The 144,179-nt window shown below is 43.5% G+C and overlaps 2 protein-coding genes across 4 annotated transcripts; one reads left to right on the forward strand and one right to left on the reverse strand.

Moving 5' to 3' along the window:
- Positions 1 to 696: 696 nt before the first annotated feature.
- CCN4 (cellular communication network factor 4) lies at positions 697 to 35,882 on the forward strand. The gene is made up of 5 exons (XM_058029693.1): positions 697 to 926; positions 28,236 to 28,515; positions 32,249 to 32,506; positions 34,477 to 34,670; positions 35,505 to 35,882. The coding sequence occupies exons 1-5, from the start codon at positions 879 to 881 to the stop codon at positions 35,802 to 35,804; spliced, it is 1,080 nt and encodes a 359-aa protein (XP_057885676.1). The 5' UTR covers positions 697 to 878; the 3' UTR covers positions 35,805 to 35,882.
- A 9,141-nt stretch (positions 35,883 to 45,023) lies between these two features.
- Positions 45,024 to 85,355, reverse strand: NDRG1 (N-myc downstream regulated 1). 3 transcript variants are annotated; one of them, XM_058036142.1, is made up of 16 exons: positions 85,310 to 85,355; positions 71,891 to 71,969; positions 69,222 to 69,257; positions 61,760 to 61,865; positions 60,231 to 60,351; positions 57,534 to 57,596; positions 55,887 to 55,947; positions 55,343 to 55,429; positions 54,125 to 54,181; positions 53,087 to 53,190; positions 52,641 to 52,697; positions 51,786 to 51,837; positions 50,968 to 51,015; positions 49,401 to 49,436; positions 48,044 to 48,095; positions 45,024 to 46,879 (listed from the first exon to the last, which is right to left on the reverse strand). In XM_058036142.1, exons 2-16 carry the CDS (start codon positions 71,951 to 71,953, stop codon positions 46,614 to 46,616), a joined length of 1,209 nt encoding a protein of 402 aa, XP_057892125.1. In that variant the 5' UTR covers positions 71,954 to 71,969; positions 85,310 to 85,355; the 3' UTR covers positions 45,024 to 46,613. The 3 variants fall into 3 exon arrangements, with proteins under 3 accessions (XP_057892125.1, XP_057892144.1, XP_057892134.1); XM_058036161.1 differs by lacking the exon at positions 85,310 to 85,355 and adding an exon at positions 84,197 to 84,253; XM_058036151.1 differs by lacking the exon at positions 85,310 to 85,355 and adding an exon at positions 72,093 to 72,114.
- Between the last annotated feature and the right edge of the window lie 58,824 nt (positions 85,356 to 144,179).

Genomic DNA, 144,179 nt, shown 5'->3' on the forward strand with positions numbered 1-144,179 from the left:
ACCTGTTCCTAAGTAAAAGGGCAAAAATACATTGGACTTTTACTCAGGTAAAATCAGGGCATACGTTTGCAGGGATACAGGCGATCAGAGAGTTTGGGGTGAGGTTTGGGTTCAGGGTGGGGTTTGCACTCCCATGTCCCTGGACAACATTTGTCACGCCCACTGCTGGCACAGGACAGAAGTGTAATAGGGCTGATGCACCCTCCTAAACACTGAAATCGTGGAGGGGATGTGAGGCATGGCAGGGGATTGTGTGATCTGGGGTTGCTCTGTAAAGAGAGGAGTTCCAAAGGAGTTGTCAGACTGCTTCCCACACGGTGTGCAGGACAAATGTCCTTTTGCTCTTCAAATGAAGTCACTCTTTTAAAAAAAATCAAACACATCAAACATCTGTGAATAATTGTACACGTGTCATGTCATTGATTGTAACCAGTAAAGCCAGATCAAACGTTCCTCGCTGTACCAGCCACATTCCCAGAGTCCGAACGCCTTCAGCAGGGTGAGGGATGAGCTCTGAGCCCTTTGGAGCTGAGCTAAAATCGCAGCGGGCTGGATGGACCCGGCGCTGCCGCTGCCCCTTTAAGAGCCCTTTGGCTCACGGCGATGCTCTGAAATGCAGGAGGTGGGACAACACCGCGCACGAAAATGCAGAAGTGAAGGCAGGAAAAGTTTCTCCAGAGGAAAAATGCAGGGCTTGTCCTTCACCGTGACGTCAGGTCTGTCTTTAATAAAATCCCCAAAGAGCTAAGAGAAAAAGGCAGAGTGCCTAGGCTGAGTTGCCGGTTCAGGATTGCTCTGCGTTCCCCAAAGTGGTGTTTTTGTTCAAAACGGCTCTAAATCTGGGTTCAATCAAATGTATTTAATCCCGGCTTCCAGGGATGAGGTGGCTTTTGCCCTGGATTCTAGCAGCAAGCAGCATTTTGCAGGTGAGTTTGGAAACTGCCGGGGAGAGCTGTCTCTGCAAACACACCGGGGTTGGACGCAGGGTGGGCTGGGAGAGCCGAGGGTGCTGCAGAGATCTGGGGAGGTGTGAGAGCAGGGAGGGAAAGGTGAGCTGAGGGGAAAGGGAAAGGGAAAAGGGGAAAGGAAAGGAAAGGAAAGGAAAGGAAAGGAAAGGAAAGGAAAGGAAAGGATGCAGAAGTGTCTCAGAGTTGAGCTCTTCTCAGCATCCAGGTGGATCAGCACAGAAAACTGTCGGGTTTTTTCTGTGTATTGCCACTATTTATGCCATGGAGCAGAAGAAGGATGAGGAGATTCCCCTCAGCAGCGCGGCCGAGGCTGTCAGGACCGGTGTGGAGGGGACTGGGCAGGTTCCCCACGGGTGCCCAGGAGCGCCGGGACCGAGGCAGCCCCGGTGCCGGTACCGGGGCGGGGTGAAGCCGTGATGGGGCCGGGATGGGGATGGGGATCGGGACCGGGATCGGGTCCCGGAGGTGCCGCGGCCGCTCCCGCAGGTGGAGCCGCTCCCGCCGCTGCCCCGGGAGCAGGGTTTGATCCTCGATCCCTTCCCGATCTCTTGGAGCCGCTTTCCTCCCCCTCCCCTTTGGGAAAGCCGGTCCAGGGAAGCGCTCGTTTCCCAAAGGTGCCGGAGTTTTGCTGTGCCTTTCCCGGGTGGAATTCCCGGGCGGGAGCCGGGGCTGGGAGCGGCTGAGGCAGCCGAGGGTCCGGCGGGACCCGGTGAGCGATCCCGGTCCCCATCCCCAGCGCTGCACTCGGGGCTCGGGGAGCCTCAGGGACCCCGGGAATGAGTTCCACTCTATCCTCCCGTCCCCGGGATGTCAGAGACCCCTTTGGGCTCCCCAGCTCGGGGTGGGGTTCCCGGATTCAGACATGTGTCCGAGCATCCCTGTGCCCGGAGCGGGGTGACACCGCCTGCTCTGCATCCCCTCTGCTTCAGGGGCTGGTGGTTTGTGAGATGCAGCGAGACTCTAAACCAGGGGAGCAGCACACCTGGGTGACGGCAGATGGCACAGAGATAAGGCCTGCGTGGATGCTGATAACAGGGCGGCTTCTGTAAAATAAAACACACCGCAAAGCCGACGGCAAACAAACGGCACCTCCTGTGCTCCCGCGGGAAGCTGGTTCTTACCGCAGCTTATTTTTGTTCAGCAGGGAAAAAATCAAAGGAGGGAGGTGCCCCCTGCCCCCCAAACACTGTCACTAGAAGAGATCTGTGCAAACGTTGTAAATTGTGCAGGGGTTGTCCTGGGTTCCCTTGGTATCGAAGATTTTTGTGAAAAACCTGCTGTGGAATGAAAATCTCTGTGAATGTGTCAATACATGCAGGCACATGCTTTTGCTGAGGGGGTAGGCAAGTGAGTGCAATCCAGATGCTCCTGGCAGCATGTTTGGTCTAAAGAGTATCTAAAAAGAGTTCAAAACAGCCTAAAAAATAGCCTAAAAAGTCTCCTGGGTCTCAACAGTTCCAGCTCAGGCTCTCCATTGAGCAGAGCAGGTGAAGCTGCTCCTTGGGGCATTTGGGGACGCTGTCACCTCCTGAACACACCCTTGGGTTGGAACTTGGAAAGCTGTGCTCGGAAACCACTGAGTGGGGATAATTTCTCCCCAATAATGAAATGGCTTTCTCTGGAACCTGTCCATGCCTGAGCTGGGATGTGATGGGGGTTGGTAGGCTGAGCAAAGCAGGTTTCTGTTTGTCATATACAGGGGAGTGGGGAAAAGGATGAAAAAAGTAAACAGCATGAATCAGTGAGAGCGGGTGGGCAGAGCACCTGGGAGGGAGTATTGGCCTACGGAGTATTGACAGGACTTTGGGGAGCAGAGAATTCTTAAGGGTGCTGCATGAAGAAACAAGGAATATTGCAATTATTTTGGGATATTGTGAATATTTAGCTGGCCTGGCCACCCTGCTAATGAGATATTTTAGATAAGTCATGAGACTCATAACAGATGAGTCCTGGTAAAGCTCCAACACTGCCCCAACTCATCATCCGTAGCTTTTTGTCTTTGCTGGCATCATCACAACAGTAATAAAGATCTTTCTGACTCTGTAGAGACATCCATGGAGTGGCAGCACCAGGCAGGTCACTGTGCACATTGTGCAAAGCCCTGGGGTCTCCCTGGAGGCTTGTCACTCTTCACATATGGGAAGAACTGTGGGCAGAAAAAGATGTTCCACTGGGAAAGGATTGACCCTCTGGATTAGATATAATATTGTTCCAGGGAGAAAGGCAGAGGAGGTAATATAGGAAGGTCAGGCAGGTCTCAAAGGCATTTCAGAAGGCAGCTCTCAGGTTCTGCATCTCCTGGTACTGTTTGAAGCAGTTATTCAGTTCTTAAGGAATTTTATCAACAGGGGTTTTTATTAGGGCAAAACTACACAGGTGATGGGCTTGTGAAGAAAAAAATAACTGAACATTGCTGGAATTTTAGGCATCAGTTTTGAAAGATTTCTTGAAATATCTTGTTGTTTTAAGGGTTTTTTTTGTGGGTTTTTTTGGAGTTTTGGGGTTTTTTGTGTTTGTTTGTTTTTTTTTTTTTTTCTTTTTTTAAAATATAGATATAGGGACAGAGACCATGGGAGCCTAAGTCCCTTCAACCAGGCTGAGATTCCTCAGCGCCTGACTCATTTTTGCAGCAAGGACTTTAAAACTGGATGTGTTGGCTCCTTTCAGGGTTGCACATTGAGGAGTCAGAGCCAGCATCTTCAGTCTCCAGTCCTGATGAGTCAGAAGTGTGAGACCACTTCTTCAGAAAGGGCAAAATGTCCTAAACCAGGGAGGTGATTAAATAAACTATTCTGCACTTTGTAGAAAAGTAGCAAAGGAGCTTAGGTAAGAAGAACAGCATTGGAGGTTTCTAAAACACTTGAAGTGGAAGAATGGGTGTTGTGTGGATCTGATAATCTAAAATAAAAAATAATAGGGTGAATGCAAACCTGCAGACTTCTCAAATAGAGAAAGAAAGCAAAGAATCAAGTTGTTCTTCATCACATCTACTAGGAGGCAGGTATTGATTTATCTGATGTGATGGCAGTCATGGTCCACAAACACAATGCTTTTGGCTTTGATGGGTGGGAAGGAGGAGAGAGATGCTCAAAAAATGGTTTTATTTGGCACCATCTCATTTGTGGCCACCTATTTCACTACATAGGAACTGATAATGACCCAGGCTCAGGGCTGCCTCAGGCTGTGTGTTAAGAACCACAATGTGTTATTTTTCCTTCTTTTATGAGATTTATCTTACAGATATAGAGCCAAGAATTTAATCTTTAAGATATTTGGATTTGGCAACATGAAAAAAATTTAAAATTTATTTGGGCTCTTCCAGGAAAAACCATATTTCCACCAAACATAAACATAAACCAAAAAAGCAAAACAAAAACACAAATAAAAGACAAAGTGACACCTTTATTCTTCCCTGCAAAAGTCCCATGGCTCTCCAGGGAGGGTGAGCTGAGCTTTACCTGTTAAGTGCTTCTTGACAGAATGCTCCTGGTTTGCACCATGGCTAATGATGCACAGATAATCTCAGGCAGCAGAGGTTCAAATTTGCTGTGCCTTGTCCCTCTAACCTTCCCACTATTCCCTCTTGCTCAACAACATCTGGTTACCAGAGGTAGACTGGATACACTTCTCTGAAGGGCTCTTATCCTACACTTCCATAAATTGTGGTCAGCAATTAAATCTCTTTGGTTATAGCAGCTGAAGATTCAGCTCTGGAAATTTAACTTCTTGAGGCTTGGAGCTGGCAGACACACCTCCCATGGGCATGGCTGCATTGTGCACTGGGCCCTCCCAAAGCTGAGCTTTCTTTTGGCAGACCCCCTCACACATCCATTGCAGAGTGAAATCATTGCTAAGGCAACGTCCTGAAGGTAGCACTGAATGTTCTTCACGTGGGTCAGAGACCCACACCCAGGTCTGGTTTTGATGAAGATGCTTCCTAAGTACACACAGACACACACACACAGAATTTCTGCCAAGGGAAGTAGGGCCTGATGCATTTTATTTCAGAATTTCTCCTGGAAGTGTCTGAATTTGCATTGGTAGTGTGAAACAATATCTTTTCCAGCATTGACCACTACAGGGCTGTGGGCAGGGATTGGTTTCCTCACCCTCCTCACAGCTGTGCCTGTTTGTGTCTCCTGGGACAGGTCCTGTCCCCATTCCACACTGCAGCACTCCTGCCCTCAGGAGAGGCTTCTCCAGGAGGAGGCATTAGTTAAAAGTGAGAGGTATGGATTTTAGCAAAAAAGTGAGGTTTATTTGATGATTCTGTGTGTCTGTCCTTTCAAGGACTCGTGCATGTTTACTCTCTCCTGCCTTCCCCAAGTGCTATGGTCAAAAATTTCAGAAGTCCTCAATACCCATATGGGACATTTGTTCTTCAGAAGCTCTGGACTCCCATGTTAGCATGTGAAGAGTTGCTCTAGCATTTTGCCAGGCTCAGCTTGCTAAGAACTGCTCCTTTTGGATGTCCCTGTGTCCCAGAGGGGTCTGGAGCATTCCTGTCTGGACAGCCCTGGCTCTCATGCATGAGTGGAATTGAAGCTGTTCACAAACCCAAGAAATGTATGTGAACTTTGGCAGCTGTGGCTTGGCAAAGCTGGACACCCACAGCTTCAGCTGAAGATACATTTGAATATTGAACCTGACAGTGTCTCATGGTGTGGGCCAGGAAGCAGAGTGAGATTTTACTCAGTCTTTCAGATTTGTCAGTAGGAGGTTTGGGTAGCTATCCTGGATTAATTTATTCCTCCTGTTTTCCCCTTTGCTTTCATATTATATAGTTCAAGCATCCTCATTCTTATGGCACATATCTTAAAAACACAATTTTGCCTTTCTTTGAGTAGAAACATTGACTGGTAGTTGATAGACCCAAAGAAATGCTACCCATTTCTTTCCTTTCTGTTTCTGATGTCCACCGAGTTGGACTGGACTTCCAGCAGCCAATTTCATGTTTTGTGCCACCCAGGGTTTGCTGCTCCCTGAGGTCAGTTCACTTCAGCTCCCCATTGCTGCAGGACACCACAGATCTGATTTTCACAGATGTGTTGCAGGGTCAAGGGACTCTGAATGCTGCTTTAGGAGCTCTGTGCAGGTGTTCTCCAGTGCTGCTCTGAGTTTCCTAGCTGTGGGTGAGGGTCACAGGTTCTTCTACAGCCTGGTGGTCTCCCAGCTTTGGGATGTACCTCTGCTGGTGCCCTGTTCTTTCTTCATCCATACTGAAACCTTAAGTGTGTTTTGGCATCCTGGATGAAGCTTCTGGAGTCCTTTTAATCCCCTGTATTTTCTTGTAGATTACTGCTGGGTTTTGTAATCCTTGCATCTGGGCAAGGTGTGGGAAAGCAAAAGGAAAAAGGGCATTTTTACCTCTGTGGGTGCCAGGCACTGACTCTGTCCCACAAGAAAATATTCTTGTGGTTGGGGAAGGAAAGGAGAGCCTTCAGGCTGAAATAGCTGTGGAAGAAGATAGCACTTGAGCTGAACTTTGTGGCACAGCTCAAATAATGAATTTCTAATACTTGGGTTGGTAATGCATTCCAGGACTCTGTGGTCATCTCAGTTCCTCTTCTGTTTCTGAATAGCTCCCACGTTGTTCTTCTGTTTTATTAGTCTGGGTCTGTCATTCCACTTAACCTACAAAGCAAATGAGAGATGAGCAAGTTGGAAGGCCAAGTTCCATGAAATCCAGGATGGTGAGCCATGAGCCCAAAAGGAAACCTGAGAGGGATTTGCAGAAATAATTGTGGGCTCATCCACAGAGGGTTATGAGTCACCTGGACCCTGATGGTGCTGGACACCTGCACAGTTAAACCTTTGCAATTCCAGCACTGCAAAAGGACCTTATCCTATGAGCTTGCACTGCAAATTCACAGGATTTTCTTGGAAAAAATATCTCATGCTGTGTGGTAGGAAGGTGCAGCAAGATCTCTTGATCCAGCATGAAACAAACTGCTACTCATCTCAAAGTAAACTTGCCCTTTCCCTTCCAAACACATTGAAATAATCTCCAGTGAAAGGCTTGGAAGAGGATATGATGGATTGGTTTTATTATTACATCTCTAACATGCAACTGTGTGGCTTGACTCAGTTAGTATTTACATTAGATTCAGAAATATGTAAATATCATGTGCAGTCATAGAATTATAGAATGGTTTGGGTTGGACAGGATTTTTAAAGGTCAAGCTGTCCAACCCTGCTGCAATGAGCAGGGGCATCTTCAACTCAACCAGGCTGTTAGAGCCCTCCAGCCTGACCATCAGTGTTTTCAGGGATGGAGCAGCCACCACCTTTCTGGGCAACCAGTGCCAGTGTTCAACCACCCTTCCAAAAATCTTCCCTATGTCTAATCCAAGATCCAAGTTGTCCTTCCTTCAATTTAAAGACATTACCCCTTGCACCCTTGCAGTGTATAAGGAAAAGAACACAGTCAAGTCAGGAGCAGTAACCAGTTTTGTAATTCTGTACAATGTCTGACAGAAAATTAGCTGTATGCCACCAGGAGCAGTGCAGCCCACACAGGCTTCACAGCTCTGACCAAAATTGCTCTGAATGACCCACTGACTATCATTATTAAAAATAATGATAATATTTTCATAATAATGATTTTATTTTCATTAGAAGGTAGCAATAATGTGTAGCTGCATGAACTGCTGCACTGTCCCTTTTCTAGGATTTGTAAATGCAACCCACATTTGAATTTCTGAGTGGCTTAAAGGTTTTGATTCTTTCCATGCTCCACCAGTTTTCCACACTATGATCAGGGTTTTGTTTCTGTTGCTTTCTTACTGAAGCTTTATGAGTTACAAGTGATGGCAGGATGGGTAGGGGGTTGGTTTTTTTTCTCTTACTGAAGTTTCCTCTTCTCCACACACATATCCTTGTCCTGTGAAAAGAAGAATATAGAGTAAGAAATGGAGCATGGCTTTGCTGGAACACAGTTTGATGCCTTTTGGGAGCAACACTAATCATCCCAAGCAATGACTCTGGTGGATTTGTTTTATCCATGTAGAGACCAGTCTTCTTGCACTGGGTGAACAATGGCTCTGCAGAGAGACCGAGAACTTCCCCAGAAAGGGCCATGATTATCCCATAGCATCTCCTGGCTGTGCTCTACACCCCTGTGCCACCATCACTGCCGTGCCTGCTGTGTCCTTGGCATTCTCATAGCTGTGGGCACATGAGGCCACTCTGCAGCTGAGGTTTTGGACTTGCAAATCCTCCTTTCTGGTTTTGTCAAGTCCACCAGTAAATTCCTGGCTGTATGTGATGACCAAGCAGGCTACAGCTCACATTTATGGTCACCAACTTGTATCAGCTGTGACAAAGGGAACTCTGTATCTGGGCTGATAAGGAGGCAGAGACATTGAAATCCACACGAGGAGAATTAAATTCTCCTCTGAATGGCTGGCACATGTTCCTGGCTGCCCCCAGGCTACCAATTCCTGGGCTTGAGACTAACAGCTGGGTCACTTTAGCTGTTTAGCAAGGAAGGACCAAACCACAAAAACTGCAGCCAGTGCTAAGGATCTGCAAATGGATTACAAGACAAAACTCTTCAGTTACATTTTAATGCGGGGGAAAAGAAAGGCTGGAAAACAAGAATAAGGAAAATAGCCAGGTTTCATTAACTAGTTTGGCATTCAGCAGGTGATTTATTGATAAGTACTGCTGGCAATATTTCCTGCAAGATCTTGGACTTACGGGACTGGATCATACCCACAGCATCTGTGTGTGGGCTGATAAACACTGAAGTAAGAGAATGAGGGCACATTCATTTGGCTCCTTTCTGTGAGTTTTATTTCCACATTTGACCCTAGCAGTTAAATATAAAATGACATTCCTGCTATTTAACACTGCAGTTCATTTATGGAGACTGTTCACTATTAATTTTCACTGTTCTAGTGGTGTCCCAAGGGCACATTTTTAAAATGACATTTATTCTATGAGGCACAGCAGTCCTTGAGCCTGACGAAGGGGTCATAGGTAGTGGAATTTGGGAGGTTGCTTGAGTTATATTTGCAGATTTTTCATCAAAACCTGTGCTGTTGTTGCTCAGTGCACTGGGGTTCCCCACAGGGGTGGTGTGATCCTGCTTATGAGGGCTGGTGAACTCCTTGCCCACCAAAGCTGCCTGGGTGTGGGTGAGCTCCTGGGTTTGTGGTGGAACAATTCATTACATACCTAGTTTCAGGCTCAAATAAGATGTTTCTGCTTTTTGAAGATGATTTGTTTAATTTTGTGTGGTTTACATGTATGTATGTGTGTGTGTATACATAGTGTATATATATAGCACACATATGCATACTCCACTCTCTTTGTATTTTTTTGGTTTGTGTCAGTTTTTCCATACATATCATACAGAGAGTCTGCTTGCACTTGAGGAGATGTTTGTGCTGTATTATTCACTGTTTCTATACTATAGAAACTATATTAAAATGCTTGCCAGAGTATCATCTGGGAGTCTGGAGTATTTGATCAGAGGAGTAAATGGATACTGCAGCAGCAAAGTTGAGATTCCTTTAAAACCTCTGCATCCTCGATAACTGTAACATTTTATAGGGCAATTATTAAATAATTGAATTTGTTTCATTCCCATGTAACTATATGACTGTAAAGGGCTTGATCAGTGTTTCATTGTTCACCCTCTAACATACAAGGGAAATCTCCTTACAAAAACTGCCTCTGCAGTGGGAGCTGACAGGATATAAATGTATACAGGATACAAATATATGGCTTCACACCTCCCTGCCCCTCCCCATTGCCTCCTCCAGTGTGGTTTTTCTGGCACAAAAGGTGTCCGTGGAGCAGCCATAGCCCAGGGGATGCTCTGCTGGGAGCACCATTTGTGCACCAACACTGCCCTCGCGTGTCGGGGCTGGGGCAGACCAAAATGTTGGTAACCGCATCGTCAGCAATTCATCTTCATCCTCCCAGAGACAGCTCGCACAGCTGCTGTTCGCCCCCATGGCTGCAAGCAGCAGTGTTAACTCTTTAGGGGCTGAGGTGTTGCCACTTTCCAGGCTGGTGTGGTTTGGGATGGGGAAGTGACAGCAATACCCTGGCCTGAGCAAAGTTCTGTTTGGTTTGGCTTTGTTCTGTGTTGAGACATTCACAGTGTCAGCAAGTCTCTGGATCACAAACAGGAATTTTGTCACCTGCTTGGTTTAGTCTCAGCAGTATCAGAGCTGCCTGCAAGCAAGAGGGAATTGTGTGAAAGACCCATTTCATCACTCTGCACAGACCCATCCAGCTATAAACTGCTGATCACTGCTGATATGTGAGATTTGAAGGTGCTGGAGAGGTGAAAGAGTTCTGCCCTTTTGCAGGCATCAGGTGCATGTAAGGATTGAAAGCCAAACACTAAGAATCTGGCTTTGCTGAGCTGACAGCACCTGAGAGGCAGCTCAGGGGAATTATTTCTTTTTTGCATCCAGTCAGAACTCAGTAGTTTATCAGCTGTGGGTAGGAGGAGGGATGATGGTATGGTTGCAGTGTAGGAACAAGAAATCTAACTGCTATTTCTGGCTCTGCCACAGATATCCTGTCTGCCTGTGGGACAGTCACTTCACCTCTGGGGCCCCAGATGAAAACAGAGTCATATAATAATATCACCCTCATGAACCTTGCTTCTTTCCACCATGAGTGATCCCTCCTAGAAACAGAATGTGACACCCTCTTCTTGCTTGTGCATGTGATGTATGTGCATCCCAAGCTGGAGAGATGATACCTTTAAGTACATCAGAGTTCATATTTAATTCCTGCATCAGTTTTTTAGGTTGACTCTCTGGCATATTTTTTACCAAAGCTCTGAATTTCAGTTCTGTTTCCACTGACATTGGGATCCAAGAGATTAATTCTCCAGCTCATTTCATCCTTTTTATATATTTATGATTTCACTCCTTTTCTTTTTTCTTTTAGTGAATTTGTGCCTGGAACTGTTCCCTTTTCCTTACTTGTAGTTTCCACTGTATTTAATTCAAAAGCTATGGTTTTGCCCCCAAAGTCATGTAAAAGTCAAGGCCTCTTTCTATTTTCTTTCTTCCAAATTTGCAATCTGTCAGCTTTTGTTAGGGGTGGCAGGGAAGGTGCAGCTGCTTTTTGGAGCTTTCTGTTGTGTATTAAAAGAGGATCTGAGCTTCAGGCATATCTGGTTTAAGGCTGGAGTGCAAAGCCCAGGCAGGCTCAAGAGCTGGCTCTGATTTCTTCTAAGCCCCCTTACTCCCACTGCACAAATTTTCTCTTTTTGCTGTTTCTGGGCCAGATCTTCAGGAACAGCCTGTTCTCCCTGTCCAGGGACTCATCACCGCCACTGCCTTCTCTTTTGTGGCACATGGGACAGGATGCTGCCCATAGCCATCACTCTGCTGACTGCTCCTCCCGAGCAGCTCTCACTGAAAAGAAAGAAAAAAACCTTTAGGAAAATTGTTTGGATCAGCCCATGTCCCAGGCCTCACATGGGAGACTTATCCAGGTGATCTTCTCTCCAAATTCCCTTTGGCTCTGTCTCCCTGCTGGCTTCTCATCCTTTGTGCTGTGCTCAGCTGCTTCTCGGGCAGCCCAAACGTGGCTGAGAGAGCCCTGTGGTGTTCTCCTGTCAGCAGCAGGGACTCTTTGTCTCCCAGTGTGGGGCTGCCAAGGCAGGTGAGCCCCAGGTGGTGACCTCGGGGCCTGGGCACCCACAGCCCCAACTGTGGCATTCACATTCTCTGAAAAAATTCCTTCACCCAGGATTTTCCTCCTGGGAAGCTGAGGGGGGGGTCTCAGAGATAAGGAAAACAATAATTATCTCATTTGCTTCTCCTGTGTTGTGCTGGTCTGGAATGTGTTAGAAGATTGTTTACCCAAGGTGATTGCTTGATTGGATTCTGGTGTAAGTTGTTTTGACTCATTGGCCAATCAGTGCCACGCTGGGTCGGGACTCTGGAAAGAGTCACGAGTTTTCACTATTATCTTTTAGCATTCAGGAAACATCTTTTCTGTATTCTTTAGTATAGTATAGTATTCTTTAATATAATATAGTATAATAAAGTAATAAAGTAGCTTTCTGAGAACATGGAGTCAGATGCATCCTGCCTTTGTTGGGCCATTCCCTGCAAACTCAATACCCAATGGGCTCCCCTTGATGTGGGCTCCAGGGCAGGAGTAAACTCCTGATTCAGAGCTGTCACAATGCACTGGCCCTGGGACCTGACCACCTTTATAACCACCTTTATAACCACCTTTATAACCATCTTTATAACCATCTTTATCCAAGCCTTGCATGACAAACATTCTCAGCCAAGTGCTGCTGATTTTCAGAAAGGGAAAGAATTCTTTTCCCAGCCATGAGCTAGCAGCCAAGAGAAGGAACTTTCCCCTGCCAGGTCTGTTGAATTTTAAATGTGAGCTCTATGGAAATCCAGACCAAGAGGGACCAGATGTGGTGAAATTGCCCATGACAAAGTAAGGAAGCTTTACAAATCTGAGAGAACATCAAGGCGAAAATTTTGAATCTGAATTCAAGGTTTTCTTTAAAGAATGTTATCAAGTAGCCAAACTATTATAAAGTGATTTCCCTTAACCTGAGATGCAGAGACCATCTCGGAACATCTGTTATGGGAACTTCCTCATGAACCCCAGATCAGTGCTGAAGAAAAACTGCTTTGGAACAAAACCATTCTTTTCTTCCCTTCTCACGAACATTGAAAAAATCTTTCTCAGATATTTGAATAGCAGACATTCTGAATTATCTTAATGTTATGGACATACCTGCTGCCTCCTGACAGTTGCCCTGGATTTTCAGCCTCTGCCTCTGGAAACCCCTGGTTCTTCTGGGTATTTTTTAAATCTCATAATATTTTGTGATCATCTTATTTCCCTTTGCTGCTATTAAAGTGTAAAACAGTGTTTGGTTTTGGGGTTGTTTTTTTTTTGTTGTTGTTGTTTTTGGGGAGTTTTTTGTTTGGTTTTGGGTTTTTTTGGGTTAATCTATGTGGATTATTTGATGCTATTAAAAACTATGGCATGAAATGATACAGCACCATTTCCCCTGAGTTGAGTAATTACCTGAAATAAAACCCCCAAACAAAGAGGATATGGATCTAAATCCCTCTTAATTATTGAAAATAAGGTAAAAATGTGGCAGAGTGTCTGTGAAACCCAGGCATCCTCTCTCCACAGCCACTACCAAGCAGGCAGTATCTGTTTTCTCTTCTGACCTGGGGATTTAATGGTTGTGGGCTCTGTGAACATGGGGGCTGAGGCTCTGGTCCCTAAAGGTCAGCCTTAAACTCCCCCCAGCCACCCTGCAGTTTGTAACAGACTTGAAATCATTAGTTCTTGGCTTGCAAAATGAGTATATTTGGAAAAAATAAAATGTTGTTTCTTCTCAGTTTGCATCAATCTCTGTAACAGGCTGGCTTGCTTGTGTGCCTGTGGTTTGTTTTTTCTAATAAAAGAGACTGAGTAGGAAGGACACTCCAAGTGCCCTGTAGCAAAATTTGCAGGTTTTTTTCTCATCTTCTGGTAAAAATGCTAATGCACTTCCTACCATTTTTGTAGAGTTCTGATGAACTGTATCAGAAATGGGGGGTGGAGGAAGAAAAGTCCTTTTGTATTACAGTTAAAATGCTGAATTCCACTGTTTACTTGGAAAGCTGATGGGAGCTCTGGGTAGGGTCAGGAGCCTGATCCACACCAATATTCTAAAATCTCTTTATTTTTCTCTACTTTGTGTCTGAGTTTTATATTGAAACCAATGAGTGTTGGACACTCCTCTGGGGCTGGGAGCTTGGCTGAAGGAATTCAGAAATACAAAATTGAAATCATAACTTCTTAAGGGTATTCAACCATGGAGAGTAGGGGAGAGAGGAGAAAAGTGGCCTGGAGGCCAGGCAAGGTGTGGGGTGTATGCTGAGATGGAGAACCATGGAGGTCCGGTCCACACAGCTTTGGCTGCTTCTGGCTCAGCTCGACCCAAGGGCCTGTCAGTCATCCCCATGTCAGTAAATTCCCATCATCTGAGACTTCCTTGAGCCTTGAACAGGCTTTATGTCTTCATGGTGGGCTGGAGAGAGGATGCTACTGCTGATAACTGCTGTGCCAGCACACTGGATCTGCCCTCTCCCTCTCTGTCCTTTGCTGCTACAGAGTTTGCACGCTTGTGGTCTTTCTTTTTTTGTGTTAAATCTCCCCTGTTAATCTCCTTGGTAGGTTTGAGAAAGAAAAGGACAAGTTTAAAAATGCACTTCTGACTCCAGATTCCACTTCCTGTTGATACAGCTGTGTTTCCTACTGGATAGCTCTGTAAACACAGAGTTTAACTCTTCACATCTTGCAGTTGTGTTGCTTCAGCATCACCAGTTTCTCTCCTTAAAGGAAATTTCTAGCTTCTCTGTCCAGAGCATCCTTTTTTCCCTCCTTCTTCTTTTAGCACATCCTCACACGTTACACATCCTGCTGTAGCTTAACACTTCACTCAAAAGGAGCAGGATTTCCTCTTGCTGTTGGTGAAAACACTTCTGTCCTTCACAATCCCTGTTTTGTCATGTTGTTTTGGTGGAGGGGAAATAATTGAATCTTCTAAGTTTAATCTACAGGTATTGAAATAATTAAATTTCCTGGCAAGAGCACCAGCAGAAAACCAATGTACCAGAATTCCGTAAAGAGAATTTTTAGTGCATGAGATGAGAAAGTGTCTAATGGACCTCAGCTTGGGATAAATGACATTCCAGGGGTGAACAAAATCTTCACCTCTGTCTGTTTTCTTTTTGGGTCTGCACACTATTTAATTGATGGCATTTGTGATATCATACCCATTGGTGAGGACCTGGTTGCATCTGACTCTGCCATCCTGAGTGAAACCTCTCTGCTGCTGGAGCTACAGGCATATCCAGCCTGAGGAATGTCCTGCCTGCCAGATCATTGTTCCTCTAAAGTGAAGAAAATGCAGAAATCCTTTTTTTTCTAAAGTAGATTTCCTAGGTGCTCAACTGTGGTGTTCCACCATATTTCAACTCCTCCAGACACATCTGAAAGTCATATTCAGACAAAATCATATGCTAAAAGCTGAATAAGGATATTTCTGTGGGTGAGTGGGTAGAAATTTGTTCTTCCCAGGTGCAGCACCAGCAAAGTCCTGAGGTTACAGCCCTTTTAGCAGCTCTGGGTTTCCCACCTCTCCCTGTCCATGCTGATGTCTTCATAGGGAACTCATCCCTCACCTGCATTCATTCCCTTCTCCCTGGCAGCTGCATGTTCCTCCATGGTCTGGGCACCTCACAATCTTCAGAGTTTGTTCCTTGTAGCAACAGAATTGTTACCACTCCTGTTCTGCAGAGACAGAGAGGTTCAAACAGCAAAGTCATGCTCTACTCTTCCAAAGCAGAGTTTATGTTCTCCACTTTGGCGGCATTAAAATCAGGCATTTTATGTAGAATTGTCAAGATTCTTGTGAAGTCAATGCAATGATTCCCTCTGCATTTAACACAGGTTTGCACCAGGGTTTGGACCCAGCAGCTGTGAATGCAGCTCCTTGTCAGAGAAGCTGAGGAGAGTGGGTGGATTTTCACACATTTCAGCAGTGCCAAAGATCCCAGTGACCTACTGAGTGTCTCACAAGGGTGGTTACTGCTTACAACCAAACCTGGAATCTTCTACAGCACTGCACAGAGCTGTGACCGTGTTCACAGGGGTCTCAGGTTGAGGGAAGAGATGAGGATCTGACTCCATGTTTCAGAAGGCTTGATTTATTATTTTATGTTATATATTACATTAAAACTATACTAAAAGAATAGAAGAAAGGATTTAATCAGAAGGCTAGCTAAGAATAGAATAGGAAAGAATGATAACAAAAGCTTGTGTGTCGGACAGAGAGCTCAAGCCAGCTCACTGTGATTGGCCATTAATTAAAAACAACTAACATGGGCCAATCACAGATCCACCTGTTGCATTCCACAGCAGCAGATAATCATTGTTTACATTTTGTTCCTGAGGCCTCTCAGCTTCTCAGAAGGAAAAATCCTAAGGAAAGGATTTTCCATAAAAGATGTCTGCGACACAGAGCTGGTGACTTGCTCCAGCACATTTTTGGACCCAAAACACTCATACATTTGACTTCCAGGGGGATTTATTTGTGGACTAGATCAAATGAATTTGTCAGTGCAAATTATCTGACTTTTATTAGCATAAATATTCTTTTAAGGCATTGCTGTTTTAGTCATGCTGTTCTGCCTGTCATTTATCCTTTGCAGTGACTATGAGAAGTGAACAAGATGCATGCATGTGCAATTACCACGTGGCTTTGTGGTCTATATTAGAAAAGGAACTTCTCTTATATAGTCTTACTTGTAATTATGTCTTGCTGCATGGGCATCTCCAGGTCCCAGACAAAATTGATTTCCTCCATTTCTCCTCCTCTCTCCAGCTGAAAGATTTTGGGTTGTTCAGCCTGGAAAAGAGAAAGCTTCATGGTGGAGTCATTGTAGCCTTCCATTACTTATAAAAGCAGCTTATAAAAAGAGAGGCAGAGATTTTTACATGGGCAGATGTGACAGGACAAGGGGGATCAGGTTTAAATCAGAAGAGGAGACATTTACATTAAATATTAGGGAGAAATCCTTTACTGTGAGGGTGGTAAGGCACAGACACAGCTGCCCAGAGAAATTTTGGACACGTTGTCTCTGGAAGTGTTCAAGTCCAGGCTGGATGGGCTCTGAGCAATCTGCTCTACTGGATTCTTTCCTTCTCTGGGGGAAATCTGGTCAGATATCCTCTCGAATGTGTAAGAAATGTGTAGCTTCTACATTCACAGAGAAGAAAAATGTTTCTTTTATACCTTTAATGAGATAGATTGACACTGAAATGACTTCACGCCCCAAACCCTTTCCCTCCTGATGGGCTTGTCTTGAAAGCAGATTTTTTTTTCCTTTCTTAAAGAAAAATTAGAGGTTGGTTTGCTTGTGGTTGGGCTTGTAGCTTACATGAAGTTTATGACAGCACTAAGAAAATTAATAATATGTAAAAACAATTTGTGTTTTGACATGTCTTATTAGATGTTCTCTTGGAAATGCAGTGCTGATGTTGATTTCCAGCATGATCCCCAGACAGGTTAAAGTCTGTCATAAGAACTCATCTGTCCCAGATTGGTGCCAGCTTTAGGGGATAATTTTCACTCTAGATAGCATCCAGTCTGTGGGCTTCTGATGTCCTTTTGCACATCTCTAAATTCAGGTACTGTACAGCATTTCACACCTGACCACCACTGAGACTGAGCTGAGCAGCTGGGTGAGAATATCACTTGATCTGTTTTCCTAGATTTCAAAGACAGAGGATGCTTCTTTCCAACATTGTCTGTTTTGGTAGACCAAAAACTACCTGGGCAGGCTTGTCACTTGTAACAGATCACAAAAAACTGAGCACAGGGCTGTCCTGGATCTGGAACATCTGGTGATGAGTACTTTGGGTATCTGAAATTTACAGTCTCTTCCTTTCTGCTTGCAAAACCTGTATTCCAATCTACTTCAGTGTCTCAATTACCATCTGGAAAAATTAACAAATTACAGATTTTTTTAGTTTTCCTTTCCCTCCTCATGGCTTTAGGCCTAATGCTCTTTGATATCATCATTGGGAAGGGATGTTGTGTTCATGTTTTGGCACATAATGTCTCTGCTCCACATGTTGAGCTAGTAAATTTCTTCAGATAGGCTGGGCTTGTTCCAGGGATTTAGGCAGATAAGTTCAGCAAAGCTTGGGAAAAGCAGGCCTCCAGCTAATCACTGTGCTCCTGCTAAATGATCTCACCATAAAATTGGCAAGGTTGTTGGTGCTGATCTCAGTTTAGCTTCTAATATGAGCTTAGAGCAATTCATCATTTCTCTAGCTTATGGACCACCCCGTGTCTGGCTTGCTGCCTCCCTGCTGTGCCTGGGCTCAGACTCCCTTCCAACCATGATCTTCTGTGCATTTGATCTCATGAAGTGCTTGCAGCTACATTTATACTGAATTTACTGGTTTTATTTAAAAATCTGAAGTCTATTTTTGTATGTGTGTGTTGTTGTTGTTTGGTAGTTTTTTGCTTTTCAAGTCAGAAGAAAAATGCTCAGAAGGCTTGTGTCAGCATTCTGCTGCTTGCTTCTCTTTTTAGGTATCACTGCTGCAAAGGACTTCAGATTTCCTTTGGAGAACATTTTCTGCACATTCTAAAGCACAATTACAAAATACATAATTAAATCTGTTGGGGGGGATTTTAAGAGGCAGTTGTTTGACATTGGTACCCTGTGATATGGCTAAAAGGTTGATACCAGCTTTAGGAAGTAAACAGATTAGGAAGATAATGTCTCCCTAGGGAATTCTCTACTTCAGTTCCCCTAGGATGTGATTTAAAGCATCATCTGCTCTGTGCTGTGTGTTGTTTTACACTTTCCTTAAGATCCCTGAACTGAAGATTGTTTAGATGTGTGTCTGAGTGAATAATTTCACACTGTAGCATAGAGAAATGTCATGGGAATTCTGTCTGGGGTTTTGAAAGAGGCAGAAGGAATTTTACATGGTGTCCCACTCTTCTAAGAAAGGGAAGCACACAAGATTTGTAGGTGTTCATGTTGACAAACAATGACAAAAGTCCATGAAAACTGACAAAGTTTTATTGGTTTTCCACTTTGCATGGAAATTGGTGTAAGTCAGACCCTGTTCTCCTAGTGTAAGCACACAGCAGTGGGGTTTGGGTAAAGGAATAGGGTGATAGAGAAAAGAGAGAGATGGATTGGATTAAAGAAGGGGAGAGAGGGCAGGGAAGAGAGACATCACCAGTCCTGGTGATCCATCTGATAGGGTGTGCAGGTTCCTGAGGGTCACAAACACCAGGGCTTCATGGGGGCACTGTTTTATTGATAGATCTTCCCTGCCCTGGAAATAAGTTTCTAATTTTCTATGGAAATTATTTAGCATGCACAGACAGTCTGTTCTTTTTGACTTTTCTGGAAATGGGTTGGAGGATTTTGGGAATATTTAGTGGTCTTGAGCCTGTTCCTCATCCTCCTCTGGTGCTGTACTGAGTTGCGTTAATCTGCAGGAGCCAGAGCAAGGACATTTATCCCAGAAATGTACTGTCTCTACCTGCCCATGATCCCTTCTCCAGCCACGTCCTGTTCTTCCTCACAGTGTGTTATTACTAACACCTTTGGCTGGCTCCACAGCTGTTTGGCTGTTGGTGTTTGAGGCATCCACATCAGCCCCTCATCTTCTGTGATTCCATGACTTACATGACAGTGAGGGCAGAAAACCCAACCCTTGGAAGCAGCACAGGCCATGGTGCTGTTTCTGTGCTGCTGTCAGTGTGATCAGATGCCCCCAGAGGGTGATGGGGGGAAAAGCAGAAGGTTCCCCTTTTCCTCTTTGTGGAAAGGTTCAATTCCCCTTTTCCTCTTTGTGACAGCCTGAGCACTCCAGCTACCTCATGTTCATGGTTTGTGCCTCCCCCTGCCTCAACCATGTCAATGACTTTAACTCACAGAGAGGTTTTGTGGTTTGTCTTCTGTGTGAGTCTCTCTTTTCTCTGCACCCCCAGTGTGATGACAACAATCAGTCACTTCCCAGATGTCTCAGCACTGCCATGGTCCTGTTTTCAGGGATTTCCAGATGTCTGCTGCTTGTTCAGAGCATCAGTCAGACCTCTGGCTGTCTGGATGCATCTTCAAGTCATGTTTTCCCTTCTTTCATTTAAATGCTGTTCCATTTGATCTTTGGAATTTGATCTGTTTTTTACTCAGAGGAACTCATGGTGGGGGAGATCAGCTGAATTTTTCACAATACAGATGTGAAAGTATCACAGGCTGAGCTGAGCTGTGGTGGAGAGTCTTGTCCTTGCAAGCACAACACAGCAATCATATGGATGGGGTTTGTCATTTCTGGTTCTTGGAACTGCACCATTGCAATTCACTCTTTCCCCCTGCTTGGTGTAAGATAAAATCTGATGATACTCCTTTCCCACTCTGTGTTTCACAGCTTTCCTGATTTGGTTTTCTAGAAAGAGCCACAGGCTCTAGTTAAAGTCTCGAATATTGAATATTTGGATTCCATGATTCTGCTGCTTTCCTCACAGAAGCACGGCCAGAGCACACCCAGATCAGGCCACGATCCACTGTGCTGGGGATGCCTTGGCTTCAAATGTACAAATGCTGCTTTACTGATCCTTTTGCACACACGGAACCAGCTCACTTCAGATGCTACAAGAGCTTTGTGCCATGACTTTGCCTGACAAGGATAACACATGCCACTTCAAGCTGGATCATAATGTTCTGCATTCAGACTCAGGATTAGTTTCAGGTCCTCCTCAAGTATGCAGAAGTCTGGCATCTTCCATTGGCCCTAAGGATGGTGCTGACCTCTCTCTTCTCTCTGCATTCTCTGTCTAGCAGATCTCATAATATACCATATGCCACAGTTACCAAAATATGCCACACTTGGAACAAAATACCCTTTTGTGATGGGACTCTGTATCTGGAAATGCTGCTGCTTATTCAGACAAGTTTTAGGCTCCATCTCTTTGTTACTTAACCACAGGGATGTAGCAGTGCAAAGACTGCTCATCTTTCATTGAGAGCCTTGAGGTGGGTTTGATATAATGATGTAACACTGTATTAAATGGCAGCTATGTTTTTTTGGATGAAGCCAGGCACGCCATGTGTTCCAAAGGGGCCATTAAAGTAGCAGTAGCAGCAGCTTCTTTTTCCTTCCAGCTACAGAACCAGATTTATGGTATGTTTCCTGTCATCAAATAAAATAACAATCTGTCAAATAGCTTTTGTTTGGCTGGGCTTATGATAGAAGTTGGCATGGTCCTGAAAAATAGAATTCTTTCATCTGCATTATATGCACCATTTAACAAACAGATCAGTTTTTATTCCATTTATGAGCCAGAAGCAGACTTTGGATGGCACAATGCAGAACTGAACTGGGGAAGATGCCCTGTAGGTGGTTTGGGGGCATTTTCACATGTGGATTTGGCAAGGTGTGCCTGCACAGGCTGCCAGGAATGCTGGCTGTCCTTGCCCTCTGAGGGCGACACGTGAGGATGGAGAATCCAGAGCCTCCCTGGATGTCCTGGTGGTGCATTGCTCTGCTGGTAAAGAAGTTGTGTTCAGAACCTCCCCAAATATATTTTGTGGCTTCTGCCCATTGTTTCACCCTCTGCTACCACTGGGAAGAGTGGACTGAGAGCAGCCCAGCTCCCTCAGTGTCTGCTCCTTTTGGCCTCTGACCATCTTGGCTGCCATGCTCTAGACTGCAAATTCTCAGACAGACCATTTGAAGTGAGAGTTCAAGACTCTACTCCAGGAAATGAATTGTTCTATTGATATCTCACCAAAACCAGATTCTTTTCCATGTTGCATCTAAATTAACTTATTAACATAACAATTGCAAAATGACAGCACTTAATATGGATTTCAAGGAAGAAGAAACTTTTATAGTTGGAAAATAAAGTGACCAACTCAGAAATTCAGAGCTAGAGAGAAACAGTTGTGAAAACTTGATATGGAGGGAAAATTGCTATTTAAGAGAAATAGGGATTCTTGACTTAATTAGGGATTCATGACTTAATCAGTTAATTAACAACTCCAGGGAAGAGCAGATATTAGGTCAAGCAAATAGTTTCAGATTAGAGAATTTAAATAACACTGAAATTTAAAAATAAAAAGTTGTTTTAAGTCAAAATTCTCCGCATTGGAACAGAAACAGAAAATACAGGATACTTGAAACTGCAGATTTATTTTTTTGTTTTAAAAAATCCTGAAAACCAAGATAATATTGAAGAGCTTAATGAAATTTGGAATATTCTTGCTATGGGGAAAGACACCACAACCAAACAAACAAGTGGAGCTTTTAAATTTTTCTTTACTTTTTATGCACAGCATGGAAGAATGTCCCCAAGAGGGTAAGAAGATGAAAAGCATCTTCCTTTTGATTTCACAGCCATGAGTGAAAAGGAGATAAGCAAAAGCACAACAAGGCCACTTGTAAAGTAAAACCTCTGCCAAAGCACTCTGCTCCTGTCTGGCTGCTGGAACTGACACTGGTTTTCCTACCCAGCTTTTGGCTCCATACATATCTTGTGCTGTGCAGTTTTAGGATGGTTTCAGACTCTGTGATCTTGGATGGTGCACACACATTTTCCCTTTCCTAAAACTGAAGTCTGTCTGCTTGTACCTTCTGGAGACTTTTCTCATTTCTCCTCCAGATGTTCCCTGTTACTTTTCAAACTCCAGTTCAAGCTTCTTTCATGGGATGAGCTCATTGCAGCACAAGACATTAAAATGCTCTTAGAGCACATAAATTGTGTTCCACATCTCTATTTGTGGAGTCAGTGGTGGCAATGTCAATTTGTTAATGATGCCCAAACATTTTTAGGTCACCCTATTCTAAGTAAGTGCTTCTACAGGGGGCAACAGTTATGAAACATCAGGTTGCTTTCTAGCAGGGAAGGTTTTTTTCCCTCTGAATACTCCATAGAAATATATGAAGAAAAGGGGAGGTCACACTGAGTTTGCCAGTATAAGCAATCTTTTGGCAAAGAGATGAATGTATGTAATCTTTACTCTGTAATTGTCTAAACTGAGTTAGAAAAGGCTATTCCAAACATCTGCCTACATTCTTCCCACAGATACATTTCCCAAAATAAAGTTATGGGAAGCTGATTGCTCATCATTCATGGATCCACAGACTTATAATGGTTGGCTCACTGGGGATATTTTATTTTCTTAGGCTATTGGGTGTTTTCCTTAATGCAGAATGTTCTTTTCTGTTCAACCTACCATGCACAGCAAGAATAAATCCAGCTGGCACCTGACATCTTTAAAACTGTCTTATATTTTCTGGGTTCAGAGTCTGTTATTTCATAATATGTCCAGGAGATTTCAAGTCTGGGATCAATTTTAATGAGCTATCTAGACCCTCATGCATGGGGAAGCTGAGCCCTGCATAATCATATTTTACTCTGACCATTAAATTATGTGTCCTGCAGAATCAGATTTATATCTCTGTCCTGACGCTACTTGTGCCTAGCATTAGCTTGTGACAATTTATGAGCATTCATGGGGACTTAGGGATTTGTTGCAAGAGTTTAACAGCAAGGAAGTCCTGATGGTACTGTGATTACTGCTGATCTCCCTGTAAGAACTGACTCTCTGTTAACCCATCTGTTTTGGGTATAATAATAATGCAAATATTCAGAAATATTCAGCACAGAAGTTTCAGCTGAGCAAAATCAAGAACAAATGTCTACCCTGAGGGCCTGATTTAAGCCCACTGATGTAAGCCAGGTCCTGTTTTACATTGCCATCTCTCTGACAAGCATTATGAGTTTTTAACTTCTGTCAGTTCTGGAATGAAACTAAGCATCCTCTATGCTTGCCCAGAAATACAACTGAGGGATGGAAAGGTATGTGGCTTTATTTAATGGATTTTTTATATTTCATTTTGTCTTTTCATTTTTTACTTATTTATTGAGCTGCAGCTGCTGTGTTCCCCTGGGAATGTGCTACATCAGGTTAATGTAAGAAACTCTGGGAATGTGCATGAGTCTCCTGAGGTGTCTTTAAAATAATTTTGGATAATGGGAATACTTAGGGTGGTTCTTGGAACTGGAATTGACTCTACAGGCATTTCTGCTTGTGCTGTCTCAATAGTTCAGCCAGTAGGTGGAACCAGGGGAAAGCAGATGTGTGTTATGTACAAGGGCTCAGCCCTTTCCTAGGAGATGCATCCCAAAATGTCTGCATAAAACTGCATTTTTTACTTCAGTGTTCTTGTTTAGTACAGTCAAAGTCCAAACCTGGACTTACTTCTAAACAGTGACAGGATGACGTTGTCAGACCTTGTAGAACAGAGAATGTTTTAATAAAATTTCCTCACTAATCATTTTCACTTGTGAGTATGTCAGAGATAGAGAACAGGATAATCCAGATCACATCATATCCCTCCATCAACAACATCTGGCATTTGCTCAGAAGGGCAGTATCAGAAATGTAGGTTAAAACTATTTTAATGTGTTCTACTGTTAGAAATTAAATGTAGTGCACCCAACAATGTGTATCCTGCAAAAGACTGCTTGGGCAGTTCTGACTGAAATAAAAAGTTCTCCTTTGAGACTAAATTACCACCAAGGAGAAAACAGTGGAAGCTGATAAAGTACCAAGGTTTCTGCTGCTATGGAACCACTTCTCCAGCTCTCTTGGCAGCCAAAGGAATCCAATTTAGAAATCACCCTCCTGTCTGAACATTTCCCATCAACAAACTGGAAGGGAAGAATAGGGAAAGCTTCTCCCTGCCTTCACCCCGCTGAAAAGAAAAATACTTGAAAGAAAAAGGTTTTAAGAGTGAGATCTTCCAGCACTAAAACAGTAAAATCAATGCACATGAATTTATTTTGAAACATCTGTAAAAGCTGGAAGCAAGGGGGTATATTGTGATGCTTTGCTGCTTTAAAGCAAAGGTAGAGGTTTCTCATGTACTATGTAAAGTTCTGCGATAAGACTGCCTAGCTTGTAGTTTGGGCTACATACACTGGTTTCAGCACCATAATGTGGTTCTTCCAGTTTTCAAAATTAAAACATACTTACAATTGCAGGATTTTTCAAAAGATTGAAAATATGTGCTGCCAGTAGGAAGAATGTGCTGCTAAAATGCTGCTATCCATTTTATGTCTTAAAAATTGGTAGTAAAACTCCTGGCTAATAAAAATACTGAGTTTGTGGCTATGGCAGACAGTGGGTAGTTTTCTTATTTTCTCCTCTTTTCTTGAATGTGAAGACAGAAATTAGCTGGGAATTGTTGCTAGCCATCTGCTCTGCAGATGCAAAAAGAAAGTAATTTTGGATCTTGCCAAGCATAAATCAGGAGTGACTTTAATAGAGAATTATCAGGCATAGCAGGATGAGAAAGGCTTCATCTTGTTTTAATGAGTTGGGCTTGTGTCTCCAGAAGCAGAAAAATTAGAACTCATGAATAATTTTGGTGGAATATTTTCTCCTTGGCACCCAAGATAACAAATCTGCAGACTCCAAGATTAAAGAATAATTAAATGAAACAGGTTAATTACCAGTACTTCAGAAAATTAATTTCCTAACAGGCTAATTCTTTTATCTTTCTGATATTTTGAAATAAGCTTGTCAAATCCCCACTCGCGTGACTTTTACTGCTCATTTTCTCTTTGCTCTTATCACTTTCTTAAACTGAAATCTTATTTCAGATTTCTTAAAAAATCATTGTCCTTCTCTGCATTATACTGACCCTAAATACATGATTCCTGAAACCTTAAATAACATGGGTGGATTTTTGGGGAATTTTTTTGGTGTTTTTTCTAATGAAAAGACAGCCATTGGGAAAGGCTGTTACAGTGTGATTTCCTGTTGATAGCACTTGTGGAAAGCATTAGTCATGATGATTTAACCAATATACTCATTAAAATGGAAGGGTCTATTTTCTAAAATGTTCTGGGACATTGAAGTAGTCGGGCTGAATGACTTTTCCAAAGAGACTCAGGTACTCCTAAGTGATGACAGCTGACCATGGAAAAGGGAAACCCAATAATTTTATTAATCTACAGAATGGTTTTTCCCTCAATGAAGGCCTGAGGGAGAGGAGAGGAGAGGAGAGGAGAGGAGAGGAGAGGAGAGGAGAGGAGAGGAGAGGAGAGGAGAGGAGAGGAGAGGAGAGGAGAGGAGAGGAGAGGAGAGGAGAGGAGAGGAGAGGAGAGGAGAGGAGAGGAGAGGAGAGGAGAGGAGAGGAGAGGAGAGGAGAGGCTGCAAGGCTGTACAGGTTGTGCCCTTTTAAAGGCTCCAGTAGAAAACAGTTTCCAAAGGCTGGGTTTTGTTTAGGTGGAGATGGAGCCTAGGACACGATGCCAACCCCAACACTCCATGCCTTCCCTGTTTGTAAAACCCAGAGTGATGGGTTTGATGCCTGTCCACACTGATTATCTGAAGATGCTCATGTGCACTATCCTTCCAAGGGACTCAGCCACACCTCTGGACAATTCAGCCAGCACATCCACAACAAAACCCTAGCCCCTGATTTTTTATCATGCTCACTTCATGACTCACTTTCTCTTTAATTATCCAACCCAAACTTCTGTCATTCGTGTCAATAAATCCCTCCTTCTAGCAAACCACCCATTGCTCCAAACTCTACCCCCTGAACCTGACCATGAACTTAAGCTTCTTCAACCAATTTCCAAGCCCGTCCTTCCTAGGAATCCCACTAATCCTCATCTCAATAACATTCCCAGCTCTCTTACTACCCTCCCTAGACAATCGATGAATTACTAACAGACTCTCAACCCTCCAACTATGATTTATCAACCTTGTCACAAAGCAAATAATAATACCCCTAGACAAAAAAGGACACATATGAGCCCTAATTTTAATATCCCTCATAATCTTCCTCCTACTCATTAATCTTCTAGGCCTACTACCTTACACATTTACCCTAACTATCTATAAACTTAGCCCTAGCTCACTGTAAGGACACTGGAAGGGCTTCCCTGGCTGGCTCAGGTGTCAGACCTAGAGGAAGGGCTGTTGAATAATTTACTCTAATAATAATTTACTCTAAACTCCTGTTTCTCACAAGCCACTGAACGTCTCCCAGCTGTTCTGTGCTTTACAAGAGCTCAGCCTCAGCCCTTCACATATTAACTAAACCCACAGGAGCACGAGGGCTCCTCTTTGCTACGTGTGCTGGCTCACAGACACGTTCACATCTGCACAGGGAGAAGCTGATTGCTCATGTTGACAATAGAAACAAGGGATGGTGAAGGGATTTACTTACAGGGCTGGGCTGTGGCAATGAGCTCTTTAAATAGCTTTGTGTGACTTTTGTCTGTATATCTGGACCTGATTATTAAGCACTTTTTTAAATGATCAGCAACAAAGTAAATAGGTTTATGGCACTTGAGGCCTCTCTTCTCAAGTGGCAGATTATTGCACCTACTCAAATGATTGTGAGTGCAATGAAAAATTCTAGGATTGAAAGGCCAGAGCTTTTCATCAATCTGAATGTTCCTCTTTTAACAATCCTGACAGCATCAAGGAGCCTTAAAGTGGGAGTAAATTATATTGGTATGTTTTAGTTTAAACAAGAGTTTAAAGGTGTTTTTAAGCCTACTTTAGGGCCAACTGTTTGTAAAGGGGACCTTAATGGAATTGGGAATTCTGCCCAGAGCAAACACATTGTCTATTTGGCAGTGATTAGCAATGTGTTCCCAATTTAGTGTTCTAAATATAGGATAACCAGTTTCCAAGATATTTAAATACACCTTCAGATACAGCAGCAGCAGGCTTAGAAATGTACTTTAATAAAATCTGAGCCTGCTAACAAAGAAACTGTAAAAGAAAGTAAAGGGACTTCGTAGAGATATCCTGATGGATAGCTCACCAGCTGTGGTGTCCTTTCCCACAAACTCTTGGATGAGACATTTTCTTCATGGAGAGATTTTGGAAAACCTTTTGTTTGAGACATCTCAAACTACAAAGAGGAAAAACACTGGGGATATAAAGTACAGTACAGGGAAGGCAGTAATGGAGGGAATTGCCTTAACAATTTCTAGAGTCTGACTTTCCTTCTTTGAAGTTTTTAGGGTTGCACACTTATTTTTCGCAGCACTAGAAAGGGCTTCTAGACTGCACATGCCCAAGCAGTGCCATGTTCCTTCTGCTGTCGACCTCATGTGAATAACTCCATTTGTTTCTGTGCCCTGCTTGATCCCCATGCAAAGCCCAGGTTTTCTTTGCAGTGATTCTCTTAGAAAAACGAAATCTTTGCTTTGTCACTTGCCTGATTTTCACCTTTCCTGCACCACAAGCAGGGCTGGTGCTGTTAAATGTCATCCAGAGTTTGTTGTCTAGGGATTTGAGAGCTCAGAATGCAATGAGCCTCTACCTTCTCTGGGTTTTGACATGAACTACGGCATCCCAGTTCTCCATGATCTCAGTAATAGTGACCTGGAATGGCATCACTGTGCTACATGAAATCCCTTTCCTACCTTGATTAACCTTGATCGTACTTTTTATCTGATTATCAAATTTTGAATGTGATAATTCATTGATAACAAATAATTGAATAATGAATAATGAATAATTGACTTGTAGGCTTGGTTTGTGAAAGTTTCTTTTTTTTACTCATGAGACCTGAGGGGATTTTAACTGAGGACTAAGCGGCGCAGGGTTTGCAGCACAGGTTTTGCAGCCCCCATTTCTCTGTAACGCTCTCCAAGCTGTGTTTCTTTGTTTGCAGGCCACTGGCCAGACCTCCCTGAGCATGAGCAGCCCCGTCCCAGCCACGGAGGAGCCCTACACACGGGCTCAGTACTGCAGGTGGCCCTGCGAGTGCCCCAGGTCCCCGCCGCGCTGTGCGCCCGGCGTCAGCCTGGTCACGGACGGCTGTGACTGCTGCAAGACGTGTGCCAAGCAGAGAGGGGAGAGCTGCACCGAGGCTGACACCTGTGACTTCCACAGGGGCTTGTACTGTGACTACAGCGGAGACAGACCTAGGTACGAAATAGGAGTATGTGCACGTAAGTGATGTACATATATTTTTGATTAGATATAGGCTGGCAGCTCAGCTGGCTGAGCAGGGGTTGAGATTTATCTCATTTTAGATACCTGGCTTCACGCTTATCAGCTCCTCCATGCGGCATCTTCCATTCCCTTGTAGCTGTCTTTGTTCTCAGGGCGCTTGGCTGGATGAGAAATGACACCTGAATTCCTGCCTTTTGATTTGAGTGCAGCCAAGAGCAAAGACCACCAACATTTGGAAGTCTCCATATGTGTAAATAGATTATTCTGTAACAGGAGGAGGTGCTGTAGTAGGTTGGGGATGAAGGAAGGACAGATAGACAGCAGGATTTACAGACAAGTAATATGGGCCCCTACATGAAAGCCATGATATTAAGGGGGCTCTTTTGGCTAATTCCCTATAGCAGATACCTTAGAAGGATAGCACATGGTCTGTAGAACACCCTGTCAAGATGGTCAGGAATGAATCATCTCCTATCAGATCTTGTCAGCTACAAATTGAGGTTTGAGCCTCAATTTTACAATGGTTCCAGTCACATTAGCTGTTATGAGGCAGAAGGATTTCTTTCCACCTCTGATAGCAAACTTTTGGTTCCTTGACACTGGAATATTTTCAAGAAAAAGCACAGAAAGAAATTAGGTAGTGGTTTATGTATTAAGAGCATATTCACTTGTTCTGAGTTCCAGAACATGAGGGGACCCTAAATCTCTCATAAAAATTAGAAATTTTTGAAAATTATTACTCTGGGAATAATTAAAAGTGAAAGGATCATCAGCCCAGCCACACACATTGCTGATCAGAAAGGCTGCTTTTAGTAAGTTATTAGAATATATGGTCATGGCTTTAGGTTCATAAACAGGAAAAAGCCATTCAAATCAAGGGGCTTCTAGACCGGAACATAAAAACAAATTATTTAAGAGAAAATGTAAAGGTGAAAGGAAGCCCGGAGGAGAGCTGACTGTGAGATGGACTGATAGAATAACTCATCCACAGAAGAGGAAAAATATTGCAAACTATGGGCTTCAATAAACTTAGAATATGAGCAGAGGTTACCCAAAGGACAGGTTTGAGGAGTTAAGAAGTTCAGGGTAAGCTGGCAGGTTCTTGCAGAAGCGATACTAGGCATTGCTCAGCAGCAGGGTGGGAAGTCTAGTAAGAAATGACCCGGCTTTGCACTGGCACAGGCACAAAAGAAGAAAAAAAAAAATCAAGCATGCAAAAAGTGCAGTCTGACCAGATTTTTGTAGGATACAAGCAAAATAACAACAAGAGAAGTTACGTGCTAGGAGCTGTAAGGTTAAACAGTGATTTCAAGATTAGAAAAGATTAAGGTTAAGAAAAGAGGATATGAGATCATTTAAATGCATTGTCTGGACTGTGTGTAGAACATTCATGAGAGGTCTGCAAGAGCAGGTTAGACAAACATTGTCAAGAATGACATCGTTACAGCTGGCCCTGTGCTGGAAGAGGAAAACAGGCTGGATGGTGTCTCAAAGCTATCAGGCTTCCTAGGCCTCTCTGAAGGCCCTCATGGTGCTTTGCATCTGTTTATTTATTTAAATGGTTGTTTTCTTAGTTGGATATCTTTTGGTCTTTGCAGTCCTCCCACACATCCCAGGCACTCTGTGTGCCAGGGGCACATCCCTGTGCTGAAGGAACACTGACCCCAGCTCTTCCAGTGAGCTCTGGAGGCATTCCCAGTCTGTGCTTTCCCTTCCCTACTGCCATGACAACATGGGACATTTGTGGTTATGTGACATTTATGGGTTTTTTGGGAGCAGCTTTACAGTGTGCACAGCTGAAGGGAACAAGGGGAAGCTCTTTCCATGGGTAGGATGTGAGGCAGATTGTCTCTGACTGCCAGAGAAACCTGTGGCCTTTCCCTTGTTTTCAGCACCCAGGCAGAGGCACAGGACAGGGTCCGCTGATGTGTTCTTGTTGTACCCTGGGCCACACAGAGGCTGCATCACCCTGCTCTGAGCCCACCAGCTTCTGTCCTGACCTGGGGTCTGAAAGCTCCTGTGAGTGGGAATCCTGTGCTGGATGTTGGGGACTAACTTCTGTGAGGAACTGGATTTGCACATGGATGCTTTTGGCTGGATCTAGAGAATCCAGGGCTTGAAGGGCTACAGAAACAATGTAATTTATGGAAACTAAAGACCCTGAAAGAGTCAGGAATATGTGTTGGGAAAGGGAGCGGTGTCAAACTGGGGGAAATTCAGTCTGTATCTGGACCGCCATGCTGAGGTGTGCCCCGGGATTTAACCTCACAGACATCAAAAAGGAACCCGCTGGGAGTCACTGCAACTCTCCTTTTGTTGTTGGCTTTTCTCTGCAGCAAAGCAGAGGCAGCAGGTGCTGAGCACAGGCCCAGGGGGTGAAGCAGATGTTGTGCATGTGGGGCTGGGAATAAGGATGTGGGTCCAAATTGCTTTATTTTGATGCAGACTCAGTGAAGTTCTTCATGAAGACATTCAACAGCCCCTTTGTCTGTGTTTGGGGATGTTCTCATAGTGAACCTCTTGGTTTATGAGACCTGTAGGAAGTCTGTGCAGAGACTTCTAAATTAACATAATCCAGGAGGAATATACTCATAGGAATGCACCAGGAGACACAGCATTTTTTGAACTGTCAAAATCTGTGTGTGTACCTAGAAGTCTCTCTGAATTCTCAGGCCCAGCTCCAGCACTGGGTGATTGCCTTTTCAGTACAAAGGCGTAAGCATTACAAAAATTGGAGCTGAGTGCGAACTGGAGTTCTAGATCTGTGCTTGAAATTCCAACAGCTCCCATTTTTGTGCAGAAAAAGGGATTTGTGCTTCATGTTTTCATTCAGCTCATTCTAAAAATAGGAAGCCTTTGCAGAATTTTAATCCAGCATTTCAATTTGTGTTTTCCTGAAGCAGCTCCATTTCTGACCAGACTCAAAACATAAGCAACACAACCAGTGTGTGAGCAGTGCCTCCGTGTGACTAAACAAGAGACTAAAGTTTGAATTTTCCATTGAAAGACGCTGCTCCCAAATAACTGTCTATAATTTGAAACAAAAAAAAAATGCTGCTCTGTGATTCCTGTTCATGAGCAATCAAAAGGCTTGACTTTTAAAAGCGATTTTATACAAAAAATGATTACACATAAAATATTTATTTTTATGGCTTTATAATGTGTACTTTATTTTTCAAGAAAACTGCTCTGTGATAAACTGGGTAAGATCTAGTTTCGTGAAAATATAGGAATCCAGTGACATTTAGGTGCTCCTTTTCCTGCCTTGTTTGTTCTCTCTTTTTGCTTCATATATACACAGGTGTTGTTAACAGCTGTGTCATATGTGCAATTCCATGAATGTCTCATATATCTCTGAAAATCTCAAATTTCACTAAATATACTTTTTTAAATTACTTTGATTTCTCCCCCTGTGAGTAATTCCTACCACCACGCTATGAAATGATTTTGGTTTTTTTAAGTAAGGATTTGTAGATAAAACTTGTTTTATTTTCTAACTTATTTTTTCATTGAAGCATTAAAAGGTTCTCTTTTTTTGCTGTGATTTAGAATGGAAACAGTTTCCTAGATGGTGTAACTACACATGGTGCAGCATCAGGCTGAACACGATGCTCTGCAGAACTGCCAGCCCACAGATCAGCTTGGTAAAGGAATACATTAGAGCTGTTTGTTGCCAGCATTCTTTTAATGGTGCTCTGTGTGTTTTTCTCTCTTTTTCTTTCTTTTCAGAGATTGTTGGTGTAGGATGTGTCCTCAATGGAGTCAGGTACAAGAACGGGGAGACATTCCAGCCCAACTGCAAATACAACTGCACCTGCATTAATGGCGCTGTGGGCTGTGTTCCCATGTGCACAAATTCACGTCCTCCACTTGTCTGGTGCCCAAACCCAAAGCTGATTAAGATGACAGGGAAGTGCTGCGAGCAGTGGGTTTGTGATGACTCCAGGAAAATCAGGAAGACATCTCCACGCCACATCTCCTCTGCAGGTACGGCGGGGATGAGGCAGAGCTCTCTTTTGCCAAGGCAGATCTCTCCTTTGCCAAGGCAGATCTCTCCTTTGCCAAGGCAGAGCTCTCCTTTGCCATCTGGCAGAGTCTACAAGCAAAGTATCAGTTTGTATTGCCATTCATGGCAGGTGTCTGACCTTTGTGAGGGACACACAGCCTCCCACACAGCACGTGCTGAAGGACAGGGCAGGCAAACACCAGTGGAACTTATTAGTAGCAATATGGATTTGGATGCCCCATCCCTAGTGGTGAAGGCCCTGATCCTAGTGGGTGCTACCCCTGGCCATGGCAGGGGAGTTCATTGAGATGATCTTTAAGGTCCTTTCCAACACAAACCATCTCACAATTCCATGAGTGTTATATTCATCAAATATGCTTGTGCAACCATTCTGGACTTCTGTGTGCCAAAGCCCCCTTTGAAGGACATGTCTGCTGGAACTCCAAAGATATCAAAAGTCCTTTTTAATTTTTCATATTAATTTTTTCCTCTGTCTGAACCCTCTGGGAAAGAGAATGGACTCAGTTTAATTTGGGACTGAGGCTTTCTGTCCAGGTTATATTGCTACTGTAGTGCAATTGTAAAGCCCCTGTACATTAGGATAGGACTTAGGAGTCTCAAACTTACACAACACCTTGAAGGCAGTTATTGTGTGGAAATTTCACTGTGAGCTGGCCTAAGTTGTCTTTGTGGTAGTACAACTTTTCATCAATTCTGAACTGATGGCATCATTAAACATTCTGTCCTCACACTCACATTTACAGTAATGATCACGTAACCCACTGCACAGAGGTGCTATCATTTGCCTCAAACATGATCCCAAATGCTTAAGATGGATTCAACTTGCCATATGTCTTAAATTTATTGTCAAAATGCCCTGTGACACACTGTAGTGACATTAGCCACATTAGCTCCATGTTTTAGACCATCTCACAAAAGCAGAGCTCAGGGAGAGATAGGATTGTTGTAAACAAAGATTTTGGCTCCTTGGTGGGAAGAGCTTTTTCCCAAACCTTGGTCTTTTGTTGCAAAAAAAAAAAAACAAAAAAAAAACCAACAAACTTCAGTCTTCATTTGTGAGGTAAAACCACCAGAGTTTAGCCCTCATTTCTTTGTCCCTAATAGCTCTGAAATGTGGGGTGGGCCCAAATTCAAAATATCTACTACCAAAACTGGCCTTATGTCCTCATGGCTGTGTCCCAAAACGGGCAAAACATAGCTTTGTTTTCCTGGCTTTTCTTCTCTAAGGAGAAGTCTTATAGAAGTCAGAGTAGCATTTATTAAATTTAATATAATAATGAATATAATAATGAATATAGAAGCGAGCAAGCTCAATGCAGCAGTTTCTATGGACTGTCCTGTGAGCTGTAAAGCAGTGGGGACTTTGGCTGAGGTTGGGACAGAACTGTAAGTAGGGATGTTGGCTGCTTTCAAAACAGAGCCCACCCTTTCTTCAAATGGCTGCTGAGCTCTCTGAGAGCTATTGAAGCTGTTCTTCCTCCCAGTGAAAGGCTGTGGCTGCTTCCCAAGCTCTCTGCCATCCAGCAGAGACTGCTGACCACTTTCTGCTATGGCGAACTAAGTGAATGGGCTCAGAAATAAACCTTCATGGTGAGATCAGATCTCACCCCCTCTCTCCACCCGCTGGCTCAGGCTTCTGTAATTGTTTATACTGTGGCAGCACCTGGGGGTCCCAGACAAGGACCCCCTTGTGTGAGGCTGTGAAGGGGAATAAAGGAACGAGCCCTGGCCCCGAGCGCTTGCAGCGATGGAGAGCCTGACACAAGTAGGTCAGCACAAAGAGGGTGGGATGTTCACAGGAATGCTGGGCCACTTTGCTGTGGTTTAGTTATTTGGGTTAGTGGCCTGAATGTGCAATGAGCTGGGGAGAGGGTGTTTAATATGTAAAGCTGCCCGGGCTGAATGACGTGGGGTTAATCTGTGTCCGCAGCGTACGAGGGAGAGGAGGAAGCCTGGCAGAAGAACTGCATCGTGCACACCTCACCCTGGAGCCCCTGCTCCAAGACCTGTGGGCTGGGCATCTCCACCAGGATCTCCAATGACAACGAGCAGTGCCGGCTCCTGAAGGAGAGCCGCCTGTGCAACATGAGGCCCTGTGAGGTGGATATAACCCAGCACATAAAGGTGGGGGCTGTTCCTTTGTGTACCCCATGGACACTGAGTCAGCCTTTGTTTGGCAGCATTCAGGCCTCATGAGGCTGCACTTGTATGTGGACTTATTGTGTGCACAGAATTCCAAAATATGTCCTGCCTGTGCTGGTATGAAAACCTTTCCCTGAGAGTCTCAGCTCCAGCCAAAAGGTCCTTGCAAGGAAAGCCAAGCCAAGCCTGCTGTGCTTGATGCTGGCTCGAACAGCCCTGTGCTCAGCTGGCAGAAAAGCAGAGCTGCACGCCTGGTCATGGCTGTGAACTCTATTGTGCAAGTATATGCACAATATACTCTACAGCTTTTGGGTTCCTCTGTCTAAACATGTAAATCTTTCACACTACTTAGGTCAGGGCTGTAAAAGCTTTCCTAATCTACAAATCTCTTTAAACATAGGAATCATAGAATAGAATAATAGAATCCTTAAAGTTGGAAAGGATGTCTAAGATCAGTAAGCCCGACCTTTGACTGAATACCACCATGCTTGATAAACCACACTGCAAAGTGCTATATCAGTTTCTTGAATACTTCTAGAGATGGTGACTTCATCACTTCTCTGGGCAGCTTTTTCAAATGCTTAACCACTCCTTCAGTGAAAAAATATTTCCTGATATCCAGCCTGAACCTCTCATGGCACAATTTGAAGCCATTTCTCTTTGTCCTACCACTGTTTATCTGGTAGAAGAAGCTGAATCCCCTCCCTTGCCTAAGCCTCCTTTCAGGTAGCTGCAAAGAGCAATGTGGGATTTATTTCCTACATGTCTCAGCACTGAATATTAACCTCTTTGTTTTTATTTTCTTCTCTGATTTAGCCCGGGAAGAAATGCTTGGCTGTCTACAGGGCGAAGGAGCCCATGAACTACACCATCTCTGGCTGTGTGAGCAAAAGCCCCTACAGGCCCAAGTACTGTGGGGTCTGCACAGACAACAGGTGCTGCACACCCTACAAGTCCAAGACTATTGAAGTGAGCTTCCAGTGCCCAGATGGAACTGAGTTTTCCTGGAAAATTATGTGGATCAATGCTTGTTTTTGCAACCTGAACTGCAGGAACCCCAACGACATCTTTGCTGACTTGGCTCATTACTATGATTACTCTGAAATCGCTAATTAAATTGGCTGAATGCTGGAATTGACCCTTTGCTCTGATTTTACAGAGGTTTTTAAATAAAAGGAGAATCTTCATCCATTACCAATGTGCAATTTGTTCTTTTCCTGAGTTAGGATGTTGATGCCTTGAGAGGCTACCTAGAACAGAGGCTAGACAGTGTCAAAGGAATAAAATATTTATTTAAAGATATTTATTTAAAGATATTTATTAAAAAGGCCGTCAAAGAATACAACCTGGGCAGCACAAGAGCCCAGCTGAGGCTACACCCAAGATGGGTGACTGGTCGTGTGTTTTCACGCTTATAAGTTTTGGCCCATTTACATATTGGGTTAATTGTCCAATTACAGCTTCAGGTTATGAAGTCCCATCCTCCCAGTTTGCTCTCCTTAATTTGCTGTTGTTTGTACTTTTGGGGCCTGAAGCTGCAGGGGTGTCCTTGGTTCTCAGGCTGGGAAGGATTGTTTTGTCTAATGAAACTGTGAAGAGAACTTGCTAACACTCTACATGAAGTTCAGAGTTATAAACTAATGCACTACAGAATCTGGAAAATATGAAAGCTAAAGCCTAAGGCATCAATGTTAAATCTCTTTGTTTTGTCACACTTTTTGATGAGGCCTTGAACAAACAAGATTTTTAATAGATCTTCATCCATTAACTGTAGCCAGAAATTCCTTTATGCACTGATGCTGGGACTTAAATGACAGTTCTCTTGGCACTGTCATTTACTAAGCCAGCAGTTTAATTGCCCATAGGAAAGAACAGTGCACTAGTATGACAGCAAAAGTATGGCTGTCATTAGCTTAAACATGAGATTCAGACATCCTTACTGTCATTTCTTGAATGTTATTTTCTAAGCTGGAAAACTGATGTAAATGTTTCATATTCAACATTAGACATCAGGATTTGATGGCCTGACCCTTGCAGCTAAAGTCTAACATCTGTCAGGCTGAGATCAGTCCTAGAATCACCCCTCTGTTATTCTCAGACAGATTTTACTGCATGGTGAATTTCATGGAAAAACCTAGGAAAAACTGAAATCTCTGTGTTATGTTTCTGTCTCACTGCAAAGGCTGGGTCCAAGAACTTCTGTGTCCTGCTCTCCTTGAAGTCTCTTGAAGTACCTTGTGCCAGTAACATTTTCATAGTTCTCTGAATTCTCTGATATTGAATAGCCTGACTGAACCCAAAACAGCCACTCCAGAGCTCATGTTTTCAGGATCCATCTAATCCACAGTATTGCTCCTAGGCTATCTCTGCAGATGAAATGTAGAGAGCCAGATAAGAGGTGAAGGACAAAACCTCTTGCATCCATTTATTCTGATAGAAATAGAAATTGTGTGGCCTCTGCTTAGGGACCACCAGCGCCTCCTGTTCCCCATGGTGTTACCAGCACACAGGTGCCTCTTCCCACTGCCACCTTGCCAGTGACACAAATCATTGTTTTACATGACTGGGGAAGAGGGGAAAAAAACATGTTAAATGAGAAAACAAGTGTTAGGCTTTACACCAGCTCTGAGAATGTGTGGATGCAGAAGGAGAGGCAGCCCTTGGCGTAGCTTCTGGTGCATTCATTCCAGCTGGGCTGATGCTTAGAGTAAACATCAATATAAAAATTTTCTACAGAAGTGGTTTCACATGCAAATGTCAGCTAAGAGAAAAAGAAAAACAGCTCTGCTATTACCTTTCCAGGTAAGAAATTTATCAACACTGAAGGATGTTTGAGCCAGCTTTAACTCCAATAAATTTTTAGTACAGCAGCTATGCCCCAGGGCATGTTTCTGCTGCTTCAGTTGGGAGAGCAGAATTGTGTTTCTGTATGAGCAAGAGAAATGTAGTATCCACTTCAAAAATCCCTGGTGGCACAGCAGAACTGCTGAGTGACACATGATCTGGGGATCTGACCTGTACAGGGCTGAACTTTGGGTGATGCAGTTATTTTGCTTTATTTTCAGCTGGCAAATTGTCTGTCTTTATCTTGATAACCCAGCAGAAGCTTGCTTAGTTTCTGGGAGACATAAATTTTTCTGGCTATGATGAATTAAAATTTCTTGTGAGTGGCCTGAAAATAATACCATCCCTATAAAAAAACAATTAGGAGAAATGTTGTATATCATCAAAAGCTGTTAACACCAATAGCATCTCAATTTGTACACAAGGATTTGGTTCATATATTCTTTATAGACCTAGGTCATTCCTGAATTTAAAGCTTTATTTCTTTTTTGAAACTTCCATGAAATCTCTAGTGGCAGAAAGGAAGGGTGATCCCTGCCCACAAGTTCCAATGCCGGTGCAAAGCTCCTCTTCCCTTTGTTTCTCTGGTCTAAGGAACCTGAGGCCACCACATTTTGCAAGACTCAACCTCATGACTGCCTTGGCCTGGATGATGTGACAGCAGAATTGATACCTGACTTATTTGCCTCCAGTATAACAAGACCTCAGCACTTGCAAGAATGAGAATGTTACATTTCAAACTCCATCCCTTGGTAAAAAAGTTCCATGTGAACACACAAAAAAGAGGCCATGGTCAAGAATTTCACAATGTTTTCCAAAAGGGAAAATGGTGTGAATTAAGAAGTTATAGGGAAGAAATACTAGGACCTCTTTCTCAATCAGTTCCCCAAAATATGACTTAGAACCCTGTGTTCTAATTCTTGCCCATCTTAAAATGCCATATATATGCATGTGTGTATACACATTAAAATAAATAAATAATAAATAAACAATAAAAATAAAGAAATATATATACATTTATATGTAGATGGATACACACCTATAAAATATTATGTGAAGTCATCTATATAATGTTACATATAAAATCTTATGAAAACATGCCCTTGAATATATATATGTGTTTATTTACCTATATATATTCTTATGGGGCACAAAAAGCAGTGCATGTATAATGGGTGTTTATAAGTACATTCAGTCTTTCTCTGTCTTACATGAACACATAAGGAAGCAAGAAAACAGGATCAGATCATGTATGAAAAACTCTGTCCCTTAACTGGCTTGCTCTGCTTGCAATTAGTTAATTCTGTAACCACAGCAATCAAATGCTGCAGTGGCTGTAACACAAGGCTTTCTCTGAGAGATAAAAGAAGCTATTGAGAGCTAATGCATGACCAGCAGCTCCAGTGCGTGTCAGTTTTTAGTGAAGTGAATGCCTGGAAACCACAGATCTTGCCCAACACACCCAAGATGTTTCTGTCTCCAGCCTGGTTTCCTAAGGAAACTGAGTGTATGCAGCCATACTGTTCATTTGTGTGTCTGTCAGGCAGCCCCTTTGTGGGAAATGTCAAACAAAGCAGGCAGAAGTGTAAAGATCTCAGAAGCCTTGCAATTCCTGCAATAAAACATGAAATCAAGGAGCAGGGTGGGGAAGAGGCTGACCACATTGTCCCTGCCAAGGCCATGCACACCTGCCAGGCAGTCACTGCATACAACATGTCTGCAGTGTGGCACAACCACCCCAGCAGCAGCACAAAAAGGGGTTTTAAAACAGATTTTCAGGCTGGAAACAAGTAGCCATGGAGGAGGCAGAGCTGAAGGAATCACAAATGGGGAATAGCAGTGGTTATTACACTGCTGTAAAGGAATTTTGTGGGGACATTGGACACAAATCTGTAGGAAACCAAGCACTGGTAGCTCTACTACTCTGCTTGTACCATTTGTTGTCTGTCTAGTGGCTCTGAATGGGGAAGAACATCACTTGTAGCCAATTACCTTGATCTGCAGTCTGTGGTGCATTTGATATCCTTTGTTTTAGTGGGTGTTTACAAGCAGATTAGCCCTAGGACTGAGGCAACAGTCCAGCTTTAGATTCAGTTCCCTGGCTCCCTCTGTGCCTGGGGAAATCATGTCTCTTTTACAAAAGTACTTTTGTGGTTACTGTTTGAATTCATTGAAGATCTAGATCCCCGAAGGCTTTCATGGATCCATCCCTTTGCTTCACTTTTCCTCAGGATTTCAGAGCCAGAACAAGGCCCTGCTGTTCACTGCCTTCTCTAGTAGAAACTGATGCTCATTGTACATTTGTGCAATGGGCCCAGGTCTCTGCTGGGACCTGAAAGTGATGCCACCACCAACAATTATAGCACTGAGGAGGTGCCAGGGTCAGACCCCTCTGCTGCAATGGGCAAGTGAAAGGCTAAAGAAAGGATGAGAGGGACAATTTTGCAATCCACCTAAGCCAAGACTGTTTGACACACATTCAGCTCATGGCGATCATCCTGTTGGTCCTCTAGGTTGGGTCAAGGATGCAGGGTGGGATTTTGAAGGTCTGGTCATGCTGGTAGGAAAGCAGGCATGAAGATTATTAAATTGCCTTTGCATGGAGTGCTGGCTGGAACTTAAAACACCATTTTGGTGTGCATGCAACTGGAAACAGGGAGTAGTGCAGTTTCCATGTTTTTCACATGTTCACTAGGGTTGTGCTGTGTATATGTAATATTTCAGGAATACCACAACATTTAGAAAGACCGTGTCATCTTGTAAATGAAACCCTGGGATTTTGTTGTCTCAGCTTTCTTGAAGGAATTTTGAAACAGTTTAGTAAACTGATAGAGACAGTGTTCTCACTATCTAGAGACACATCTCCATACATTCACCTTCTCAAATTGGAACTTTCCAGTTTTAACATTTCTATAGAGTTATTTCTGTAAGCTTCATATACTGAAATATATGAAAAAATAATGAGAAAACCATTGGTTTGGCAGTCTGAGTTACTCCAGCTATATAACACATTACTTGTTTGTAAAGCATCATGGTGAGGTTTTTTTAAGATGGCACATTGCTTCTGTGGTTTAAAGATATTAAATAAGTGGCAAATGGTTAATGAATCTGTGACTGGCACCTCATTAAGAAGTTTAGGCAAGCAAATGAAGGTGAAATATATCTGTGACTGACATTTCCTTTTCCCATCTTCTTGCCTGGCCAACGTCCAAGTGGGCATTTGCAATCTTTGACAAAGCTGTGAACTGGAGGACACAGAAAAGGAAAGAGCCTGCACTGTAATGTGGTAAAAAAAATTGGTCTGAGAGCATTTCCTTCATTTTGAATATTTTGGCAGATTGGAAAATCCAGTTGTTTCCCAATTTACATTTCTTTGCTGGTCTGTTTCTGGCTCAATATTTGGGGTTTTTTTCTGCAACAGTCTTATTGGACTTGGGACAGAGGTCTAGAGTATTTGAGCAAAGTGGAGTGTATTACCCAACCTGCCTAAGCATGTCTTCATTATCAGCTCTCTTGAAAAGTTGCAGGAGTAACTTGTTTGCAAAAGCCATACACACTGAAATTGTTCAAACAAGGTTATTAAAGACAGGGGAAAAAGCATTTGAATTAAAGATCACTGTTTTGGATCCTTTCATTTACATATCTCCAGAGCTAACCCAGTAAGCATTCTACCTTTTATTTCTAGAAATAAATGTCTGTAGTGTTTTCCAACAAATCAAGCTTGCCTTCCAGCCTGAAGTACCCTACCTGCCTTCATAGGAGCAAAACCACTTTGAGTGGCCTCCTGTCCTGGACTGAGATTGGTTGATTTGGCTTGTTTATGGCAAGAAAACACATTCTCCTCATTCTCCCCAGCCTTCTCCTCCAGTGTGCCTTTTTTATACTCTTTTTTTTTTTTTCTTTTTCCCCCAAGAAGGGCAGTTCTCTACATTTTTAAGCATTTTCCAGCCATATTTACTGGCAATAGCTTTCAACAAAGGAACCATATTTCCCTGCTGTCTCTACAGAAGTTCCATCTGGCCTCTGCAACCTCTGCTCACCCATGTGGCAGCTGCCCAGCACACAATCCTGCATGAAAGGCTTCCTGTCTGCTTTCACTAGTCTGGGAATATCACAATCTCCTCAGTATTTGCACTTTCCAAATGAAATGCTGGCCCTTTGTGAGGCTCTGCTTCTGTAGGATCTCCTCTGCCCCAAACACTCATGAGCAGCAGAGAGGGAATCACCACAGGATCAAAGTTTAACATTGGCAGCTGGTGATAAAGAACTAAGATTTTTTCTATTTGGTCATATTATCACTAAAAATAAATGAAATCATGTTGCAGTCATTCAGTAAATGACAATTTCCTTGCTGGAGAGATCTGTGTGGGTCTGAGGCCCAGCAGGGCGGTGGGACAGTGCACATCTCACCACTGTGCATGGGGCTGGGTGGCACCTTTGCTTGGCGTGGGCTTGCCAAACCCTACAAGAAGACTGGCGGTTCCCTGTGCCAGTGGCAGGTCCAAAGGGTGGGGCAGAGCCACAGCTCAGCAGCCCCATCCTCCCTGCCCGCCATGTGCTGAGCCTCGTGGGGACTTGTGCATACACACACAGGTACATGTATACACAGAGCCAGGGCATGAAAAGCCCAGGCTGGTGGTGTGTCCTGCTCTTTTCCAAGTGCCCTGGCTTGTGTAGGCTTTCCCCAGCCCTTCCTCAGTGCTGCTGCCCAGCAAACAGCCCTGCCCTCCCCCAGCCCCCTCCACGCACTGACCTTGGCCTGAATCCCATAATCCACTCCAGCCACAGCAATTGCAGAGAGTGGCAGGTCACCCAGGGATAGTTCCTGCAGCTCTGCTGCAGGTCAGAGCCCACTATGGTGCAGCTGCTTGTGAAGGAAAACTGCCTGCCATCCCCTTTGCCAGCCCTTGGGCTCTTTCCCATGCCCAGGGGTGTCTGCATCCAGTGTTTGATGCACATCCCCCCAGAGCCAAAGCATGTAGGGGTTCATGGGATGTGGAGCTGCCTCTTTAATAACATCAAAACAATGACTCTCCTCCAGCTCATAGGAGTGCTGGGTAAGAAAATGATCCCCACACTGAGCTGCAGAGAACAGACACTGAACTGTCTGGCAGTTGCAGTCAGAAGCCTTTTTTTTCCTTTTTCTTCCCCCCTAACACTGGTCAGCAGCTGTGTTGTTTATAAAATGAATGGAGCCCTTAATGAAGCAATAGATAGAAACAGTGAGAGGCTGTGTCTGTTTCTTACAAAGGGCTGAGGGGGAAGGGTTGAGCTCTTAAAATACCCTGACATCCTTTCTGTCACTTATTTAAACATTAGGCATAGCAGTGATCAGCTACCATCATAAAGTCTATATTTGGCTCTGTGGAAATGCTACATCCACACATCAAACCAGCTGTTCATATAGACAGGGAGAAGTTTCTGTGCCTGTGAATGTAAAACCGTGCAAAACAGGGTAAAGAAAAAGAAGGAGCAGACAGCATGTGGGCAGGGGGAGGGCCAAGCTGCAAGCAACACTGCTCAGGGTGTTGCATTGGTGGATGCAACAGACCCCATTACAGGCACAGGGAGGATTGCAGCAGATACTCTGCCCAAGATGCCCAAAAGCAGACAGGGAGAGGATTCCAGCCCTGGGGAGGAAAAATAAGCAGCTTTGCTATAAACAGTTTTCACTCCAGCTCAGCCCATCACTCACAACACATGACATTAATCATAAACCTCAGAAACACATCTAGGTTAAAGTTTCCAGCTGTTCAGTCAGTAGAGACTTTTAAAGAGGAAAGCAGCAGCATCCTTCAGCACAAAAGTCCTGCTGCCAGCACATGGGATTGGCACATTCCCTCCCACTCCCCCTCTGCAAGGACAGGGAGGGGCAAGGATAATATGAAGTTTAGCCAGATTTTTATACAGTAGATGTCAAGGCCTAGGCAGAAGTGGAAATAACTTGGATTTCAGCAATGACATCCTTTCTATTAGTGATTTTGAAGTGTACCACTGCAGCAAAGATTTGGCACTGAGATACACTAATGCAACCAAGCCTCATGGTCCCTGGGAGCCCATCCTGTTTTTTTACTTTATAGCCCCAAAAGCACTGTGAGGAGTGAACTGGATATTTTCTGGAAACCTCCTGTCACCCAGTCAGAATTTCCTCTAAGCCACAGTAGCTCCCTAGTAGCCATTCACACATGGAAAAAAATGAGACCCCAGCTCCATTTTCCGGGTTAATGACTCTGCAATATCCAGGCTATTTTTGTCTCCAACAATAATGCAGAAGTCAGTACTTGCAGGTTTGGGAAGGGTTTTTATAAAAATTTCTGATAAATCTGCAAGCCACTTGCAGCTCTTCAGTTACAACACAAGCTAAAGATGCCAGGAGAGCAGCACTGCAGGAAAGAGGAGTCATAACTCCTTGTAAAAGGTGAGACACCACTCCTCTGTGCTGCCCTCCAGCTTTTATGAACAGGAACACAGTGTTCTCTGCCAAATGAGCACTCTGATGGCAAAGCTGACATTTGTAGCGATCCTAGCAACTCCTTGCAGCTCAGAAGTTCTTGCAGATCCCTTTGTGCTGCAATAAGGCTTGGATGCATTCCTCCCCATTAAACCAAAATAAACTGCCTGGGCTTGACAGGCACACCATGGTGTCCTTGTGAGAGGAATGATTAGCCATTCCCAGAAAAGCTCAGCAAAGAACCCAACTTTGCCCCTCTTTTGTAAGATGAGCTGGCACAGGTTGCTGCTGTTTTCACTGGCACTGGCTGTCAAGCCCTTTGCTGGTATCAATCCAGTCCTGACTGCTGAATCATCACATCCAGTAGAGCCTTGGCTCAGACATGACAAATATTTGCTTTTGCATCTTCCTATCACAGGATTTTTTGAGCTACAGGAGGAATGAGCAGCCCAAAATAGTCCCTGCAAAGTCATCAAAGCACCTGTCCCTGAAAACTCCAGTATGTTAAGTAAGTCACTGGGTTAATCTTTACTTTCCTGAAGTTCCATTCTTGTAAGAGCTCCAAAAAGAACCACCTTCAAAAAATCCAAGTGGCATCTGCAATTTCAGTCAGGAGGCCTGAATAACTCCAGATATGCATGGGGAATTCATCACATCAATGGATTTAGATATCAGAAAGGATGCAATGATTGTGGCACCACCTCCAGAGAGGAAGTCAGACCCCAGATCTGTGCACTAGACAGTACTTTAGCCAGGGAGACAGAAAAAAACTTCCAACAGCAAATAGTATTCTGTATCATAGCTCAATTTTCTGCATTTCTATATCCTTTAGTACTAAAATAGTCAGCAAAAAAGCTGAAGAAGTGTGTGCTGTTTTCTTAGAATAGTACGCTGGAGGAGGGAAAGCTCTGAGTACAAAAGCAGGGAATGACAGATCTGAGTGAAATCAGAAAAACTTCATTGATACAAAGGGATGACAAGAATATATTTGGACTGAAAAAGATTATTGTGCTCCTGGTAAAATACAAAGACACCAGACATTGCAAAGTTACAAATTTATTTGTTTTGAAATAAATACAAATACTTCATTAAGAAACTTTTCTTGATAGACTTTACACAATAGCTTTATTCTTTCTGGAAATTGTCTGTTCTTCCCACAAAATGTTATGGATATTCTACACAAGAGCTGAAGTTAGTCAATATAAAGTAACCTAGATGGTGTTCTTCTGAACAAGCAATCCCAAAGTATTAACATTTTCTATTTAACTGCTCAGCATTTGAGCTTTTTGTCTGTTGTGAGGACTGCAATTCAGCAGGTATGCACTGGAGCTGTGGAAATCCTGTCCCACCAGCTATGGAAGGACAAACTTAAGAACACCCAACTGTGACATTCTGAGTGGCAGAAAGGTATCAAGCCACTAGCTTCAAGGAAAGCAACTCAAGGAGGCTATGCAAAGATGCAGAACCAGCAGATCATGACATTTACAGAGTCATTAGACACTGCATTCCAGACATGCAGTGTTGCTGCTCCACCACTTCATGGAATACACTTCTCAGCACCAGTGAAATCTCATCAGTTTCAAATCTAGTAATTAGTGGCAGTTGAATGTACAGTATCTAATTACATGCCCATCCCACAGTTATTCATCTCTCCTGACAAAGAACAACTGGATCTGTCTTTGCTTACAGAATTCCAAATTTATGACAATTGTGCTGGACACAAAAAAACTTGAGCTGCAAAGATAAGAAGCTTTCTGAAGGAAATATCAAGCTGTTTCTGCTTAGCTGGCATATACAGCTACCCTACTTGTTACAACTACACCAACTTCTGGAGTTTGGTAAACCCTTTGGCCCAAGTTCCCAAATAGGAAATCCTACCTTGCTTACCAAATTTAAATCCTGTCCTCATTTGGCTAAGCAGGTTTTAGGGTCTAGGAGGGGGGAAGGAAAGGAAGACTGGAACTAAATCTCAAAAAAGTGAAATGAAAAACCTTAAAGATTTAGTTCATCTCAAAGTCACATTAAAATTGCCTATTTTAGTAGTATATTATTGTACATAGAAAAACAGGCTTGAATACTAATGAATTAGAAGGCCTATAAATGCACGATACGTTAACTTCTCTATCATTTGAAGTCAAGCTATATACAATGAATTCAACTCCAGCTTCAACATGAGGCCATAACACATTTGTTTCATTTCCTTTGCTTAAAGTCATCCTTAACACTTATTTTTTTCTCCCCTGCTTTGAAACTCATCTCAAATTGTGCCAGTTTACTTCAAGAGAAGAAGAGATAAAATAAAGGGGCTTGTAACAGCTTTGATTTTAAAGGAGGGTATTGAGCAATTCTGGTTTGACTCTGAAGTGTTTACAACCACATCAGCTTTTGGCAAGTATCCTTTAGAATTTGGCATCCACTGAAGGAGGGCACAATAGCAGCAGCTGTCTGAGACACAAGAATAACGATAGAGCAAATGAGATGCTTCTTTTCTTTGGTCCCTCTCAGACCCTGGTGAACAGAGTTCATCCTACAGAATAGCTAGAGATTAATACCAGTTATGTTTTTGCAATACACAGGGGGCATCCATCACTTTTTCACACTGTGACCAGTTTTGAACCTCCCAGAGCCATCTAACAGGACACTTCCATGGACTTGGGGCTCGATTGTTCCGCGTTGCTCGCCGAGTTGGGCGTCAGCTCGATCCGCGTGTCCGTGTGGGAGCGGTTCCTGGAGCCGTCCCCAGTGTGGGAGCGGCTCCGCGTTCCCTCCCCGGTGTGGGAGCGGCTCCTGGTGCCTTCCCCAGTGTGGGAGCGGCTCCTCTGTCCGTCCAAGGAGGTGACGCTGGAGCCAGAGGCCGTGCGGGACCGCATCAGCCTGGTCATGCTGGCAGAGGGCACTGCAAGAAGAGCCCTTCATTAATGCCTTTCATTAACGCCCCTCATTAACACCTCGCTGCATGGACATGGAAAAATGCCCTTGCCTGTCACAGACATATTTGCTGAAAAATCCTTTCCTTAGGAGCTTTTCTCCTGAGAAGCTGAGAGGTCTCAGAAATGAAATGTAAACAATGATTATCTGCTGCTGTGGAATGCAACAGGTGCACCTTTAAATGGTCTCATGTGGTTGTTTTTAATTAATGGCCAATTACAGTCCAGCTGTCTCAGACTCTCTGGTCAGTCACAAGATTTTATTATCTTTCCTTTCTAGCCTTCTGATGATATAATTTCTTCTATTCTTTTAGTATAAGTTTTATTAGATCATTTTCTTTTAATATAATATAGATCATAAAATAATAAATCAGCCTTCTGAAACATGGAGTCAAGATTCTCATCTCTCCCCTCATCCTGGGACCCCTGTGAACACCACCACACTTGCCTTCCCCTCAGCCTTAACCATCCTTGGAGGAGCCTTCATAGTGGAATAGATACTTTCAGGGTACCCTCACATGCTCCCCTGCTCCAGGCATGTGGTTAAGGAGACCAAATCACTACAGTGGAATTAGTGGCCAGGGCTGAGGGATTCAAGAAACTTTAGGGCACACTGCTGTGCCTGCAAGAATCCAGAGGGAAACTGAAGAGACTCATCAGCCCTCCCATTACTTTCCAGTATTCAGCCTCTGCTGGCAGCCCAGGCTCACAGTGCATCCTCACAGCAGCTATCTGAGGCAAATATGTGGAAAAAACCCAGCTACAACTAAAAGAAGTTTAAATGAGGTTTTAAACCTCATTTAAAACCAATGAGGTTTTAAATGCTGCGTGCAGTAGATGAACCTCATCCTTTGATGCCACGAGGGGACAGTTACAAATAGCCAACCTTAACAACATTGAGATGAAGTAAAAGAGGTATTTGTGGGTATAAGCTGTTTACAAAGCGCTCTACTATTTAATAACATCACTTGGTCTGAAAACCTTTTGCCCAGATACAGTATGTGTTTTTTCCTCTTGAAAATGCATTTCCAAAAGGGAAAGAGTGACACATCTGGGATCAGAGACTTCTGGGTGCTTAAATGCCCAATTAACTTCAGTAGCGAGATCAGCCATTCAATAAAACCAATACTTACTGTATCCCATTCCCTGAACAAAGTACTTGAAAGCTTCAGCAAGCTTGGCAGGCTGCAAAAGAGAGGCAGAGTTATCGTAGGCAGTGCTCAGTAGGTTATATTACAATTTTACATATTCCACAGATGCCCTATTTTAACAGGGACAATATTAAATATTATCTGGGTTCTACTGACTGCATGAAAACTTCATTTATAAGAAAATTCCATCATTCCCCTCCCTAGTCATCCCCCCATTATTTTACAAAATGGATACATGCATTTGAGATCCAGGGAACACAAATGGTCTAAACCTGGCTCAAAACTCGACTTGTGCAGTTACTGAGGCAGGTGAACCAAAGTAAAACAACTGTCCTCACAAAATGTACAGGGCAGTTCATACAGGACTGGTAATTGAGTAATTCCTATCAGCAGAGAACAAATTCAGCTATTCAGAGCTGATAGTTATGTGTACAGGGCTAGAAAGCTCACCAGGCATACACCAGCACAACTGCCCACAACCAAAATTCTTGCAATGAGCACTCCCTGTTCTTCTCTGCTAACAGTGGCCACATCAGCTTTACAGTCTCAGTTATTTCACATGAAAATATTTTTTGCAAAATTCTCTGAAACACTGCAAAGAATGGACTCCCTATAACAGAAGCAATGCACATACTACCACGTGGCTTTTAAAAAACCTTTTCCCAGTTCCTACTGTTGGAGCACACACTGCCTGTATACGGATTCAGCTGCAGGCAATTATAAATTTAGCTTTTCCTGAAGTTCACAAACACCACTTTATATTTCTTAGAAATCTGTTTAAATGTTAGATCACATTCCAAAGCTGATTTACAAATCAGCTCTTAAAGTGAAGCAACACAAGGGCATAGGTAAATTTTAACTTTGCCTGCCTGGCTTTATTAGCAGCTTGGAACTTATGCCTAAATGTGTTCTAGAAACTCCAGTTCATCCACAGTCAAGCTGAGCCAGTGTCTGCAATACCCTAGCATTGTTATTTCCTGTCTTCCACTTTCCTGATATATTCTATAAATAGTCAAGTAAGAATGTTGTTAAAATGTCAGTGGTTAAAGCCTTAATCCACATTAACTTAGTGAATAGGCATAAAGTAATACCTCTGCATTCCCACCTCAGTTCTTTACTTGGTTAAAACTATCAGTGAAAATAATATCCCCTCCCAGTGTTAATTTTGTGCTTCATTGCTCTTTAAAGAAAAAAGAAAGCTCAGATGACCAACTGACATCATTATTCATGAAATCATAACCATCCTTTTGGCTGACATTTGGGAACAGCAAGTACCCTACAGGAAAACACCCATTTGTTGCAGAACATGATTAGTAGGATTTCCGACAGCAAATCCTACCTGGGAAACTTGGGGGAGCCCACCACAGTCAGCCATCTGAAATGGGATGAGAACAGCCAGTTAGAGTAATGCCAGAGGAACTCAGTTGTGCTCAGGATATATTGAAATGACCTTTTCAGCTATCTGGCAGAAGAACACTTCCTTTTGTTGTGTGAATAACATACATGTGGGTGAACGCATCAAAGCAAGCTGTTAAGTGTTTATAAAGTTACCACTGCACCCCAGAAAACCACAAAGGCTCTTGATGCTCAGGGAAAGCATCAGCTGGAGCTACAAATGCTTTTTGCTGGGCAGCAATTACCAGTTTCTTAGAAACCAGCCTATTAGTCCTGCTTGCAAGCTCAGCTCTGAATTCCAATAACATGACTGTGTATTGACCTGGATGACAAACAGGGTAGGGAAAACAAACACCTAAAGCTCAGAGGTGAGAGAAAAAAGGGGAAAAATTATTTGCTGAGATTGCTGATGGCAAGCATCAGCCTGACTTGCCAAGGGAAGCAGGGAAAGCCAAATGAGAAAAGCTATCTTGAGTGCATGAAATATTTTTGGAGCATTTCATTTTTCCTGCCACTCCACCCCTCAAAGTCAACCCAACAAAAACAGTCCTGTTCCAAGGAACACTACAAGCTGAAAACAGTAGAGTTGTAAATTACAGGAAACCCCAAATCCTATCTAGGATTAGTTAACAGAAAAACAGGCCTGCAGCAGGATCTGGCACCAGGCATATCCCTGGACTAAGCAAAGGCTGGCCACTGATACAAAGACTGAGACAGTGTCAGATTTTAGGGTGATTGCCACACCCACATTATAGGGCAGCAGAATAACTCTTCAATGTTAGGAGGAAAAAAAATTAAATATTTTTTATTATAATTCACTGACTAGCTCACTAAAGAGAGATGCAGTAGAAGCTCTTGGCAAAGCATGACCGAACTTGTTTCACTGTTTGCATGCTATTACTTCATCATTACTTCATTACAAGCTGAAGATTACACTCATACTCTGAATGCCAAATATCAGCCAAAGCCTTTGCATGATCTTCTGCTGTTTTTAAGTGCATTTTATCAATTTTTCTGGAAATTAGCAGTAAGATGTCCTAGACTGTACCCTCATAAAAGGCAGGTTGACCAAACTGTGGCTGATAGATTAGTTGTTGGTTCACCTGACACTGCTGTTGAGAGGCAGGCACAGGAACAGAATGAACTGGTTTGCACTCCTACTCTGCTCACAGCTTTTCAAACCTTTCAAAATATCTCAAGATCATCTTTGCCAGCTCTAGTCAAATTCATTATGGGTATGTGAAATACTGAACATTTCAACTCTCATCTCTACTATTCTAAAAATGGAGGAGCTGAGAAATGCCTTGCTGTAATTCTGACATGAAGCCCCTAGTCTTGTTTATCCCACTAAAATCTCTCACCCTGAAGGAACTGTGTTTTTAAATCAGAACTGGCTTCTCACTGTACTATCAGTATTGCAACACATCACTCTAGTTCTGCTTTTTTAGCTAATCCATCTGGTTTTATGTGAGAGGAATGTTTATTTTGAAAAGCACAGTTTTTGTTATTACCTTCAGAAGCGTGGTCCTTGTTGGGTCCAGCTTTGAGTTGCATTCAACCTATAGAAAAGAAAAGCAGCATAAGGCATTGCACACAAGATTTTAGGTATGAACTTTTATATGAAAACAGATCCAACACCTTGTTTTCTGGCTTAATTCAGACTAAACTGAGTGTCTTATGATTCTGTGTGAAGACTCTGTGTATACATATACACATCTCTAAACCCAAGTAAGTCAGCTCACATTTTTAACTGCATTTTCTCCATGTTACAAACCCATACTTGGGAACTGGAGACTTTCTTTTCCCATCTGTTTCTGGGACTTCAATGGCAACAAGTGTTGTTTATCTTGTGATTTGGGGTCATCTGGTAGCGTCCCAAGTGGTGAGTAGCCATGTGGCCACGGGCCAGCAGACTGGGCATGCCCATTAAGGCACAACATTTGAAGTCATCCAGTCATCTGGGGAGAGTTATAATGGTCAAAAAGAACCTCTTCACTTGCAGAGTGACCCAGGGCACAGCTCCAGCACCACACAGCAAGTTAAAATACCAGCAGCAGATTCCTCTCCAAAGGAAAATATTTGCGGTTCACTGCAACTGCTGTGGTGATTGTTCCTAACGTGGTAGCTATTAAATAATAGTGCACAGGCAGAAGGGACAAACAGCATGGAATTAATGGCAGCTCTCCTGTGGTCTGGAAGAGGAGAGCCACTGGGCTGGACTGAGAGCCAGCAGGGCTGCAGGGTGGCAGGGGCTCTGCTGGCCTCCTGCTGCCCCTTGGCTCACCCACCCATCCCCAGCAGGGTGACAAAGAGGGCTCGAGGTACCCACCACAGCATCCACTGCTGGGGAGCTGTCACCGACCACCAGGAGGACAGGACACCTGCAAAGAAGCACACATGAGAGGTGTTATCTCTGCCACCCAGCCCAGACTTTCCCTGAGCTGCATTTTGTGTCTTTGGAAGGGTGGGACAGTGAAGAGTGTGGAAATGATTTGGTTTGTATTCCAGGCACCTTAAAGATACATCAAATCCTGCATTGGCTGCAGATCTAGTGACATGCTCTGATTCCCTGCCTGAGAACCTGTTCTCTTCCCCAGCTGGCAGCAAACCAGCCCTTGCCAGTGCTCTTATTCCTTCTTTGCTTTATAAGAAATTGAATGCAAGTATCAGCACCAAAGCCTCCTGCCTACCACCCCCCAGACCCCTGAGCTCCAACTTTTGGTTCTGTCCATCCAACTCCAAACAGATTGCCAGAGGAACAGAGTGCCCTGTGTATAACCATCAGCAGCTGAGCTAGGAAGGACTTCACAACTTATATCGCACAAGTTGGAGCATAAGCAAAAGCCAGATGATCTATCAGTCATTCTCACTCCTGCTTTGTCTTCCTGGGAGTTTTTGTTGTTTGGTTGGTTTTCTAAATGGTTTTAAGCTGGGCTTTCTTTATTCTTGGTTGTATAAGCACAGCTCAAGTGCCTTTAGAGGTATAGTTCCATTAACTATAACACATTTCTTCATGAATCTAAACACACTAACTTTTCAAGTACTTTGTAAGCCCAAATTTTTACATGCACAGTGACAGGAACTACTTAACTTTCCATTTCAATATGTTTGCCAGGTCTGAAGAGAGGAGTTCTCCCTAATGACAGTCCCTAACCTGCAGTAAGCTCTGAAATAAAATACTTACTGAAGGGTGACAACATTCACACCAGGAACAGGGCGCTCAATCTCTAGGTCTCGTCGACTAAAAAAAAAAATAGAGAGGATAAAGGCTTTTAATACTCTGGAATTTTATATTCTTCTAGTTTAGGGAAAGCACAGACACTTACATGTTAATTTAATTGACTTAATTTAATCACAATTTAATGCATTGTGGCCTCCATAACTGATGTAGAACCACACTTAGAATGAAGGATCAATGTTGTAGTTCAGTCCCAGTGTACAACCTTTCACCCCACAAACGCACGAGGTCCTTCTCTAATAAGCAAGCCACCTGAGATCCCTAAAGGCACTATTAAGCAGAACTTCATACTGGGGGAACACATGTAATCCCACCACACAAGAAATACTGTCTCTAAAGAGCTGGACAGCCTCTTAAAAGTTTCCAGTTAGAAATCAGGTAAATGTATTTACCTGTTGTAAGAGTTGACAAAGAGATGAAGGTTGGTTTGATTCATATCATTAATGATATGCTGACGGTAAGTATGGATCAGGTCATGGTTGCTGTGAATCTCTTCCTAAAGTGGAGACAGAATTGTTCAGAACAGGGGCTGTTTTCTGAGAGGATCTGAAGACATGGCACAGTAGTTGTGTATCAGACTCATAGATATGAGATGCACAACAGGAGTGCACCTTGAGGGAAGGGACAACTTTCAGCACCCAGTGAAGTCACCCAGAATTAATACTGGCTTCTGATTGCAGCACCACAATTTTCAATTGAAAACTCAAATATGTCGTAATGTTTAAATCTCACAATTGCAAAACATGTTGTAGTGCAGATGGTTACAGTCAGACAAGTGTGAGGTTTTAAAACAAACAGAAGAAGATTCAGGGTAAGAAGCCTAATAAATGTTTCCAGAGTAAAGCAGATGTTGAAAGCTTACAAAAACATGTAACGTGGAACTCAATTTCACAATAGTAAATAACTAAGCTTTGAGGACTTCAATCAAACAGTTGGGTTCTAAAGTCTTTATAGATTAGTTCCTTGTTCTGCTGGAATGGAGTTTTCCATTGCATTCACTAACAATTTCAAGCACAGCAAAGTAGCCTCAAAAACAGTCCAGCACTTTACATTAAGCTTGCGCTGGACTGGAGAGCACTGTTAATACCAATAACCAGCTGTCACAGAGCTACAAGTATATTATATAAAAACATCTGTGGGGTTTTTCAGCTCAGAACATGAGCATATACAACTCTTATACCATGTTTAATTGTTGGCTGCCTAGGCAGGAATCTGCCCCTATTAGAGTTGTCACAATTGAGGTGCACTTGAGTACTCAGGACACAGAAAACCCCAGGGCAGAATACTGCCCAAAATGCTGGGGACAAGTATGAATCCTATCTCAGTTTAATTCATCTTTTGTTGTTTGACTGAAAGCTTCTGCACTCCTCCCAGCCCCAGGAGGTAAATACACATGACTGAATACATCAGAAGAATCTTTTGAACATTACCTTTCCAAATAGATGTGAAATGACCATGTCTGGCAAAGCGTTCGTCCAACCTGAAATCTGAACAGCAAGATCAATTAAGTATCTGCTATTAACACAGCCCCTGGACAAATAACACCTCCCAATTACCCATAAACAGACCAATGGATGCTCTCTCTATATATAGAATATCCTGAAGTGATATTTTCCCCCCTCAATCCAACTAGAACACCATTGGGCATTGGAGCTATTCTCATCAGATGTCTTCACTAATGAGGTTGTACAGGGAACACACTGCTAGGGGAAGAGGTGTTTAGAGAATCACTCCCTGCAGGAACATCAAGCAAACCAGCCTGGTGGGTGTCACTGAACCCCACTGCCCACTCTTCTCCCTGATAATGCAATGGAACTGGGACCAAAAGCTCACAACCCACAGTCAATGCTCCTGCTTTGGAAGGACACAAGAACATGAGGCACCTGCTGTGCTCCTGAGGTGAGCAGTACTCCCCTTGAGAGGTGGAAGGCAGAGGCACAGACATGGAAGAATTTAATGCACTGAGGCGTTGGGTGAGAATCAAATGGGTCAGGAGGTTCATTTCAGCATAGAAAAGTTATTACATTTCATTTAAATAAGTTTGTCTCTCACTTTATTTTGATAAGTTTGATATGGGAATGTATTTAGTAACTAAGCTTGAAAGAATGTTACATCCTGGCTGTGCAGGTTTCTCCTAGGAGTTTATTTTATGCCAGCATCATCTGGTTGTACAAACCATCTGCAGCCAATGCTCTTTTCTAAGTCTTTTTGGCATCTAAGACTCACAAGTGACTGAAACATGGAGGATGCTGTTCTGGACATTTTTCTGTGCCCTGCTTCATATTTTGGGCTGCGTTGGTAACAAAGCCATGGAGAAGAAAGCACTGAATGCTACACTACACTTGATGTTTTCTTGAAATTTGTTTCCAAAACTACCATGTCCAGGTAAACTGTTCTCCCCAGCAGTTATGAGCTGCTAGGAATTGTCCCAGTAGCTCCCCTGTGCCACATGTATCTGCTTTCTCAAAGGATTTATTGTTATCACTAGCCCTGTATGAAGTTTTTTTTGCAAATGGAAGAATAAACCCAAAAGGAATTAGCCCAGGATGTTTAGCATCTGCACCCATGCCTGACATACAAGATGGCCAAAATCCTCACATCCCACAGGCTTGCTGTAAGATTTATTTTTCTAACTTAAAGATATTTACCTTAGTTGCTGCCCAGTCCATCCAACCTTCAGCACAAGGGTTTACATTAATGAGAACTAATCCCTCCACCATCTCTGGATGGTTTAACTGCAAAAGAGAAGATCTAAGATTTGTCAGATATCCTTTTGCAGCTCAACAGACAGCAAAAAAATTAAATTAGCAAATTATGGCATGGGGAGGAAAGTGGTAGGTCGAGTTTTATCTTGCAGAAAAGAAGCATATGTATGGAAAAAAAATCATTAAAGCAATTCAACTGAGCAGCTGGAGAACATTAGGATTTAACTTTTTCTCCACCCTCAGTTTAAATAGAGAACTCCCATTATAAAAACCTTCTGCAAATTAACTGGGTAGAGCCCAGGCCTTAAAATGGAAAATCTATGTCTTCTGGATTAGCTATCCTGCAGATTGTGGTATTTCACTTAAAAGCTTGGCTTGTATGCTTAACTGGGCACAGCAGAGCAGGAATTCTCCATGCACACTATGGGGACAACAATGTGTAAGGAAAATCAGGTTTAAGGCTTTAGGGAAATGCCACAAAACTTACAGCAAATCTGGTTAAAATGTAGGCACCAGCTCCAGTTCCCATTCCTATGATGGTCTTCAGCCTGCACAGCAATAAAACAGAAGAGAAAAATGAGGAAGGGTGCTGAAAATGAAGTTACATCAGTAGCCTTCCTCTTTCACATGCCAGAGTGTATCTGCAGAGGGGAGGGCTCAGCTGGGGCAGGCTGTGCACCCCCAGCCATGTCAGTGCCCCCAGGAATATTGGCAGCACCCTGGTCCTCCTGCATTGCAGGGCAGCAGCCATCCTCACTTATCTTTAAGTAAATATACTGAGCAGCCACAGCATTGTTCTGATCCTGGGAGGAAATGGTTAGACTCTGACAGAAAAACTTATAAGATCCAGACCTGAAATTTGCAGCCTAAATACAAAGCTTCCCTTCCCCAGGCTCCCCCATCCCAGCTGTCCAACTGGGGCACTGGATCCTCTCTAACAGGAGCCTGGCAGGGAAACATCTCCTGCTATCCAGCCACTGGGGTGATGAAGTTTAAACTTCATAACCAAACAGGGCAGAGACAAACCAAATATTTGCATTTACTGAAATCAGATTTAAAGCATCACCTTCAAGGTCAGAGAAAATACATGGCAGGGAAGGCTAGACAAAACCACTGAGAAAAACAGGTTATTCAATGCTTTTAGGAAAATACCTGAGGATAGTTTTAATTCTCATTAGCAATACTAAATCAAGACTTTGTAAATACACTCCAGTTTCATTGATTTCCAAGGTACTGATGTTATTGGTCACATTTTTTTTTGAGCAGTGCAACAGAACTGGCAACCCTGTGCCTGAAATCAGGCAGTTCAAAAAATACACACCCCCTAAGGAGGGAGTGAGGTAACCTGGTCCACAGTGCTGTAAGAGCTGCTTATAACTGTGCAATGTCTAAATTGGGGAGATGGTTCAGCCTGTGTTTGCCAAAGCTGCCTAACTCTGAATGCAAAGTTTTCTCCGCTTGTTCTAAAAACCTCTTGGAGGTGTCTCCTGCCCTCTCCACTGTGAGCCAGGAGCATGAGCTCCACAGAAAATGAATTTTTCTCAGCTAAAGCTCCTGCTAAAGCTGAGCTTTAAGGGAGGACAAATCCCCAAACCTGGTGCAGGTAGACAACCCTGGAACACTGCCACTAGGTCTTTCAACACTGGTGACTTGGCATCTGCACTTGGTAGTACAAGATGCTCAGGGAGGTCAGACTGACCCCCTAGAACACTCAAGCCACAGAAGCAAAACAGTAAATGTCTTCAGATGGGACAGTGCTTCTGTTTTTTTCTTGTCCTGCTTAACCACACAGGAAAACATGGGTTGTTACAGTGGGAAGAACAGATTGTCTTGCCCTGCCCCTGTGAGGGATATGCACACAGAATATAGGAGGAAGTCCCTAAATTAGGCTCATGGGATTTCTCCTAAGTTGCTTCCTGTTTAAAAATAACCAGACACTTCAAAAAGGGCCAAAAAAGAAGCTCTTTCAGAAACCAAGGCAAAAGCAACCCATCTATAAGAGAGGAATCCAAAAGAACCACGAGTGTATTTCTAGCAAACAAAATGCCAGACAGCCAAGCTAAAACAAATTCCTGCTCTTTCAGTGAGCCACATAGAGAGAATGAGAAAAATAAGTAAACAATTCTGCACTCACCCAAACTGTTTCAGGATTCCAGGAATCATTTCAGCCAGCTGATCCATGGAGGGATACACATACCTAAAACAAGCATGTTTTTGAGGAGTTACTACACCACATCCTTATTAAGAGACACAGTGATCACTGTAGAGCTAGTACCAAATGTCGTCAGTGTGAGATCACTGAATGAATGAGCTGAATTTAAATCAGGAGCAAGCACAAGCAATTTTGCAGAAATATGAGCATAATCCATATATGTATTCTATATGTTACAACAAAATAGATGTGAAATAACAAAGTAGACTACAATGAATCTTTTCCAAGGAAAGTTTACACTTAGAACTTATGAGAAAGTTTGAACAAGAGAGATGAGTTTCCAACCACATTCACTATGTTTGTATTTCTAGTCCACCACAAAATTTTCCCACTATTGCATAATCAGAGACCACAGAAATGCCTTCTAGATATTTGGCAAAAAACTTACATGCATGTTTTTAGGGACACAAATATTACCATAGGATAAATGAGAACAGTTTTCCATTAATATTGATGAAGAAAATGAAGGCATAAGAAAGACTACGAAGCTGATGATGAAGGCTCAATAAAAACAGCTGTTTGTTAATGCTCCTGGTCTTCTTAAATCAGAAATAAAACTTAGAGAGAAGGAGATTCTGAGCAAAATCTCAACTGAGTAGCATGTGGAAAAAAAATCTATCCAGAGTAGAGCTGGAAAACATCTGCCTAGGATGTATTTAAATCTCTATTATACCTAATTATTCTCTAATTTAGTCGCCAAAATATAACCAAACAAAAACCACCAAGAACTGTGAAACATTTTTTTAGATTTTCTTTTTGGGAAATTAAACCTTAACATGACAAAAGCTGGTGTCACTGCAACAGTTTTGCTCAGGGAGACTTTATTGCAGCCTTTCAGTACTTTAAGGAGACCTATGAGAAAAAGGAGGACAAACTTTTCAGCAGGGTCAGTTGTGATAGGAAAAGGGTTAATGGTTTTAAACTAAAAGAGGGTAGATTTAAATTAGATCTAATGTAGCCCCATATTTCTCTTCACAGAGAAAAGCAAGGCACAATTCTTCTCAAGAATATTTCTGGGTTTCATATTCTCTGAACATCGGAGAAAGAAAATACAATTCTTATCATTTGCTGTGCCTGTGTTGTGCCAAAGTAGAATGCAATATGGAGATTGTTTACCCAAAGAGATGGGGTTTTGTTTCCTTGGCCTAGCAGGGCCAAGTGTGTGTTTGTCAGGGCTGTTGGGTGACAGACACAGGATTCAGTGCAGTGTGAGAGTTGTGTGCAGGGTCCAGTGCTTGGCAGCTTCAGTTTTAGATGTATAGAATAATATAGTATAATAAAGTAATTAATTAGCCTTCTGATATCCATGGAGTCCTCCTCCTCATTCCTCACAGCACAGCTATAATCTAAGGAAGAAGTTTTTTTACAATGAGGGTGGTAAACCCTGAAGCAGGTTGCCCAGAGGGGTGGTGGCTGCCCCATCCCTGCAAACATTCCTGATCAGGTTGGACAGGGCTCTGAGCAATCTGATCAAGTTGTCCCTGCTCACTGCAGAGGGGTTGGACTAGGTAACCTGCAAGTTTCCCTTCTAAACCAAAACATGATTCTATGACTTAATTTGGGAATTCTGGTCTCCCAGTTGAAGGGCAGGTAGAGATAATAGAGCCTCTTACAAGCCCACCATGATTACACTAAGTCTTTGCCAGCCCCAGAGCAGGATGGTTGCCCTCTGCAGCTGCCAACTCAGAAGTGTTAACACTCGCTCAGGACACGAGGGCTAAGGCACTTAAAAGCTCATGATTTAAACAAATGCAAAGACAGGGTGACTGAAATAGCTTTGTAGGCTGCTCTGACAGACAACTGGGCCATTGCAGCTAACAGCAGCATCAGACCAGCTTAAATATTTAGCAGGGAAATAGACTGGCTCATGCACTAAGGGTACTTATAAGCTCCTTAATACGCATTTCTTACAGAACAACTGCTCCTTGCCCCGTTCCCTCCCCTGGCATGTTGGCTGCTCCCTTCCTCAGCCAAGCTGCTTCTTGTCCAAGGGGCACCTCAAGGTAAACCTGTCCCATTTGCCCTAAACAGGTAAAGCATTTTGGCAATGGCAGTGCTCATGGCCCACCAGGTTTCCAAGAGTTACAGCATCATACATGGCACAGTCAGGAGTGCAAAAAGCCTCTCTAAAACCTTCTGTGGGGGTCATCATCATCCTGTTACTGCCCAACAACCTGCATTTTCCAGGTGAGTTATCAACTTCACATCTACCATGCTGCCACTTCATGAAGACCACAGATTTACGATGAGATGATGTAGAGGCTAATGCCTGTCTTGTTTAGTATTCATTCAGTATTTATATTCAGGGTGTCATTACAAAACAAGCTAAGTCAATACTTAAATTTACAAGATGTAGATATCTGTCAAGGAACTGCTTTACAAGCAGCTTAGTTAGCAGAGCTAAAACACAGAATTGCAGCCACCAAGTCTGATGTGAACTGGCACAACAAAACAGAGCTTCCAAAACTCCACTGCTTTAGAAACAGAGTCAGGATTTAAGTTCAAAAGCCAACTACTGTGCTTAGTGCAATTACTTTTTAATGAAACTGCAGCTCAAGACTCTCTTTTCCCAAAAAGAGGGTAACAATGAAAGCATGGGCTGATTCCCTGACAACTCACCCAGCCTGGAAAGATGGTGCTCCATCCTGCTGACCAGGTGCATCCACGTGGCAGACTGCAAAGTGCTGGGTGATTTCCTGCATATCCTCAAAGTTGAAGAGAGGATTGAAACATGTTTTATCTTGGGAAGAAAAAGAAAATATGAAATAATTATGCTGATGGAAATACTAAGTTTGCAGCTACAAAAATAATTTATTAATCAGGTTAATGAAAAGTTGAATCAATCAGGTCAGCTAAGGTTTTCCATCTTATTTTTGTACCTACTAGAAGTATTTACTTGGTACACCTAATTCCTAAAAAAAAATATCCTTTATGCAAAAGTTAAAATACTAACAAAATTTAGCCAAGGATATTCATCCCATTCGTCTTAGATTAAATTATCCATTTCCTTGTCAGTTTTCTTTTTTTTCTTTAGTTGTGTCAACACAAATGGAGGGAAAAATATTCAAGGCTAAGATTGTGACTTGTGCTTTTGCCCAAATATTACAAATAGAACATTTTGTGATCAACTCCTGCAGCTCAAGACAAAAGCATCTTTTTGGGATACTCAGTGCTGTAGGCTCCAGGGCTTGAGATGATCTGATTTCTGATTTTTAAGCAATATTAATACAGGGAGAGGATTAGCATATTTTTCCTTCTGGGGTGGAAAGCACCATCTTTGAGATGCCTAGAAAATGGTTCAGCACTCTGTGTGCTTCTGAATGTCCTCACAAAACACACATGCAAAATTTTGGCAGAATAGAAAATAATTTTAGCTTAAATCAACTTTAGAAGAATACGCAAATCCAGAACAACTTTGGAAAGGAAAAAGGTGTAATTTAAAGTTAAGTTATAGATTCTCTGTGCTGATTCATTGAAAATCAAAATTAATGACACTTCCAGGAAACACAATGGCAATGTGTTTCCTGGAAATAAATGAAGCTTTTTTTTTGTCTTAATAGTAATATTCACCCCCTTGCAATAGCCAGCCCATAAAGATCAGCAGGTGCTTTTAAATATTGATAACTGATTAAGAAACCATGAACTGTGTGCAACAAATAGGACTGACAAAAGAACAAACTAGGGCAGGTCTGGCTATTAACTCATCATATGACAGATAAGATAAAAGGCACCTCAAGTTTTTTTTTTCCTAATGCTGGCTAAGGACACAAAGCCAGCACTCATTTCATACTGACTTGTATAAAAACCCAAGCAGCACAAGGCTGCTGATCAGACAGGACCCAAAGCCCCAGCAGAGTTCTTTTTCCAGTCCTGTTGGCAATACACCATCAGCCTCCCCTTGAGATTTTTACAGCATTCATACACAATAATTGTGAACTACCAGAGATCCTTTAAAGTGTTCCAATTATTTACTGAGCAAGGATAAAAAAAAAAAATCTGAGAACTGCATTTGCTGTAAGGGTTAGGTGCCATCTAACAGCTTCCAGGGCACTCAGAGAAGCAAGGAGCTGGGGAGGGTTTCCCAAGCACTGCTGCTGCCTGGCAGAGCTGTCCCAGGAGCTGTGCAGGTGCAAGCAGAGCCCACTTACGGTTGAGGCCGATGTCGTGGTAGGTGAGGATGGCCGGGCGGTTCCCGCGCGGAGTGCCGCACATGGTGACCCGCACGGAGCCGTGCACAGTCTCCACATCCTGCTCCTGCCAGGGACAACAACAGCCTGTCAGGGCTTGTCTAAGTGCTCCTGCAGCAGAGCCTGATGGACCACAAGCACAGGTCCTGCCCCACACCAGGGTCTGCCCTGCAATCCCACCATGACACCCCCCGTTCTGCCCCATGGTACATTTTACATTTGATGCCACCTCCTCCAGTCCACAGACAATTACAGAAGCACTCAAGCTGCCAGCTCTAACCAGATGCTGAGGGAACAGTTTAACAGTTTTTAACCACATTAAAAGGCAGAATAAGAAAACAGAGAAAGCAGTTTTGTTGTAATGACACCTAGAATACCAAGAGCTTACAACTATGACTCTCAACATTTGCAAAAGTACAAGTCACTAAGATAAAATATTTCTGATTTCTAGAAAAGAACTCTAGCTGAGAAAATGATGACTATTCCCCAAAGAAAGTAGCATTAAGCAGCTTGAACATGCTTATCTGCCATAAGGATTTATTACACTGTGAAGCCTTGTGATTGCAGCAGTCTCCCCCAATAAAATCAGCAGCCACATGTGTTTGTTTTATGGGTTGTGATGTACAGACCTGAGCATAAACCCAACTGTATAAAGTTTCCTATTAGAACAAAATTACCACAACATCATTCTGATGGCTACCAGAAAAAAAGATTAAAATGTAAACTGCTATTATTTGGCATAACAGGAGTTTATACTGCTTACTGATCTCAAAGTCAAGGACACGTTCATTAACAAACCAAAGTCTCCATGAGCACCATCTTTTGAGTCTCTAAATCAGATGTGACTTAACACAATAGATGGAACAGTTTTTTGTTTCTTTTCCACTTGAACTTCAGATGGGTATAAACAATTCGGTATTTTGCCAACATGTATCAAAGGAATCCCAAACCAACAGTTATTTCTGACACTTATTTACAGTATGGCTATATTCACATAACAATCAAGGGATTATAGAGGCAGTAGCCAGTCTTTGCATCTCCCCCGAATCCTTTATTTACAGCACAGGACAGATATGATCCATGGCATTCAGTGCAGTGCACTGCCTACTGCTGCAGGGCTTGTTTGACTTGTTCCATGCAGTAACACTTGGAGGCAAAGTCCAAGTTAAATTCAAATCTATCAAAAAATTATCCTGTAGATATCAGAGATGTACAGCCTCTGCAAAAAATCTTTTTAAAAGGTTTGATTACGTTCCAATATCTGAAGTAATAATTCCATCTAAATCTCAGCTCCTTAATTTGATACAAGGAATGCCCTGCACATTTTGTTGCAAATAAAGATTCTAGGCAACACCATTCTACATTTCATGTATTTTTCTTTTAACTACACAATTACATCAGTTTTAAGTTACAACTGAAGCAGTAAAACATGATCTATCCCCCCTTGCACACAGAACATCACTGCTCTCTGAGCTACACCCCAAAACTCTAATTTTCAGATTCTCTGTCTCCTCAGAGGCTCATTCCTCTGCATACTCACTGCATTACTTATCAGGTAAGCTGTATCTTCCACATCTAGGACCATCCTTAGGCAAAACAGGGTGACAAATCCAGCGAGTCACACAGAGGACGGGTGGCAGGTTTTTATTTTGCCCCAGCAGGGAACTGGGTTATATAGACAAGCTGCTCTCCTACATAGGCTTATGACTCCCATCATGCCCAGCTGGGAAACCAAAACAGACTCAATCACGAGGATGTCACTCTTAAATAGGATTTGAGCCAGGTTTGACCAGGGGAAGAATGTACTCAGAGGTCAGACATCAAAGATGAACTAAGTCCTTGCCACACAATGTACAAAGTGCCAAATTTCTGACCTGGGATTTAGCACAGCCTTTCCTGTTGCTGTTTCCATCAGATTTTGAGACGTTTACCTTCATTTAATGTTTTGTTACGTGAAATGCTGAAACACCCCAAACTTATGCTAAATTGAATCAGAATTGAGTTCTTTCCTAAAAGCCAGGATTAAACTTTTCAGTAAATGCAAAATAATGAAAAATTAGTCTAAATCACAATGATTCTGAACCAAAAAAAAAACAAACCAAGGCCTTTTAAATGCTTGATATCTAGTATTTCCAAAGTAGATCAGCAACATTTAGTTTACAGAATTCCTACATCACCCACAAATGTCATCAAGTTCAGCTTTTGGTGGAAAATATGGTGTTGTACATTATACATTGGGTGGTTCATTAACATATACTATTAAAATATAATTATAGAAAGGCTTGGGCTGGAGGGGATGTTAAATATCATCTAATTCCAACTCCCTGCTGTGGGCAGGGATGCCACCCACTAAATCAGATTGCTCAGGGCCCCAATAACATTCTATATCATTAATATATATTTGGGTACTTCCATTATATAATAGTCCTAAAGAGATTTGCAGTGCCAGTATATAGCAATTAATAATACATGAAATTAATAATGATGGCAATTTATATTTTCCTTTCCTATTCTACTTTCTTATGCTTAGCTAATTAAAGAAATAATAATTTGGCAACCTCAGCACTGTAATGAGAGTAAGCATTATTGTGTAACACACCTCCTGCTGAGTGTGGAATATTGAAATTATTTTCTCCTCAGTTAGAGACTAATAGGCATTTCATATAATCAGATTTTATTGTTAGAGCTTTCCAGTAACAACAGTGAAAATCCAGGACTTGTTTTCTTTGCAGGGAGCACTTTCAAGATTCAGGATCAACCTCCTTCATGCATGAAAGAAAAGGTCTGTTCATGGTAGACAAAACCAAACCCTTGAACCTGCACATCCCACTGACCGCCACAGAGAACTCTTCCGGAACTGGAAACCTGGATCCAGTTCAAACTCAGTGTCAGCTAAAAATAGCTCAGAGACAACAGGTGACCACACTCCCAATAAGTGGCACAACACAGTCAGTTTAACAATTGGCTCAATTCCTCGTTATTGTCCCAGTGAGACTCCCCCAATTCAATAGGGTTGTGCTGTTTTCCTGTAGCACAAGTCCTTAATGGGAAATGCACACAAAGTTCTAAAAAACAATCAATTCAAACCAGTTTGTTTGGTGACATCAACAACTTCACATCCCTATTGATCCTATTAAAGATCAAGAGATTTGGCTACGTGATGTAGGGATGGATGTTTTCAAAATGCAGAGCACTGAAAACAGATGGCAGCACATCCCAATCAACATCAACATTATAGTAAGAGGCTCTTCACCAACTGATTTGTATTAAAACACTATCTTGGAAAAAAATCCAAGGTACACTAATCCGATAGAAGGATAAAGACAAACACACCATCTGTTCACATCTCTCACTTTAACAGAGGTGCAGTCTTATCTCAGTGCACTAAACACACACATAAAAATACTTTCAATATGTGCAATTTAAGGGAGGCTGTCTCAGTTTGGAGGAGCTGGTAGATCCTAAAATAGATTTTATTTTTGCTTCAAGTGACCTTTTAATTTTTTTTATGAGGTTTGAAGGAGAAGACAATTTGTTATCACACAGGAGGGCTCAGTAATTCCTTCCCCTCTACGCTGGGTAAGTAAGACATGGATGGAGAAACATGTTTGTGAACAAGTTGTTTTCTCAAGTACGGAATACACGACCAAAATATCTCAGATATCTAAAAAGGAAAACTGCATATGCACACTGCACATTTTGCTAAATACGTCATGTTTTATATTTTAAGTAAAATACAGCATTCCATCAAGATTATTTTAAAGCTTTCAAATATACTTAATCCTCAATTAAAATCTCATGCTTTTATTTTAATTCATGATATTATGACTGTCAAATACACCTCCCTTCTCTTGCCTTAGAACTGAGGGAAAAGCTTCGGAGCTTTTAAAGAAGATTTAAATAGCTTTTAAATTTCTAGGAGCAAGTATATTTTAAATGCTTATTACTTAAGAACTTTATTATAGTAATACCTGCATAAGCTATTTTTTCACTTTTCTTTTTCAATTTCTTGGAGATTAAAATTATTTGGGAGTTCAATGTGTTATTTCAATGTTGAATTTCAAACTACCTTTGCCCTGAAGTTCTTTAGCCTTTTCTCAATAGATTTTTACTCTAAAACATAATTTCAATTAATCTTATGCTTGTTTTTTCCTAAAACCCCAAAGCCCACATTTCTTTTTTTTTTTTAATTAGTTAACATTTCTATTCTGAATTAGCAATATTAAGAAAAAGGTTTCCCAAAATCAGGCAGGGAGTCAGGTACATTAATAAGAATGATACTTCAGATGTAAATGTAAGTGACCCTGCTAAGGTGGAAGCCAAGAACAAAAACTTTGCAGCAGGAACTGACGCAGGTCATTGCGACAGCTCTGCCCAGGGATCCTTCCTAGTCCGATTAGCAGGGGTCACCCTGCTCTGCTCTCACTCTGGTGATGCAAACCACAGCCACCCCCTTCCCTTCCCTTCCCTTTCCTTCAGGGTCCCAAAGGATGAGGAAATGCACACAGCACACTGCAATGCCCCAAACCTGGGAATCCCACCCCTCCTGCCGGCTGCTCCAGCTGATTCATCCCCCCTGCAGCTCTTCCCTTCTCCATCAACAGGCAGGAGGAAGCAAGGCAGAAATAGATCTTTCCTGCCTATGGATACAGATGGCCACGAGTGCAGGGGACAAACTCATCTCTGCAGCTGCCACACCAGAACTTGGAGCACCAAGTTCTGCTGAGCCACTGAGGAAGCAGAGTCCTGATGGACTGAAACACAGCTGGGAGGAGGAATATGCACAGTGAGAGGAGCCAGGGCTCCACTGCCTCCAAAGCTACTGAGCTAGAGACTACACACATATATCAAACTGGAAGTGCAATTAAAATGTGCTTGGCATGAAGACAACACAGGCACCCAGGGCACAGTGCCCTGCACCGTTTATCATCAATTATCCTAAACCAGGTTTGGCCAGGAACATTCCCTGCTTGAGACACGGGAGACCTTTACTGCAATTTTCAGGAGGTGCCACGGACATCATAACAGACAAATTGCTGGCTGGAGGCAGCTCAGAGCTGTCAGCTCTTTTATCTCTTGTCTTGGCCATCCCCTAGTAACTTCACAAAGACTTTCCTCCAGAGAATAATCACACACATGCCTTGCAACATGTGCTTTCAGAAGGGCAATATACCACTATAAAGGGCATACACTAAAAATGGAAAGCTGTGTTTAACTCCAGTCTGTCTAGAACTGCATGTGAAGTAAGAATCTAATTTTTCCAGATCTGACTAACTAGGTAAAATTTACTTTTGGAAAGGAAACACGTCACAGACAGCTCTTTTCACTAGTGGCAGAAACAAAGTCATTAACTGAACACTGCTTAACTTGCTCCCAGAAGGATGGAGGAACTTGCAGTGGATATAGTGGACATCCACATCCATACACAGGCATTAAATAAGAAGCTCCATCCTGCCAAGCACCAATAACTTCCTTCCCTGGCCAGGTCCATCCTCTTCCCAAGTAGTTCATAGGAGAGGTTGCTCCCTAAGAGCTTCAGCCTCAGTCCTGAGTGACCTGGGTCCTCTAGGGCCACACAGGAATTTCTCTAATGAGCTAAGCAATCAAATCTCTCATAGCAGTTCCAAACCACTTTTTCCACAAATCAACCACAAAAGAACTTCAAGAAGCACAGGGAGGGTACTTGTGGCTTTAAGGACCAAAGAAAGGTCTCCTTTGCAGTCACAATTCTTAACAAAATGCATTGAGACTTATTCCACATTTTTCTTGAACTAGAACAACTAAAGATTAAACTCTTAACAAAGATAGATCATTAAAAAAAGTAAGAGCTGGCAGAACATAGCTAAATGACAAGAACCACTGCTCTGGATTAGTGATAGTTAATTCAAAACATGGAGAGGAAAAAAAAAGCAAAAAGGCTTAGAGAATTTGATCTTGCAAGTTAAAACAATCTATATATACACATGGTTTACAAACCAAGCAATTTATTCCAAGAATAGAAATGAAATATGGGTCACTTCTGGATTCTTAATCAAAAGACTGTAGTATTCCTGTTAGCAGACTTAATCTGGGATTCAATTTATTTAGACCAAGTGATCAATCTGGAACCAACAGAAAGCTTCTCCCGTGATGTGCACAGCCCTGACAGAAGCTGTGTGGTGACAATCTTAACTTACATTTATCAAGACCTCAGGCAGTAGATTTCATTAGAAAAAATAGGGGCAAGATGCAGGATTAGTGTAAACTACAGCTTTGTTGTAGAAGTAAGAACCATTGAAAGATGAAAAAAAGTTCAAGATAGCTGTCTCACTTGGTTTCCAAGGAAAAGTCTCAAATTTGGGCTGTATTTTTTAAGCAACTGGCACAACATTGAATAAAAATATAGACAGGTGCTAATAAAACACAACATTCAATAAAGTAGAAGAGGGTTATTTCCTTCAAGGACCCGGACAGAGACTAGAACAATTGAATAGCTTTCCCTGGTTCTGCACAGTCTGCTTCCATTTCTACACACCTTGATAAAAATGAGACACCCAGTGAGCCTCTGTTCCCAGGACAGAATCCTCATCCTCAGCAGGGGGAAAACAGCACTCACACTGAGCATCAGGGCAGGTTCACCCTCCCTGATCTCAGGTGGGAAAACAGCACTCACACTGATCATCAGGGCAGGTTCAGCCTCCCTGATCTCCATCCCAGCTCATGCCAGCCTGGCTCCTGCAGCCATGCAATTCCTTGGTCTCAGCTAAGAATCAGCAAGGACAAACTTCTCAGTCAAAAGCCCAAATGGCAATAAAATGGCAGGAGAGTGACCAAGTCATCTGTCAAAAGCGTGACACTCAGGGAAAGTGAAGGGCCTCCATGTGACCTAGTGCTGTGCTATGAACTTGCATGCTCTGTCTCTAAATAAAAATATAGAAATATCATCACTCCTTTTACTGACAATACTGATTGTTCAGCACCTTCCACCACCCCACAGGCTTCAGGAATATTTTGGAAAATTTCAACAGCATAATGGGATTCATCCAGAGGAACGTTTCCTCTGAGGAAATGCATGCTCACTGCTAATGAAAGCAAATTAACTGGGGGAAGTGTGTGCCCATGTGGGAGAGGAATATGTTGTTTTCACCACCACTGCTGAAGATTCTCATTCTCCTAGCAAGAACAGAACTGCTTGCAAACCAGCCACCCCCTTTGACAGAAACTTTCTCGGCTCTAGCCTGAAAAGGCCCCCTGTGGTCCCCTTCACATGGCCACAGCACAGCCCCATTCAGAACTCTCTCCCACAGTAACAGCATTCCTGGCAAGCAGGCAGGCCGTTCTGGTCACATCTTGCTGTTTTCTCAAATGTCAATTCAATCTCCCTTCATGCAAAAAGAAAATAAATGGAAGAAGAAAAAAAAGAAAGAATAATAGTTTTACTTGCCTGAACATCAAAGTCTGGAAGGAGGCGAGTGATGGCCTGTGAAGAGATTTGAAAACATTAATGGAAGTAAGTTGGAGCTGTGGAAATCTATGCTTGGATATGTGTTCTAGCCCCCCAGTTCTGCAGCTGAGAGCTCTCTCTGTCCATTCAATGAAAGCTCTTCTGACGAGCATCAAAATTCACCCAAGAGCTTTTAAAGCCACTAATCTTCATGAAGAAATGAAAGCAGTAAAATACTAGATTACAGACCAGCAAAATGAAGGCCAAAAGCTGCTGCATCCTCAGGTATTGTTAAATTTCTGAGCAATACATTCACAAGGAGCAGTAAAACTGAACTTTTCTGCATCACTTACTGTAGCCATGGGACAGCCAAACAGCCTCAGTCCTGCCTGGGGTGGGAAGTCTCAGTTCAAGAATGCACTGAACACTTGGAACTCAGTTAAGCAGTCATTACTGGCACTTGGTTCCGTGATGTGGAAAGTGGGAAGGGTTTTATTCCAGCCAAAATCAATCATTGCAGTGTTTGGGAAGCAGACTGGACACACAGAGGTCCATTCCACCCTGTCACCTGCCATAGCTGCCGCTGACAATCTCCTGCACCTGTCAAGGTCTCCACCAGGAAAGGAATTAGGTGACAACCTCCCCACCTCCCCAAGGCTTATAGCTTCAAAGGAGGAAATGTCTTATAGTTAGCTCCTTTTGTTAAGGGAGAAGAAAGGAGTCAAAATCTTATTTCCACTGGAGAAAGAAAATAGAGGGAAGAGCAGCCAAGCAAACACTTTATGCTGCTAAGTGCAAAAGGCCAAAGCTTGAAAAATAATATTGAGTTAAAAAGGAAAGCTTAGAATCTTGGCAAGGAGGTCACTCAGCCTCAGAAGCCCAGATAAAGTAAGGACAGATGTCAGAAGCACCACAGGTACTTTCCGAGGGACCCTCAAGCACTGCAGTACAAACTGTAATTCTCAGTTGTAACTTTTAGGCAAATTTTTGGACATGTAAACAACTACCTAAGATCTAAGTGAGCAGAAATCATTTTGCACAGCCTTAGCTTTAGACAATATGCTGTGTTTCACTCTTACTGTATTGTTGGTCTCATGATCTTTTAAACAAAACATTTCAGCCACTGTTTGCTCCCATGGGACCGAGGGCTGAAAGGAATAAGTGCATTTGGCACCTGCACCAACAGCATATGAAATAGGGGTGATCATTGCTCAGGAACAAAGACTTGGCTGCAGCAGAAACCCAAGCACAGCAAGCCAGGACACAACTCCAGAGAGCCTCACCCAATAACCCACTCAAAACCAGCTCCCTTGTTCATCTCAATAGGTGCTGAGCATCCTTCAAGGCAATGTTTTCCACTTTTTCAGAACAAATTAACATCTTTCACCTATGTTAAAATGATCACAGAAGAAATCAAACTCTGTCCTAGTTTTCGCCATGAAGACAAAATTTAAGGCAACCTCATGAACAAAAGCATATAGGGCTCCTTGTTAAGATTCCAACTCTTGGCCCATGAGGAACCAAATCCCAGGAAGTTAATCAGTATTTTAAGATATTTCTGAACTTTGAAGCAAAGATATTCCAGTACCAACAGGATTTCTGAATCTTAGAATCTCCTTTGCTTTGGTAGTTCTGAACAATATGGGCATTAAAAAGGGGTCTTAGCTGCTGAAAAGTTTGAGCACTGCATTCAGTGGTATCCAAACAAGCTCTGCTTTCATGCAATGTCCTTGGCAAAGAGCTGTGTTTAAAGTTTCTCTAGCCATTTCACTGCAGTCACAAGTGGGAATTATTTTCTGAAGTGTTTACATAAAAGAGGGAGGGAATAAAAAAGAAAGCAGTAGATAAAGCAATGAATTCCAGTGTATAAGACCAGAAAAAAAACCCAGCACATTTATATAAATGATTGTCAAGAAAAAAATGTCATTGGGAACAAGAGAAAATCTTAGTTTTAAGAAAACATTGAGATGTTTCTTCACGTATTACAGTGAATTTTTTGCCATGAACTTACCAAAGCACAGAGTATGGCTACCAAGAGTCAGACACTGAATCCAGATGTTGTTGATAGGGTTTAAAAAAAAGTCCAATAAATAGTGGAAAGTAGTACAACAGGTTAAAGAAAAAAAAAAAAAAAAAAAGGCTAGGATGATGTTTCTGTGCTGTAACCCCAGGGGCTGAAACAGTCTGTGGGTTGCACACACCCAGCTGGCTGCCACTTATAGTTCAGTGCACTCAGGACAAGAAGGGGCTCAGCTCTACCTCTGGACTCAGCTGTGCCCAAAGGAAATGAAAAGGCTCTCTCTGAGAGAGGCAGCTGACAGAGCAAAGTCTGTCTTTACACTGAGAAATGTGTAGTTGTAGAGGCATGTACATGAGATTGCCTAATTGGCATCATTTGATACAGAGAAAGACACCCAGAGCTGTCATTAATAAGAGAAGAAGAAAATGTCACCATCATATTAAAATAATAAAACCAAACAAGAACAAATAATTAGGGTCAGTTTTGCATTATTTAAAAAACCAACCCAATGAACTATTCTTATTCTATCTCCAGTTTTTCTTTTCTTCTTCCACACAATATGTTCAAGGCAATCTAAGAACACACGTGCAGTTCCAAAAGCAGTCATGACAGAAAACACAGAAGCTCTGAAAAGCTTTAGATTAATTACCTCCTCCTTCTCCACCAGAGGTTTCACCTCTGCAAGGTGAGCATCCTGGAACTCTGTTGACATGGTCAGTAGCTGATATCTGCAAAGAGGAAAAGAGATTTGTTCTCAGCTTGCATCAAAGATCAAATACAGGAACAAGAAAAGATCCTGCTCCACCCAGCCCCCACAATGCCCCACTCTTTCAGGTTATAGTTTAAAAGACCTCTGCTAGAAGATTGTAAATCTCTTGTAAAATGCCTCCCTGGTTTATTTATATACACACTCCTGCACAATATGAGATTAAAGAAATACTAAGGCTGCAAGATCAAAAAGAAATTTGGCAGCTTCAAAGCAGAGAATGCTGAAGAAAACAGGGTAGGGACAGCAGAGAGAACCATGGAAACTGTCATTGCATGAGTGAAAGAAGACATAGCCAAATCTGCATGACTGCCTGGTGAAATGTGCTTGAACAGTTTCTGAAAACCTTTTTTTTTTCCAGTGTATGAAAGGCTCCCTCACTATTCCCCAGATTTTTACAGTGAGAAAATCAAACTGGACACTCATTAGCATCTTTTTATTGTCAGATTGATGTGCTCCATTCTTCGGGACAGATACAAATCAGACACTCCTTAGAGTAGACACCAACAAGGTTCATGCAATAATGCTTTTTTCAAGACTGTCAAAGGAAGGGACAAGACTGCTGTATCCTGCTCTTGGACAGGACTGGCATTGTGATGTGCAGCCCTCAGCTGCAGAAGCTTAACTAGGAACCCAGACACAGCAAAGCACAGCAGAGGTGATGGCCAAGGCAAACAGTCACAGGTCATGCTCAGGTGCAGAGCACCTTCTGCATTTCCCAGACTGGGAGTCATCTTCTCATTCCTTTGGCAAAGATAAGGGACCAGAGTCACTTGCAGGCTGCTCCCTGTGAAGCTCTAAGGAATGACGAGGAGCAGTTCTCAAAAGAGATCCCAGAACTGCTGCAGCAGCAAACAGGGAAGTCAAAGTCTATCTACTACATATCCTTTAGTCTGCTGGAAATACATATCATGTGGGGTTTAGGCATCTTAAATAAGTTTCCAATTTTGTACATCTACACAATTGTAAAACTAATTTAATTTTTACTTCCTAAGAAAATTTTAGAATGGTCTCAAGTAAAGCATATGATTAAGTGCACTCAAAGCAAGCCAAAAGCCTGAAATATATTAAGGAATTATTGATTAAGTGTAACTGAACACATTTTAATTATTTTCTGAAAATAAGCATAGAAGTACAGAACACAATTTACATCGATTCTTTAAAGCATGATTCCCCATCTCCTGACTTAAATCTGATTTAAGCCCATCATGCTGTCTACATAAATGACCTGATGGCTCAGGAAGGGCTGTGAAGCCTACAGGAGCATCCAGGCAGTGGCAGCAGCATTGTTTTTCACTCTGCCTCATGGGTTAACTCAATGCACTTGTCCCTGGGCAAAGATGCTCTGGTGACACTTTGCAGGACAGCTGGATGCTGCAGAAAGCCATGAAGGGACACACTCAGACTAGAAGAGTTAATGCTGGAAAAACATGGGTGTCCATTCACATTCAAATTGCTTTGGACTTTAGGAACTCTTCTTGCTAGCTATGCAGTTGGGGAGATTTTAAGTAAAAATTAGACTGTGGATTTTAAGTTTAGAGAAATTTTTCATTAATATTTTACACCATCAGTTGAGGCATGAAGACAGAACCAAAACTAATCCTAGTGTCAGTGCTTTGTAGTTCAAATTTACAAGATGACATCAGAGGTACTTTAACAATTAGGGGACTCAAGTGACTCTGGTCCTCTGAACCTTTTCTTGAGGTTTTCCATTGTATTTTGTCCATTACAAATTTTAATCATAAAGAATAAGCAGGAAAAAGAAAAACAAAATTCTGAAAAAAAGCAAGTGATATTTTAGCAAACATTACATATTTTTGTGATTACAGCCTTCTATGTAGTCTGCCATTCTACATGGTGGGCCATGGGAGACAGCAGAGAGGAAAAATAAATGCTGTTGCAACATTTGGAGACTGAAATAGTCATATGCAATTGCACCCAAGAGCTTTTATTTTTTCTTAATTCAGCAAGTTCTGTTAAGACAATTACCTTCATATTGCACCTAATTCTGCAATAGGGATTAGAAGTGCAAGAGATTTTTCTATTGTTTGCCCAAAGGTGAGGAGAGTAAGAAGGCAGGTCTCTGCAGTTTTCCAGTGAAGTTGCTCAGGGAACAAAGCCACGGCCACTGTATGTGGAATAGAGCTGTTTACATGGGGTAGTTTTGGATTTTCAGGGACTCAGAGCGTTGACTACAAATGAGCAAAAAAACTGTGCCAAAAAAGAACAAGATGGATGCTTTTTATAGCCTTAAAAACAATCCTGTTTTCACAATAGTTCAAAGTTGTTGCTCTGTGTTTCCGAAAGCGCCGGCATTAGGAAGTGCTGACCAGCAGATTGCACGACTGCCACCAAGCTTGCTGAACAAAAGCCCTACCTTCACCAAGCTCTCACTTTTGGAAAGATATCATATCTTGGAGCCACAGTGTTTTCAGATCAGGCATTTCCAAGCTCTGGGTTTGCCGTCTGTGCATCAGGAACACCTGAAACGCTCCTAGCAAGCGGCAACCTTGCGTCAAGGAGGGATAACAATGCGCTGTTTGTTCACAAGGACTGCCAAACAAAGCCCTGCTATCTGACAGCACTGTAAAAAACATCTTCTTTTCTAGGGAGAAAGATGGGGAAGTGGCTTTGTACCACCCTTGTTCAGCACAAATTTTATACTTTCTAAATAGGTGCTTTGTGCTGCCCTCTGTTATGTGACAGGGCAGCTCAAAGCTAACGTAGCTGCATAAGTCTCCTAAATAGATAACCATACAAGCATCCCTTTATGCACATTTCAAAGCACTTCCCTCACAGATGCCTTCCAAAGACAAAGTTCATTTATATCTGGAAGTAATAGTGTAAAGTTGCCAACTTGGAGAAAAACAACTTTTTTTCACTCTGCTTGGCCAATTCAGCCTGCAGAGAGGTCCCAAGTTCTCCTCTCCAGGACAAACCACTACCACCAACCTGTACCCAGGTACCTGTCTTAAAATAATTATACTTTAAGAGAAAACTAAATGTTTAAAATATTTGAGATGGCAAAATGCTTTAAAAGTGATGGCATATCTATCTTTGCCAAGTAGTAGGAAAGGCATCAGAGTTTAGGAAGCAAGGAAGGTGTGGGGTAGGGTGAAGTCATCTGTGTTGGCTAATTTCATTCAGAGGTTTTTCTATACACCCTTTCTAGCCCAATCCCACTACTCCAAATCCACTGCAGCAACTAGCCAGTAGCCCAGGAATTTCTGATTACTTTGATATTAAAAGTTCAGAATACATCCCCTCTCCCTCTGCGTCACTGCTGGAGGGACAATCACTGCTGCAGCCTTGTTTTGGTAGCAGAAGGTACAGGATAAATGTGCAGCCTGGCTTTGCATAACAGAGATCCCAGCAAAAAGGCTAAGAAGACACCCATCAGGCCATTCTCAGACCCCAGCAATGACAAATACCGAACATCAGGTAATATGCATGTGTGTGACGAAATTCCTTTCAAGCACAGAAGCAAAACAACTTCCAAGATCTCCCATTTCAAACCTCTTGCTTCTGAAAGCACGTGCAGGGCTGTCCAAGCTTGTGCCATGGGGTATCTAATCAAACACAATGGCCTCACATCCACGAAGGGCTTGGGGACACTGCTACTGGCTCTACAGCATTTCTCTGCCCTCACATCCAACCATTTTTTTATTAATATGCTGTCATAGAAAACAAAAAGCAACAAAAAGCTCCTGCCTGAGTTTCATAAGGAAGGCAATTTCCTCAAAACTGCTTGTTTAAACACTGGCAGCAGAGATTACTCTCCTTTTGAGTACTGGTGTGTAGAAGGGTAACCAGAGCATCTTGATGGCATTTCCATCTCTGCAGGCTGAGCAAGAAGGAGGGACAGCAATCACTTTGCATGGGGGATTAAACTCTCATGAGCATTTAATGGCAGAGAGGGAAACAGTTGTGGTCACTGAGGGTGCCAGCTCCCAAGAACTAGTGTTGTTCTCTTTGGAGAGAGAGGGACCATGTGAAACTTGTGCTGCAGAACCACAGGTGAGAGGTGTTTCCAAGGCTGTCCCATCGTTCTGCCCTTCATCCCTTGGAAACGATGGGTGTCTTCTGCACTGTCACCAAAGAAGGCAGGGAGGACAGGGGTAGTGGAGGTTTGTGCACCTGTAGCAGCTCCCAGAACAATTATGCAAGAATGAGACAAGAATGGAGAGAGCTGAAATGCCTCCAAAGCTCTGAAAAAGTTGATTGGCAAATATCCACATCAAAAAACAAACCCAATCTCAGGCATCTGACAATGAAGGAAAGTTACTGCGATGCTCAAACAGCCTTTGAGCCTTCCACAGTCAATTAGACCTCTTCCAGTCATTAACAGTAAATGCTATAAACTTGTCTGACTGGCCTAACATAAACGTGGTTACTGCAAACTCGAGGCAATCTTGGAAAAAAAAAACCAAACTAGTCTCCACTAAGCAGAGACTAAACAGAGATAAGTGCACAGCAAGACAAGACAGCTCACAGCCCCCATGTGTGGGTTTGGGCCATCATGCATCTCTAAGTGCAGTTTACATCTCAGGTATTTTATATCAAAGTTGACAAATTTAATCTTCCTGTTTGTGAACCAAATGATTCATCTGCAAGCATCCAAAGAGTTCATGCACAAGCATCTGCCCCCACTGTGCCCTGTTTAAACTCCTCTTTGTTACAGGCCTTGCATCACGAGGTCCTTTGTGCTCAGTTACTGCTTTTCTCTGCCATCGTTCCACACAATAAATTATGAAAGAGGTTTTACAGCAGTTCCTCCCCTTTAAAAAAGGCAAATTACTTTTGACAATCAAGTTGGATCTGAACAAATATTTTGAGCAGGAAGTGTCAAAAGTTGAAGACGCTCAACTACCTGGGACTCTCCAGGCTTCCTTAGCCTTGGGTTACACATTATTGCAATTTGCAACTAGAAGTTAATAACCTGAGACAAAGTTTCAAAGCAGAGCCCTTAAATAGCCTGAAGTTTCAAATGAGAAAAGGCCAGGAATCAATGCCTTAAACCAAATATTACCAAATTTTATCAGGGAACTGAAACAGTTGTGCTGCCTGGTGGTCTCCAGGTCACAGGTGTGATAGGTGTTCATAGGTGATGGCAGTCCTGGGAGCTCTATCACCTTGCTCTCTTCAAGCACAGGACACTGCTGATAATCAATGCCATTCCTTTTTTCTAACTATTTTACTTTTATTTTCTTTCAACCCTGTTTGCGAGTTACTCCACCAGCAAGTTTTCATGAAGGCTCTAGTTGAAAATGAGAGCTGGCATCCAAGGGAAAAAAACCCCATATGTGGGTTTTTAGGAGGATAATGTAGTATAACAGTGATTCTTTTCAAGCAAAAAAAAACAAGAAGACCCTTAAGTTTTAACCATTTTTAACTTCACCCTTATGCTACGTGCTAACCAATCTGATTAGGAAACCAAAGCCTTTCAGCCAAGAACTTGAGCCCTGTGCCAGGGAACAGCTGGGTGAAGCTGCAGGGACACAGCCAGCAGCTGTCCAGCACAAAGGCACAGCTGGGGGCCACAGCATCCCCCAGCCCCACCTGACAGCAGCTGGGACACCGTCCTGCAGTGAGGGAGGAGATCCCCAGGCTCAGCTCCAGCACACCTGCCCTGGCTCATCTCCTCTCGTGCCACTGTCCCCAGTGCCCGAGGGACAGAGCTCAGCTGAGGCCACTCTGGGATCAGACACAGCCCTGGAACTGCCAGTCCCTCACACCAGGGGCTGGTCACCACCCATGAACCCTGCTGGCAGCTGCACATGGAGAGCAGCACCAAAACACAGGAGCTGGAACAGCCCTTCTGCCTACCCCACAGACAGATGTTGAGCAAGAAGCTGTTGCAATACAGCTTGCACAATCTCTTTCTGTGGGATGAGATGAAGAATGTTCCTTAGAAAGCTTGAGGTCCTTCTGTGTTCCACAGGAGCAGAAGTTGGCTGTGAGAAGGGTTGGTGAGCTGGCCAAAGGACACCCCTGCTGTCCCCATCACCACTTTGTACCCCCACTGTCTCCATCACCACTTTGTACTCCTGCTGTGTACCCCCTCTCAATATAATGAGCAACTCTCTCTTCCTAGCTGGCAGGGAAATGGAAATATTTCAATGCCTTAGGGCTTTTTCCTATTGCAGCAATCCCTAATGTTACCTACACTATAACATCACAGCTCCATGAGGGACAGATTACAAACCCTAATGCAGTTCTCAAAAATTCATGTTTACCTGAAACTGCCTCGGGGCACATCTCTGTGACAAGTGCTTCTGTCTGATAATGCAAAGTTCAAGGCCAGGCCGGATGGGGCTTTGAGCAACCTGGCCTAGTGGAAGAAAGGTTGGAAGCAGATCTTTATAAAAGACAGATGTGCCCATTCGCACTGGTGCCAGTGTTGTGCTTTGGCTTTAAAGGGCTCGAGGCCATGGGTGGCAGCACTGCAGGGTGGGAAGGATGAACAGCAATCAGCTGCTTTCCCAGGCTTTGTTTCCTCACACACACCCTGCCAGCCAACCTGTCCCTTCCACTCCCCAGCACCCTTCTCTGCATCCATCCCACTGCTCCTTCCACTGACCCACACCAGGGTCCGAAACAAAGATTGAAGGTGATGCACTGACACAGGACCTGGCACCTGCTCTGCCCTGGGGTGTTGGGCTCTGGGGGCAGAGGAAATAACAGAGATGTTATGGGGGGGGCAGAGATGGATTAGATATTTCATAACATGGAAGACACAGCTCCTGCCACAAAGATTACAGTCTAAACAGACAAGAAAAAAGCCATTGTTCCTGCAGCTCACAGTGTCAGGACACGCTCCCTGCCCCCTCTATTCTCAATCTGCCATGCTCTAACAGCCCAGAGCTGCTGCCCAGCTGCAGCCGCTTCTGCAAGTGGGTGGTGCTGTCAAAGATAGAGGCAAAAACACACTGAGATTATTCCAGAAGGGAGAGGCTCACAGTATACTCAGAGATGAGGAATGCTGTCTGGCTCTCTAGGCTGCACCCTCACAAGATTATAGTGGAGCATTTTTATATATTTTGCATTGTCATATTGATGTTGCAATGATGAGGACTTAAGTTACAAAGCATCACAGCTAAGGTTGATGACATTTCTTAATTTACATTTATTCATGAGGTTGTACTATACAGGTTGCAGCTTCTGAGTACGTAGGCGACTTGTTCTACCACCTATTAAAATTGCTTGGTCATTGCTATTACAAATTCTTTCTAACCCCTGCCAAAATGTCTGGGCTGAAGTTTTCCATGATGAGTGCATGAGGATTTTTGCTTGTTTGTTGAGCAGAAAAGTATAATTTATGGATATTATTCTGTTCCCATGCATAGCCAGTTCCCTTTTCTAGGATGAACTTTAGCTTTCCAGAGCTTAATGTGAACTCAAACTTTGAACAAATGGCCATTGTGTTAAGACATATCTTTCATTCTTCCCAAGCAAGTCCCTTTATAAAGTTACCCAAATGTAAGCATTTTCACATGCTGAATTATGTGGGACTACATCTGGGCAAAAGTCTTTCACTGCCTGCAAGCATCAGCACCCAAATATATAATATGATCTTCCCAATGGCTGAGGACACAGCCTGTACCACAACAGGTGGCACTGCTGAGGAAGGGTCTAAATCAGCACCATCCAGCACCAAAATATTCCTTGCTTCTCAAAATAAGCCTGTTCAAAACCCTTCAAAGTGGGCAAAAGACAATTCACCATCCTCTGCTGACTTATTTCAAAGCCTTACCTATCTACACTCCAGGTTAGTGCCCATCACAGGCAGAGAACTCTCTTATCACTTTCCAGGCTTTGTTTACAAGAAGGGTGGGAGTTATACATGTTCAAGCTTTTATATAGCACTGGGATTTTACATAAAACTTCATAAAATTCATAGTGTTTCAGATGGGAAAAAAAGTGATGCTCTTAAACTGAATCATCTAGGAAAGAAAATATAAAAGGTCATCATAAAATTCTGCAGTGTTTCTACTGCATTATTAGTCTCATAGCCCAAAATGCCACACCTTTTCAAAGGATAAAAATACATCTTAAAATTTAGCTGGGATATGTTACAGCACATGCAAAGCATGTTTAGAGCACTCCAGAACTATGGCAGTAGGAAAATTACATCATTTGACAAGGTGCACATGATCTTCCTGAAGGAAGCAACACAAAAACCCACAGCAAGAGCAATCCTTCCTTCCTTGAACAGTGCATTTCCCATCTGGATGTCTGTTTACTGTGTTCACAAATAAAAGTTCCTTTGAAAGTTGCATCCTACTTTGCTGATTACACTTCCATTACAGATTATGTCCACTAGTAAACACATTAGCAGATTTTTTTGTCATATTGCCTCCACCTGCAGAGTCTTCATGAGGGCATTAGAGTTGAAAATCCTTATTAATTACTTTGTGCTTCCTAAAATTCAGAATTTCTGTAAGAAAAGTCATGTTGTAAACATGGTGAAATGGCAAGAAAAGCCACACACATACACAAAACAGCCAAGGAATTGTTGAAAGCAAATGGAAAGATTTGTTTTGCAGTGAGTTGGGTTTTCATGCTGCACTAAGTCCTAATGTTTGGTGTTTCCACTAATTTCTGCATCATCTGTACAGGTCTAGCAGACTGGCCCTACACATCCATGGTAGCAAATAAGCTGAAAAAGCTACACTTTCAAAGCTATACTTAGGTCAGGCAGGAAGCAGCCAGTTGATGGCTTTGAAAAGTGGTGAACAACCAGTTCTAAAAACAGGTCTTGAAAAGGAAGATCCATATTGACTAACTTCCAGCTACCAAGAGAAAAACCTTGACAGATGAAAAAGATATATTAAAATTTTGACAACTAACTGAAAGGAAGCAGCCCCAAACCCAGAAGAAACATAGGAAACGTGATCAGCCACACAAAATAAGAGCAGCAAAACTGACACACATCCTGCTTAGTACAAAGAGATACAGCTGTGGAAAATTTCCTCAGCACAGGCAGTCCAGCTGTGCATCAGCAAGCACACCATGGAACACCTCTGCATGGAGAACACCTCCTCTGACAACAAACTCCTGGGCATTATCCAAAGGCAACACTCTTGCCCGCTGGGAAACGAAATAGGCCTGAACCTGCAGCAGCCCTGAGACAAAAGTAAAACTAAACTCCTCTCCCTCATCATCCAACATAAGAGTTTGCACGTTCAAGTCCAACACTTGGACAATTTCAGGCTTTCCTTTTTTCTGTACTCCACTCTTGCTGTTCTGGATTAAATGCCTGACAATGGTACTGATTCCCATGGGCTCTCAGTACTGGGATTAATTATTTCATAGTAACACTTCAATGATACGTGAACACATTCAAGAAAAGCTCTAAATGGCTCCTTACTGCTGCTTTAAAACCACAGCTAGAGGAAATTACCGGCAGGGATTACCTCCCACTAGCTGTCCCTCACTGAAGTCACCCAGGGCTCTGGAAATGACACAGATGGGGAGAAAAGCTGACACCATTTGATAGAAATACCAAGTTCAATAGCCATTATATCCACAGCCATTGATTTCCAGGATGTCTAACCCAGATTTTAGTCATCCACAGGAACAAACACCACTGAACCTGAAAATGGGCTTGCCTTACTCTTAGTCTTTGAAACAGTTGCAGAACATTTCCCCTAACTTTCCAGTAGTAGCAAGTAATTGACTGGAAACTTTTGGGACAAAGCTTTTGACAGAAGGCAGAGGGGTAACTGCTGCTCCTGGACCTGAGCAACCTGATCTAGTGGGTGGCCCATGGCAGAGCAGGTGGAACCAGAAGATTTTAAAGGTCCCTTCCAACATGAGCCCTTTATGATTTTATGATGAGCCTCTGAAACTGGAGATCAGTCCCCACCTAACTGTCCAGGGAAATTCTCCAGAGACAGCTCCAGGGACAGCACCATCCTGCTTTAGGCAAACATTGAAATTCACACCTAGAGCTGAAGCCAAGGGCAGTCTGTAAGTGCAGTGCCATCTTTTTAGCAACACAGTGACAGGAAAAATTGGGATATTCTGTACTTCTGTATTTCTAAGTGCTGTGACTGAACTTGAAAGTTAGATCTAAAAAAGTCATCTGAAGGTCTTACTTCATCTCCAGAACCAGTATTTCATCCTTGTTAATGCTAAGCAGTTGCATTTCCTGTATAGGGGAAGGTTTTCCTGGCCAAACCGTGGCACTTAGAGAAAGTCACTCATGTTGTCATTGCTGTGACTGAGCTGCTCCAGGCCATTGCTTGCCCAGGCTCTGCTCTCCCTGACAGCAAACAGGCTTTGCTGCCTTAAGCTTCCAGCTGTGCACATGATGTAAACATTGCTGATCCACCACAATCAGAATTTGTATTATTTTTGAGAGTCTCGCAGTTCCTGCTCATATTCTGAAGAGCTTCAAGGCAGCTTCACCCCTTCTGTATCTTTTCTTTTACTCTTTGTCTATTTTGAGACAATAAAAGCAGGAAATGTCTCGTTACATATATGCTCTATGTTTTGTGCTCTAATGAGGTAAGTGAAAAACCAGTATTTTCTGTGGGAAGCTGGAAGTTTGTCAAAATCTCTTAAGCTGCTCATGAGAAGTTTTATGTTGCACTTCAGTCAAAGAAATTAATCACTTAGGCTTAAAATCTGAATCAAAGAATTTTTCTCCCAACACTTCACTGCTAATCTCACCTGAACTACAAGAGCAAATTACTTAATTGCCTTATAACTACCTCTAAGGATCAGGTTCCCTTGCCAAAGTGTTCCAAAAGGTGCCCTGTAATCTCCCCACATAATTGTCATAGTCCCAAAAGGAACGTCCAAAGAGCAGAGTACCTCCCACTAGAGGAAAGACAATGGGGGAATCCTGCTGGTTTTTACTGAGCATTCATACAATCTACCCAGATGGTCTGCCACAGTTTTAGTTTAGTGTAAAAAAAGCCATTGTGGAAGGCACAAAGTGAAAATCTTAAGAGCTTGTTTGCTGGTAGCCCAGGTGCTGGTTCCCAAACACAGGCAGTGCCTGTGGCAGCTCCCTCAGCACAGGGTGACACTTCTTTGGCTTTTAATTCTCTGGACACCTGACACTTTGACATCTCTGTCCTGCTGTCATCTGGGTAAAGAGGCCAACGAATGCAGAAAATAATCACACAAACCCTTATGGGAAACAACTGCAAACCCGAGCTTGTCTAGACCCTTCTTGCCCAGTCTGGTTCAAGGTCAGTGACTTTGCAGTGCCCATTCTCAGGGGAAGAGCTCATCACCTTAGAAGAGTATGTAATGACAGGACAGGGGGGAATGGTTTTACACTGAAAAAAGGTCCATTTTAGCTGGATATTGGGAAGAAATTCTTCACTGTGAGGGTGCTGAGGCGCTGCCCAGAGAAGCTGTGGATGCTTCATCCCTGAAAGTGTTCAAGGCCAGGCTGGATGGGGCTTCGAGCAACCTGATCTAGTTGAAGGTGTTCTTATCCATGGTAAGGGAATTGTAATAGATATTCTTTGAACAAAAACCATTCTGTGATCTCACAGTTCAGTACTTGTAGAAATGTTCAAAGTTTTTAAAGTTGAAATCAAACCCCTTCAGTTTTCTGCTGCACAAGGAACTCAGAAGTTGAGGCCTTCCAGGTCCTCAAACCATTATGCTGTGGCATCTGTTCAGTTTTTACTGAAAAATATTAGGTGTAAAAGCCAAACCCCAAGGAGTCCATCATTACTACATTAAAACCTGCTTCCACTGCATCTGTGTTTTCCATATCAAAACACACCAGGTCCTCCTGAACACGTTCATGAGTTACTCTTCTTTGAGGGCCTGGGACTCATTAGTACTCTGGGAACTGTACAGGCCTTTAAGAATCACAATTTGTGCTGCATCTACTCTGAGCTTTAGCATTTCATCCAAAGTCATTAAATTCTTGCTGTGCACAGAACATCATACAGCATTAGCTGCCTGCTGTTTACTCAAGTACCTGTGATAAAAACACAGTCATTCCATGCCAAACTACATTAGACTCTGGTTAAAAGACCACAAAATTAAAATAAACAGGAAAGAAATATCTACACACACACAAAAAAAAAAAAAACCTTAACAAAATGCATACCAAAAACAAACCAAAACAGAAAAAGCCCCCTCCCCCTGAAAAAAAAAAAAAAAAAAACAACAACAAAAAACACACAAACAAAAAACCAAAACACAAAAACCTACCACTAAATATGTTCCGAGAGACAAGTTCAAATGCACTGCTTAATGCCAGTGGCTGAAGTTTTGATGTAAATTATACCTGTAACAGCAAGGCTGGCTCCTCAGATGTTTGCCTGAATCACTTATAGCTCCTCTTTACACTCATTTCCATTGCTTGCCCTCAACAGTGAGTTTTACAGCAGTTGTGTATCTTTGACACACTTTGATACACACCAAAAAAAGTAATAAAAAGCCAGAAGAACGCAAAACAATCAAAACACCATGCAGAGAACCTGGGCAGAAAAGTTCAGGTTGTCTTTGACCTCTTCTATGTCATTACAAGTGCATTTTCTAGGTTCAAAATATGGTTCCTATTTAAACCAGAGAAAGAAAATCATCAAAATAACATAGATGAGAAATATTTCTGTCAAAGTCCTGTTTGGGGATGGGGTGCCAAGCAGGGCACTGTGATCTTTGTGAAACAGCGGGTTATGCAGTGAGCAGCGCCAACTTACAAGTGTTTCATAGGAAAACTGAACCATGATGAAAAACATCAACCAAAACCTCCTCCTCAGCAGAAGTGCAATCCCTCCTTTCACCAAGCCCAGTGCACACACTCACACTCCCTTCAGGGGCTCTGAGCCCGGCAGCGCCCGGGGGACGGATGGCGAGCTGTGCCTGTCACCACACACGGTGACAACAGCCCCGCTGAGACACACGGTGACAATAACCCCGCTGAGACACACAGCGGCCCCGAGTGCTGTCCGGGGCTCCAAACCCAGCACAGAGCTGCGAGAGCAGAGAAACGCGAGCAATCACCAGTGGTCAACTTCCTCAGAGAAAGTACGTGCCTTGGCTCCACAGCTGTTTCCCAGCCCATCCCACCCCGCTGCTCCGTTCCCGGGAACCCGGAGCTCGGCAGCAGCAGCATCCGGGACGGGCCGGGGTCCGGCTGGGGGATCGAGCCGCTGGGAGCCCCCGCTGTCCCGGCACAGCCCTGCCCGCAGCCACGGGGAGAGGGGCTCCGTTCGAAGGGAAAGCGGGAGGGTGATGCAAAGATGCGAGCTCGAGGGGCTGCGAGGCTGGGTGAACGGAGGGATGGAAGGAGGGACGGAAAGACGGACGGAGCTCCCTTACCTGCCGCTGTCCGTGCGCCGCCGCTGCCGCCCCGCGCTCCGGTGGCCGCCCGCTGCCCGGGGTGCATTTATAGCCCCTGCCCCGCCCGCCGGGCGGTGCCGCCGCCGCCGCCGCCACCGGCTCCGCCCGCCTCGCCCGCCCCGCCGGCCGCTGCGCCCCCGTGCCCGGCCCGATGGGGAGCCCGGGCATCGGCAGGCAGCCCCGGGTATCGGCAGGCAGCCCCGACACCGGCAGGCAGCCCCGGGTATCGGCAGGCAGCCCCGGGTATCGGCAGGCAGCCCCGACACCCACCGCAAGCCCGGCCGCCCCTCCCTGGCCCCGGCGGAGTCGGCTCAGCGCTGACATCGCGCTCCCGGCGGGCTGGAGAGCCCCGTCCCGCTTTCCCCGTTAGCCGGGCCTTCCAGCAGTTCGGCCAGGACAAGGGAATGTGTGCAAGGGCTTGCCCAAGGACCCAGCTGCCGCCTTGGGAAAGGCTGAGCTGAGAGAGGCGACAGCGGTGACCTGGCACAGGTGGTCTTGGTCCCAACTCCTACTACTTCTATGTGATATAAAGTCTATTTACCAGAGTTGCAAAATCTTATAGTCACACATTAAAATGATCACTAGGAAGGAACTGTAATTGCAGGGAGGAAAAATGCCTTTGCACATTTCTGGTGAGGTTCAGAGGGTGCAGCCGGTGCTGCAAGTGCTGGGTGAGTTTCCCAGTGAGCAGCCCTTTGGCAAGAAGTGCAGCTAATCGTTTATTCCAAAAAAGAGGCCCTGGCCTGCTGAGCAAAGAGTATCTCTGTACACACAGTTCTGTGTGCAGCCATCCGCCGAGAGGCGGGTTAAACTGTCACGGCCTCAGCTGCTTTTTCTGACTTCACTGTAAAACACTCTTCCCCCAAGTGTGTGATTTCACTTAACAAACTTCACTTTTATGGCATGTTACTGTGACCCAAACACATGAAATCCACAGCATGTTGTCATTGCCCCTTATGAGGTGGCCTGAAGAGGAAATCAGAAAATCCTCAAACTCTGAAACTCTGTTAAACTCTCAGCCTCTGTTTTCTCAGTTATATAATAAGGTTATTAACTTGAGTCTACAAAATCTTGCTTCTATTTAAATGCTTCTCTCCTCCTAAGTCAGCTTCTGCACCTGAGTCAGAAACTGCTGCCTTTGGAAGTGGAATCCTGGAAGTCTGGTTCCTTTTTCACCACAAAATCATGGAACATCATGTTGTGCAGCTCTAATTGCAGTATTACCAAGTGTAGAATAAAGGGAATGTTTTGCTTTCTTCCCTCTGATTAATTAATGTCTGCAAGGATGAAAAGTATTTCTGAACAATGCATGAGAGCATTTGTCATCCTAAGACAGCACTGTTCTCTATGTGCTTTCTTTGGTTTTTTCAATGACAAAAGGCCTAATCTTTTTCATAATTGTTTTAAACTGTGATGCCAGGAAACCAATGAAACCATCACAAATAATTTCATTTGCAACTGAGCCTATTTTGAAGTCATATGTTCAAAATGACGTCATCAGCCCACTGGCATGCTGTGTTTGTTAGGGAAGCTCTGTCTAGCTCAGTGTACCCAAGTCATGGAACAACTGCAAATGCTAGAACGAGAACATGGGCTTGACTAACTTTCCAACAGAATAATCCTTCCTTCATCTGATCATGAAACAATATCCTCACTCAAAAACATTCAGTTCTTCAGAAAACAGATCTGGGGCAGTGTCTGAATTGTATGATTTGGCCTATCCTCAAGCAGTTTTAGAGTGTGCTGTGCTTGGCTGCTTTTTGGGGAAGGGGCTGAAAGTTTCAGAGATTCAGATAAAATGAGCTATTCTCCGCTCACCAGATGCAGAGTTTTGCTGTTAAAAAACAAGTGCTGAGTCTGGAATGGACTGGAAAACTGAAATGAAGTGTTTTCTTTCACTTTGGCCTTGCAGTTTATTTAGATCACATGCAGTGCTGGACTTTCAAAAATGTTGAAGGCAGGCATGTAGAAATCCCAAGGAGTAGTTGCTTGGAAAGCCTGGTAATCTGTGCATCCAAACAGAGCCTTCAGTAGTTCATGCACTCCTGCCAGCTATTTTCCTAGTTGTGGCTGAGGATAACCTGATTTACAGTCACTTCTGAGAGACTGGTGGATTGTGAAAGAAAATGAAGTAATTCTAAAAATCCAAGTTAGGAAGTATTTTACTGTGTAAAGATGTAATTGATAAAGCTTGCACTCAGAGATCAAATTCTGACCTGTGCCAGAAAGGAGCACAGCTGAAAGCTGAGGGAACATCACTCCTCTCTGCTTGAAAAAGTCTGCGCAGAAGACAGGTTGGAAAAACAGGAATTTCCAGGCTTAATTTGCCAGTGTCACTGCTGACAGTGCAACAACTCAGCCTCAGTGAGTTTTCAGGCCATGCTGGGCTGCAGAACTGCTCTCACTGCATTCCCACAGCAGCTGGATGGCTCCTGCAGCAGCAGCTGTACGTGTACAGACGTGTGTACTTCAGGAACCACCGGGCTGGGGAGACAATACAAGCTCCCACCCATGTGAACCCTCTGAAATCCTAATGGGTATTTCTGTTGTAAATATTATTTCACTTAATAAACCAGCTGTGTGCAGCTGGCAGGCCCTTGTCCTTTTGAGAAGAGCATCTCTGGAGGGGTGGCTGCCCTGACACAGATCTCCATTCCCATGCCAGCAAACAGGCTGTGCAAACGAACCTGTGTCGCAGACATCTTTTGTGGAAAAGTCTTTCCTTAGGATTTTTTCTTCCTGAGAAGCTGAGAGGCCTCAGGAATGAAATGTAAGCAATGGTTATCTGCTGCTGTGGAATGCAACAGGTGCATCTGTGATTGGCCTATGTTGGGTGTTTGTAATTAATGGCCAATCACAGTCAGCTGGCTCGGACAGAGCCGAGCCACAAACCTTTGTTATCATTCTTTGCTATTCTATTCTTAGCTAGCCTTCTGATGAAATCCTTTCTTCTATTCTTTTAGTATAGTTTTAATGTAATATATATCATAAAATAATAAATCAGACCTTCTGAAACATGGAGTCAGATCATCTTCTCTTCCCTCATCCAAAACCCCCTGTGAACACCGTCACAAACCTGAAACCTCTTCTGTGCTGCTGGTGCTTTCACTTGAGATCACAGCATAGGTTTTCAAGTTATTTAAGAGTAAAGTAAACAAGTCCTTGGTTTACTGTTTTCTTTTATTTTATTTTACTAAAATGTGTTGCTGTAGGTCTCCACACAACCAAAGAATGAAAGGCCATAATTCCATGCTAGTGCAAGACTAATTACGTATGCTGAGCAGAAACCTGCCTATGTGCTCCAGTATCTGGCAGTAACAATATTTCAGCATTTAAATAGCACTTTAAAGCCATTAACTAATCAATGCTAACAAGGCTCCAGGGAAAAGAGTATGGTGCAAATGAAGAACCACCAGAGTAGGGACCTGGTCCAAAGTCCACTAAAGGGTGTCAATTCCATCAATTTTGATGCTATGGAAACAGGTGTTAATTATGAGATTATTCCTCTTTCCCTTGACATTATATTTCTTGCCATGCCAACATTAATCCAGGAAATTTCAGTGGTTGTGCTGCAGCAGCAAAGAAGGAAAAAAGAGTTAAATAAAGTTGGAGTACAGTGTTATATTTTGCAAAAGATATTATGCATTTGTTTAGAAAGATCTCTGCACACTGTTTACATTTAAGCAGTGGTAATATTATTAGTCACTGCAAAAGAAACTGGGTGTTCCCTTGTTCTCGCTAACAATACAGGAGGGATAATTTTGGATTAAGCTACATGTTTTATGAAAAATATACTTGATGTTTGCTGGTTCATGTTAAAAGAATTCCCTGTGTGACCCATCAAATATCACACCCTGTCCACTGGGAATTTAATTGTACTATAGTCTTTTGTTGTTGTCTTTGGATCCCTGGATGATGCTGACATGTAGCCATTCAGATCATTTGTCCTTCCAAAAATTATTCAATGCAACTTTGAACCAAGGGCATTGACCTCAAATAAAAATGTAAATAAATAACACCACAGACTGAAGATTCACATGCATTTGTCAGAGATTTGCCTGGTATTATTCATATCCCCACTTAAGTACTTATTTCCAGTTTGGAAACTTCTTTTGGCAGGTTTAGCTGCTTCAGCAAAAGCGTAGAAGGGGGTGAGTCATTATTTGGTCTTGCATTAGGAACTTCCTGCCATTTGCAAAGGAAGTGAATTTTTTTAAAAATATTTGAAAATATTGTGTTTTTCTGTAAAGAATGGAGGGGCTGGGGGGTTGATCTGTTTTGCTTTGAACAGGTTTGTGCTTTTAGGAGGTTTTGGTGGAGTGTTTTACCATGGAAGCATTTCTGTAGGAAGCTCTGTTGCTGCTGTGGAATCTGTGAGTGGCATTGGCAGCAGGACTTGGCTGCTCAGTGACGCAGCCCCACGTTCCCCACTCAGGCTTTTGGTCCCATGACATGGACAAATAAGTGCCTAAGAACTGGGTTTATGAGAAACCAGCATGATGACTGGTAAATATTAAAGCTAGCCAAGAGAAAAAGCCAAGAGAGACAACGTCTAAAATAGATTTTATGTTTATTTCCACTTAAGGTTTTTGACTGTGAGTTCCCTCTGAGATGAATACCTATGGTCACTGAGAGTTTTCTCTGTGCTGCCTCACAATCTGTAACCCAGAGAGGATGCAGGCAACCAGGGACTTGGTGTCAGATCCCAAACTCAGCTGTGTGTGAGCACAGCTCTTCTGCTAACCAGGAAAATGTCTCAGCCACAGCCTCCGGGGTGGGGGTACATCCATTGCACAATGCTTTGCCTGCAATCCTTCCTGAAGGAGTTAATGCGTTTTGTAAAAATAATGAAAGTTCTTCAAGCCAAACAGGAAAAAGGAAGAATTTGGCTCTGCAGCTCACAGATGTCATTGTGAAGGCAGAGAGATAGCTCTACATGCCTGCTGCAGTTGGAAGGAGAATTGGGATTTGCTGCATACTTTCACTCCTCCTCCAAACAGAAAAGGCTCCAATTGCCATATCTAGATGAAAACCTCTCTCTCACACTAAACTCACAGAGAGCCTTCATTTTTGGATCTATCTGTTGTGCAAAGCTTAAGCCAGGAGGGATTATCCTGAAACTTGTGCAGGATAAGACAAAAGGAAAGAAATCCCATTTGGGGTTTCAATTAGGAGCAAGAGCAGCTCCTTTTCCTAGGGTGGCAGGGGTTTCACACACATCCTGATTTGGTGGCAGCACAACTGGGTTTTATAGGTCTCAGTGGCACCTGTGCTTCAGACTAAAGGAGCAAATGCTGGGTCCTGAACCTGTGCAGGAATAACCCTGGGCATCAGTACAGCTTAGGGGCTGACCTGCTGGAAATCTGCTCTGTGGAGAAGGACCTGGGGGTCCTGGTGGACAACAAGCTGTCCATGAGCCAGCAGTGTCCTTGGGAACCAAGAAAGCCAGAGGTACCCTGGGGTGCATGAGGAGAGCATTGCCAGCAGGTCAGAGAGGGGATCCTGCCCCTCTGCTCAGCCCTGTGCAGCCAAACCTGGAGCTCTGTGTGCATTTCAGGAGCCCTCTGTGCAAGAGAGATGTAGAGATCCTGTAGGGAGTCCAGTGGTGGACAACAAAGATGATTGAGGGACTGAAGCTTTTCTCTTCCAAAGAAAGGCTGAGGGAGCTGGGCCTGTCCAGCCTTGGAAAGAGAAAACAGAGAAGGAACCTCATCGATGTCTGTCTGTCTGTAGGGAGGTGTCAGAGGATGAACCAGGCTCTGCTCAGTCGTGCCCAGCAATAGGACAAAAGGCAATGGGCAGAAACTGATGCCCAGGAAGTTCCACCTGGATATAAGGAAGAATTTATTTACTGTGCAGCCGTCAAGCACTGGCACAGATTACCCAGAGAGGGTGTGGAGCCTCCTCACTGGAGATATCCGAGAATTGTCTGGACACAATCCTGTGCCATGTGCTCTGGGATGACCCTGCTTGAGCAGAGAGGTTGGAGCAGATGACCCACTGTGGTCCCTTCCAGCCTTACCCAGTCTGTGATCCTGTGACTCTGGGATTCCCTGAGGTTCAGGTGAATTCAGCACAACCAAAGTGTAACACACAGATTTAGTCTCAGTTTGGCTGCTCAGATGGGTTCTTTGTGTAACCTTCTTTGTCACCTGCTTGCCACTATGCATAATTTGAACAGTGCCATGCACTGTGGCCCATGAAGATCCCTGGTGGCCCCAGCAGGATGTGACCAGCTGCTCACCTACCCTCGTGTTTGTCAAATGGTCTAAAAGAAAGCTGTTTGGGGCTGATGGGGAATTGGAGAACTGGGTTTGCTTGAGTTTGAGTTTGTTTGCTCATTCTGGAGGAATGTCATACTCTTCAGACCTGTCCACCTGTTAAACACACATGTACACACCTTGTGGACAATTGCACAGTTTGTTGCTTTAGATCTACACTAAACATACACAATAAGTTCCTTACAGATGTAGTTTTACAAGCTGGCATGATATATTATTTTTTTTTTCATTCATTGGATTTTTTGCACTCAACTATGGGCAGGCAAGGAAGTACAGAAACCAATTTAACTGTGAGCTAAAGGCAGTGCCTTAGTCCTACACAGCAGTCAGAGGTGGGAGAAATGGAAATTTGAAAGGCTTTAAATATGTGTGGATTTTTCTCAGCTCTCTCAGAGATGGGTGCCCTTCTCTACCCCATCCCCAATGAGAAAGTTGTGTTTGTTCAGATGGAGTTTCCACTGCCTAAAGAAATAGAATTAGTAAGTAATGCTGTCATCATTAACATCTAGCCTTTGACATTCCTTCCTGTTGAACTTTTCTTTCCAAAACAGCCTACAAGAAGACAAGATGAAGACTAATTAATTAATTAGTGGTTTAATTAGACCACTAATTAAACTTCTGAGGGGTTGAATGAGCAGAGATTTTAACAGCCCAGCTAAAGCTCACAATTGTCCATCTACAACTTCTTCATCTGAATCCTCCCTGTCTGCCTGGCCAAAACCTTGGTGTGCCAGAACTCCCTCCCCATTCACTCAATGATTCTTGTGGGTCCTTTCAAGTCAGTATATCCTGTGGTTCTGTGATCCTGTGATTTGCTCTGTGAGAATCTGACTGACCATCCACTGCAAATACTGTCCTGTGCTGCAAATTCAACAGCAAATTTAAAAGAAGTACCTGTAAGTTGTAATTGGCCTTCCTTAAAAGCAGCTTTCACATACTAGAAAGGAGGGATTCTATGAACCTGACCATTATGAACCCTGCTCACATCCTCCCTGGAGGCTCAGTGTCAGGGATGTTCCAACAGAGCTCACCTTGGGCTGCATAAGCAACTTGAAGGGGACTTTTAAAGCCATTTATGTAAAACAGACTTTGCAGCAACTTGTTCTTTAGCAGGAAAGTGTGGCCAAAGAGGTGTTGTGTATGAGTCTGTGCTCTGATAAATTATGCTGCTAGAAGCAAGAGATCACAGAAATTGGAAGCCACTAGGAAACCTGATTTCTAACAGTTTTTTGCAGATTCCTTTAGCTGAGCTGCCTGCAGAGTTCCTATACTGACCAGGGCAGAAGGCACCAAATGCAATTTGGCATCTTTTTGATTATGTGTGGTCATTATTTATTTGAGAAAAATTGCTCCAAAGCTGAAGTGCAATTGCCCTTCTCTCTCCCTTTTGCCCCCATCTTTATCTGTTATATTTTTAAAGAAGTTCCTCTGCTGGCTAGAAATCTGGAAAGGGCTTCCCTCCCCCCTCACCTCTTCCTCCCACTCAGTCTGGCTGAGGCATTGCTCCACACAAACACGTAGCCAGGGTTCATCTGTGTGTACCAGAATCCTTCCCATTCCATTTCTCACAGTCTCACTGAAGGAACGTCCAACTCACATCTCAGCTGAACTTCTGAACCCACCAAGGCTGACATAGCTCAAAATCAAGCAGAACAGGCTGAAGGGAGCCTATCACTTTGAGGAGCAGCTAAGCAAGTGCAAGTCAGAATTCTGTCCTCACTGATGTCTGATAAGGAAGAGCTGGTAAAAGGCCTGATCATTGTCTAATTGTCCTCACACAGAAATATTATGTGCCCTCTGCTTGAAAGTGCACTTAAAAGTGTGTGTCTCTTTGCCCAGGGGCAAAGCAGAGCAGTGCAAAGCTGAGCAATTCACTGAAAGAAAGTCTGGTCCTTCAAGGCCCTGAATGACATGTGTCGCTTGTGATTAGCTAGATGGCTGCTGTTTTTTTCTGAAGTTGTTGGTCATAAATGCTGGTCTTAGAACTTTGAACCAAGGAGACACAAAGTGATATTGCTGGTTGGCAATGTATACTCAGAGCTGACCACACCAACAGGACTGAGACCACGTTCCTGTTCTTGGACTCCTGGGCATAAAACACAAACACCAATGAAACAGAGACTTTAGGTTTCTTCCCTGATTTCTGTTCAGGCAGAGGAGACAAGGGTTGAATGGATTCATACAAAAATTTCAAGGAAGAAGATGCCAGAGAGAGCATAGATAGGACACAAGCAGCAGTTTCTGATAGCAATCTAAAAGAACTTCTTTTGACGAATACTGGGTGTACCCTTCAGACAAAGCAATGGAGGGAGTAGGGACAGGAGAAGAGAGCAATAGGTAAGCTGATTGTAGCCCTTGCAGCAACACTGGACATGCTCTTTTTGCCAGCCATTTCAAAACAGTTGCTCAGAATCAAAGAGCCAGCTCTAAATCAGCAGTTCATTCATTTAATAGCTTTAGAGGCTGTTCCCTATTAAACAAGGCATGGTAAATCTGTTTCAGATTAGCAGAGCAAAAGAGTTACAAAAAAAATCCCACTCTGGTGTTAAGTTTTGGCCTGTACAAGCTGCCTCTCAAACAGATGCTGTGTCCATTCTGCTAAATATAAAATGGGCAGCCCCAGTGTCTGGCCCTGACCCCGAGTGACGTGGCCTGGCTCCAATGTTTGGGTGAGCCCTCTGTGTCAGACTGACCCCACAAGTTGTGTGGCACTTGGCCCTGGCTCCCTTCTGTGCTGCAAGTGGTGTCCCTTCGGGTCCTAAGATTTATCTTTATTTCTCTACTGTGTTTTTGAGTACAAAGGCTCTGAAAAAAAACTAAGGGCGGGGTTGCAACCCACAAGAGTGATGTATTCATGGCCTGAAGCTGAAGGGGTGTGTTGCATCCCCCGGGGTATGCATGAGGATGGGGCAGCCTTGGGAGGCTGTGTGGGCTGGAGTGTGGTCATCACAAACTGCTGGCAGCTCCTGGGGAGAGGGCAGCCCAGAGTCAAGGAGAAAAACAGAAATTCACCATGTGGGAAAGCAAGGGTATGAGCTCACACCCCGTCCCTTTTAGCTTGCACATCCACAGGAACTGAGCAGGCTCCTCTGTGGGTTTTATTATCACAAGCATCCACCTGGAGTTAAACACTGAGCAGAGACTGAAATAAACAGGGCCAGGAGACTTCTTCTCCTGTGTAATGCCTTTATTAAAAAGTGACCAGCTCAAGGATCGGGCGGCTCGACGGGTCTGCAGCGTCCGTCGTCTCCCAGGGCGACTCAGAGGAGGAGGATATGCGCAGCTCTGTCCACCAGGGGCAGAGCTGGGGATCAGATCCTCTTGGGAGCCTTCTTGGGTCTCCTGATCCCATAAGATGGTGTCAGATGTTAGTTTTTCCCACTCAGTCGGCCTGGTCTCAGCTCCGGGGTCAACTCCCATGGTCAGGGCGAGAGGGTCCGAAGGTGTTCCGCGTCTCTGCAGGCTCAGCACTCGGTTCCTCACGTCCAGACATCACTCTAGTCTCTCAACTCTTAGGTGGCTCGTTGTTTTTGGGGTTTCTCCATGAGTTTGGAGATGGGGGTCCCACAAAGCATTCTGGTCTTGCGAGTCACTTTGCATAACCCCCCCCACCTTCTCAGGTGTCTTCACTATTCTGGGAAAGGTACAACTTAGCCTCGGGCAAGGTCCCCACCCAGGAGAAGGGCCATTACCTCGCCCCGGCTACGGCTTTTACTAATACAAAAACAACCATTAACGACAACGACCCGTGATTACAATAACAAAACACACAGAACTTGGGCAGAGCCAGTGGTCTGGCTGCCTTTTTGAAACTTTTTCTCATAAAAAAATATTAACCGAGTTTTTGTTCATAACAGTCCCCCCTCTTTTTCTTTGATCGAGCTTAAACTCTAAGCTCGCATCAACTCTCGATTTTTGTTTTGAATCTACTATAAATCTCTTGTGCACTTTGGTAATCACGGTTACTTAACCTTGTTACTTTCTTTGGTTTCTTCAGGTTTGTCTTCACGGCAAACACTATTTTACTGAAACAGATAAATAAGCATAGTAAAAATAGCAATCCTCCAAGTGCACACACAGCGAGAAAAACTACCTTTTCCCACACATCCTTTTTGAAAATCTCCAGGTTCTCCCACCCGCTGGGATCAAGTGTAGGAGTTTGATCTTCATTATTTACACATGCTAACCTTTTTATTTCGTTTGAAATGTTCCTAATAATTGAATTCTTAATTTTTAATACTGCCTGGAGCCGAATAACTTTGTTTAACATAGATAGTGGGATCCGAATTTGGCTTTTACAATTTTGGATTTTCTCAATTTCTATTTCACTGTGCCTGTTCTGTTTAATTTCTCCCAAATCATTATATATAGGAACTCCCAAACTTGATCCAGTTTCTTTGGGCAACAAGAAAATTGGTTTTATCACTCTAGCGGTGCAGCTGCCAGACAAGATCAAATCTAGGGGTTTAAGGCTCCCCTGAAATGTGTTCCTAAAGGAGTTTATCTCTTTTTCAGTATACCCATATAAATACTTGTAACAAACAATTTTTCTTACTATTTTCACCATTTCTTTGCTTTTTACTAGATCTGCTGAGCTTGTTTCAGCAGCATCCCATTCAAAGCACAACCAGGCTTCCCCTATAGGGCACTCTCCTAGGAGTGGCTGCCTAAAAGTGGCAGTATTGTATATTATCCAATACACTCTCTTATTTTTTTGATAAAAGACCAATTGGGAGAGGTTAACACAATCAGGGTTAGAACTGATGTGGACTCTCGACAAGGAGCTCACTTCCTCCTCACAGAGGGGTTGGTAGCATTCATTGCATGGCTCAGCTGGGCTCCCCTGAGCACCACCAGCAATCAGAGCCATCAGCACTACCCTTCCCAAGAGTCCGGTATGGGTCATCTCACACAGCCTGCCCACCCGGCCTTGCCTCTTGGGGAACTTTACTGAGGAAAAGCTTCCAAGCTCTTTAGAGTCCCTTCTACCCGTTTCTCTGGTTAAACCTCTCTCGGTCTGTTCCTTACCAATTTTGGTTTCCCCTCCCAGGGGAGTGTTCTGTAGAGGATTAACCTGGAGTCTTTAGAAATAAATTGGGGAACTTAACCAGAATTACTTATTTACAGTCCTAAACTTTTTACCAACATAATTTACACAGAACAGTCTTAAAACATTTTAAGCAATATTAGAACTCTGATACCATTTTTTTTTCCACACAGTTCAGTCTTTTTGACTCTTCCTTCTGAGAGTCATCTTTAAATCACAGTATACTCAGGTGATTTAGCTTGTGAAGCAGATGAATCTCGTCCAGCACCGGGGGGTGAGAGTGGTGTAGACTCTGGTCCAATGCCAGAGGGAAAAACTGGGACTCTGGCCCAATGCCAGAGGAAGAATGGGGTGCAGTCCGGTCCAATGCCAGAATGCCAGAGGGAAAAAAAACTGGTGTTGAATCCTGGTCCAATGCCAGGGGGGTGAGAGTGATGTGAGTCCAACCTTTTCCTTTTGGTCTGCACAGTCGAGTTAGTAATGAAGAGTACCTGAAACGGGCTTTCAAACACAGGCATTAGTGGTCTGCAATTTAATGATTTTATCAAAACTCAGTTTCTCTGTTTAATGTTATTGGTTAATTTCTCATTTTCCATAGCTTGCATGTTTCTCTCATCAACTTCTACATACTCTGTATTTTGCAAGGAGTTGTATTTCTCAGCTAACTTAACTCCCAAAGTATTTTTATTCCCCTATTTTTCTGTGTATTTAATTCACTAGTTTTTCTGTTCTATTTTTCAAGATCTTATCTATTTATCTCTTGCTTCTGTTTCTCACTTTCACTTACAGCTTAAATACTTCTTTCAACCCCTTACACTTGAATTTTTTTCTCTTTTTTTTTTTTCTTACGCCATTCTTCTACACAATACACTTCCCTCTAAGGAGATGTGGTAAAACTTATAATGCACAATCTACATTACCTCTATTCTAATTTGTCTATATTTATTCTCACACATTCCTTCACACCCTCAAGACACAAACTGGATCATTATTGCTAGAAAATCACTGTGGCTCCCCTCACCTTGGGGTTGGCCCACAGGTCTCAGCATCTCTGGGCCTCCTGGAAGGGCCCTGGCTCTGGTTGCCTCTGGTGCACATTCACCTGTGAGGCTGTCTGCGTGTCACTCACGCTCTTACAGCTACGGCTCCCTCACACATCTGGGGAGCACTAGTCTGGTTTGCAGGTCACACACACTCTTTGGCCACAGCCCCCACCTGCCCCGGGGACACAAGCCTGGTTTGCAGGTCACACATACACACACTTTCACTGCCCCCTTCCCACGTGCCCGGGAAGTTGAGGCTGACTTTGTGACTCGCTCTCACGCACACAACAAGACAACAATAAGGTACGTTTTACTTTCACATCACTTATTACAAGTTAAGTATTACTGGCCAGTTTTGGTGCTATTGGATATCCTTTCTACCTAGCTGTTTTTTTCTAACTTCAGATGTTTTTCACTATACTATACTATACCATACCATACCATACCATACCATACTATACTATACTATACTATACTATACTATACTATACTATACTATACTTCTTAGTACTTTGTTGAGACAGGACTTATCTGCTCCTGTATCTACTCAAAAATTCTAATTTTTCATTTAAGGGTCCCACTTCAAAGTTTACCAAGGGCTCTTCTAGATGTTACATCAGGTCCCCTATAGTGTAAAGCCCCTGACCCTCTAATCGTCACCTTTAAGGATCTTCCCTAAATTATCTTGTTCCCTGGCTATTGCCTCATCAAGACTGAGTTTTCTACAAAACCTCCTCACGTGTCCTGCCTTTCCACAGTAAAAGCAATGTCGCTCTCTCAAAGGGCTTTGAGGTGTCTCCATCCCTCTTGCACCTGACAGTACTGACCTATCCTTGCCTCCTCCTGGTGGTGGACCCGCCCACCCTGCACTTTCTCTAGCTACAGCAACCATGATCTTAGCCTTGGCCTTTGCTTTATCTTCCTCCCTCCTTAAATACACCTTCAGTGCCTCTTTTAATAACTCATTAATGTCCTTCTCTTGCCAATCTTCCATCTTTTCCAATTTTCTCCGTATATCAGGCCAAGATTTGGTAACAAATTGGACTTTTATTAGCATTTGACCTTCCGGGGTGTCTGGGTCTATTCTAGAGTACAACTGAAAGTTCCGCCTTAGGCGATTAAGCCAGGCAGCAGGAGCTTCATCTTTCTCCTGTGCACCCTCAAATGCCAATTGGGTATTAGTTCCTTTGGGAACTGACTCTTTGATCCCCCGTATTATCAAAGACCTATATTCCCTCATGGCCTTCCTCCCCTCCTCCTGGTTAGGGTTCCAGTTGGGCTCCGTTAGTGGCAATTTCTGTTCACCTGATGGCACCTGGGGTCCTGGACTGTTATCTTTCTCCCAAATTTTTATGCCAGCCGCCCTTATCATCTGGACCTCTTCTGGGGAAAATAATATACTCAGGATGGAATTCATTTCCCCCCAAGTGTAGATATTTGGACCTAGAAATTGATCCACTTGTTTGGCTATGCCCACTGGGTCCTCAACTAAATGCCCCAACTCTTTCTTGAATCCCCTCACCTCAGAAGCAGTTAGGGGAGCATTCACAAAGCCAACACCTCCCGCCACTCCTCCCATAGGAACCTCTCTGAGGGGAAAGAGTCTCTCTGCCTTGGAGGTCTTGGATCTGGTGCTACAGTACGGCCCATCTTCAGATGCCAAACTACTTTGTGGGTTTTCTGGGTTACCCTGAATGTTCTGCCCATCAGCAGGTGTATTTGCTGATAGCTGTCTATCGGGCGAGGAGGCATTTGTGTCCCAGGTAGAAGGAGGTAAAGGGACAGCAATAGGAGGGGGAGAAGAGCCTGAGTAGATATTAAGTGGAGCTGGAGAAGGCGTGGAGAATGCAGCAGGTGGAGTAGGCACTTGTGGTGGTGCAGAAGGAACTGGAGGAGATACTGGGTTTATCATAGCTGAAGCTGAAGAGGTAGAAGGAGGAATTTGAGCAGGTGGTAATGAGATGGCAGCCGGGGGAGGAACCGGACCTGCCATTTGAGGTGCTTGAAGAAGAGGATTATAAGGTGGAGGGGCAGAAGGAGGCAAATAATCCAGGGGGTTCCATCTTTTACTAGTCCTATCATCCCCTCCTTCATTCCCCTCTTTCTTCCTCTGTACCTTACAAATTCGCACCCCTTCATCCCCAACAGCACTCTTTAACCAGCAAGCTACATACAATAATTGCTCAGGATCAGTATCCCCTCGAGCTGTCAGATAATTATTTAATTGTTGGCACATCCACTTATCCTTTGTCCCACACCAAGGCCATCCTCCTTGCAACTCTAATTCTGGCCACGCTTCCATACAATAATGGATCATTTTCACTTTATCTAATCCTTTCGTGGCCTCTATAGAATCCCATTTTACTAACAGTTCTCCTAAGGGACTACTAGGAGGTATATCCCTCAGTCTCTTGCCAGTCTTTTTACTACTACAACATCCCATTTTTCAAGTCTCAATAAAAAATATCCCGAAGGTGCCTCTACTGACCGGGAATTTCAAAAAAAACCTTCCTTGAGGAGCTCCAGCCTCCTCCACTGAACTTCAAATTTACTGCCTGATGCTCAGGACTTTATACTGAAACAACTGCCCAATCTCTTGATTGCCCAACTTCCCAGCGTCAGGTCTTACATCTATCGGGACTTAAACACACGAAGCCATGGCCAAGAATCCGGGTCGTGCCTGACACCCTCAGTCAGGAAAAACAACTGCCTGATTTTTAGTTTGCCTAACCTGCCAATTTTTAGGCTTCACCGTATCAGGACTTAAAAGCAAACCGCAGCCTCCTTCGCTGGGGTTTGTGCCTGACTCCTTTGTCAGGACTTACTTTGCCTGCAGGGCTTGTGAACCACCCGAATCCTTCTCGGGACTGACAAATCTTACTCGAATCCTTCTCGAGACTTACAAAAGTGCCTGACCTCCCTTCGTCAGGACTTACTTTGCCTGCAGGGCTTGTGAACCACCCGAATCCTTCTCGGGACTGACAAATCTTACTCGAATCCTTCTCGAGACTTTACAAAAGTGCCTGACCTCCCTTCGTCAGGACTTACTTTGCCTGCAGGGCTTGTGAACCACCCGAATCCTTCTCGGGACTGACAAATCTTACTCGAATCCTTCTCGAGACTTACAAAAGTGCCTGACCTCGCTTTGTCAGGACTTACTTTGCCTGCAGGGCTTGTGAACCACCCGAATCCTTCTCGGGACTGACAAATCTTACTCGAATCCTTCTCGAGACTTACAAAAGTGCCTGACCTCGCTTTGTCAGGACTTTGGGGTGCGTGCCACTCATACACAGTAATTCACTCCGCACGCCCGGAGTGGGGGGGCCCTTTATTCCCCCTTGGGAGACGACTCACTCACACTAATTCCACTCGCGTCCCCCTGTTCCTGGCCGCTTTTCTCGCGAAAAAGACGGAACCGCAGTACTAAGGGGTCCACTCTCGCTTCGAAGGTCCGGCTGCCGGCCCTCGTCTCACTCACACACACAAGCGCACGTCTCCCGCTCCCGCCACCGAGTTTCTCACCAGTCCGGTGCTCCGGTGCTCCTCTGCGTCGCTGTCCTGAGCCGGTCCCTCTGGTCCTGGTAGCCAGCTGTCCTCTGAAGATCCAAGATGGCCAGTCCTGAGTCCTCTTGCGGCGTGGCTATCCCGGACGAGCCCCCAGCTGAAATAAACAGGGCCAGGAGACTTCTTCTCCTGTGTAATGCCTTTATTAAAAAGTGACCAGCTCAAGGATCGGGCGGCTCGACGGGTCTGCAGCGTCCGTCGTCTCCCAGGGCGACTCAGAGGAGGAGGATATGCGCAGCTCTGTCCACCAGGGGCAGAGCTGGGGATCAGATCCTCTTGGGAGCCTTCTTGGGTCTCCTGATCCCATAAGATGGTGTCAGATGTTAGTTTTTCCCACTCAGTCGGCCTGGTCTCAGCTCCGGGGTCAACTCCCATGGTCAGGGCGAGAGGGTCCGAAGGTGTTCCGCGTCTCTGCAGGCTCAGCACTCGGTTCCTCACGTCCAGACATCACTCTAGTCTCTCAACTCTTAGGTGGCTCGTTGTTTTTGGGGTTTCTCCATGAGTTTGGAGATGGGGGTCCCACAAAGCATTCTGGTCTTGCGAGTCACTTTGCATAACCCCCCCCACCTTCTCAGGTGTCTTCACTATTCTGGGAAAGGTACAACTTAGCCTCGGGCAAGGTCCCCACCCAGGAGAAGGGCCATTACCTCGCCCCGGCTACGGCTTTTACTAATACAAAAACAACCATTAACGACAACGACCCGTGATTACAATAACAAAACACACAGAACTTGGGCAGAGCCAGTGGTCTGGCTGCCTTTTTGAAACTTTTTCTCATAAAAAAATATTAACCGAGTTTTTGTTCATAACAGAGACAACTCCTGAAAACCTATCTAGCCCTCAAAAACTTGCTAATGAAGAATTACAGCAGGTGAAGCACCACCTCTGCTGACAGCCTCTGGGTAGGTGCAAAACACTGGGAAATTTCAGCTTCCATCTGCCTGAAACTGGGTGCCAAAAGGAAGGCAGTAGTCTCATTTCTCACAGCAGCTGAAATGTTTGATATGTTTAACAGCTTTCAGTGAACTCAAGAACAGCTCTGATAAGTTTTTTTTTTAACAGAATACAGACACTCCCGTAAATAAAACATAACTGCTGTATTGTTATCGGAAAACAAATTGTAAAAGAAAAATGAAGAATTTCTCAAGATGCCACAGAATAGAGACATTTGCAATCCAAATCATACCTCCAAGAAAGCGTTCTTCAGCCTAAGGCCGAAAGAAGGAGAGAGTTCCTTGCGGTAAGAACCATCAAAGATGAATGATGATTGCCAGGTTGATGTCTGCCATCAGCAAAGCATCCTGTTATTTATGGGAGGTTCCTGACATTTGTCCTTGGAAAAGGACAGCTGTTGGAGAGACTGGCTATGTGAATAAAGAGACAGTGAGAATATATCCTGTCTCAGGTAACATTTTTGACATTCTCACCCACAGCATTTTTATTTTCAAGTTGAGAAAGTATTGAAGGATGCATGAGTGTGCTTGAAAAAAGGCTGTGATACCAGGCCTGAAGTGTGTCAAAATCAGTGGCTTAACATCCAGCTGAAGGCCAGTAACAAATGGAGTATCAAGGGCATCCAGGATTTTTCAATGTCTTCATCAGTGATTTGGATGATGAGACAAGGGGTTTGCACCCTGCAGCAAATTCCAGATGATGCTTAGTGAGGGAAAATGATTGATCCCAAGTGGCAAAGCTTTAACCCAGAAGAACTTTGAGAAACATGAAAACTGCCAAGAACTCCCTGAAATTCTGCAGGGATAAGTTTCAGGTTCTGTGCTGGGGTGGAATAACCCCACACATCAGCACAGGCTGGGAACTGAATGGCTGAGACTTTATAAAAGGGAATCTGGAGGCCAAAATGTGTAAAGAGAAAATACTCTGCTCTCATTACAGGTGGTGCAAACAGCACATGGAGCTATATTAGGAAAAAGAGATTCAGGGAAATTATTGCTTCCTTTATTCACCCCTGGTGAGACCAGGTTTGGACCTACCAGGATGTCAAGAACTTTAAAAGCTCATCAAAGGGTTGCAAAGATAGTTATGGAAGGGCTGAAGATCTTCAAGGAGAAGGTCAGGAAGCTGAGCTTGTTTGTGCTGCAAGAGGAGACTCAGGATGGTGGAGCAGCAGCTGCATCTGTGTGAGGGGAAACTGGAGGGATGATGAGGACAAACCCTTTTTGGTAGTGGCAGAGAATATAAAGGGGAAACAGACACAAATCATGGCTTGGGAGGCTGAGATAAATCTGATGTTTAAGACAGTAACAAAAAGCTAAAGGAAACTGAAATAAGTTTCAGTTATTAGGCCCAATAAGGCCCAAAGGAAAGGAGGGCATGGAGTAGATCACAGCAGTGCTGGGATCTCCACTGTAAAACAGAGTCAACAGTGAAGGGTGCCAAAAGGGCTTAAAAAGGTGAACTCTGGAGGCTCCACCTACTTGGAAAAATAAGCAGTTTCTGGACAGAAATTCTACTGTACAGCATGTCCTCTGGATATGGGAGGAAGTCTTAGAGTTTAAAACCTAGGGAAAAATGAGAGGCATAAGGTCTCTGTTAATTTTGGAAGAAATATGGTTCTTTCTGACCTACTTCTTAATCTTCAGAACAAATATCTAATAGAGCAAACATCTGAGGGTCAATGTGGGCAGGTCAATGTCATTTAAAACCTGTAAACATCATATTTCTTTTTTGAACAAGTAAGTGGTCAACACTACAGAACTACTGCTAAGGATGGGCTTTAGATGAGAAAACATTAGTTAAAGTTGTTGTTAGGAGGCAGCTGCACTACCTTTTTCCAGCCCCAGTTGTCACTGGAAAGGTAAGAGCTCACTGTAAATAAAACTTGCTTCAGAGACATCAAACTGCAGAGCACAGGCTGGAGCAGGAAGGAGTTCTGGTGAAAATGCTGAGGACAAGGATGTCACAAAAACTGGGAAATTTCAGGGCTGTGTTGGAGGGTATCCAATGAACAGAGACAGAAAAATCCTAAGGCCTGCCTTACGAAAAGTACAGATCAAGCAGAGTAAGAAGGAACAACCAGAGCAGTGTTAACAGCAGCTGGAAAAATGCATCTTAAAGGGCTACTTGTATTTATATTCTATGAAGCACAGCTCTTATAGCTTGTATCCTAAATGGCCCTGATGGAAGATCCAGTACTCAGACATATAATTTCTCTTTAATTCACAGCTCATTTCACAGCAGGTGATGCCCAGCACTGATCACAGCCTGGGGGCAGGAGCTCCCACAGTCTGTAGTGAGTTATTCCTGCTGCTGCTTGCTGGTCCTCACTGCAGTGGGCTGATCACCAGTGGTGCCAAATGAAAAAAGCATCTTTTCAGGAAATGTATGTTGATCCCTGTTACCTCACTGAACTCTCTAAGTGTCTGCCAGCATGGCTGAGGATTGAATTTAGCTTTTCATCACCCAGAGCTGAGACTTAACATAAAAGGATGCAAGGCCACAGGTGTTTAATAGTGCACAGCTAAGCTTTACAAATGTGGCTAATTATTATTCATTAATTTTGTTGTTACATTGCTTGGTAGAGCTAAGGTTAGGTTAAGGCTGGTTTACTAAGTTGAGGCTAATTTGTTCAATTAAAGTTAATTTCGTAAGCTAAGGTTAATTTACTAAGTTAAGGTTATTTTCCTAAAAATTAATCTTGAGAGACATTTTGTGACAAAAATTACTGTTGAAGTGGTGAGGAAATTCCCTATCCTTTTCTGCTTGAGAGCCAAGGCCAGAATATAAGACTGGAATACTTTGAGGTTGCTGGTAAGTACTATTACAAGTACTGGAGCTAGCACAAATATTATTGTTGTGGGATGAGCAGATTCTGAGTGCACGTAGGCTTTGGGTGAAGGCCTGAGTGTTGTAATCCACCCACACATGGTCTGTGGCACTGGGCAGCCCTGCAGAAAGGGAGAATCCATCCCAGCAAACAGCACCATGTGTGGCGTTCACATTTTCTGAAAAATCCCTTTGCCCTTGATTTTTCTCCTGGGAAGCTGAGAAGCCTCAGAGAAAAAGGAAAACAACTCTTATCTCATTTGCTTCTCCTCTGTTGTGCTCATGTGGAATGTGTTTGGAGATTGTTTACCCACAGGTGGTTGTTTCATTGGTTTCTGCTGTGAGTTGTTTTGACTCCTTGGCCAACTGGGGCCAAGCTGTGTCAGGACTCTGGAGAGAGTCACGAGTTTTCATTATTATCTTTTTAGCATTGTCTAAGTATCCTTTCTGTATTCTTTATTCACTTAGTATAGTATTCTTTAATATAATATAGTAACATAAAATAATAAATTAGCCTTCTGAGAACATGGAGTCAGATTCATCATTCCTGCCTTCCTTGGGGCACCCATAAATACAATAACCATGGATCATGGAGCTTGGACACATCTGAGCAATGAAGGCAGGGGTCTGAGCAGGATGATTAATACAACATCACCCTGGGAGAGCAATGTGAACATACTGAAACAAAACAGTTCATGCTTAAAGGCCCTGTATCTGAAAAGTCTGCCTGTACCACACTCTGTGTCCTTTCATCTCTGAAAGACCCTGAGCAAACTGAAAAGGGAATAATTAAGAATATTTGTTAGTGACTGTAAGATTTCCTGTTAGCATGCTTTCCCTGATGGAATTCATTTATGGCTTTGTTTGTCCCACACATCGTAGGTTATTTATATCTCAGAAGAAGCTCTTTAAAAATTATCAGAGTTTAAAAGAGGGCAAAAATCTGTTGCAGTTTTTACTGTCAATTTTCAAACATGATATCTCAAGCTATATTTGGACAGCATTTCAAACCCATCTTGATAGAAACTTAAATAAGTTCTGAAAACAATTCTAAACTGAGAAAGGAAGCCTTGACCATAACTAGTTAACACATTTTAAAAATCATAATGATCCATCTGCAGCAAGATTTAAAATTGGGAATTACAGTAAAATTGGAACATGCTTGAAAAATTCTTTTTAGGTAGCATGGAAATAATAAAAAAACTTTACCTAGATTTTTTCACTGCAAAACCAGATATGCCATATCTGATTATTCCTGCTGGGTTATCACTGTCATTAGTTCCAGAACAGAAAAGCCCACAGAAGTCAAATGTAATGTTGTGTTCTTTCTGTGGCATTTGATGCAGGCTGGGAGAAGGAGCAGCTCTTGCCCCACGTCCCTGGGCAGCTGGGAAGCTGCTTTACAGCATTTTATTCTCAATGGTGAAAGGAGATTTTCTAGACCTTTCTGTCTGCCACCATTAGAAATTCAAGACAAAGGCTGAAAGCAGACTCGAGCTGCCTGAGACCCATTAGTGATTGGTTTTCATCAGGTTTTAGCTTAATCCTGGTCTTGGCCATGCTGAGAGCTCCAGATGCAGACATGAAAGCCAGAGCACATCTGTTCTTTCTCTGTGTGTATGATGGTTTTCCAGGAAAGGTCCCAAAGAATTCCTGAGATACCTGCAGGAAGCTCATCCAGGTCTGATCTCCCATCTCTCCATAACCTCAGGCAAGAGCTCAGGTTTATCACTCACAAGTGATAAACACTCGGGTGATGGAGGAATCTGGTGGGTTCTATCCTCAAAGGACAAGATTTGTAACCCTATCTGTCTTATGATAAAGTCCTTCAGGGCTTTTTCTAGATGGGACAATCCACATCCTTGGTTTGGACCCTCCTTCAGGCAAATTTGCAAGAGTAGGTGATGAGAATTTCTGTTCTAGGGAAGGTGCTGTGGAAAATGGATCCTCACCTGTATCCAAGTGGCTTTACAGGAGTGTCCAGCCCTTGGTGACCAGCCTCTCAGTGCTGCAGGGTAGCTTGTGTTCTCTGCCTGTGTCATCACACAGAACCAGCAGCACACTAAAACCCCAGGCAGGAAAAAAGCCCAAACAATGTCCCATGATAACTGCTGGTACCAAAAGTGCCCTGGGCTCTGCAGCTGCCAGTGCCTCTTGTTAAAACTTTGTCAAAGCAGAACTTTCCTCACCAAAAGGGGAAGTGTCCTTTTCCCCCAGCAGCTGCAGTGTACTGAACTAGACATTTTTAGAGCCACATTGTCTGTGTGCCCACTGCCAACATCCAGCAGTTCTGTTATGTACTCAGGACTTTTCCTGGCCAAGTGTCAAACCTCCCTGGAATAATCTGAAGGGGCCTCAGTTCCAATGTTCCCTGGGACTGCAGAAAGGCTGAGCCAGTGCACGGAGCGAGATACTGAGCCTGCAGGTCTGGTAAATATTTAAGGATAGCATTAACCACTATTTTAAAACACCTCTTTCTCATAAACACTCACTTGTGTTATGACACCCGAAGTCCTTTCTGCAGTTAAATAACAATAATGATTCATGGTTGCCATTGATGTGTGTTTCTGTTTAAATGCTTTAATCAGTTCCTTAATATAGGAGGTTTGTTTATAAAAGTGGAAAAGGAACAGCATATCTATCCCAGTCTGACTGATTGAGAAAGGAGTTGAGGTGCTTTCATTTAAGAGGGAAACCTGGGCATTGTAATGTTCTTTGTTCAATCCTTTTTTGAATGGGAACAGATTCCTGTTTTTCTGGTCATAGAGAGAGGGATGGAGTAGCAGAAAGCATGAATAAAAAAGGGGTGGGAGGGATCTGGTAGCTGAGGTAAAAGTCAACTTCATCTTCTTTAGACTGTTTCTCACTTAAGGATAAACACATGGCAGAGCTGCTGGGTTTCAGAAACCTGAACTGCTTTTAAGATGATTTTAAGTCCAGGAAGCTCCACTGGCAAGGCCTCTGGGCAACATGGGCACACATCACTGTGCTAAGCAGACAAAACACAAGTAACTCTGGAAGCTGAATATGATTTTTCCTGCTTATTCCTTTGTGCTGAATCTCCTCATAGTGCAAATATTTAATTATTGCTTTGTGACCAGTTTATTAATGGTGTAAATGTTTCAGGAAGGAAAACAGCCTAAACATCACCAGAACATGTGGAGAAGGGGGGCTCAGACACCCTGGAAAGTGGGATGTGACCCTTTAAAGGACTGAAAGAAGGTTTTCATCCAGCTTCCTATAGAAAGAGGATTAGGGAAGCTCAAGCAGTTTCTTGTTTTTGTGACCATTTAAACAGAAAAAAACTTCAGGAAAAAAAAAGTACCAAAAGCAATGTAGTGCTGCATAAAAAGGGATTTTAAAAAGATATTCGATGGAAACACTACTGAAAGTACTGACTTACTGTAAACATTTGAAAAAACCAGGCTACTAGCCTTGAGGCTTTGAGTGAAAATCAAGGCTTTAGTCTATTGACAGGAAACCAGAGCTGGAAAGAAATTCACAGCAGTTCCAAATAGGACTTTTTTTCCCCCTTAAAGTGAGAATGCTGCCAGCAGCTCTTAGTGGAAAGAACATGTATTTTCATATCATATTATAGAAAACTAGAGTTGAAGAGAACTCAGAATGGGAATCTGTGCCTCTTTGGAACAAGGGTCAATTAAATGTAACCATTGCTTATCAACACTTTTTAAACCTCTTTTAAAATCCTCCAGAAATAGAGAACAAGCTTTCCTTCTAATATGTAACATTCTTGATAACATTTCCAAGTACAGGAAGGCCAGCAGTTTTCAGGCTTTCTTTCTCTGTGTGTTTCTGTGGTGTTTCTACTGGTTCTTTTGCCCTTTTAGTATAGAAAAGCACAACAAACTTTATTTTTAAAACATTTCCTCATAAGTCCTGCTGCTTAAAGGGCATGCCAGCATCACAGTTTTTCACTTTCTGTTTTCTTTACATCCTTTTTAACTTCTGGTATCCAAAGCTGGCACTGAAATCTGGAATTCAGAAGTGCTGAAGGGTCCTCTGGATTTGTTACTCAAAGGGGATAAATGGAGGGCAAAGTTTACCTCCTATATCTGACTTACAGTAGCTCTGCTAATACAGCCCAGGGTGATGTTTCCCAAATATCATCCTCTTTCATATTCAGGTTGAGAGGTTCTCTTTTCTCCTAATTAGTCAATGATTTCTGATTTCTATGTTTTTAATAAATTCACTAACTTAGGCCCTTTCTTCTGCTTAATGACATCAGTTTGAGTGTTGAACCTGCCTGCACATGTTGATGCCCATTGCTTGTGTAAATTGGATTTCTATTTTAGTGATATGAATCACAATCTGAAAGGAGCTATTTTGTGTTCCATCTCTGTTGGGTAGCAACTTTTACACCCTGCTATGAGCATATCACTGAATTTTGTGGTTACATTATAGGAGTTTTTGTAGACCATCTATACCAAAGCTTTATTACTAATGTAATGAATTACATCAATGCTTCCCTGTCATCAGCTGAGTGTGGTGGATTGAGCTTGGCTGGCCAGCAAGGGCCCATCAAGCTGCTCTTTCACTCCTTCTTAGCAGGATGAGGGGAGAAAATGAGGTGGAAATTATGTGGGCTGGGATAAGAGCAGGGAGATCCCTCACCAGTTACTGCCATGGGTAAAACAGACCTGACTTGGTGAAAATTAATTTAGTTTATTGTTAATTAGCAACAGTAAGAAATGAAAGGAAAACTAAAAGCACTTTCCCTCCATCCTCCTTCCCAGGCTCAGCTTCACTGCTGACTCCTCTACCTCATGCTCCTTCAGAAGCCCAGGGGGATGGGGAATGGAGGTTGAGGTAAATTCATCACACATTCCTCCCTACGCTCTTCCCCAGCTCCAGCATGGAGTCCAATCACACAATTATCCTTCATAAACTGTTCCTCCATGGCTCCTTTCTACAGCCCGCATCCTTCAGGGTAAACTGCTCCAGTGTGGACTCCCCTGCCTGGGCCACAGGTCCTGCTGGAAGCCTGCTCCAGCCTGGGCTCCTCACGGGCTTCAGCTTCCATCAGGACACATCTCCTTGCTCTGGCAGGGGGTCCTCCATGAGCTCCAGGTGGATCTGTGCTCCATCACAGACACCCATGGGCTGCAGGTGGATCTGTGCTCCATCACTGACCTCCATATCTGCAGGTAGATCTGTGCTCCCCCATGGACCTCCACAGCTGCAGGGGCAGAGCTGCCTCACCAAGTCTGAGCTTCTGGTGGCTCTGCTCCAGTGGCCGGAGCACCTGCTCCCCATCCTTCTCCATCAGCCTGGATTTCTGCAGGACTGTTTTTCCACATATTCTCTCTCTCCTCTTTCCCCTGGCTGCTGTTGCACAGAAGTTTTTCCCCCTGTTTTAGCTCATTATCCCAGAGTTGCCACTGTTGCTGGTGGCCTGGCCAGTGCTGGGTCAGTCTTGGAGCTGGCATTGGCTCTGTCAGACAGGTGGGAAGATTCTGGCACCTTCTCCCAGAAGCATCCCCTGTAAACCCTGGACTTCCAAAACCTGACCACATGAGCCCTGCACCACGTCAGAGAGGGAGCTAAATTCCATTAACATGCTTTGCTCCTGACAAAACCCTGCTGGCCATTTCTGAGCACTGTATTTTCTTCCAACTGCTCACAGGCCATTGCATAATTTATTCCAAGAGCTTTCCACATTCAACTGAATTCTTGGATTTGTTCCTCTTCCTCACTTCCACCTCCTTAAAGGCAGATAGGGCACTCACCCTCACCAGCCCTTACTGCAGTCAGCCTTTAAAGGCTCCCTCTTTCAGGGATTTTTCATGCAAAATCAAGTGAAAAAGAGCACAGTTGGTGACACACTTGCTGCCTCCAGCTGGACATCTCTGTGTTCCTCATTCTTCCTAAGGTTTTTATTTGGCTGGAGTTCATGAGTTGTCTCTTTCCCCAATCTATACAATGCCTGTTCCACACTGGAATTCTGCAAAAGGAGTCAGAGGTTTTGGCACGCTCTTGATTGATTTTTGATAACACAGCTCCTGCTGTAACAGCCTGCCATTTGTCATAACCATTCAGTGAGCAACAAAAGGTCTCTGTTAAATGTTTAATGCCAGGCATGATCCCAGCAATCAGGGCTGCTAGACTTACAAGAATATGAAATATATGAGGTAGGAAGAAGACAGAGGAAGAAAACTCAAGAGACAAAATGTGGAGTTGTTGTCTGGGTTCTGTATAAATATAGCTGGAGGCATTATTGTCTTTCAAAGTGTAAGACTTTCCCTTTTTGATAGAAATAAGAAATTGAATGAGTATGAATATTCCACTTAGCAAAATAAAAACTGCAAATCACAAATATATTTTATTTTACTCTCCATAAATATGCTTAATTCAAAACAATCAGCCATTTCCTAGAATAGTTCCATGTAAAAAGAATCAATTATAACAAACCTATTGGTTAAAATTTAACTTTTGTTATTGGAAGGCAACATTGGCAGCAACAGTGACATTTTTTTCCTCCAGCACGTCTGCTTTGCAAAACAGACTAAAATTCCACTGCAGGCCAGAGTCATCCACCATCCTTCCTCATCTGTGCTGGCCTTAAAAAGTTTCATAAAAACCATATAATGAAACTTGATTTATAGACATGTTTTTTGTTTGGTTGGGATATTTATTTGGGAGGGATGGAGACATTTGGAACATATTGCTGTCTCAATGTGGAAAATAATCATCCTTGACTCTCCAAAGATATCATAAAAATGTGGAAAAGTGTTCAGAGTGCTTTGAGTTGATCTGAAGAAGCCCTTTAAAGCTGCAGCACGCCTAGTAAGTGTGGTACAGATAATTTCCAAGTAACAAAAAATAAAATCTTTGAATCAAAGCTGAGGTGAAAAGTCTTCAAATAAAATTCTTACAACCCAAATTCCAGTGAAGTGTGGAAGCCATTAGCATAAAACCTCATTTCAGAGGATCTAGAACTGTAAATAGTGCCCAGTAAATAGCAGCAGTTTATGTTTGTATCATTAAATTGTGCAACTGAGGAAGGATTCAGCAATTGATGGCAACCTATATTGTCCAAGAAAAAGCAAAATTCCCTTTAGAATGCTATTATTGCTCAACCAAGTCTTATTTAAATTAATTATCTTCCCAAAGGAATAGGATTTTGTGACCTTTTCAGGACATTATAATAAAGTGTGCTTTGTTTATTGAGTGTTTTTGAAACAGCTTGGACCAAGATGCAGTTTTGCTCTAATAAAATGTAGCTGGAGCAGCTCCATTACCCTCCCACTCTCTGAAGCCCACAGGACTAAATGGGTGTAACAAAATGAAGTATTTGGCCATTGACCTGTGAGTCCAGTGACTCATCCTGGGTCACATAAAGCTGGTTCCCAGTTAGAGTTGTAACAGAGGGCTGTGCTAATGCTGAGCTTCCCTGCTGCTCCACAGAGTGTGAGGGGATTCAGGGGAAGGGACCTTTCCTGTGCATTCACAGAACCACAGATAATGATGGAGGCAGGAAGCAATTTCCAGAGGTCACCTGGTCCTTCCCCCTGCTCAGGCAGGAGCCCCCAGAGCTGGTTGCCCAGGATTGGATCTGGTTTTTGTTACCCTTAAGGGGAGATATTCCACCAGTGCCCTGGGTAGCCTGTGCCAGAGCTCAGTCACCTGCATGGCAAGGAATATTTCTTATATCCATGGAATTATCCTGTCTTTCAGCTTGTGCCAATCACCTCTGCTCCTGTCAGACTGAGGAGAGGTGGAGGAGTAAGAAGAAGAAGGTTTGGAGACTGGAAAGGCCATGTTGAGCTGCCAGCTGACTTCTCCTCCAAAGCCAGTATTCAGGCTTCATGCTTCTGGAATTTTTTCCTGTGACAAAGTCCTTGCTTATGGGGCTGGAAAGCTGTGGGAGTTTTGGTTAGAGGGTCTCAGGACCCATCGAGCTGGCTCAGTGTGGAGCTCACTGGTTTTTCAGATTCCCAAATTGCTGGTGCTCTCCACAATGCACAGATAAATAGAAAAACCTCCATCTGGGCAGGTCTGCCAGGGTCTCATCCCTGAGTTTGCTCATTCCATAGGAGCCTGACTGTGCTCCAGCAGATGAGCCATTCTGCTGTGGGAAGGGAGGAAGGGCAGAGATGTCTGGGGTGAAATCCATCCCTATGTTTGTCTGCCTGCATTTTTGTGCTATTCCCATCTCCATTTCCTTTCTGAGACCCTCTCACCTGGGCTGTGTGGAAGCACAGTCCCTCTCCATTCACACAAGCAGAGAATACTGTATGATCCCACAGATTTTATTTTAGGATTTGAGGATTCCATTACTTATGAGGATTGCCTAATTCCAACACATCAGCCGGCCAAATTGGCCAAGCATGTTACTGGGGGCTTTCCTATTTTGCTCAACCAGGGAGCTAAATGTTTTCTCTGCGTGGAAAATTTATCAAGAAATATTGTTTCAGAGAAAATGTTTTGGAAGCATCATCCCAAGTGGGGATTAGACTTGTTTTAACTAGGGTAATCTGCAATTGGAAAGCTGCACAGACATCTGAGAGTGCCTGGTGATATGTGGAAGCAAAAAGGTGAGACTGACTCATAAAAATGCACTTGGGGCTGTTTTACAACAGCAATTCACAGAGCATCTGATCCAAAACAAAGCAGGATTTGCTTGCCTGCAGGGATCTCTGTGTATATACAGAGGAAACAAAGGGCTTACATCTTTCAACACAAAATATTTCTGTATAAATAGCTCACAGGAACGCAGCTAATCTCTAAGGCCTTCTGTCAACCAGCTGCAGAAGAGGGAGGAAAGGAAAATCATTTAGGGAAGGGTATCTTCAGCATGAAGGGTGGGCTTTTTTTGTAGCCAAAAAGGCCCATACTTGGTGCTTCACTTTTGAATCTAAAAATTCAGAAGAAGGCTGATTACTTTAAGCAGAAGAGCCTCCTTCAAAAACCAGGGACTGTGTCTTGTCTGTCCCTGAGACTGTGGTGTGGGTTCTGAACAGTTTGATCTCCCACCTGTGCTCTGGTGTTATATAAAAATAAAACTTATCCAGAGAAGAAACTGAGGCAACTCAAACTCTGACTGCCCACACTGCAGGACTATTTCTTTTTTCCAGGATCTGTTAGAGAACAGCCCAACCAGCTCTGCCCAAGACAAAAGTTTGGCTTGGTGTGGGTAGCAGCTCCCCCAAGAAGCCTTGCCCACATGCAGTGAGGGTGAGACCAAGCCAGGTGCCTTACATTGCCTTTGTCATCATCTCTGCTGTGTTTCAATCCCCAGGCTCCTGTGCTTTCCTTAGGAATGCACCCTCAGGTTCATATTCTACAATCACCACCCTGGTGCACCTTGTGACAGGACACAAGGATCAGTTCCTAGAGGAAATAAGTTTTTGGTGCCCCACAGGGCAGCAGAGCTGATTGCCTGATGCATGGGCCACTTTTCAGTGAAACTGGGGCATTTGGGGGCACAAAGGCAAATTCTATCTGTCCATCTGCTGTCAGACACAGAAGAATGTCTAGGAGGGATGCAAGGAAGAAAACTGTCTGCAAGTCAAACAAGGCCCCCAGGTAGTATGGCTTTATGGTGTGTACTCACCTTTAAGGGGCACAGCCTTGTAAGGACAGCCTAACATTTCCTTTCAAACAGAAATACAGAACTCTGGAAGGCATGTAAGCACAAATTTGAGAGCTAACCTCACAACCTCATTCTTATGTGCTAGGGTAACAAGGTGTACAGATCTGGGGTCAGCTCCTCAGGTTACTCAAACCAGAGGACTGAAAAACCTCAGAGTATTGAACTTCTGATTTTCAAATGTTTGTGAAAAAAATTAATGGAAATCAGAAACAGATTTCCACAGGCATGGGGAAGAAGAAGGAACAGACTGCTTTTGGGGAAGGGAGGTGCCTATTTTCTAGATACATGTGCAAACCACATGTTTTTCTCAGCATTTTTTCAAGACCATTTAATTGACAACATGTTAGCCTGGGAAAGAAGAACAGCTTGTCGAGAGTTTAGAAACACCCTTTCCCATGGACACCTTGGCTCTTGGTGTTGCTGGTGAGCAGGTAAGCAGTGCCATGGCACTGTGGCCCAGAGATCTCAGCGTCTGTGGGTGCAGGGTCAAGGTGGGGACACCCCTGGCAATCAGGGAGATTGATCTCAGCTCTTCCTTTTGCCACCACTGTCACTGTTCCATGCAATGCAAAGCAGCCAAGCTCATTCCCCAGGTGGGCAGCCAATGGAAGGAGGTGGTGTTCATGTCTCAGTGACAGTGTGGCTGATATGGTGATGGCTGCAAGCACAATGAATTGCTCAGGAGAGAGGTAAGAATTTGTGAAAGATGGTTTCTGCCAGCTTAAGTTTTCTCCCTCTGATGTGCACACACCGTGAGGCAGTGGGCAGGGATGCCTACATTTGAGGAAAGGCCAGGAACAGCTTGTTGGTCTGTGTAATATTTCAGCTGCACAGGTACAAGAACTGTTCTATGCACAGCAGAAACATTGTGGAAAGTAGCTGACCAACCACACTCTGAGATGGGCTCTAGTTGTGCTTGAATCCCAGGGTTTTCCCCATCACAGACATGATGCTTCATGGTGCTGTCACAGACATCTTTTATGAAAAATCCTTTCCTTAGGATTTTTCCTCTTGAGAAGCTGAGAGGCCTCAGGAACAAAATGTAAACATTGATTATCTGCTGCTGTGGAATGCAACAGGTGGATCTGTTTGGCCCATGTTGGTTGTTTCTGATTAATGACCAATCACAGTCAGCTGGCTCAGACACAGATCCGAGCCACAAACTTTTGTTATCATTCTTTGCTATTCTATTCTTAGCTAGCCCTCTGATGAAACCTTTTCTTCTATTCTTTTAGTATAGTTTTAATGTAATATATATAATAAAATAATAAATCAAGCCTTCTGAAACATGGAGTCAGAGCCTCATCTCTTCCCCAATCCAAGAACCCCTATGAACACCATCACATGGTGGGATTCTGTATTAACTCTGGTGTTTAACACAAGGCACCAAAAACACATTTCATCATGCAGTGAGAGGTGAAACAAAATAAAACCAACCTCTCTTAGGGGACCTGTGGCCAGTCATTGGCCTCAGGAGTGCCAAGGCTCAGGCCTTACATGCCCAACCTCACCATGAAATCCAGACATAAGATTCCATAAACAGTGCATAAACATGATCTGAACATCCAACACAAGCACTGCCACCTGACAGCAACATGAAGTGCATGGCTTTGCTGCATTGCTGTCCTACCCTGGATTGATCTGCCTGAAGCAGAAGAGAAATGGAGCTATCACTGTGTGCTGAGGATGCAGAGCCTTCTCCTGAGAGCAGGTGACTGCTGATGACTCCTGTGTATGGGGTTTCCTTTTGGAGCCAGGCACCTTCTGATCTTGGCTGTACCCTAACCCACACTCCAGAGGAGTACTGGAGCAGAGTCCCATTCAAAAATGCCTGTTTAGGGTATTTTTAGGGTACTTTACAGACAGGCAGAGGATGTGCTACACAAAAGGTGTTCCATATAAAGGATGTCTGTCATTATTCATGGTGTAGCAGTGTTTCTGGGGCAAACAAGAGTCATGCAGAAGAGCTGTGAAACAGTCTGAGGGAGATTCTGCCTGCCTTTCCACCATGGCCCAAATGGAACTTGGAGTGTTCTTCTCCCTACCAGATCCCTAGATCACAGGATTCAGTCTCCCCCGGCTGTGCCAATTATCAAGGCTCTCCACTCACAGCTTGGGGCACAAGGCTCTGGGGAGCTGCAGGGGTTGAGCAAAGTGAGGGAATGAAAGGTTTCTTTTATTTTTTTTTAGGCTTTGGCTGGTGGTTTTACACATTTTTGAGATCTCATTGAACTCTGCTGTGTCCACCTTCCTTCCCCTGATATCCTGGCTGTCAATGACTGCCCTACTGGCAGAGCAGTATGTGGCAGCATTCTTCAGTCATCTGCTCATGAAAATCAGCTCAAGCTGAAGGATAAAAGTAATTCAGCTGGTTTTCCATGAGAAAAAGAAACAACAGTCCCTCCCACAAATGCATCATCCAGTAGACTGGCAGTGGATGATTAGACTCCATCTAGGAGGAGTAACCACTGATACAAGTGCATCCTAGCAGTGTGTCTAACCAGATAGACATTTCTGCTTGGGTCTCTCTCAACCTCTCCTCTGCCTAAACACTCCTCTGGGAGAGTTTCCAGGAGAAGCAAAACCTAAAAGAGATCAGACATCCTTTCCTGCCTATGCATTTATTACTCAAACACACTTCAGAAGGAGATCTATTTCAGTTGAGATCATCCGTCCAGGGCAAGACTCTTTCAGAGAGCTTTGCTCTGCAGGTTGGTTTGAATCATCTCCTAACAGCTCTTATGCCATGGCACTCACTTGGAAAACTGATCCCTAAACATTCCAGCTCCTGGTCAGTTGACAGGACATTTCTTTCAGTTCCCATTGAAATGTGCACATGTGTTCTTCTCCTTGGAGTCTGCACAAAGCCCTGCATTGTGGGCTGCACTGAATACTAAAACCAGTACAGTTGGCTTAAACTTGCCTTTTTCAAAGATTTACCCTGCCTCTTTTGAGCAAAACAAAGCCTTTTGTATTTTTGAGGCCAAAATCGTTCAAGAAAGGCAACCACAAGGCACTAAGAGTGCCCAGCTCCTCTCCCATGGCAATTTGGAATCCATTTCCCAGCCCAATGTGAACACAAGGGACAATCATATGGAACTGTCCTGCATAATTTGCTTTAGGAGCATTGCAGAACGGAATAGCTGAGAGCAGAGGTGAATGTTCATTCCAGTTCTTCTGCCAGTCTCCAGAGCTGGTAGAAGAGAAGGTTTCTTTCCCCTTCCCATGTGTTGGTTTACCCTCTGAGCCTCCAACACATTCATGATTTTCATAAAGACTTTTGGCAATGAGCAAGGTAAATACACTGGAATTAGAAAAATACCTTTTGAATTCAAGATGGGATTGATGACATTCTCTGGCAATGAAACAACAGAGGTTTGCTAAGGGAGGGGGGCAGGACAGGAAGTGAAAAATTCATCAAAAATAAGATGCGGGGAAGAGAAGATCTGGGAGGTGGTGCTACCTCTAGATTGTGCCAAGCACAGGCACAAACAGATGCCTGTAGTAGCAATGTTTTTCTTTCTCAATCAGCCTGACCACAGAACTAGTTCAGTGACTGGTCTGTGTGAAAGGCAAGCACAGAGGCTCTAAAGAACCAGTTCCCTACCAGCACTACGTGGTACCAACAGCAGCACTTGCCCCATCTGAGGGCAGCACTGGCAGTGCATGGGGGTGGGACATGAACAAGCAAGGAAAGCTCTTATCACAGTACCGAGTCATAAAGCACATGAAGTTCCAGTTGTGCCTGTTTAGTTGCCTGGCACCTTGTCCTGAAACCAGTCCTTCCAATCTGCCCTGGGTCCCAGCCAAACCAGGGGGTGGTTCCCTTTGCATCAGGGACTTTCAGTGCAGAAAGCCTCTAGCAGAGAGCCTGCTGCTCCTCTGAGGCACAGGAGGACATGCTCCACTGCCCAGGGTCCTTACAGCAGGTCCATAAAAGATAACAGTAGAGTCACTCAGCACCAAGGGTCCAAGCAAAGATCCAGCATATGACCTGAACTTGGATGAGAAATGTTTCCCTTATTTGTGTCCTGACAAGACGTCAATTTGCAAAATGTGGTGTGAATTCTGCCCCTGTTCTGTGTGTATGGATGTAACTGGGGTGGTGCACTATGAAGTGTGCAGCCTGGGGGGCTAAGCCATCACTTCCCTAGGGACAAGTTATAGGGAGGTTAAAGAAAGGCAGAGCTTAAGTGTTTAATTTTTGCAGGACATACGAGCCTGGGCTCTGTGCCAGTTCATCTAAAAGAAATAAATATTCATGGCTTTGCTGCAGAAAGGCAGCAGTGAGTGCCCCAGACACGGAGGAGGTGCTGGGGCAGCAGCAGCAGGATCTCCCTGGTGCTGGCTCACTGCTCACTGCTGTGCAGAGCTGCCCAGGCTCCTCTGCCTGCCCTGGGCAGCTCCTGCAGGGCACAGCCCCTCCCTCCTGGGGCTCTGCTGGGCTGGGAGGCAATGTCAGGAAAAGGGAATCAGAAAGGCATTTGGGAAAGGGTGGTAAGGGGGAGCTGGAGCAGACCCTGAGAGGAGGCCAAGCCAAGCAATGATCTGACCTAAAGGTTTGCCCTTCACAGGGGCAGAACCAGGATTGGTGCTGAACTCCCAGAAGAGTCCTGGAGGCGAGAGTTCTGCCTTCAGTGGCTGCTAATGACTAGCTGACAAATTCGGGACAAGTACCTTTGTCTATGCAAGGTGGCATTAGAGGGCCCATGTCATTAATGAGGCTGGAAATGGTCTGGTTTGCTGACAAAGCTGAATCACCAACTGTCCTCACTGCAGAGTGCTGTACCAGGTCTTATATTGAATACAAATTATAGTTTGTTTGTTTGCTTGATTGTTTTTTAATCCATTCTATATTTAGGTTATAAATAGATATGTTGTGGTTGAAAGCTTAATCTCCCCCATTTACCTATTAAAGTCATATTCCATAACTTGGAGAAAAATAACTCACTGCAATGCAATGACTAAAACACTCCTTTCAAAGCACTTTAACATGTCTGCACATTTCTCAGCTGGGAAAATGCATTATTCACCCATGGTATGGTTAGATAACCTAGGGCACATGATTGCAAAGGAACCAGTCCATTCTGAATGAGTACATCTCCTAACTGGAAACACCTTAACCTAATAAAACAGACTTATGAAACTATAGACTTATAATTTACCCTAATTAGCCAGGGACAAACCCTCTGGCCTTTGGTTTGTTTGCTCTTTACATCTGAGCTTCCATTTGGTTCATGCTGGGTGCTGTGTAGACATTCATTTTCAGTGAATCAGTGAGAGAACCATAAGTCATCCAGGATGACTGACTCACAGTCCCATGATTTTTAGCAACAGACATAGTGAATGGTTTTAGATATGCCTAATAGCACCATTTCACTGGCACCAACATTTTAGGAAAAAGCAGATCAACTGCTCAGAGATACTCTCCTCACATTAATCAACAACACAGTGGAGTCTCATTCACCAGACAGTAAGAGCAGCAAGTCGCCTGAATCCCTTTGATTGGCAGCTCAGCTATAAAAATCTTTAATCAAACTGAACTATTTTTCTCCAGGCTTTTTTGCTTCAAACAGCTTTAAAGCACAAGATACAATTCATCCTAAACAATCCTGGGAGAAAGTAAACACGCTGTGAATTATTAGCTAACTTGACCTCCACTTTCTAGTGGAACAATGTCTTTTATGTGAAAAGTTGGAAAACACCAATGAGAACTGATGTGTGACTGCAATTAGCATTGCTGATTACTGTTGCTGTTTTGCCACCCACATCCTTTAGGAGGCTGCTAGAAAAGTTATCTCTTTTCAGAGCTCAGTTAGCCCTGCTATCACATGAGGTGCACAGGTCATGGCTTTCACTGTGGCACGGCACACTGAACTTCCATGCTCTGCAGTATTTTGTGCACAGGCCTGTTTTTTTCCACTTGGACAGCAGCATGCCAGATTTAGTTATTTGATTTACTCCAGCAAGAGGACCTTGACCCTCTTTGCCACTGCTGGTTGAAATGAAATGCTGTCTGCAGTTGCCAAGGATGAAACCTAAGTGAGGAAGCTCAGTTAGGAAAAGAAGGCCTGGTAAAGAAGAACAGTGGAGATTTGGTAACAACCTGAAAGTAGTGCTGACATGACATGGAACTGATCAGTGTCCTGCAAAAAGGAGCTTCCCAGAAGGGCCCTAAAGCAGTGCCTTGTATCAGAAACAGAACCAGGACCAGGGATCAGGACCAGGGCAGTGATCAACCACCTGTACTTGACACTGATGAGGTCACACCTCAAATCCTGTGCTCAGTTTTGGGCCCCTCACTACAAATAAGATATTGAAGCATTGGAGTGTGTCCAGGGAAGGCTAATATGGCTGGGGAAGGGTCTGGAGAGTAAATCTTGTGAGGAACCCTGCAGGGAGCTGGGGGTGTTCATTCTGGAGAAAGGGAGGCTCAGGATAGACCTTATCACTTGCTACAACTCCCTGAAAGAAGATTGTGCTGAGGTGGGAGCTGGCTTCTTCTCCCAAGTAGCAAGAAATAAGACAAGAGGAAATGGCCTCAATTTAACCAGAGGAGACTTAGTTTGAATATTAGGAACAATTTCTTTGCTAAAGGGTTGTCAAGCCTTGAAACAGGCTGCCCAGGGAAGGCAGTCTGTTAATGGAAGGAAAAAAGGGAAAGGAAAGACATTTATTTATCATCATAAATCACTCCAGGATTCATCATCTGTCCTAGAGTGATTAATGATGATAGTCTAATCCCATCCCTGAAGATATTTAGGAGATGTGTAGATGTGGCACTTGGGGATGTGGTGTAAAGGTGATCATAGTGGTGCTGGTTAATGGTTGGAGTCAATGATTGTTCAGATTTTTCCCAACCTTAAGGATTCTGTGATTCAATGATTGTATGACTCAGGTGTCAGGAGGTAAAGGGTGGGACAGGGAGAAAAAGCAGGTAAGCATGAGCTAAACAAGAGTGGAAATGCAGGAAAGGCTTTGGCAAGGTCAATGAACTTTACTGGAGCAAGGGCTTTGAGCACATGGACAGGAGGATGGTGAACAGAAGGAATCCTTTGGACTTTGTCCATTGGCATTATATGAGGATGTGTACTTGGGAGTGTGCCACTGGAAGTACTGCACATGTTTGGGAATCTGGTGGGCAGCACAGGGACATCTTTTCTCTCCTGGCAAAAAGAGGGTTAATTTGGACTTTGGAAGGGCTGAGAGAAAGTGGATTCGTGGACAGTGATGTCAGTATGGATGTGGATGTAGCACACAAATAACATTCAGACCAAATAAATGCTCAAAATATTTACACAGCAGTGACACTGCTAAGACAGCAAAGGGACAAAGTCATATGGTCTGGGGGCAAGTGCTGTTTGTTCAATGTTTGTGTGAGACAGGCATTAACAAATTAGGCACGAATGCAGGAGTTTGTAAGATATGAACTATTTGTTCCCACAGAGAGCTGCTTTGGGGTGAGCATGGGAGCCTCAATCCGCAAGGAGCCTCAATCCACATGGAGACCTCACAAACACCTGACCATCACACTGCCCATGGGACTGCCAGCAGACCCTGTGCCTCCAAAGCAAACAGCATTCAGGTTGCCTGAAGCCATATTAAGCTTTCTAAAATCACAGAATTGTTTAGACTGGGAAAGACCTGCAAGATTATTGAGTCCAACCATTAATCCAGCATTGCCAAGTCCATTGCTAAACCGCGTCCTTAAGTGTCACATCCATGTCTTTTGAACATCTCCAGGGATGGTGACTCTACTACTTCCCTGGTCAGCATGTTCCAATGCTTGGCAACCCTTCCAGTGAAGAATTTTTTCCTAATACCCTGTCTAAAGCTTGCCTCGTACAACCTGAAGCCATTTCCTCTTCTTGTTATCTAGGAGAAGAAACTGACTCTCACCTGGCTGCAATCTCCTTTCAGGGAGTTGCAGAGAGTGAAAAGGTTCCCCTGACCCTCCTTTTCTCCAGGGTAAATAACCTCAAGAGTTGGATGGGTTTAAGGACACCAGTTAAGATGTCTCTAGCCCTAATCCTCCCCAGCTCCTGCTGGGGAGGTGCTTCTGCATTTGCACACTGGATGTCTGCAAAGCATCCCTGTTACACCTGGTACACCCCAGGAAGCAGCCAGACTCAGATGGACAGAAACAGCTGATAGCTCATCCCGGGAAGGTCCAAACACAACACTAAAGTCAAATACCAACAGGGAGAAAGGACTTTGCTTAATGACATACTCCAGCTGCTGGGTTTTTTCAATGATGTGGAGATCTCTGTATATCAAAAACGATCAAGGGATTTCCCCCCTCCCCCTGTCTTTCCTTCTTATGAGTGAAAAGTGGGTCTGAAATTTTCCCAGTGGAAAATAAGGTTGAAAAGAGAAGATGGTTTAACAGAGTCAAGGCAAAAGAACAGGTCAGCAGAGAGATAAATATTTGAGTAAAAACATTTATCATGCTAAAAACACTACATTTACTAAGAGAAAAACAATTAGGCAATTCACATTTTGCAGGATTGCCAACAAGATCTGCAGCAAAAATAGTAAATCAATTGTTCACCTTTAATCACTCATGAAGGCCAGACACAGCTGCTCTCTGCCCTATATAGGATTTCTCAATGCCAAAAAGAAGGAATATTAAATCACATCCTTCATGGCCAAAAAGATGCCAACAAGACATGTTTTATTGTGTTATGCTTGTTGCTCAGCTGTTTCCAAACCCTTAAAAGAGAATTATTAATTAAAGGGAGTAACTATTGCTTGGTAGAGCTGATGATTTGGAGACAAGAGATCCAAAGTCTTTCTCCAGACCTGCTGTTGTCTTTTTCTGTATTTTCTTGGCAAGCAATTCAGTCCTTATGAGTTTCAGTTTGTCTGTCTGTAAACAGAGATAACATCTGCACACCAGTATATTAAACAAACTTGGCTTTTCCATCCATTCACATTTCCTTCCCTGTCCATGAGCAGCCTGGTTCTGCATGTGGATCACCTCTGGTCAATAAATTTCTTTACATGTGCTGTTTACAAGCACTGTCTTTGTTATCTAAAACTAAAACACTGAGAGTGACAACTATTTTGGCTCACTAGCCCCATTTTTCTGTAACTCCAGAATATTATACTAATCCCTCTTGGGCACACTGGGGATTGGATAGGGTGATGTGCCAAACATGAAGTGAACCAAATAATTTCATTGACATCTTATTTAAAAATATGTCACTTTCATGTCTGCAATGGGTTAGTGCTGCTGAATGAGAAACAAGTTAGTTACTGACTCCAGGGCCACAAGCAGAGCAGTTCACCACCACTTTGCTCATTCACAGTTCAGGCCTAACAGGCAGAAACAAAATCATAAATGCTCTCTACTCATTTTGAAGAGTAATGATTAAAATGCCAACAGAGATGAAAATCCTACCTTCTTCTGCACAGCAGTGGAGGAATGAACAGGGGCAAATAGATGCCACTCTTTCATCCACACCAGCTGGAGACTCTCCAAATCTGGTGCTTAACAGAGTGGTAAGCAGAGCATCAATTAAATAGGACATGGGCACAGTTTGTACACTGTGACCCAGAGAGGTCAAGCTCCCAGCCCTGTTCTGATGCTGAATTGCTGTGGTGCGTCTTGCAGGCAGATTCCCATTGTCACCTCACTAGGCAAAAAAAGGAAGGCTCTGCCTATATTTCTCTGCCTTCCTCTGTGTTTACATTTTGTAGTGCTAGTCAAATTTAAGGGCAGCTCATGCTGTGGCTTTGGAAGTTGTGAGACTTACAAACAGCCAATAATAGATAGACTTGGTGTTTATTTTGTATTTCTGGGTCAATGGTTTCCTTCTGTAGAGAAGGAAAATTTTCACACGGTCACAGATTTGATCTTTAAGGAAGATGTCTTTAGAAACTGGTAGTTAGACTAAAGTTTTAGCAGTCACAACACTGTACCTGTTTGGTTTTACTGCACTTGCCACAAAATGCATCCACAGACTCATACAGGTGGTGCTCAGGGTGTAGGGCTTTGATCAGAAGTGTCTCTTTGTAAATCACCATGGTTCAGGTTATTTGTTACAGACATGTAGAAAGTTCATTTCACCTCATTTTAAATGGAGTGTCTTAAACATATCCATAATCACAATAAACTTGCAAGGCCAGAAAATATTGTAACCTCCATTATATAATTAAAGAAACTGAGGCAAGGACAATCTGTCAGCAACATTCCAAAATAGCAGGTCCCCAAGAGAGAACTTAGACAGAAATTGGATGTTAAACCCAAGGAGATAGCCACAAAATAACCACTAGGTAACTTTGATACTTAGGATCCCAGAACTTCCATGACATTACCTTCAAACCTATGGGCTGCAGCTCTGAGGGTGTCTGCAGCAGTCAGTGGGCACCCAAGTCACCACAGCTCCTACACCAGCACTGCTGAGCCCCTGCAGCACCCAGCTGGACATGAACAAATCCATGTTTTGCCCAATAACTCAGTGTCAGAGTGTGCAGAAGGACCCATGAGTGTCCCTGCTCCTCTAGCCCAAGGGGGCTCTGCTGTCCCTGGTGGGGAGGGCAGGCTCATGGGTGGGGGCATTAAAGCTGGGACAAGAGAAATAAAGAATGTGAGTAAAACAAAGAATGTGAGTCTCTGCACACCCTGTGGGTGAGGATGTACTGCCTAAAATGAAAAATTCAGGGAGCTACAGAGAGTGTTAAGAGAGAGCAAGATACTCAAGGCAGTAAGGAAGGTTCCTATCCCTGAGCAGACAAACTAGTTTTCCATTTGCTTCTTGGATTGTTTATGCATTTTTCATTTTAAAAAGTCATTGAGGGAAAAAGTGATAGCAGGCACGCAAGAACCATAAAAAAATTATTTCCAGGGAAAACCTGGAGTAAAAGTCACAGGGGAATGGGAGGGAAAAGAGAAACCTCAGTAGAATTTTGTCATTACAACACCAAGCCACACAGTTTATATTCAACGACAAAATATATTGTGGCAAGAAGGTTGTGTCCCAGGGAAAGCTGTGCCTCTGAAGGCCCTTTGTACACCCACAGTAGGATTTTACCCCACCCTGAGTAAGAAGGCTTCAAGCTTTCCTTAACGTGGCTGGTGGCAGTGTCCCAAGCCAACTGGAGGCCTTTAAGTTCAAAACAAAACAGAACAATCCCTTCCTAGGGATTTTCTTCCCATCAAGCATTTTTGTGAAGAATCCAACCTCTCCTGAGAGATTTGGCAGTCAAAATCCAGAAAGCAAATATATAAGTGCTTCCTCTGCCTTCTCAAGCTCCTTGGCTGCTCTGGGCTGTTTTTATTGTGACTTCTTGGGGAGGGCAACAAATCTCCTGGCCATTGGGCCATAACTACCAGGCCTTTTAGGCCAGCAAAAAGAAGCTTTGACATGTTTTTAAGCTGTGATGAGGCCAGAGTTTTCTTTTGACCATGGATGGCCAGCTGGGGACTGATTCCTCTTTGGTTTCTTGCTTGTCACCTGCTGTCGAGCTCCTCATCTTACAGAGCCAGCTGGAAGAGCCATGAGGGGTTTGCACACCAGACCTTTACCCCTAAAGCATCCTCCTGGGGAGGGAATGGCAATGAAGCACAGGTAGGTTCAATGGTGGCCACCTCAACAGCCTCACTGATTCGGGGATGGAAGTTGGCTCTCAGCTCTAGGAGGTGGCTTGGTTAAACCACACACAGGCAGGGATGGTTTCTTTTGTGTTTCAAGCAGAAGGTCTGATTTCCCTTCTCCGTGCCCTAAAGACAATTTGTTCCCCAGGACACTGCAGGGGAAGGGAACAGCTCTGCCAAGGGCAGCCAGGCCTGGCCCAGCACAGACTCTGGGCAGGGACTCAGGAGGTTCTGGGGAAGAGGAGATGGTTCTTGCTTTGGCTCCTCTGTCAAGCTGGGAGACAAATACTGTGCTGACCAAGGAAAACTGCTGGGATCAACACAAAACTGAAATATCCAGTGATTCTAAAATTGCTGCACATCACAAACACAGCCTTCTGTTATGACTGGTTTTGCTGTGATTTCTGTTACCTCCTATTTTTGACTCTGACTGCTTTAACCACTTGCTGTTCATAGTGATGGCCACAGGCATGGCTGAAATTCCAGCTCCCAGCTCATTCTGAATCTAGGAGAGCAATATCCCTCATGTGACTGGTAGATCTTAGAGAATTTCACTTTGTTTGTCCCTTTTACTTGTCACACAACAGGAGTTGCATAACATCATTCCAAACGCTCCAAAAATCTGCACACAAAGAACTGCAGAGACCTGTATAACAGGCCTTTGTTCACCTGCCAGGCCACCTGCTCATGCTGGGAATGTTGGGTTTTTGCAACTCATCCATCATCCCAGTGGCTTCCAGTATTTTGGAATACTACTTACCCCTTAACCAGCATTGTCTTTTAAAAGCTTGTATTGAATAGGCAAGAATAATAACCTGATTTAACCCCATTAGTCTGAGTGCTTCTGAGGTCAAAATTGTGAAAATTGATTATGTTGAAATTATGGTTGAGAGAAATTGAAAACTTATGGAGACAATGAAAACCTCATTTTTCCAAAATGTTAATATATTTTTCCTTTCAGTCGTAAGTAATATTCATGTCTGTTCAGGATGTGTATATTATATAGGCATGCAATTTAGTACACATAAATACATCCATGTGTGCTTTGCACTGTGCAGAGTGCAACAACAAAATCTGTTCTTGAACAAGAAGCAATGCTGTCACTATGCATTGGTGGAGCCTGGGCTGGTCATTGCAGTGAAATTCCAGTGGACACAACTTCTGCCACTGCAGGGTCTCTGAACAGCTGAGACTGAAGCAAAGCCTCACCCTGCACACTTTAATTCATGGCCCATTATCCAAGGGTCTGTGGTGCCCCATTTAGATATTAACATCAGATTTTGTGCACACACTTCTGCATCTACAGACATTTTGCAATCAAGTCTATGTAGCAAGCTGAAGCTCTTAAAAAAATCAGTGGAACTTGGTCAAACCACAAGCTTGTCTGCGAGGAATATTTCATCTATCATGCCATGCCATGCCATGCCAATACCATGAGGTTGGTATTAGAAAATCATATTGGGATTAGACCATGGAAGGAAAAGGGAGCTATGGAGAAACTTTTAAGTTGAAGCAAAGTACTCTGGAGAGCCTCAACAAACCTAAGGGTTGGTTGTTTGGCTCACAGATATATGTTGTCTATTTAAAAAGTTCTGTTCTTTCTGCCACAGAGATGTTTATTTAACATGGTTGATGCTGTCTTTTTTCTGACATTATAATTATATTAGCATTGCAGACTGGAGATTTAATCCAAACTTTTTTTTTTTTTAATTCAGGCAGTGCTATATTCAAAAATCATTCCTTGGCTTCACATATAGCTCTCTAATCTATGGGTCAGATTTTCAACAGCTATTTTGTATTGATTTACACCTGCTGAATAGCAGGGTCACTGCATCTAACAAGCTGAGGCCTAAAATAATTGGCTATGTTTCATTAGCCAGCTGCACAGACAGCCCAGTCCTGGTGGATTTACATGTTTGCACAGGTCCTGAAAGTAAAATAATATTGGGATTCCTTGCAGTTATTATATACTGATCCAGATGCTATGCTGCTGCCTCCTGTTAATCAGCTGATTTCAGTGATACAATACATTTTCTTGCTCCTTAGGCATGAGAAGGGCGACCAGCCCTGGATATGACACACACAGTCCCTGCCCAAAATGCTCATGATTTCAGCAAGACAATCACAGAGCAGACAGTGAAAAACATGATGAAGGAGCTGCTTTAAGGGACAAATAGATACAAATTATTATAATCACTGTTATAATAATTTTATCTAATTACACAAGAGACCATTACCTGTTTGATGATACAGCAAGCATTGGTTTGTTCTCTGGCCAAGAAATAAGTTAGTGACAAGAGTATCCTAGCTGTCTGTCCTGGACTGTAATGCCAACAGTCTCTATTCAGCAGCTGACTCTAATAAAATCATCTGGCTTTTTGAAACAAGCAGGAGGGGAGGGCAGCAGCTTGCTGGGTGACCTCAATTCGCTGAGCTGCAAGGCCAGTTTTTTGGACTCCCCTTTTATAAATGCTGCAATTATCTTCTGTACATAATTCCAGTTACATTTCTGATTGGAAAATGGAGCTGCTTAGGGGAGCTTACAAGACAACATCTGTTCAACAACAGACATCTGTGCCAGAACAGCAAAACAGGGCTGCCCATGGCGGGGTGTTTGAGAAGGATGCTTGCACAAACCCACACCTCTGTGTGCTGACATGGACCAAAACTGGTCCTTCTTCCATTAAAATGTGTTTGTAACCCAGACCAAGTTCTCTTTTACTCTCTTCATTCCAACTTCTGTCATTAAAGAATGTTTTAAAAATATCTTATAAATGAAACCTCCCTGAATGTTCTGTCCATTAATCCTCTAAACAAAATGACTACCACAGATAGCCATCCCCTACACAGTGCAAAGAACCAAAAACTGACTAGGAAAACTAGTTTTCAAGTATTTTTTGCTGAGCCTTTGGACTTATTTAACCTCCTTTTGATAGGGTTGACTAGTGAATTAGTTGATTTCTCTGCTAGCCCACTGCCCTCCTACACTGTCACACTGCACCTGCCCATTCCTGTTTGGGTACTAACAGCAGGCTCAGAGTTACACTGGACTTTATTTGCCTCCATTTAAGAGAAGTTAGAGCAAGTGCTCCTTCCAACCTGCTGCTGCTCTAGCCCAAGCCTTTGCATTTTGTGTTGGGCTACTTGGTGAGTAATAAACAACTCTCAATGAGTTTTATCATATTTTTGCTTGTCCTCAGGTTTATCCCAACAGGACTTTCCAATTCCTATACTCTCTTGCCTTTATCAGAGTAAAGCACTGGTTAACAGCTGTTAACTGGTTAACAGCTGTGAATGGTGGCTGCTCTGTCTTGTGTGACTCATGTGTGCCACCAAACTGGCCAGTTCTGCCTGTAAACAGCTATTGCAAACTCTTGCAGTATGTGGCCAAAGTAAAATGAAAAATACTCTCCATCTTTCCTCCTCCATCCTTTCACTGCTGACAGAGCCAAATTAGGGTCTGGCTGTTTCTCCTGGTTCAGACAAAAATCACAACATCTCTTCCTGAGTGAGCAATAATTTTTAAATTACAAAACCAAGAAAATAGATACACAAGCCAAAAACCAAAGAGAAAAACCTTTAATACTAAGCCACACTTTAATAGAAATATTATAAAATTACTAAAATTGTTATTTCTGTGATAACATATTGCTCTAAGGACTCACAAAGAATTAATGAGCTTCTTTTTCAAGGCTAGTAGAGAAGTGCACTCTAGAGCACACCATAGTGTGCAGCAGAATGACACTTGACATAGTGAATAGTATGAGGAAGATTCATTGTAAGCTCTGTAAAAAATTGCTGAAGTTCAGCAATTCAGTCTCTGAAGAGTCTGTCATGCCTCACACCCTCTTCTTAGAAACACCCAGTGATGGGTGGCTCTGAGAGCCACGGATCATGTCCTGACACACACCCTGTCACACCTGAGCCACCCCTGCTCCAGGTGCACTGCAGTGAGCAGGAGGCTGGGAATGGAAAGGTGCATCCTGGGCCAGCCCTGCATCATCTTCCCAAATAAAATCTTCCTGGAGGCAATGTGCCAAATTTGGACAAAGGACTGATTTTGCCTTCTGCTGGACCTGAAACCTCCTGAAACCAGAAAATGGGAAGGAAGGAAGTGGCGGAAGGAAGGAAGGAAGTGGCGGAAGTGGCGGAAGTGGCGGAAGGAAGTGGCGGAAGGAAGTGGCGGAAGGAAGGAAGGAAGTGGCGGAAGGAAGTGGCGGAAGGAAGTGGCGGAAGGAAGTGGCGGAAGGAAGGAAGGAAGTGGTGGAAGGAAGGAAGGAAGTGGCAGAAGGAAGGAAGGAAGTGGCGGAAGGAAGTGGTGGAAGGAAGGAAGTGGCGGAAGGAAGGAAGGAAGTGGCGGAAGGAAGGAAGTGGCGGAAGGAAGGAAGTGGCGGAAGGAAGTGGCGGAAGGAAGTGGCGGAAGGAAGTGGCGGAAGGAAGTGGCGGAAGGAAGTGGCGGAAGGAAGGAAGGAAGGAAGGAAGGAAGGAAGGAAGGAAGGAAGGAAGGAAGGAAGGAAGGAAGGAAGGAAGGAAGGAAGGAAGGAAGGAAGGAAGGAAGGAAGGAAGGAAGGAAGGAAGGAAGGACAGGTTCTGGGTAAGGATGGGGCTGTGGGACCAGTTTTGTCTCAATGTCTCTGTTGTTTACATGCTGCTGTTTCACTTTAGTGGTTCTCGTGTAAAGCTCTGTTTGCTGTCATTTCCCCAGGCTATTTACCATGTGCACTTGAAGTGGCCTTAATTGGGACCAGATCCCATTAAACTGGACTGTGTGTGAACATCTTAGAGCATTTCAGGACTAGAAGAATTTTAAATCTCTGCCAACCTGAATGCAAAGCTCTCTGTTGCCAATAAATCATGAATTTCAAATGACGGTGGTCTGGTTCACAAACACAAGCCCTCAATCTCTGGAAGTGTAGAGATTCCCTTTCCTAGCACCAAACAAACCCTAAATCCATCCAATTTTTGGGGCAGGATCTCCTATGGAGACAAGTGCAGGAAATCCCAAGAAGATCAGGTCTCTCAGCATCTCACCTCTTCCAAGAGACTGCAGAAGATTATTTGTGGACCTGAACTTCAGATGAGTTAGATGTCAGCCAGCAAATTCACTAAACTTTTTTTGGCTGGACCACTGCCCAGCTGCCTGCAAGAAACTGGTTATTATATTGTCCCCAAGTCAGCCTCCAGAGGCTGGAGTGGAAGTGATCAGATGTGAGCGTGGTTTGGGAGACGTTCCTCGTGCCTGCCAAGGGGCGTGCAGGCAATCACGTAGAGCAGAAATGCACACATTCACCCAGGCTGCTCCTGCTGAGAAATGAAACTCCTGCTGCAGCAGCCCTGACTCACAGCAGCGTTTGCATATCCTTGAGCAGGAGAAAAATAAATTAATTAAAAAAAAAAAAAAAAGCCAACAACAAAAGGACCAGGAGCTGAAGAAGGGCGGGATGATTAGGAAACAGCCAAGAGGAAAAGCATATTCACAAGTGGGTGAGGCTTTCCTCACCTGGGACGTGCTGCTCTGCACCTGGAAATGTCTGCCCCCCTCTCCTCCCCTGCAGGCTGACACGGGCAAGGAGGGATCTGGCTTAGCCTTGTCTGGGCCAGCCCTCTGCAACCTGAATTTCAGCAGGAGGGAATTATGCACATAATGGCAGTTATCTACACTGCATATTTTTACACCATTAAACTCAGAGATGGGGGTTTAATTTCCCCTTACCCTGGTTCCCAGGAGTGAGGCATTATAAGGCTGTTGACTTTTGAGATCTTCTGTGAAAGGAATAATTGCTGAAACCCCATGAGGTTTGAAACAAAACACTGTATTATTTTCACACACCCACATGCACACAAAACAATTTTACTAAATGAAATTAGGACTATTTTCCTTAATTAACAGATCCTGTAAAAAAATGTTGCTACTTAAAGTGCAAACTAGGACAGGGTGAAAACAACCTATTTTGGAGGCACCAATAAATGTTTTAATGTTTTTAAAGGCAGCTCATTTGTTTAACAATGAGAACAGGATAAAAGGGAGCGCCACACTCTCACTTTGGCGGAAATTCCTCTCTCCCTTGCCGTGGTGACAGGCACACATGTCCAGCTACAGAAACATGGAACTGGAGATGCTTCTGCTGGAACAATTCATGAGGTGCAGTGAAGCATGTTCTATTTCTGCTGCTAAACAAAGGGACAGAATCCCACTTTCATCTGGAATTCCCATTAGCAGTGATGCCTTTGGAAGGAAGGGACAGAATCCCACTTTCAGCTGGGGATCCCATCAACAGCGATGCCTTTGGAACAAAGGGTGAGGCCCTGCTCTAACGGGGTGGGAAGAGATGGGCAGCCATCCCTGGGAGCACTGAACTCCAGCAGGCTTTTGAGGAAGGAAAAGCAAAATCTGTGCAGAGGGCATCTGAAAGGTTCCTTTGCACCACTGCTGTCTCACTGGGCTGGGATGTCCCCTGTGTAAGCCAGCACACCCCACCAGGGAGGGGTTCGCATTCCCAGCATGAAGCACCTGCAGCCTGGCCAAGCTGCAGTGGTGTCTGAGGGGAACAGGGCTTGCTGGGCAGATGGAAAGGCTAAAGCATCTGTAGAAGATCCAGACAGGTTCCATTTGCTTCCTTTGGCCTGGGTAGTGGGGCTGCTTGCTAGACCCTCACTACCAGGGAAGGCTGGTGAAGTGCCTCAAGCCCATGGCCACTGTCACAAGCCCCACAGGTACAACAAAAGAGGCTCCAGAGCTGCTGCAGTTCTCTGTGCTGCTGCAGCTTTCATTCCTGCAGAATAAGCAGCAGTTGGTACCTGTGGCAAGGTTTGTTGGGTCAGGGTGGGTTATCAGGGCTGTAATAAAGGGATAATGTCAGGTTTTCTGTGAATCCACATCACCTTTTTAGATCTCTAGGATACCACAGCCTTTAGCAAAGCACTCCTCTGATAGAAATCAGCATCACAGAGCTGATCTGATGTGAAGTTCATAGGGTCAGGCAGCAATTGAAGCACCCTTGGAAAAAAATGTATAGAGCAAAAAAGGATTGTTTAAACTATCCTGTGGAATTTAACATGGTAGTAACTGAAAACTGGCATCTGTATGGCCTCACGGTCTTCCTGGCAGATATTGAAATTTTTTTTATTATGGTCTTCTTCTTGCAGCTGGTTTTCTCAAGATCATCTTACACACTCATGCTGGAGCAGGCAACAGAGGTTTTATTATTCCCATGTTCTCCTTTTTGCTGTAGGCCCTGGACACACATTCTTTTGCCTCCCAGTTTAAGTAGGTTAGTTACCTTTATTTCCTAATGTTAATACAATCTTTGCCTAAGGGAATGTTGCAACTGGATATTGATTTCTTATAAAAGAAATAGGACAGGTCATTGCAATTCTTCATGAACTTCATCTTCCCTGTTGCTTAGGCAGAGCTGGAGGATGGAGAACCTGCTCTTGCTCTGCCTCACTGGCACTCAGTGGTTTTTCTCAGCCTCTTCTTGCATCAAGTGCTTTGCTACACTGTAGTCACTTTTCTTATTTTGGGGATTTTTATGATCTCTTTCCTTTCTGTGGGTGGCAGTTTTATCTTTTCCCCTTCCTTCCTTCCTTCCTTCCTTCCTTCCTTCCTTCCTTCCTTCCTTCCTTCCTTCCTTCCTTCCTTCCTTCCTTCCGACACTTCTGACACTTCCGACACTTCCGACACTTCCGACACTTCCTTCCTTCCTTCCGACACTTCCTTCCGACACTTCCTTCCAACACTTCCTTCCAACACTTCCTTCCTTCCGACACTTCCTTCCTTCCTTCCTCTGAATACTTCTCTAAGAAACTCAAAGCAAACCTGAACTCACAAGAAAAGCCAACCAAAACGCTTAAGATTCAAACCTTGAGGTTCAAACTCATTGAAAGCATGGAAACATCATGGAAAGTTGCAGCCCAATGCTCTGAAATTTAGCAGCATTCCCAGTCATTGAAAAGAAGGCTTTAGAGCCAAAATGTCAACGTGAATAAACAGAAGTGGTCCCAGATTGACCCATCACTGTTTCCCAAGGAGTTTACTGGAAATACCTGTGCATTTCCTGGGTCTGATCACCCAGCACATGAGTTGCCTAACTTTACTTGGGAAGCTGAAGCAGAAATTGTGACAGTTGTTTTCAGCACCTTATTGTTCTCAGCCTGTACTTAACGATAGCTTCAATGTTTCTCAAATATACCAGTCCTTTCCATTGGACTTTGATGTTTGCCACTGTAGACACTTATTAACCAGTCACAGCTAATCATTTGGATATCACTGGCTTTGTTTCTTATCTTGAATGTATATTATGATCACATTTCCTGAGTGTATATAACTGTGTGTACACAGCAGAAAAGCAGATTCTGCTAAGTCTGGAAAAAATGCTTCCATTTGCAGGCAACATGCCTCTAGGCCTCCCTTACTAATGCATATTTTTACCACAATTTCTCCACAAGAGGAGAAAAGATCCTGCCAAAGGCTCCTCAAGAACTGCAGTAACTCCCAGTCCAGAAGGCAGTGGTGTTCTGTTAGAAAATGCCTGTCCCTACAAAATACACATTGTAAAAGTAAGACTGTGCACATGGAGTTCAGTCAGCAAATGCTTTGTGCCATAAATGCACTTGTATGTTGGTGGTCCTCATATCTTTCCCATCCTCTACCAAAATGATCAAACTTCACATCCTGGGCCAGGGTTATGGTCTTCTCCCTTGCAATATTTCATGTTCCAACTCAGAATCACAGAATGGTTTGGGTTGGACAGGACCTTGAAGATCATCCAGTTTCAACCCTGCTGCCATGGGCAAGGATGCTCAGAGTCTCATCCAGTCTGGCCATGAGCACCTCCAGGGATGGGGCATCCACAGCTTCTCTGGATAACCTGTACCAGTGCCTCACCACCCCTACAGTAAAGAATTTCTTCATAATATCTAATCTAAACATACTCCTTTCCAGATTGAAGTAATTTCCCCTTTTTCTGTCACTTCAGGCCATTGTAAAAATTCCATCTCCACCTTTCTTATAGGCTTCCTTCAGGGACTGCAAGGCCACAGTCAGGTCACCCCAATGCCTTCTCTTTTTCCAGGCTGAATAATCCAATTCTCCCAGCCTTTCTATACAGGAGAGGTGCTCCATCCCTCCATCCCTGTAATCATCCTGATTCCCTCCTCTGGGTGGGGTCCAACAAGTCAGAGCTCTTCCTTATGCTGGAAGCAGCCCTGCAGGTGGGGTCTGAGCAGAGCAGAGCAGAGGGGCAAACTTCCCTCCCACAATGAACAACAGCTCGAGCAGGGCTGGCAGGAGGCTGCTGAGCAGGTTCTGAGCAAACAGGACAATTCAGCCTCTCTCATTCTACACCAAGCTCTTCTTGCCAAATTGTCACTAAGGGTGGCAATGCTTTGATTGCTTGTGGGCTAGGAGGAGTCAGGTGGTGCTGTGAGTGCTGGCCAGCCCTGTTGGGGCATCTCAAACCTGCCACCACACAGAAATCTGCCCACCGAGGGAGGGGAGCTCTGGGTGTGCTCCTGCTGTCTTATTCCGTTGTTTTCTCAGTGTTAGTTCCTGAAAAGGGATCACATGTGTGTCCAGTTATTATTATTAGTAAAGCTAACTGCATTTTTCCAGTTGAAAGGTTCCATAAAACCTTTCATTTCCCCCCTCCTTCTTCACATATCTTTGATTAAACATTTTCAGTGTTTTTTTTTTCTTCTTATATAGCAAAATGCTTCATTTTCAATTCAGGGATTCTGGAGAGCAATTTTCATGGCATAATTAAATGAAATACAATAGAAAATACAGATAAATTTGGGGCCCAGATCTGCTTGTCAGGATTATGTTGTATCTGTCCTACAAGAGTGCATTTATGATCAGCCTGAGGATATCTGAAGATTGGACCTGGCAGTTCACTTAAGCTCTTTCACAGATGATTACAGCAGTGCTGCTGAAAGCAGGGTATCAAGGCCTGAGCTAACAAAACCCATTTGAGTGAAGAAATGCATAAAGAGAAACATGACACAATTAACAGAGCTGCTCAGGCTTGTCCAGCTGCATGGACTTACCTGATGGATGCACTGGAGGTGATGGATCCCATCAATCTCTAAAGCAGAGAGGAGAGAACAGGGCTGGCTGCTGCTGGCAGGTGGAGTCTGTGCAGTTATCAGACAATTATGCACCTTCTCTCAACCTTCAGTGTCTAAAGGGGACATAAATGAGTATAAAACATGTTGTCTATGCAGGGCTAGTAATTATACAAAGGGCACAAATGTTCACCTCAGGTTTCAGACAAGGCAAAGATGTTTTCAGACCATGGGGAAGAATGTAAGAATCAATGGCAGGTTTATTGTCTGATGGATATAGTTCCAATCACTGAGCTGGGGGAGTACAGTAATATTTTCTTTCAACACAATTGCATCAAATAATAACCACTTTCAACCTAAAAAGCCACTTATGACCATGAAGACATACAGCTGCAACTCTAAGGCTCATGCTTTTGAGATCCTTGGTAATTCTAAGGCAGGAGGACTTGGCAATATACATGGACTCAGTTCATTTAGCCAGTGATGACTCAGCTCATGTTGACAAAAACATTTGATCAAATTTCCTCTCAGATTGCATCAGCTGTAAAAATATGTATAAATAGGCTCCTTTTCTGTGTGCATCCCGCCTCTCCGTGGAGAGTTTTGTGATGTTGCTACTTTAAGTTCACATTATGATTCTTTCCCACCCTGGATCAATGCAGTGATGCCAGTAAATCTTTGTATTTCAGATCTGCCCTAAGCTGGGAGTGTGGTGATGCTTCCTGATGTGCTTGGATGAAGGCCTTGACTGGTCTGGTCCCAGCTTAGATGTTTGATCCTGGGCTTGCACCCTCCACTGGTCATCAGTCAGGGGTTTGGAGACTGGGTGCAGCTCTCAGCTAACATATTGAACTGTCTGTAAATTGGTGCTGAGAGTTTCCAGTGGCAATTCGCTGTGGGCTGTGGATCCAGGACCACCCCCAGGCTGAGGTGATGCCCAGGGCTCTCAGATGTGACCTTCCTCCTGCACAAGGCTGCTGGATGAGGGAGTGCCTCAGCAAGGAATTGGACTCTGTTTGGGGGATCATATATTTGTGTCCCCATTAAAATAAAAAAGAATAGCCCCAAGCACTAGCCAACTCCAGGCAATTTCTCTTTGTTCCAGAAGCAGAAATTGCAAGACACAAGCAGCCACTAAATCATGTGTGAGCAGGACATGATGAGCTCTTTACTTTTATATTTTTTAAAGATATAAATATTTGAACTTAGCTCAGTCATGAGAACATAAATGGGGGTGATGCCTCAGGTTTTAGCTTTTATATTTTTCAGGTTCTGTACTGCTTTAGTATGTAGCTCTGGGCTTCACATTAAGAGATGGTAAGCTCTCTTCACAGGCAGACAAAACAGTTCCTTCTCTAGCTTGGAACCAAGGACAACCAATCCAAATTTCAGACCCACCATAAACAACATGGACTGAAGAGAAAAAAACACGAAGGATGGGACTTCATAAGCTACAGTTATAATTGGACAATTAACTCCAACATGCCAATGGACCAGAACTTATAAAAGTGTGAGACACCGTGACTAGTCGTGCATTTTGTGACCATTTTGGTTCATCTTGGGTGTAGCCCTGGCTGGGCTCTTGTGCTGCCCAAGGTGCATCCATTGAGTCCTCCTAATAAATCCCTACTTTATTCTTAAAATCCATCTAGTCTCTATTCTAGGTCAGCCTTCACAAGACCTATGGGGAAATACCACAGCAGCCCAGCACTGGCCACAAGACCAAAACCTGTACAGAAGAAAAGGCTTGGAACTGCTCACTCAACTCTATTTGTTGCATGAACCATCAATACGTAATTCAATTTTTTTTGGATTTTGCTCCTCACACTGTCTACAGTGAAGATTAAGGACAGAATATTGTTTTAGCCAGGCCACAGGGAATCTGAGATGTTTATTTTTATCTCAGTCCTCCCTTCAGGTTTGAAATTATTTTTGCTGGCAAAATGTGGTTTAAATTTTCTGTTTAGTAAAAGAAAAAAAAAGAAACCTGATTGCACATGATATTTTTCTTTGGGAAGTGTCTAAAGCCCATTATTTTGTTCTACCTTCCTGTTACACGCTGAGCGTTCATGGTGAGGTGGTGTTGCACCATATCAGATTTCAGGGAGAAAGTGAACTCTGAGGGCTTTGGAAACTTTTTCCACTATCAAACTACAAAATTATCCTCTGATACACCATTTCTCAAAACAGGATAACAAAAAAATTTTGAACATGCAGTTGAAAAACTTCACCTTTTACGTCATGAGTTTCCGCGCACTGATCTGTTTGCTGACAGAAAGAAATTCACCTTTTGTGCAAAAACTGTGTCTTTGGATGTGGAGGCTTTTCAGGCAGGCATGGATAATCAAAGTTCACTGCTTTGCCTCTTGTCAAGCGTCAGGTTCATTTTAAGTCCAGGAGAAGAATTGCAGGGACAGAAGTGGCCTTGGTGAGAGCTGAGATGGGGCTGTGTCACCAGCCTGTATCTGAGGGTGTTTGCTGTGTTTGCTGTGCCCTGGAAAGGCAAAGCTTTTCTTCTCAGCAGGATGGGTGCTTGCACTGCCTGTTTTGTCCCTGATTTTCTCCTTGGTGGACTGATGACATTGTCTGGCCAAGCTTCCCTCTCCCCCAGCTGCTCAGGAGCTCAGCCCCATCACACCACATGGCCTTCTACCCCAGATGAGCTCATTTGGTTTCAGCAACCGCTGAAGACCTTCACAACAGACTTGGGTTGCTGGGAAATTGAGATCTTGGACATTAAACTCCATGTTGGTAACACTGGGAGAGAATCTGAGAGTCCTGACACACTGAACCAGATTCCCAAGGGATTTGCTCCTCAGGCTATAGAAGACAAAGCAGCCAAAGAACAGAACAAAGATTACCAAACCAATGAATCACAATGCCCAGCTCTCTCTGGTTTAGCATTAATTAATTATTGTATGTACACTGGTAATGATTAAACATAATTGGAGCACTTGTACAAGGGAATATACTGTAGACTACTAATTAAAATCCTCTCTGAAGAAAAAAGGGACAAACACTAGATCACAGTAATCAGTGGGCTTCTGATTAAAGAGCAAAGGCAGCTTGGAAATGATTAATTTCAGGCTGGCATCCAGTCAAAGCAAGCCACAGGAGAAAGAAACTTCAAGATGATGATTCATGCTGCCTTTTTTTTTAAATGGTGGCCTTGGGTTGGTTTTTTTTTTTTTTTTTTGGTGTTTTTTTTTTGTTGTTTTTTTTTTTTTTTGTTTTTTGTTTTTTTTTTTGGGGGGGGGGCGGTTTGGGTTTTTTTCTTGGTTGGTTGGTTTTTTTTATTTTTTTAGGGAAACAGTGAAGAAAGAGGATGATCGGTGAAGACACCAAGGACAATGGTCAGGCAGGTTCTCAATGAAACTGATTTCTGAGTGTCTCCTGTGCATCACTGAGAAAAGCAAGGAGCTGCCCACAGTGTAAGTCTGCATTTCAAATGGCACAGAGCTGCTTCTGAGCAGAAGTTTAAAGGGGACACAATTTAAAGCTTATATCCATGAAAATCTCAAAGCGCCAGAACTTCTTCATGACTTCAGATGCAACGAAATTATTTTGATGCTTCTCTTGGCTGTTGGGCTGTTCTTCCCCTCATGCTTATCAGCAATACATGGAAAGAACCTTTAACCTTTAAAAAATACCAGTAGCCACCCCAAACTGTGAGTGCACGGTGCTGAAGACAGGCTTTTACTGTGGGTTACTATAAACCCTCTCTTTAAAACAGTATAAAGAGTGAAATGATGTGACAGCCCTCTGGTCAGGTGAGTCTATTCCATGAAAATAAGTTATAAATAGACATTTCACACAAAGGCTTAGGCCGTGGGCGAGTTGTGATGCTGACAATTGACAGAGAGTCAGATGTTTTTCCCATTTACTGCTGAGACAGCTGAGTTTTAATGCAGAGTTGGGAAAAGCCAGAGTAGCTGCACATTGTCCCTTTTTTTTGTCCCCAGTGTGATTTAAAAGTGGAATTCTTCTCTACTAAAAGGCACAGCAGTGCTTTGTAGGCAATGCAGAAGCACCTGTGCAAGATCATCCCTCCCATCCTCAAATGAAGTGTCTGAGAGGGGCTGGATTGTCCTCCAATGTGTTATTTTCTCCACTGGTTACAGAGGGAGAGTACAAGCTCACTTTTCATTACTTATCACAAGTTTAGGTGGACAAAATTAGACAATCCCAACCTTGAAACTGGAAGAGATAATCTGAGCCTCTTTTCTGAGAGCAGAGACCTCACATCTAGCTTGTAAGAGCTTATTAATGGTTTATGGAAAGCCTTTCCCTGCCCTTGCTTAAAAAGTCCATCACATCCCACTCTGCATATCCTGGGGAAGATTTGCACTGTGCCAGCCAAAGGTGCCATCCTTCAGCATTTTTGTCACTACTGGGACAGCCAGATCACGGGGCTGTGGCTGGGCATGACCTCAGAATTAATTAAAAATTGGGACTTAATTACTTGTAAGTTCCAGGTAAAGATGCTTGGAACTTACAACTAAAGCAATGAAGCATCTCTCTATTAAAATACAAAAAATAAAGGAAGGTCCTAGTGATTACACCAATATTTGTTGGTGCCTGTATTGCTACTGCCAGAAAAAACAATCTGAGGGATTTCAATGAGGCTGCCAGCAGCTGGGCTGGTTTTTGTAGTGCATCATGGAGGTGTGTAGATTTTTTTTGTCCTACATAAAGCTCAACCTCACTCTCAAAAAGCCCCAGCTTGTTTCAGTTGTAGGTGCAGTGGTTCCCTGCACTCAGGAATCAGGGGTGAGCTCTGTGTGCTGAGCAGGGGATGGTGTGGATCCCTCTGGGTGCTGTGGAGGTGCTGGAGGTGCAGCATCAGCTGCCACCAGCCCGTGGTGTGCTCCTGAGCCCTGTGGGGACAGTGTCACACAGAGCCCTGTGGGGACAGTGCCACACAGGGCCCTGTGGGGACAGTGTCAGTGTCACACAGAGCCCTGTGGGGACAGTGTCAGTGTCACACAGAGCCCGTGGGGACAGTGCCACACAGAGCCCTGTGGCAAGGGCTGCCAGAGCCTGGTGCAGCTCTCCTGGAAGGAGCTGTCAGGGAAACCTCCTACCATGGTCATGCTGAGTAGAATTAGGCTGCTCAGAGTCCTTCACAAGTATTTTTATGTCTGTCCTTTTTGCAGGGAGCACAGAATTCCCTTCTCCTCCCACTCCCATTCCATGGTATTTGCATGGATGCTTCAGACGAGGGTTTTATTAGATGCTGCCTGTATTAAAAAATCACCCAACTGTATCTGTAAACTGAACAAAAGTTAAAAAAAGAGAAAAGAAATTAAACTTCTATTTGGATAAAATCAGACTAAGACCTATTATTAGGCCTTATTATTTAGTCTATATTAGACTAAATTCTATATCTTATCTGAAGTTATAAAGAAGAATTTTCTTAAGACTTTTAATGAGGTGAACAAATTTGAACAAGGAAGAATAGCATTTGGTAATTTGTGATGTGTAATGTTTTGGGAACAATCTCCAAACAATTGTTAGTAGTTTTTTTGACAATAGAATTAATTGCTTAAGTACATTTTGTTTTAATATTTATTTAGTTTCATTTCAAGTATACTAAACACTGAATTCCCAAGTCCACAGGCCAAAAAAAAAAAAAAAAAAAAAACCCAAATAAATAAACAAACAAGCAAAAAAACTCAGGAAAATTCAAACATGGTGAGAATCCAAATGGTCATATTAAAATTAAAGATGGACATGAACTGTAAATATTTGACCCCTTATTTCAACTGAGAAGCTTCATAGAAAATAATCTGAAATTTTAATTTCTTACCTAAATATGTTTGAAGGAGTCTTATATCCCAAATGCTTAGACTGAAGAAAATTTGTGTTTCGGGTAATAAAAGGATAAAATTATTTATGTCAGAAAATGTCGCTGGTTACCTGTGAGAAGAACCTGACCCCCATCTCACTACAACCTCCTTTCAGAGAGATGTGGAGAGGGATAAGCTCATTTTTAAAAAGAACTGTCCACACTTTGGTTTTGAGAGGGGCCTGATCTTTCCAGGATGATGATTCTAGTGGCACAAAAAACAGAGCAGGACCCTCAGGAACTGAGTCAATGTGAGGAGCAGGTCCTGATTGCTGGGACTGGGCAGGAGCTGATCAGGACATTGATTAGGACATTGATCAGGACATTGGGTGGTGACTGAGCACTATTGAACATCCAAGCTGAAGCCCTGATTAATGGCTTGGTACCTTTGTGCCAAAGGGTCATGAAAAATTTTAGGTGCAGTGTTTTGAGTGTAATCTCATGCCTAAAAGGAGAGTATGGCAGTGATTAAGCCTAGAATTGACTGACCGGGGCATGTAAAAACATTTCATTATGGTGTCTGAGAGCTGCATAAAAACACAGGGAGTAAACAATTTGCACTGAAGGATTATGGTGACCCAAGGCTCCAATAAATGCCTGACAAGATTAAATTTGATTTTTCTTTCCTGAGGTCAAGCTGTTCTTTGTCCCAGTAAATTTATTTAACCACATTCACCTCCTCCAAGATGTATTTTATGTACACTCTCTATGCACTCCAACTAAGCCCAAGTCATCCTTTAATATTGTATCATGAATGGTCAACTCCGTGTGACCAGTGAATGACCTCCAACTTTACCCCAAAGAAGTATGAGGTTTTTATCTCTGTGGCAGGAACATTTACTATTATTAGTGCCTCAGAAAAGTTGCCTTTGTTGCATATTTATGCATGGTACAGGCAGAAGGGTGTAGCAGCTACGTGTGCATACTCATGTGTGTGCATGCAAGGGAACTCTTAAAATTAATTGCCTTGGCACACAAAACCTTCTGGATCTGTTTACATTCCTGAGGCAAATTCCTTAATATATCTGTAGTTAAACTGTTCCACAGCCTCTAAATGCATGGCTTTGGTATGCTGCCCACCTTCCCTGCACAGGGAATAGCTGGGAACATTCAGTGCCTGCTGAGCACAAATGTGCCCCTGATATGAGCACAGCAGCAACGTGTGAATGTGTTCTGCTGATGCTACTTAATCCTGAGGATAATGTCCTGGATTTTCTGCATATTATCTTAATTTAGCACAGAAGGAGAAAGTGTTTGGTCGGGAGTGAGGAGAAGTGGGCAGAGGGAGGAGGAGGAGGAGGGAGGGGAGTGGGGAGTGTTTAAATAGCTTCAGTAATGACCTCGGTGCTGATGGGGGGCTCCCACTCTCAGAATCTCAAACTGAGTGCTTGAATTGAGCAAGATTTGCCCAATATTGTCAGATAATGTGCAGTGCTAAGGGCTGGGCAATGCTCATTCAAGATAACAGTGAGAAGTGGTTGCACTCCTACAGGAGAGCAGGTGGGAAGTTTCTGCCCCAGCCCTCAAGGCCATGTCAGAGCCATTCCCAGCGACCTTTCAAGGCCAAAAGTATTAGCTGTGAGATAAAGGTTTGGAAACCAGCCTTGATCATGCAGATATTTTCTCCCAGCAACCTGAGAGCTGACCCTCTTCCATCCATATGGGTCTGTGGTTCAGGATAGGGCAATCCCATGAGAGATGCACCATCTGCATAGCTGGAAAGTATGTAGCACATGAGAAAGGTGATTATGTGTTCTCCTGCTTCTGCTTTATGAGAAAAAAATAAATAAAAAGGTCTGGAGAAGCTGGAGCAGAAGAATATCTGCAGCTTCAAACACAGTGACTCAGAAAGTGCAGGAGACAGATTCTTTTGGGCAGGGTGGTGGGATTGAAAAGCAAGCACAGATCTGCACCCCTCTTTTCTGACTGCTCTTTGATCACCTCTGGTAGGAACAGGATCACCTCTGAGCAGTATCTTGTTCCCCCATCAATGTCACAAAACACAT

The sequence above is a fragment of the Melospiza georgiana genome, chromosome 1, assembly GCF_028018845.1.
Source record: "Melospiza georgiana isolate bMelGeo1 chromosome 1, bMelGeo1.pri, whole genome shotgun sequence".
Taxonomy (NCBI): domain Eukaryota; kingdom Metazoa; phylum Chordata; class Aves; order Passeriformes; family Passerellidae; genus Melospiza; species Melospiza georgiana.

Excerpts from the sequence above, each read along its gene's own strand:
- CCN4 (XM_058029693.1), top strand. The coding sequence starts at position 879 with ATGAGGTGGCTTTTGCCCTGGATTCTAGCAGCAAGCAGCATTTTGCAG. Across the intron at positions 927-28,235 it reads CAGCAAGCAGCATTTTGCAG|GCCACTGGCCAGACCTCCCT; the intron begins GTGAGTTTGGAA and ends CTTTGTTTGCAG. Across the intron at positions 32,507-34,476 it reads ACGCCACATCTCCTCTGCAG|CGTACGAGGGAGAGGAGGAA; the intron begins GTACGGCGGGGA and ends CTGTGTCCGCAG.
- NDRG1 (XM_058036142.1), bottom strand. The coding sequence starts at position 71,953 with ATGTCAACAGAGTTCCAGGATGCTCACCTTGCAGAGGTGAAACCTCTG. Across the intron at positions 60,352-61,759 it reads CCACGACATCGGCCTCAACC|ATAAAACATGTTTCAATCCT; the intron begins GTAAGTGGGCTC and ends TTTCTTCCCAAG. Across the intron at positions 53,191-54,124 it reads TTTCACATCTATTTGGAAAG|GAAGAGATTCACAGCAACCA; the intron begins GTAATGTTCAAA and ends TCTCCACTTTAG.